The sequence below is a fragment of the Heterocephalus glaber genome, unplaced genomic scaffold (genome assembly GCF_053883595.1).
Source record: "Heterocephalus glaber isolate CG9 unplaced genomic scaffold, H.glaber_assembly_v1.0 deba00001444, whole genome shotgun sequence".
Classification (NCBI taxonomy): Eukaryota; Metazoa; Chordata; class Mammalia; order Rodentia; family Bathyergidae; genus Heterocephalus; species Heterocephalus glaber.
Genome location: NW_028258297.1, coordinates 6,008,561 through 6,138,467, shown reverse-complemented (window position 1 = coordinate 6,138,467; position 129,907 = coordinate 6,008,561). Strand labels below are relative to the sequence as shown.

The following is a 129,907-nucleotide window of genomic DNA, read 5'->3' as shown; positions in this document are numbered from 1 at the left end:
GCTGTGGGACCGCATAACTCTATAATCATAAAAGCTCCCCCAGCCCCAGCATAGTGACTGATTGTGAGTTAATGGTTAAAATGTGCTTGTTAGTTCTGGGACACTAGATAAAATCTGTAACAAACATAGAGTTCCTAAGTGAATTACCCACCTCCTTGTTTGTCCGAAACCGATGTTCCGGACACAGCTATCTATAAGACAATCTACAAACATCTTTTGACCATCAACATTTTTTTCTCTTTTCTGTAAGTTCTGCTTGCTAACTTCCCCTGCAACCCCCTATAAAAACAGCCTCGGACTCTGAGCCAGTTGCCTCTCTAAGCTACTTTGCTTTGGGAGTGCCATCTGGCCAGACTAATAAAGGTCTGTTTTACTTTCCAACTTGTCCGGTGTGTTCCTTCCCGGGTGTTCTTCGCTACAGTCAGCTCCTCGGAGCGTTTGGTAAGGCCCTCGGTCTTACACGCTTTGTGACCTTGCTCAGGTACCCCCATTTCTCTAACAGCATGGACTTCGGCAGCACCAAGGAGTCTACAAGGAAGCAGCTGTGAGGCCAGCAGGAGAGCAGCATCCGGGCACCCTGGAAAGGCCTTGGGCGGGGCCTTGCTACTTCAGTAGCTGGAGAGCTTGCTTGACCAAGACGCCTAGACACCTCCCGGGAAGTTGGGATCCTGCCGGAAAAATGGACTCTTGAACCCGCCGGGCACCTTTTCCAGGGAAGGGAAATTTACTCCCTTCCACAACAGTACATTATTTTATGTTGTGTCAAAGTGTATATATACCATGTACTTCGTGAGTCTTGGTGGCCCTCTACCTAACACCTGGCACGTTGACTTGGAACAGTTCTATCTTTGCTGATGGGAATGTGAACAAAGGTCCTGTTTATTATTTGGAGCTGACAGCTTACTGCATTACATCACATTGAGATAGAGTATTGTCTGGTCCACTCTTCACCGTAGAGGTCCCTGGGAAGAATTTAAAAGAGGCAAAGAAATATAGGTACTATCATGAATACAGGAGGGGAGCACCACTTGTACAATAATCATTGTGTTTTTGCTCATCAGCAAAGTGCTCTTCATACAACTTAGTGCTACCAAATACTATAATTTATAATAGTCTACCTGCCTCCCTTCAGCGGAACATAAACTTTTTTTTTTTTTCAGTACCGGAGATAGAACTCATGACCTTGCACTTGCAAGGCAGGCGCCAGAACCACTGAGCTAAATCCCCAGCAACATAAACTTTTTTTTGTACCAGGGATCAAACTCAGGACCTTGTGCTTGGTAGGGAGGCTCAGAACTTACTGAGCTACATCCCCGACCCCTGGAACATAAACTTCTTGAGATCGGATTTGTTTCCTCTTACTTGGCTGTAACCAACACCTAGAACAATGCCTTGCAGGTAATATACATTCAATAAATATTGATGGAATTTGCTTAGAATTTAGAAAGCTGCAATGAACATCAATTAAGAAAATAACGGGAATGGTTTATGACCTACAAAATCATAACTTGTCCTGAGCACATCAGGGAGCTGAGGTTGCAAGGCTGTGAGGTAAGCTGAATTTCAAAGAGAGCTTGGACACAGGAGTTTATCACCCTTGCCAGAACGCAGGAGATAAAGATTGCTACCATATAAGGTAGCAATGAGATATCTGCTAAAATTTTAACGATACATATATATATATATATATATATATATATATATATATATATATTTTTTTTTTTTTTTTTTTTTTTTTTTTTTTTTTTTTTGGACAGGGTCTTGCTAAATTGACCATTCTGGGCTCAAACCTGCAATCCTCTTCCCTCAGCCTCCCAGAGTGCTAGGGGTAGTTTAGCAAGTCAGATTGGTTTTCTGTAAAGATGACAAGGTAAGTAATGAAAGATTACATAGTATGCATCAGTGGTGCTAGAACAATTGGAGACTCGTGCAAAAAACCCGAAAATAAACCAGCTCATACAGCTATATAAAAGCTTAACTTGAGGGCTGGGAATTTAGCTCAGTGGTGCTGCTGCCTGCCTCACAACTCCAAAGTCCTGAGTTCAATCCCTGGTACCAAAAAAAACACCCCAAAACAATAAACAAACAAAAAAAACATAACTTGAAAGGATCATAGACCTACATGTGGAAATACAGCTGAAATATTTTCTCCAGAATGCATTAGTAAGAAAATGAAGACAAATTACAGATTAGGAGAAAACAATGACAAAACGTGTATCTGGGCCAGGGATGTAGCTCAGTGGTTTAGTGCCTGCCTGGCAAGTGCAAGGCCCTGAATTCAATTCCTGGTACCAAAAAAAAAAGAAAAGAAAAATACGCATCTGATAAAGGATTTGTATCCAGAATATATTACCCATTCTAAAATCTAGAGTAAAACAAATGAACTTTTTATAATGAGCAGAAGATGTGAACAGTCACAACACCAAAGATGATATATACTTAGCAAACCATCACATGAAAAGATATCCAACATCATTATTCATTTGGTAAAAGCAAATTGAAAATACCTTCACTGGAAGACAGATACCTCTTTAATAAATGGTGCTGGTGGGCTGGAGATTTAGCTCAGTGGTGCTGTGCCTGCCTCGCAAGCACAAGGTCCTGAGTTCAATCCCCGGTACTGCAAAACCAAACCAAAATAAATGGTTCTGGAAAAACTGGCTTTCCATATGCCAAAGACTGAAACTAGACCCATATCTTTCACCATGCATTAAACTAAAATCAAAATGGATCAAATATCTAAATATTAAAGAAAAACACTAAATCTGCTGGAAGATAGAATAGGTAGAACTCTCAAAGACATTGGTGTAGGCAAAGACTTTATGAACAAAACCCCAATTGCACAGGAACTATCACAAAGAATCAACAACTGGGATCTCATTATAAAGCTTTTGTACTACAAGAAAAACCACCAACAGAGTGAAGAGACAACCCATAGTGTGGGAAAAAATTTTGCCAGCTGTTCCTCAGACAAAGGACTACTAGCTAAGATATATACAGAATACTATGTTTTGGCAGGAATGTGCTGCAACTGAGTGATGGCCGATAGCCAGCTGGTGTTCAATATTCTCTCCTCAGAGAGTGAACTTACCTATTTATTTGTCCATTTCTTCCTTCCTTTCCTACCCTTCCACAAAGAATTGAGGGGGGGTGTCCTTTTTTAATTTTTATTTTGATACAAGGTCTCCCTAAGTTGCCCAGTTCAGATGGAACTTGTGATTTTCCTGCCTCAGCCTCACAGAGTGCTGGGGTTACAAGTGAGGGCCACAACATCCAGCTCCATAAAGGATTTGAAGATGGCTTAAACAACATAACCTGAATTTCAGAGGATCAGCCAGCCAAGCATTTCCTTTTTTCTTTTCAGTGTAGCTCTGTAAACACTGAGGCTGGAGAGGAGGCCCAGCCCCTGCTGCCGCATGTTCCTCATGGGGAGACAGAGCTGCAGTGACTGGGGTAGAGAGGGTGCTTTCAGGAGGCTGCAGAACTCAGCCAGGGTCATTCAAGTCAGACAGTTCTGGAACTGGAACACCCAGGCATGGTGGGTATCAGTTAATGGGCACCAGTGGATGCAGGCCAAGGGCCAAGTGCTACATGACTGGGAGGCAGGTGCCCTAAGGAAGAGCACCACCTAGGAATAGGGATCCTGGTGCACACCTAAGGTCTAAAGCCTAGCACTGCTATTAGGCAGCTGTCGTACCTTGTGCAAGTTACCTAACCTCTTTGTGCCTCAGTTGCCTCAACTAGACAACTAGAGGTAATTTTTTTTGAGACAGTGTCTCACTATTGTAGTTCAGACTGATTTTGAAATCACTATTTATCCCTGGCTGGCCTCATCTTGCCAGCAAGCCTCCTGCCCCAGCGCCTCAATTCTGGGATTACAGGAGTGCACTACCACACCTGGCAGAGGTAAAATATTGCCTAGTTCATGGAGTGCTGTTTGGGTTGAATGAGGTAATAAATGTGAGAGTTTAGAACACAGCCTGATACAGAGTGAAATGCCAATATTTACTACTTGTATTAGTCAACTTACCTTTGTTGAGAAAAAAATATCTGACACCTGCAACATATGAAAGAGGTTTATTGTTTGCTCACAGTTTCAGTGGGTATAGTCCATGGTAGGTCAACTTCAAGGCAGAAATGGCATATCAGAACAGCATGGAAGGAGGAAAGCTCTTCACTATATGCTGGCCAGGAAGCAGAGAGAAGGAAAGAGCTGGGGATGAGAATATACACACTTGGTGAGCCACCCTTCTGGTCAGGCCCCACCTCTAAATGAGTCTTTTGGGGGGCATTTTAGATCTTACCATAACATTCCATCCCAGCCCCAAAAGGCTCAGGTCCATCTCATTATGCAAAATGCATCTAGTCCATCTCTAAGAGTTGCCAGAACCTTAACAATTCCAGCATTGCTGAAAAGTCCAATCCCAAAGTCTCTTCTGAGACTGAAGGCAAACTCTTAGTTGTGAGGCCCTGTAAAAATAAATAAGTTAAACACTTCCAACATACAGTGACACAGGACAAACATTTCCATTCCAAAAGGGAAGAATAGGGGAATATACAGAAATCAAATGAAAGTAAGACTGAAAACCAGTAGCACAAACACTAAATCCTGTACCTGCATGTACAGAACCCTTGGCAGGTTGTGTTGAGATGTGAGCTCCAAAGGGCTTAGGCAGTGTAGGGAACAGGGAAAGGGGACATTACTAGAACCTCTGGAGTAGGTCTTAGTCTCCTGTAAGCCATGACAGCACAAGGTGAATTAATTTATTAGACAGAAAAGAGAAAAATGAGGCTTACAGAAGAAGCTGAGCTTTGGGCCTGATCAATGCTGCTCTGGGCAGCAAAGATGAAAGACCTCGAGCTTGCCACACCTTTATTCAGTACATCAGGAGAAACAAATCTAACAGATGACCCAGAGGGCAGCAAGTTCAGTACATCAGGAGTAACAAATGTAAAAGGTGACTCAGAGGGCAGCAGGGTAACAGGTGTGAAAATCCTAGAACAATGAGGAGCTATGCAGCAGGTGAAGATTTTGTTCCTCCCAGGATGTCTTCAGCTGGTGTAATCTTGCCCTGGAGCATCACAGCATCATCAGACCATTGAGGTTTTAGCTGTGATCGAAGGCAAAAATGGAATTATGTCTCCACATGCCATAGTGGCCAGTAGACAGGAGAACTAGGCCTAGTCATAATTTTAATTTTGAAATAATTTTTCCCCAAAATTATGTAGAATTGCTTCTGACAGGACAGGTGTACCCCTATGGCTTTGCCGGTCACAGCTTTGCCGGCCTCTCTCTTGGGCTGGCTCTACTCACTACCTGTGGCTTCCCAAAGCAGATGTTCCACATTCCTGGCATCTCCAACTTCCTGGGGTCTCTGCTACACCTTTGGTGTCACTCTTATAGCTAGCTGCACACATTGCCCTCTCATGGGCTACTGGCAGGAACTGTGACCATGCCATACATTTTGGCTTGGTCTCCAATGCCTTCTGAAATCTGAATGGAAGCCTCTGTGACCTCATAACTCTTGTATTCTGCATGCCTGAAAAACCAGCACCAGGTTGATAATACCACAATTGGCTACCAGCTTGAGCAATAGCAAGACCTTCTCTGGGACTGTGTCTGCAACAGCCCCTGAGTACATGGATGGATGAACTTGGGGAAGTATTTCCTTTGGTGGCCCAGAATAAGCAGGGTGTCCGAGGACTGTCTGTTCAAATGAAAGGTTTATGTTTTTGTACCCTTGAGCCTGAGATGAGTGGGGTCTGGCCAATTCCTGAGATGCCTGCAAGCCATCTTTCCAGATGAAAAGTACTTTCCTTACTTTTAATGCTGATCTTTTCACAATCACATTCTCTTTTGCTCCAACTTTATAGGCACTTTGTTTCAGGCCAAGCTTCACATCACTCAGTTCTATGTTTTGCTCCTGATTCTCACTATAAATATAGCTAGGGTCAGGGATTTAGCTCAGTGGTTCCGGCACCTCCCTTGCAAGCACAAGGACCTGAGTTCAATCACCGTACCAAAAAAAAAAAAAAAGACTATAAATATAGCTAAAAACAACCAGCAGTACTCATGCCACAATCTAAAGGTGGACTGCTTTAATATTTCTACCAGATTAATTAGTCCACCACCCTGAAATTCAGCTTCACACGTTTTAGGACATGGGAAGCACATAGACAAATTCTGTGACAAAATGAAATATGCATGCCTCTACTCCATTTTTCAAGAGAGTTTTTATTTCTATCTGAAAACTCCTGAGCCTGGCCTTTACTGTCCACATTCTTATCACTATTCTGGTCTTCTGAGCTCTGACCAGAATCACTTACCAAGCTCTGCTTACAATATTCTAAGGCTTCTATATCTAGCCTCTTCAAATTTTTCTAGACTTTCACAAACAAGTTCCAAAGGCTTGTGAACCACATTGTCAGGTATAGTCAGTGACCCCATTTCTCTGGTACTTGTTTTCTGTATTAGACAACTTTTTGTTCCTAAGAAAAAATTCCCATACCCACCACTTAAAGGAGGAGAGGGTTTTGTTTTTTGTTTTTGGTGCCGGGGATTGAACTCGGGACTGTGGCGGAACCACTGAGCTAAATCCCCAGCCCAGGAGAGGTTTATTTTTGGCACACACTTTCAGTGAGTTGGCTCCAGTCAGCTGGCTCCAAGGGAAAAACTGCATGACACAACAAGATATGAAGGAAAATGGTCCAAAGCACTGTGGCCAGGAACTGGAGGAACCAGGGATGAGAATACACCCTTCTAGGTCATGCCCCATGATCTATCATTTCCTACAAGGCCTTATCTCTAAATATGAGATTTCTGGGTGACATTCTTTTTTTTTTTTTTGGTACGGGGGATCGAACTCGGGTCCTTGGGCTTGCACAGCAAGCGGTGAAACCACTGAGCTAAATCCCTGGCTGGGGAACATTTTAGATCAAAATCATGGCAATACTATTATTCACATTTCAGAGATGACCAAATGAATGTTATCAGGAATCAAATACTTTGTCCAGGGTCACATAGCCAACTAGGGCCACACAGTTGGAGGCAAGTTTGAGTGCAGGGAACACGACCTCAGGGTCCATGCTCATAACCATTAACTTCATTTTTATGTCTCTGGAGGACTGTGCATTGTCAGAAATTTTCAGAGAAGAAAAGAATCCTGTGTCTTTTTTTTTTTTTTTTTTTTTTGGTGCTGGAGATCGAACTCAGGACCTTCTGCTTGCGAGGCCGGCAGAGGAAGCACTGAGCTAAACCCCTGGCCCTCCTGTGTCCAATTTTGATGTTGATAGTCCACTTTCCTTATATACAGATGCACTTGACTTACAATAAGCATTCATGCACAGTACATGTTTGAGGAAGATTGGAATCTCCATCTGGGATATGCATAATTTGGTTATCATCTTGGGATGGTATATGGGGCCTTCCTTTGTAATCACCCTTGACTTCATATGATTTTGAGAGACAAGATGGACCATTGCTCATTTTCCAAGGATCAGGGAGATTAACAGGCTTGCCTGAGGACATGGTGCTGATCAATAACACTAAAAGATGGCCACCCACACTATGGGATCCCCTACCCTTTCTCCCAACCACATGCTAATCCTTCCTCTTGCTTGGGAATTGTACTAGTATCTTGGATTGAGAGGTCCCGCTGGTCTGTGTTCTTCACTCCTTAGTCTCCTGGTACATTGTTTCTGCTCCCTTAGGACTTGGACAGGATCTATCTCTGAATACATAGGACCTATGCCAAATAGCTAGGGTTAGGGATTATTTGCTGGTCATGTGGTATTATGGTTTAGATGTAACATTTCCTCCAAAAGTTTTGAATTCTGACGTGGGACTTTTGGAAGGGGATTGGATCATGAAAGTGCTAACCTCATCAATGAATGGGCTATTGGAAATAGATTACTAGGGGCATAATCTGGAAGGGTGTATCCTGCCCTGGCCCCTTCACTTCTCATCTCTGGCTCTCTTGCTCTGTCTGCTTCTTGATTGCTGTGAGGTGAGCAGCTTTACCCTGCCATGCCCTTCTGCCATGATGTATCTGCCTTGGCCCAGCTGAAGATGGGCTAAAACTTCTGAAATCATGAGCCAAAATAAACCTTCTTGTTTGTGTCAACTATTTTGTCCCAACAACTGAAAGCTGACACAGAAAACTGGTATGGAAAATGGGGGTTGGCATTGAGTCTAACTGGCCATGTAGTTCACAAGTCTTTAGAACTGGTTTGCAGGAGGGGTCTGGAAAAGTGTAGAGAATTGTGTTAGGGAAAGCATAGAAGGATGTAAGCAGTTTACTGGGAAATTCTGGCTGGGTCTCAGAAGACCAGAGTGCTGACCAAAATGTACACTCAAAAGATGGTGTTCATTATGTTTCAGATTGGAATAAGGACTCTACTGGGAATTCACGTTTAGGCTAGCAAAAACACTGGCATGCATTTTGTCCATGCCCTCAGATTTTGTGTGAGGCTGAATTTAAAGTTACTGGAATAATTAATGGTGGAGAAATATTTGAGGTATTGCACCATTCCAGGTATGGCATGGATATTGCTGACTTTTAGCCACATTTACAGTAAAAGCTGAGATCAAAAAGCACAGCGGGAACCTTTCAGTTTGGCCAGAAAGAAGAAGATATAAGGTTGTGGCCAAAGAACTTAGGTTGCTGGAGAGATTAGTACTATTAAAAAGAGTCCAAGCCAAGCTTGATGGTACCTGTAATGCCTGTTCTCTGGGAAGCTCAGGCAGGAGGACTGAAAGTTGAAGCCCAACCTGGGCAGTTCGGTGACTTAGTCTTTGTTTCAAAATGAAAAATAATAACAAAGAGTGGGGATATACCTCAGTAGAAAGGCCTTGACTTCATTTTCCAGTACTGGGAGAAGAAAACCAAGTACTTTGCACCAGGGCAATAGGAAAGATGTTGTCAGGGCATCTCAGAAACTAACAGACCTTACCTATCCTGGCTCAAGATTATAAAAGTGTAAAAAAAAAGATTATAAAAGTGTAAATTGCTTTGAAAACCTCTTTGAGGGGAGACATAGGGTGTTTTGCTTCCCAGGAAAGTATTTCCCAGAGTTCAGCTCTACAGGTACTCGGTGTTTGCTGCAGCCATGGCCCAAAGGGGCCTATCTACTGCTTGAGCTGGCTGGAGATCTTGGTGTTGTCCATGTGGTGATTCTGGAGGCATGCAGAATACAAAAGTTGTTGAGTCATGAAGTCTTCCATCCAGATTTCACAGGAAGGCCTAGGAGGCCAGGCAATGTATCACTGGTCTGGAGTCACTGTCACGAGCCCCTGAGGCAGGGATACATGGAGCTGTGGGACTGAGGCTGAAGCTGCAAATGACAGGAACATGGAACATCTGCCAAGGTATGCTACAGGCAGCAAGAAGAACCAGTACCAAGATAGCCCATGTGGCTGTGACCAGCAGAAAGAGTGGGACCACTCAAGCCTTTGAGCTCATATCTCACCTCCCACGCTCCAGATACTGGTCATGGAGCTACAGAATTTAATGTTTATGCTGCTGGATTTGGGGGTCACTTTGGTCCTATTCCTATTTGTTTAGTCTGCCCTTTTGGAATGAGCATGTTTACCCTGGGCTTTAGTATCTTTGGAGTATGTAACTTGTCTGCTCCCCTCCTCCCAGCCGCATTTCTAGACCTTTTTTTTTTTGTATTTTGAGACAGGGTCTCATTTAGTCACTACAAAGCCCAGACTGGGCTCAAACTTGCCATCCTCCAGTCTCAGCCTCCCAGAGTGCTGGGATTGTAAGTGCATACTACCATGCCATGCTGTAACTTGCTTTTTGATTTTTTCTTATTTTTTCTTCGTTTGTTTGGTTTTGGTTTTTTGAGGGTCTCACTATGTAATTCAGGCTTGTTTTGAACTATGTAGCCCAGGCTGGCAGCAAACTCGTGATTCTTTTGCCCCAGCCTTCTGAGTGCTGGGATTATGGGTGTGTGTCACCATACCTGGCTTTGCTTTTCTATTTTTACAGAGGCTCATAGCTAAGAATTGCTTTGAGTCTCAAAAGGGACTTTGGACTTGGACTTTTGAGAAAGGCTGGAATGGTTGAGACTTTAGCAACTCTTAGAGACCGCATTTTGTACAATGAGATGGCTGTGAGCTTTTCTGGGGCCAGGGATTGAATGTTCAAGTTTAGATCTAAAATATCCCCCGCAAGTCTCATGTAGTCAGAGATGGGGCTTCTGATAAGGAACTGGATCATGAGTGCGCTAACCTCGTATGAGATTAACCCACTGATGAGTTTATGGTTGAATGGGCTATTAGGAGGAGGGGTCCACCTTGGAGGAAGCAGATCACTGGGGTTGTGACTTTGAAGCGTTTGTCCAGTCCTCAGCTCCTTCCTCTCTCTGCTCAGGCTCTTTCCACCTGGATGTTCTGAGGTGAACACCTTACCTCTACCATGTGCCAAGCAATGCAGCAATGTTTTGGGAAATGAAGGTTCATGAAGGTTCTCACCTCATTAAAAGACTAACTCACTGAACAATTCACCTTAATGGGATACTGGAACTGGGGCCTACTTGGACGAAGTAAGTCATTGGGCTATTGTCCTTTTCTGGTGGTGGTCCAAGGTGGTGCTGGTTGCACTCTGGAAGGATGAGTCCCCAGGCCCTTTCTCTCTGTGCCTCCTGTTCATCATGAGGTGGAACCCCTCTGCCACCTCCACATGCTCCCCAACATGAAGTTCTGCTTCTCCATGGGCCCAGAAGCAAAGGAGGCAAGCGGCATTGGACCGAGAATTTGAAACCATGAGTCAAAACAAACCTTTCCTCCTTTATGTGAATTTTCTCAGGTATTTTGTCATGGCAATATAAAGCTAACATACCTCATCACTCAGCAACTGGGAAGGCAGCCCCGTGAGCTGAGTTGCAAATGATAAACAGGGGACTGAGAGCCACCGCTGAGACAATAGAGGAACTGGGAGTCAGGGGCTGCTCTGGAGCTGGGACACCTGAGGGCCGATCCAGCTCTGCCCAGTGTGGTATGTGGGCTGATGGAAGTCACAAGTCACCCCACCTCTCAGGTTTCAGGTCCCTCACCCATGACTTGGTGTTCATATGTGGTGGCAAGTGCTGAGCACAGGGCCTGGCATAAGAATGAACACCAAGTCCAAGTGTGCTTGGAGACAGCAGGCTGAGAAGCCCCCAACAATGCTGGGGAGTCTCAGTCAGTCTAGCCGCTCTGACAAAATAGCACGGACTGGGAAGTTTATACACAACAAATAATTTTATTTTTTGTTTTACATTTAGTTTCTTTCTCTTTTCTTAACAGAAATTTGTTGGGGGGCTGGGGATTTAGCTCAGTGGTCCCGGCACCTGCCTCGCAAGTGCAAGGTCCTGAGTTTGATCCCTGGTACAAGAAAAAAGAAATTTGTTGGAGTCCTGGAGGCTGAAAGTCCAAGAACACAGAGCAGGCAATTTTCATGTCTGATGAGAGCTGCTTCCCCAGAGAAGGCACTTTTTAGCTGTGTCCTCACATGGCGAAGGGACAAACAAGAGCTCTCCTTGGATAAGGCCACTAATCCCAGCCATGAGGGCTTCTCCCTCCAACCTAAGCACAGTCCAAAGGTCCTAGTTGCTACATGTCATCACTATTAGGGTGAGGATTTCAGCACGGGTTTTGAGGGATACAAACATTTCTATCATAGCAGTGATTCCTTGACCCTGTGGTGGGAGGTGGCCACTCTTGGCTGGGAATAAGCTTGGTAACTTCATCTGCAGGCTGGGTGACCTTCAGCTTGGCCTGCCTCTTCCACTGCAGGGCACTGGTAGTGCTTTCTTCTGGGGCCCAAAACACAGGTGCTGCTTCTTCCCAGGGGCCAGACCCAAGGTCACTGCCCATCTATGAGGACACTAAGGCCCAGAAACAGGCACAAGTCTCCTGCAGTGTCTGGGGAACACAGGGAAGGCATACAGCTTTACTTCCTTGAAGGAGGGTGAGGCCAGAGTGGGCCTGGGGAATAGGGGGAGGCAGCCTGAAGAGGGCTTGGCAGAAGTGGGGAAAAGGTAGCTTATAAGGCACCTATGGGCCAGGAAGACTGCCTGGCAAGGTCTCTGGGCTTCTGGACACCCTAGAGTCATTCGACTTGGCTGTTCCACCATGGTTCAGACACCTGCTAGAGCTGAGGCCCAACCCAGGCTAGCCAGGCCTCCTGCCTGGGCGAGGACTGGCTACCCTCTCCCCTGGAAGTAGTGAAATGGCTCAGGGACAAGTAGGGCAGGTAGAATGCTACCCCTTTAGGTCCTGCTGCAGGGAGGCCTGTGTTTCTTAGGGACCTCCAGGATCCCCCAAGTACACTTTTAGCAGGCCCTCCAGCCTCTCCTGTCCTGGTGTTAGAATGACTCAGGTCCCTTTCTGAGCCCACTACAGCTCCCCAAGGGAAATAGTGGCTCTTCATCTTTGTCCTGGCACCAGAGTCTGACATGCAGTAGGTCCTCAATAAATGGCACCTGCAGGGGCCTTCTGCCTAGCCCACCTCACTGCTCTCTGCAGCCCAAGGCTATTAGAGTCAGGAGCCGGTGTCCACGCTGGGCAGCTGACTGATGGGCTCCGTTCCTGCTCAGAGCAGGAGACCTAGCACCCCTGTGACAAGGAGACTGGATGACCAAGATGCTTGCTTCCTCTGCCCTGGCCGAACGTGGGCAGATGTGGCAGGGGCAGCTGTGCACACCTCACTCCTGCCAGTTCCTCAGAGATGCTCTGTGCCCAGAGGTGCTCTTCAAGGTGGCCTAATGAACTTGGTGAGTGTGGCCATGGCAGCCCTCACCTGTCCCTCCCCTCTTCAGACTACCCAGGGCTGTAGAGCCCTCCAGGATTAGGCTGGGTGTCTCTCAATAGCTGGGATCCTTGGGCAGACATGGCTTTGGGGGGGCTTGGCTCCCCCTCTGTAAAACAGAAGAGGGAGACTTGGCCTGGTGCAGTGATGCCTGGAGAAGAGTGCTCTGCAGGTAACAGAAGTAGAGTGGAGCTCAAAGTCCAGGACCCAGTAGGTACTCACTGAGACGTTCCAGGGAGAGCTACAGGCTCAGGGGTCATGGATCATATTCTGCTGCTATGACGGGTAGGGAGCCCCATCCCATGGGGGAGACCAGGTCAAACAATGTGCTCAGGGCCCACAACTTCCCTCTGGTTTGGAGGGGCAGGGGACATGGACCTTGCTCAGGTCCAAGGCCGGTGACTCTGGGAATGACGACGCATCTCCCCACTGCTGGAAGTGTGAGGGCAGACACACAGCAAGGGCCTTTCGCACACCTGAGATCAACTATTTATTGATTTTGTTCAAAGGCAATACACTTAAAGGAACTACTAAATTTAAAAGATGAGACAGCTGTTGGTATATCTGTAGCACAGGAACAGGGACTTCTGCTAGGAATTTTTGTGATAGTCCCTGACTCATGCACTTTCAAGGAAGAGTGGAGCTCCCTGTGGACACTCAGTAGAAAGCAGCACAGCTTACAACAGTGGCAGAGAATACCACTGTCCCAGCTAACACAGTAAAGGCCCTTCCTGCCTTAGGTTCTTCAGGTCACCCCATTGCACTGAGGACTGAGGGTGCTCGGTGGGACTGTGCTGCGGTCACACCTGCCTCTGTTTACTCACAAAGAACACTGGTGACAGCAAAGCCTGTGATGACCTCGAAGACAGCATTTCACAGATCTCCACACAGTCGGAGGCCTTAAATCTGTTTAGATTCTCCAAATAGCAAATAATATATACAGCCTGATATAGAGCATCTTAATCCACAGAAGCATCTACTTGAAAAGTTAGCCTTATTTAACCTTTCAAATCACTGATAAAATAGTGAATCTGCAAAACAGTTGAGTTTTAAGCAGGAATAGCATGAAACTCATTTTGGCAGATGGCAACTTTGGGGAGTCCTGTGTGAGGTTTCCTCCGCAGCCCATTCATCATCGAAACCCCTTTGTTGTGTGCCCCACATTCTGCGTGGCCTCTTGCCTTGGGCATCACCTGTCCACAGGATCTGTGGCCCTTGCACCTTGCCCCAGGCAGTGGCCAGGCTGATGAACAGCAATGGTGCTATCATATCCTGGAGCCGGGTCGGAGCAATCTGTGCCATAACTTATGTGCAGAGGATAGCAGAGCAGGTGTGTAAAACAGTATAACTGTACATAGCCTTTAAATTAAAATCTTCAAAATCTTCACTCAGAAAATGGTGTATGGTTTGTTTACTTAACTAGTAGGGATGAGACTGGTGAGAGACAACAATCAGTGGAAGAAGAATGAGCTCCACCCACACAGACTCAGGAGGAGGTGAGGTTGAGAACATACAGACCCGGCTGCACAGAGCTGGGGGTGGGAGGGCCAGCTCCTCTCCTGCACTGTCTTCCTGTGCAGAGCTCCCGGATGCACTTGGAAAGGGCTGAGTCCTGGGTGCAAGGACCAGCTCCTCTGCCCTCCAAGCACACCCGGAAGCAGGCACAAGGGGGCCAGCGTCTTGTGCAGGTAGAGTGGATGCCCCAAGGGCTGCAGAAACCACCGCAGCCTGGGCCGAGGCTGAAGGAGCTCCAGGGCCGGCCTCTCCCTCTCTCTGCTGGCCTGCCCATGGCTCGTCACTGGATGGCCTCCACATAGTTAGCGGGGTACAAGCCGACCTGCCCACTGTCCAAGCGTCCCTTGCACCAGCCTTGCTCATCCTCGTCCTCTATCTTGGTCAGCTCATCACCTGCAAGACAAAGAGGAGCAGGTCTAAGTCAGAGGCCAGGTGATGCTGGCCACAGGTGCCCGAGCCATTTGCCTTTGTGAGCCCCGCATGGCAAGTGCTGCTAGGCCCTTGGAGGGTCTGTGTCCCTGGTGAAGCAGCAGGGATTCTGCCCAGGGTGGGGCAAGTGCCTGATTATCTCCCCACTGGATGATGTGCCAAGCTGCAGCCCTCGTCTTAGTGGCCTCTCAGGACTAAAGGAGCAGCTCTGTCATGGTGACCCTGGAGCATGTGGCTTGCAGAGGCTGTAAGGCTGCAGGCCTGGCCTGCAAGTGGATGAAAGATTTGAAATCTATAACATTTCAGTCAGGCTGAATAGGTGAGATGTGCTCTTAAATTAGAAAGAAATCAACACAGCAGGGGTCACAACAGCAAGCTGCATATCAGAAACCTGGGGGAAAACAGTTTAAAGGCACATAAAACATGTCTAGGGGAGGCACTCATGCCATAGCACTTGCCTAGGATGTGCAAGGCACTGGGATTGAGCCCTAGTATAGGGAAAAAAATCTCCAGTTGCCAGAGGCCCCTGATGGTCAACCCTGGGGACAGTGTCAGGGCAGCTGGCTGGCCCTGAGAGCAGAGGGACAAGCTGGGGTGGGCAGCACTAGTCTGTATCACTAAGCTCAGGCCCAGCTTCCCTCTTCTTGGAGGGGTGGATGGTAGTTCTGGGCAGCTCTGTAGAGTGGCCACAGCCATAGAAGGAACTGTAGCTCCTGTGGGCCCACTTTGGTCTAGCCTCTCCATCCCTCTCAGACAGGTGTTAAGGCAGCCCAACTGAGGCTAGAAGCTCTTTCCTGGAAAACTGATTAAGTTTTTCAAAAACAAGACACAGGATAGGAAACCTCCCCAGGAGAGCACACACAACCAGGATGGAGAAAGTTTTGTGTGCAAACATCTGCACACTGTGGCTGCAGAAGGGATGTCTGACAGATGTTGCCTCATACAAGGCCAGGCCTGCCCTGAGGAGTCACCAGTGGTCATAGCTCTCCTGAGGGCTCCTGTACAGACGGAGAAGAAAGGCTTCCCTCAGGGATCTGCAGGTGGCTACTCTCAGCATGTGGGAGGAGCCTGGTGGTCATGGCCAACAGTGTCCCCGCAGCCTGACTAACCAGTGCCCTGCTGTGCCTAGCTTCTGCCACCAAGGGCATGTGTCCTAGTTAAGGCACAAGGGCACCTTGCCATGCTGTGCGTTTTGGCACTGGGGACCTGTTTTGAAACCAAGAGAGAAGGTGTCACAGAGTGGACCCACGTGAGAAACTTCCAGAATTTTATCACATTTTGAGAATGAAGAGAGCCCAGTCTCAGCAGCCTGGAAGCCCTCATCCTTCAGGGATTGCTGAGGAGGCCACCTACCAGCCTTGAAGCTCAGCTCATCGTGCTCCTGCCCCTCATAGTCGTACAGGGCCCGGACCCGCACTTCTGTCCCTGAGGCGGTGTCCTCATCAAATGGGTTGGAGTCGCCGTTGGCATCCGTGGAAGAGAAGGGGTTGTTGGACTCATCGTCAGACCAGTCAGCGGGGTAGCTCTGGGTCTTCTCATAGCTGCTCACACTGCAATGAAGGAGTGGACACGACCCTGAGCACAAGGGTGGCAGAGGACAGGAGGCCCTTCCCAGAGCCCCTGCCTTAGTGGAGCAGGTCCAAGAGCCCTGGGTTGAGGGCTCCTCCTCCTGGCGGAGAGCCTGAGGGGCACCAGGGCCTGGGAGAGCTCATGCCATCACACTCATCCCAGCACAGCAGGACACCGCACAGCAGCACCTACAGGGTGTGTGCATCCTCGCACAGAGAAACAGTACCAGAGCGCTAGCTGTGCCCTCCCTGAGAAGTGTAGAAGCCAGAGTGCTCCATGGTGGGCATCAGCGTGTACTCTCTTGCGAGTTCTGCCAGAGCGCTTGAGGGTGGGGCAGGATAAGACCCTGAGAGAGAACCTTGGACAGAGAGAGGGAGATGCAGAGCGAGTGAGGAGGAAGTCAGAGGGAAGCATGGGTTCACCAACTTTTTGGTCTTAATGTCCTCCTTCTCGCTGATGGTGCTGCCCGTGTCGTCCTCGTCCTCGAAGGGGTTGTAGCTGGACTGTGACTGGGCAGGCTGGACAGGGTTGCTCGGGACACTAAGGTTGCTACAGGGAGAGAGAGAGCTTTCAGGGACCCCAGCTCAGCCACGGTGAGGGTCCTGGGGACGCCCAGCTGCAGCGTAACAGCACCAGCACATTCAAGGACCACAGCTCCTGTCTGAGTGGAGGGGAGTCTGTGTTGTGAACACATGTGAGTCCTGCAGGACACGTTGCCACACTTAAGGCTTTTCAGCGTGTTTCAGGCAGCCACAGAGAAGCAGCTCATTTTCCTTTCTTATGTCTGGAGGTGTCAGTAAGGGAAGGGGCCCTGCGGTGGGGTGGTGCCACTGTAGGCACCCGAGGGGCCCCCAGCTCGAAGCTTCTGCATATTCCCCTGCTCTCTGTCCTGCGGGGGGCCGAGCCTTAGTAAAAGCCAGCGCCCAGGTGCTCTAGGCACATAGCACCGATCTCCTCCTTTAGGTACCAAAGGGTTCAGCATTGGGCTCCTGAGCTCCCTGGGTCAGGAGCTTCTGAACTCAGGGCCAAGGCTCGCTGGCGGCCCTCTCCAGGGAAGAGCAGGGCCCATCTGTGTTCTGGAGAGTCAGTCCATCCTCACGACTCCAGCAGCCATCTCTTGGGTGCCAGGCTGGTGGAAACCAGGGAGAGGCTGGGAGCCATGGCTTGAGAGAAAGGGACACAGGGCATGAAGCAGTAGAGGGGCCATGGCAAGATGGTATAGTAAGAAGACTGATGCCCCAGAAGGAACTCTGGGCAGATGAACAGCCTCCTATTTTTGAGGCCAGGCCTGGGGGAGGCTGGCATTCCACACCTGACCATCCACCATGCAAATACAGAAACACTGCAATGTTAGAGGGACCTGGGAGGCCTCAGGAGCAGCCTGCTTGGCCCATAGAAAGGCAGTGTGTCTGAAAAGCCCTGTCCCGACCATGTGCCCAACAGCTGAACTATCGCCTGCCATGTGTGTCCTGGGAGGCCGGAGGCTTAGTGTCTGCAGCTACAAGATGCCTCGGGAGCCTGGGCTGAGCCTTTCTGGGAAGTCCTGTCACCAGGAGGCCATGACCAATCATGGAAGGCCTGCTGCAGCACACACTTTCCAGAAGGTTCTAAGGAGGACAGTGCCACCCCTCCTACCCACAACTCACATTTGGACAACTGAGTCAGAAATAAGCCAGTCGGTTAGTGAGGGGGTGATCTGAAAAGGGGCATCTGATGGCTCTGCACCCCTGTCCCCCCAGCTGACCAGCACTACACACAGCATGGGACCCAGGAAGCACCCAGCCCGGCAGCACCTATGCCCAGCTCTGCCCACACAGTGTGGCACCATGAGGCCATGACTGTGCAGCCCTAATCCTGGCGCCTCTCTCTCTCAGGCCCCAGGCTGGCCTGTGGCAAAGGCTACCTCTCTAATCTTGAGCAGCTGTGGCACCAGGCAGAGAGAGGAACTTGAGAGGCACCCTTGGGCCAAAATCAGAGTGCAGGGGCCCAGGGATCTTTGGGCCCAAGCAGACGACCCAGAGGGCCCTCCCCAGCAAGGCCCACGCCCTCTGGACGGAGGCTGCGCCCAGTGCTCACCTGCTGGCTTTGTTCGGCACGGCCTGGTCAGCTGTCTGGCTGATGCCTGTCAAGGTCACACCGTCACCAGCCTTCTTTTTCTCCCTCCGGCTGAGAGTTCGATTCAGGTCTGCCGACCACTCCTAGGCAACAAGGGTCGAGGGAGAGGCGTCAGGATGTTCACTGGGTGGGTGTCGGAGGTCTGAAATGCCTACCCAGGAAGCTGGTCATCTGCCCCGGCACTTAGAGGCCTGAGACTTGTGGCCTCTGTGCTCCCTGCTTTCCCAGCAGACCTTGGGCTCCTCTCTACCCAACCATGGACCCAAGCCACCTGAACCCCTCCTCACAGTTCAAAGGGGGGACTCCTCAGCAGGCCTGGAGTTCGGCACCTGGACAACCCCAAGGTCTACACCTGTGGCAGCTCTGCCTCCTGAGACAAGCGGATTTCCCAGGACATGGGGCCACAACAGAACCAGGGCTAATGCTCAGTGTCCTGTGCTCTGGTCCAGGTGTCTCTGAGTCCCACCCCTGGAGACCATGGCGCTTGGCTTGCAGCTCCTTCAGGCCTGGATGAATTCCAGCAGCCTCACCAGGTATCCTGAAGGCTCTGAAGCTGACAGGAGCCTGCATGCTGGGAAGCCTGGCTGGGGCACAGAGTCCTATCCTAAAGTCTGCCACGTATGCCCTAAGTCCTGGTCACGAGGGTGACACTGGGCTATAGGGACCTGAGCCCTTAGAAAACTGAACCCTGGACTGCAAAGAACACCAGGGACTGGGTGGCTCTGACACGACCAAAACAGCATACGTGGGGGCTCTGATCACTTTCCCCTAGAGCCTTTCCTTTTTAACCTGAGTGACAAGCTAGGCACTAGCCAAGCAGAGCACTGGTTTATCTCCCCAAAGCTCTGCCATTTTCCCAATAGAACAGGCTTTTAGCAACTGCGCTGAAACACAGAGGGCAACAGAGACAAGGTCCTGATTCCCCACGCATGTGCACTGGTGCACGGACATGCTGTGTTCATGGACTTTTAATGGATTCTCCTTCCCTCCCTTCTCACTGATCAGACAACTTAATTGAAACCTAGTATTCCTCTGTCCGCAGCTCTGCTCCTACTTATAACAGACCCTCAAGGTGAGAGCCACTTATTTAGACACATTAAGTTGAATCTTATCAATTTGTCGGATGAGGAAACTAAGGCCCAGAAGGAAAAAGGGGCTGGCTCATGTACTCTGGGTGGGAGGTCTGGGCCCCTGACTCCAAATCCAGGTCAGCTTGTCTAATAATTCCTCTCTCAGTGACCTTTGAGTACTATGCCACCTGACCAGGGGGCTTCCAGGGACTGATGGGCCCAGCACCAGCCACAGTGGATGGAAGGGCTGCCTTTCACTGACAACCCTGACAGCTGTGTCGCTGCTCTGCTACAAAACAGGGACCATCCTACACACTCAGCGTGGGGCGAGGACACCCAGGAGTTAGCCATAAAACAGATACTTACTTCATCCTGGTGGCATGGAAAATAAAAACAAATAATTTGATTACAGAAAGTCAGGTATGATCTCGAATCATCAGCAAAAGTGTGCAGAAGGGACACACGGGTACTGGTTTCTGCCAATGATCCAGAGACAAGGAACCTGGGGCTCTAGCCAGGACTTTCCCTCCAGGGAGACAGCCTGTCAGCTATTCTTTCTTACAGTTCCCCTCGCTGGGCACTGACAGACACCTCTGAGGGACCCTGGGAAATTTCACATTTAGGATCCCAGTGAACACCCACAGGCTGAAATCTCAGTGGTGCCCAATATTCCGGCTGAGCACACTCCTTCCCTGCATGTGTCCCAGGGAGGAAAGGCTGGGACAGTGGAAGGAGTGCTGCCTGCTCCACGCCCCCTGCTGGGCAGCACTGGGCATGCTGAGCTTCAGGGAATCACGGTGCCCCCTGCAGACCTTGTGAGGTCCAGAAAACACAAGTGCAAGAGTGAGGAGTAATACTACAGGCAGAGAAGGGGCTGAGGAGCTGTGTAGGGGACTCTGGCAGCAGCACAGTTACTACTGAGGGTCCAGGGCTGGGCTGATAACTCGGCATGGACCAGGCCATTGACCTGGCCCAACCTGTGGGTGTCACTCCCATTTTATACCATGAAAAATGAGCCATATAAATGACAAGGGATTTGCTCACATCCCCTAGCTGCTGATTCAGGAGTCAGGAGCAGGATCCACCCTCAAGTCCAGTGACTCCACAAGGCCATGCCTCAGGCAGAGGGGGCCAGCCCCGGGCCGTTCCTGGGGAAAGCATTGGGCACAGCCCTGTAGAGCCCTTCCCATGGCTCAAGGGGGCAACCAACACCACATGCTCAGCCAGTCACAAGGAGGGGAGACTCCATCCTGTAGGAACCGGTGGCAAGACCCCTGGCCACTGACTTCTACCCTGTGGTCAGAGGGCCATATGGGGCCTGGTGATCCAACTCTAGGCTGGACAAATTCCAACATCCTCAGACCCTCAATCCTAAAGGTCAGATTCACCAAATGGGAAAAGGGGACAGCTTGTCCTAAATCAAGATTCACTGGATTTTCTGCTTGAGGTACCAAAAAGCCCCCAATGGAAGTGTGAGGAACACCACCTCCCTCAGCTCCATGAGACCTGGGGCACTGGGCTGCTCCTTCTTGGCCACCTGGTGGGGGGACCCCAAGCTCCAGGAACTTGCTGCTAGGACATAGGGAAGGGAATGCCAAAGATCAGCAAGTGACAGTTGATGTTCCTCAGTAGGAAGCACATACTTGCACCTTCCCTAGAGATTCAGGAGGCCTTAGGCAAAGCTTGCTGTGCACACTCCCCCTGTTAATACCTCAGCTATGGACAAAGGCTGCCCAATAACAGGGCAAATGCTGAAACACAGGCTAGGATGCACAGCTCACCTGGGACACAGGGCTCATGGGTGCAGCGCTTCCTCTTACCTCAAACTGTGGCCAGTTCATGGCCATGCCTGGCCCGTGATTGGCTCGGAACCACCTCAGGTCCTCCACCGCATCAGCTGCTTTGATGCTCTGTTCCAAGTCATGGTAAATGGTTTTGTAGCTAAATCAGAAGAAGAACCATGGCTTTGTGGGTGGCAGAGACCAGCTAACATTTGTCCTAGCCTGGTGTCACCAATCACAGGCCCCATGGTCTCTGCAGCCCACACCCATCTACTCCCCAGACATAGAACAGGACCCCCTCCCTGAAGATCATCTGGCAGTTGCATGTACAGATGATCAGTAGCTCTGCTATGCCTCTGAGGTTGCGTGTGGACCACGTGAGCACCACCATGTGTCCCTCTGGGTCAGGCAGAGTCAAAGAAGAGACATTTGCAGTGTCAGAAGTCTCAACCCCTCCAGCCTAGGGCTAGCCTAGGCAACTTAGAAGACCGCAACAGGAAAAAAGTGGGTAGGGTGGAGACATAGCTCAGTACAAGGGACCTGGGTTCAATCCCAGTACCAAAATAAATAGGGATGAATGAAGGCAGGCAGGCAGGAAGATAGAAGAAATCTGGACAAGACACACACACAGGGAGAGATGGCCAGGGGACTGGGGTGGCCACAAGCTGAGGAAGTGGAGGACTGCAGCAGATACCAGGAGCTGGAAGAGGCAAGAAGGACTGACCCTGGAGCCTTCAGAGGGAGCATGGCCCAGCCCACTCCCTGATTTTGGATTTCTGGCCTCCAGAACTGTGAAGAGGAAATGTCTGTAGTTTAGAGGTGCCCAGATACTGGGATTCTGGTATGGCAGCTCTAGGAAGCAACTACGTCACCTGGTACAGGGTAGGTCCCTAGCCCTAGACAAGTATACCTACACACAGCAGAGGGGCCACCACACACAGAAGAGCTGGCCACAGTCCCAGCCCTGTCCCTGGCCAGCTGGGCAGCAGCACGTAGGCCACTGAACATCACCCAGCCTCAGTCTCCTCATCAATAGGAACAATGTGGCCTCCTTTACAGGGATGTCATAAACATTAAATGAATGGTGGCAGAGTAGCTGTGTGATAATTAGTGCTTTTCATTTCTTTTATAAAGATGACAACAAAGGGAGTGTAATGTCCCATTAACAATAGGTCTTAACCTGAGATTCATTTTTCAATGGTTCTGCCACATGGACTTCAGATGCAGACGTCTGTCTGTGCCCCTGTCAGTATGGACCTCTGGCCTCATACAGGCATCTTGGGACCAAAGCTGAGGATAGCACAGAAGAGAGAACATGGCTCCTGTGTCACAATGTCAAGCTGAGTCTCACAGGGCCTGTGCTTCACCTGGGGCCTAGAACCCCTGAGAAGTCAAGGCCAGGCTGGTGGCAAGGATTAGGACTCCTGGGGCATGGCACTCTCCCTCGCCCAGGTGGATTTCAGATCCCCTGGCTGTGACTGCTCCTAGCTGTGTTTAGAGCTCGTGGTACCCACTTCCTGCCCAGACCCACAGGCAGAGCTGGCAGCACAATCTCCACCATATCTGCCTAGGCAGCAGCCAGCTGGCCTACCAGGCTTTCTCCAGGCTACAGCCTACCACCCCAGCTGGCTGCGATGCACTGAGACAGGTGGCCTCAGCACTGCAGTACGGGGAGACCTCTGGCAAAATGTAACTGAGGCCTGCAGCGCACCATCTGAGTGTCACTGAACAGCAATTTGCCTCTGACATCATAGAGAATCTTACCTGGCTGTGTTTGACAGGTCCAGGTGCTTCTGAACCTCCAGGAGAACCTCCCGGAAGAAGCGCAGTCGCTTTTCCTCAAACTGCTGGCACTGCTCAAATACCTGCTCCATGTTCTCCATGTACTGGGGGGTGCTCTGGTCCAGTTCCTTCAGGGCCTTCTCATACTTGTCCTTGGTCTATGTGCAATCCAGGCAGAGACAGAAGTTCAGGTCCATTCCCCCCTACTTCACCCACTTGCCCTATGGCTTCTCAGCTCCTCCTGGTGTGATTCCAAACCCAAAACAAGAGCTCTGGAGTCAGACAGACTTTGAGGCTCAGTCCCTGTGCTTCTGCAGAGGGGACCAACTGCTGCCACCTACTGAGAGAGGCCAGACAGGGAGACACAGGAGAGGGGTGGAACTCTGTGTACACAATGCCGAGCTTGTCACACTGCTGTACCCTCTGTGCCTGTGGAGAGCTGTGCTGAGCCACTCTGCACCTCATACCTGCTTCAGCAGGAGTGGTTTAAAGAGTCACCTCAGAAGCAAGGTCATGGCTGTAAGTGCCAGGTGGGGCTGGGCCTGAATCCCAGCATGATCTCTTATTTTTTGAAGCTTCACTTTCCTTATCAGAAAATTCAGAGATTTAAACAAAAGGCACACAGCTACATGAAGCAGGCATTAGCAAAGTCCTCATCTTTGTCCTCCAGGACACCTTGCTGCTGTTTCCCAAACTGTCCTCAAGAAGGCTTTTATGAGACAGGAAATATGAAGAGCAATATGGCCTGTCTCAATAGAGTCCAGGGACTGCTTGAAAATACATGAAGATTTCTAAGAAGTGGCTGAAGTGAGCGCCTGACAGGACGTGCCCCAGGTTGGTGACACAGACTTCTGGGCATCTTTCCCTCTGCGCCATGGCAGCCCACTGGCTCAGCAGGCCAGGTGGTTTTTTGTCTGCTGTGGCAGCCTCCTGGGATGACAGGAGGGCTGGGGTCACCTCTTTATTACAAGGCTTTCCACTATAAGACCCTAAGAAATGAGTGAGCAGTTGGGGATCCACCCAAGAACTGTGCGTTCTCCCTGACACACATGCAGGGCCTTCTGAGGAAAGACCAGGCCCTCCCTGAGGTTCTCTGTTCCCCGAGGACTCTGAGTCCTCTCCATACACCCTGCTAAGGCCACAGAACATCCTTTGGGTGACCCAGAGCCCCCTCTTCTTGAAGCCTCCCCAGCTTGAGGGTGATCTTACCATTCCCTGGGGCCCCACCCTTGCACCTGGCCCTCTCCTGAATCTGTGGTTCTTGCTGCCCTCTGTGCCCTCTCAGATGCCCGTGCTGGCCTTCTCCATGAGCAAAGGAAAAGTCCCCTGCCCAGCCTGGACAAAGCTCCATGGCCCTGGTGGTTATTCAGTAGCATTATCAGTACTGCCCCAGGCCCACTACCCTGACGCTCACGTGGGAGCCCCAGCTCTGCCCTGAGACACAGTGTAGGCCAGGTACTGAGCAGGGTCATCTGAGCAGGGTCATCACACAGAGGATGAACAAAGATCTCAGAGAACCTTCATCAACTGACAGAGGTGGCCTGCATCCTCCGAGGACTGTTGTCTTTTGACATGAATGCAAAAACTTTCTCTGATGCAGTCCCTGCCTGGCCAGTAAGAAACATGAAAGTCTATAGCAGCCAACCAGCACTGGCTTTCAGAAGCGCTGCAGGAAGGACTCCTGCCAGGAGTCCACAGGAGTCCACTTGTGCCCTCCTGTCCAGGACTCCACAGCTATCAGAACACTCAGGGCCCCAGGTCACTGGTAGACCACAGGGGCACAGAGGCCTCAAGGAGGTAGCCCTCTACGAAGTGTGTAGGTCGTCCTGACAGATACTTCCTGTCTGACTACCTTATACCCTGGAGTGTTATTCAAAAGCACCATTTTGATGGTGTTTGTCCTAGATGGCCATGATACATCCAAGGCTCCCCTCTCTGTCTCTCCCTCTGTGGCACACAGCCATGTCCATTATGGAGATGGTTCGTCTTTCTTCTAGGCACCTTTGGGGGCACCTGCCTCCCTGGGATACTAGAAAAGACCTCAGACTTATACTTTTTGAAACCAGGTGCCCCCTGCCAGCAGGTCAGCCCAAGGTCTTCCTTTACTTAATCCCACAAGCTAGGCACTTGGGTACCCCCAAATCCCCAGATTCCCGGCCCCAGCCCTGGAAATGGGGTGTGTGTGGGAGTACACGCCTGCGCCTGCCCTCCACCATCCAACAACATAGGAGGGGGACAGTGGAGAAGCGCACCAGCTCTGGGGCAGAATTTGCACTCTCACACTATGGGGCAGCATGTGGTTTAACCTCTCTAATGTTGGTCTCCTCATTCACAAAGTAGGGATGCCACTGCCTTCTTCACAGGGGCATGGTGACGTTCATCTGAGGCCTGGAGAGGTTGCCAGATGGTTGTGAGTCAGCTCAGGACTCCCACTTGCCTGGTCTGTGGAGGATAGCTCTATCTGACTTGCTTAAGCTCCAGATGTCAACCTAGGTCTGGGCTGACAGCATCAGCAGGGGTCAGGCCTCACACAGGGCACCCTCAGTCCCTGCTGCCTGCCACATAACAGTGCAGGTGGCACACCTCCAGGTCTCTCACTTTCTCAGAACTTTAGTTCTAGCTCTTGTGATACTGAGAACTTCCAGGTAGAATTACAACCCATATCCGTGGGGTACCTCAGTTTACAAAGTGTTTTTACAAAATCAATTTATTTGATCTCACAACTACAGAGATAGATCTCATTCACCACAGTAACAGAAGGGCACTCAGGATGCCACATGGCCTGCACACTGTCTCTTTAGGGCTAAAAGCCACTTTCCTGCCACCCTCTGCCCCAGTGCTTGGGGCCTGGCACTGGCATGGCTGCAGAATAGCTCCATCCTTTCTTGGCCCTCACTTCTCTGTGGGTCCCCAGACCTGCCCTTCAGCCAGTCATCCGCTCCACTAGTCTGTCTGCAGCCCTCTCTCTGACCCTGCACATCTCTGTCCTCCCCAGCAGCACTGCACAATACTCTTTTGCCTGGCTGTAAAGGCTGCTGGGTCCTCATAATCTTTCATCTTAGCTTATACATCACTTCGCTCTGCTATTGATGGACATTCCCACCTAGTGTCCTGTACAAGCAGCTCCTTCTTGCAGCAACCCAAGCTTCCTTCGAGGGTCCCTGGGGAGCCGCACATAGCACCTTGCTCCCCTGAGCACAGGTTTGGCCGTTCCCCTACCTCCCCAGCTCTTGGCTCTGAGGCAGGTGCAATGGCTGTGACAACATCAGGGGCTAAGGTGCTGGCTTTGTGGCCCAGAGGGCAAGGATGTGTTTTCTTCATATCCTTCCACCTGCCCATCGAGATAAGCAGTTGCAAAAGGTTTACTATGTGCCAGACACATAACAAGTGCTATACTGATACTTAACATGCAAAAACAAGTGTATGATTTACCTTCAAAACATCTTGCTTGCATTTTTCTATTTTATCTTGCAATTTCTTGAGCTGTTCTGGGTTGAGTGATGGATCTGACTTGCTGTTGGCTTCGCGGGAGATGGCCAATTTCTCCTCTTTGCAGGCTGCGTGATAGGCTTTTTTCGCTGCTTCTACCTACAGGAAGAGTGAGTTCTGAATGCCATAGTGCTGACAGGTCGGGCTCCTCACAGAGGACACACTGACCACAGTGTGTGTGCTGTCAAGATGAGCACGACAAACGGGGACAAACTGCATGTACTCCATCACTGCAACTAGTTGCGACAGGGACCTCACTCTGCAGATATTAACCAAGGGCTGCTCTGCTGTGTGGCTCCAGGCCCTGGGGACACAGCAGAGAATCAAAGGACCTGGGCTTCCATGAAGCTTCTATTCAATTTGAGGGAGCCAAATGCAGGGGACAATTAAATGTCTTTAGGAGGTACTAAATGGTATGGAAGTGTGGCAGATACCTATAATCCTAGCACTCAGGACGCTAAGGTAGGAGGATCACTGCGAGTTTGAGGCCAACCTAGGCTCCATAGTGAGTTCAAGGCCAGTCTGAACTACATAGTGAGACCCTGTCTCAAAAAACAAAAACAAAACATATATGGTTATAGAAGAAAATACAGCAGGGAAGAGAGACAGGAAACACCATGGGTAGGAAGGTAAGATTTTTTTTTTTGGTACCAGGGATCGAACTCGGGTCCCTGTGCTTGCGCAGCAGGTGGCGAAACCACTGAGCTAAATCCCCGCCCCAGGAAGGTAAGATTTTATTTGGAATGGGTGAAGAAAGACAGCTGAGGAACAGTAAGGAAGTGGTGCCAAGACAGTGAGCACCAGGAAGTTGCAAAGGACAAACTCACAAGAGCAAGTGACAGTGCTGTGCTGGGGAGGCGGGGCAGTGGGCCATACTTTGATGGTTTCAATGCCTATTTCACCTACACACACCTACACACACACACACACACACACACACACACACACACACACACACACACACACACACACACACACACACACACACACACACACACACACACACACCCCTACTGTACCCGCTGATTTAAAAGTTTCCTTATGTGAACTACAGCCACAAACTGCTCTCTAAGCAGAGAGAAACGCAAGTAGGAATCAATGGCCTCTTTGTCAGGTAAAAGGCTGAAGACTAAGACCAGACCAGGCCCCAACAAGCCTTTATTAGGGGAATAGATCTGCCAGGCTGTCTCTGAACAAAGGAGAGACAGAAGCAATGTGGCCGGGGCAGGGAGAGTCTTTTATAGAGACTGGGGTGGGGTTTGTAGGGGCTGAGGCGGGGTTGAGTGAGGTAGTGACTAGGGAATGGAGGAGCCGGTGACGTCACTAGATGGTAGGAGGTGAGCGAGTATTAAGTATTAGGCTACTCTCTAGGTGGGAACAGGGGCATGCTGGGAAGAAGGGTTTGTTCTTTGGTGGGAGCAACCATCTTGGCATGACGTCACACAGGGGAGGGGGCAAGGCACGATAGGAAGAGGGCAGCTACTATACATAATAGCTGCTGAGGTAGTGGGAGACCTATCACTCTTGAGGTGGGGAACTGTTTACTACTGGGTCCAGGGCAAGGTGGGAGAGAAAGGAAAGGTGGCAAACCGCAAGACCTAAGGGGAGCCTGCGACAACCCAAGGCTGGAGGCACATTTTGGATGATTCTGAGGATGGCAGAACAGCTCTGGGACGAGCTGGGTGGAGGGGCAGTGCATTCAGTGAGCAGTGGGGCAGGTTGTGGGCAGGTGCAGTGCACAAGCAGGGGGCTGGGATGGCAAGAGGATGGCCTCCAGCTAGCCAGGGCCTGAACAGACCCATGACTTTGCCTTCAATTTTTAGAAAAAGGAGTAGCAGCATCATTGGCAAATTAGGGAGAAAACCCATGCAAGAGAAAGAACAAATTTAAATTAATATTTGTTACCAGTCCAAAGGGACCGGCATGTCTCTCTAGCAGACAGGTGCCCAGATTGGGGAAGCACTGCTAGTGAGTTCTGAGCTCTCCACCAATGAGCAGTGTGACCCTGGGTCCTGGTCTGTAAGATGGGCTCGTGAGGGTTAATTTAAAGAATGCTCAAAAGGCACTGGTGTCTTGGACCTGGGCAAATGTCTGGCCTGAGGGGTGGCTGTTTCTCTACCAGGTGTGGGCTCCCTGGGCTGCAACAGCCACAGGTGGTCTTGGGGGGCAGTGCTAGAGAGAGTGCTGGCTGGGCAGCCAGCACCAGGGAATCCTGGCTAGGAAGTGGCCCAGGGAGGGAGGTACCTCTTTCATCTTCTTGGCCCAGGGTTTCTGGGCTTTGCGGAAGCTGTCCTCGGCTTCCTTGGTCTCCTTGAAGCCTCCCATCATCTGCTTGTGAAAGGCTTCCTTCTGCCAGTTCTTAATCTTCTCAAAGTCCTCATTCATAAGTGAGGCCTTTATGTCCAGGTGCAGCTCGCTGACCCTCTCTGCTTCAGACATGAAGGACACCCAGGCCTTCTCCACAGTCCCGTACTGAGGCCCTGACACAGGAGAACTTGGTTACTAACACGGGGCAAAGACACGGATTTCTTGTCAACCCCACAGTCATTTACATGGAGCAACCTGATCCATACATATTTACTGTACTTAAAGCACTGAGCTCTTACACACTGAAATCTCTGCATCTTGGGAGCCTGAAAGTTTACAGTGGCTAAAGAATGGGAGCCTGCTGAAGTGAGCTGTCCTCTCTCTTCTAGGCTGCTCTGAACCCACACCCATACCCACATTTGTCAGCTCTGCTCTCAGCCAGCCCCCTGCCAGCCCAGTGCTGTCACCCCCAGCTGGGCCATTTCCATCCACTCCTACAAGGCTCAGGCAGCCCTGAGATAGCCTGCAGGATCCAGGAAGTGCTGTGCTAGGTGAAGAAGGAGAGGAGACTTGAACTTACAGGGACCCATGTGGAAGTCCCTAGGGGTCCGGTCATCTCATACCCTCCTTGCTTGCAGTCCCAGTCCACAAGGCTCAGGAAAGAAACCCTTAATCTGGGCTATCAAATGGTGTGTGTACGTGTGTGTGTGTGTGAAGAACTACGGCAAAGCTGAAGGTGAAAAACAAGAGACCCAGGCTGGGTCCCTGAGATGCTCATAGGGAGTGTTAGTCACCGAGCAAGTAATGACGGATGGGAGTAGGGCACAAGACTCTAGGGCTTCGGGACAGCAGAAATGTGACCCTCTGAACTCCTAATGACTTAGGACTACAAAGTGAGCATGCTCCGTGGCGTGCCTTGGTCAGCATTGGTGTGGACAGATCCACAAGGTGAGCACAGCAGAGGTGACAGCTGGAACTGAGAGGGACTCAGCAGGCAGAACTGAAGCAGTGACAGCTGCTATCTATCAGCCGAGAGAGATGACCTGTCTCTGTTGCTCTTTACCCAGGCAGCTTCCCAGCTGGGGCCACCATGCTGCAGCAGGGCTGTACTTGGGGCCCTTATGTAGCCCACTTCAGCACCCAGGAAAGGACAGGCAGCCTTTGCTGACTCTCACCTGGAACCTGACTTCCCTGCATGACTCCTCTGAGCTCAGCAGCCAAGGCGGAAGAGCCAGCCCTGAACACTCACAGGAGCTCCGGGAAGCTGCCCCTGCCCAGGAAATCCCACTATCACCCAGCTCCCTGAGGGTGGCATGCTGTGACCTCCACAGAGGCATCTGTGACAGGCCTCAGTGTCCTCTGAGCTTCACTGGAGGGAGGGAAGGGAAAAACTGCCACTGGGGAACACCTGCAGTCATGTCCATTGAGACTAAAGCCAGGAAGGTACCCACTGTCACTACCCAGTGTTATTTGACTTGCTACAGGGCCAGGCTGGCAGGTAAAAAGCTCTCAGTGTTAGAAAGCAAGGTGCTGAGCAGCAAGGAACTTCGTTACATGTCAGCCCTCAGCAGAGGTTATTTTCTTGTTCCAGGTTCAGCCCGAATGCCTAAGTGTGTCCTAAGGATGACAAGGGCCAGAACAGGAGACACAAGAGCTGTGCAAAGGGCAGTCTGGTGTCCCCAAGGAGACACAACAAAAGTTCATATGGCCTAAGCCTGCTGGGTGATGGGTACCCTGTGGCCCTGCACAGAATTCTCACAGGAGCAAGAAACGTTCCCACCTGCATCTTACAAGAGAGGAACCTGGCCCAGTAAGCCCGGGAGGTAAGCAGCTGGTGCCCATGCCCAGGCTGTCCCTACCCTTCTCCACAAGCTGCCTCCAGCGCCGGGCCCATTCCGTGAGCTGCTGAGCATATGCCTTCTCGATGCGAGCACGCTCATGAAGGCAGTTCATGAGGTCGCTGCACAGGCGGTGGCCATCGTCGATCCTCTTCACAGTTCGCTTGTAGTTCCCAACCTAGGAGACACAGTGATGTTATGAGGCAGATGCTAGGGCAGCTGTCCCTGTGCCAGCCTCTACGGGGAGTGGGCAGCCTGCTCCTTGCTGCTTTGCACAAACGGCTTCTTGGTAACCAAGCCCTCCATGCTCACCCCAGGCACTTGTGTGGCTTATGCTTTTATTAATAACAGAAACACACAAGTCAGAGGATGGGAGCCTCTCAATGCACCCCAGTCCAGGCACGCAGCACAAAGGAACCAAGGAGGAAGGCAGAGGTGTAAAGTACAGGACTCAGGGTGCCAGGGTGGATTCTCACACAGCCAGGACAGCCAGGGACGGCTTCCCAGAGTTGGTGACATCCAAGAAGACAGAACTAATAATCATGCTTTGTCAAGGGCAAAACGAGTTTTCTCTCCTTTTTTTCCATATTTGAAAGGAGAAAGTGACTAACCTAAATTAGAAATAATAGGAGAGGGCTGGGGATTTAGCTCAGTGGTTCCGCCTCCTGCCTTGCAAGCGCAAGGTTCCGAGTTCGATCCCTGGTACCAAAACAAAAAAGAAGAAATAATAGGAGAATAACTGAGAAAGTGCTAGGATAATTGGAAAATCAAAATGCTCACTATGCTTTATCCTTTAAGCTACCGCTGAGCTGCTTGAAAGGAATAAGGCAGCTGTCACCAAGCACCACAGGCAACAGGACAGAGAAAGGATCTATTACTCCATCATCCCTTTTCTCCCACTTTCTCCAAAAATCATAGCCACCCTCTCATCTGTGCTGCCTTTTCCTGCTGTCTCTCCCTGGGGTCACCCAACACCTTCTCTGTCTACACTCAGTCTGGAGGCTCCCAGAGGACAGATGTGCTTGTTTTGTACAAAGGGCTACTGCATCCCCTCTCTGCAGTGTGGCCCTGGACGTGTTCATGTCTCTCTGTCCTGAGCTTAGTTAGCCAGGTCAGGAGGGAGGACAGTGAGACTGTCAGGAAGGTGACAGGAGTAAGACCTTGCAAAGGGACAAATACATGAGCCCTGTATGCACATGGCAAGGGCAGAGAAGATGGCTGACGCACTGCAAGGAAGAGCAATCATCCTTGAGCCCAGAGCTGGACAGGCTGAGGTGATGACCCCTCCTACAGGATCCTGAATCCAGCAATCAGCAAAGACCCCCAGAGGCTATGAGTCTGGACCACCTTCCTCAGAGGCTGCAACTGCTCAAGGGAGGGACAACTCGAGGGCACAGCCCTGGGTTCTCCTCTCCACAGCCTCCTGCAGCCCAGGTGCGATTAGGCAGTGCCTCCTCAGCTGGCAGGTGCACAGCTCCTTGGCACACAGGGCTGATGCTGAGCTGCAGCTCTGCACTGCAGAAGCTCCCTCCCACCCCAGCCACATCAAGCACTTTCCCACTCACTGCCAGGAACAGCAGTTGCTTGAGATTGCTGAGCTGGTGGCAGGAGCAGCAAGGTAATCACGGCCCTCATTCAGCCTTGATGGTCCCCACAACACTGCGACCCAGAGCGGGTATTTGCCTTCCTCATCCCAACTGTCAGATCGCTAAGCACCACTGAAATAGGTATCTTGGCTTCCTAGAAACCTGCCCACTTCTCTGACTGGATTTCAGGAAAAGGACATTTGCTAACTAGTCACACGCTGGTGCCAGCCATCAGCACACCCAGGAGCGATGGTTCCCATTTCAGGGACAACTGGCTCATGGTTTCACAAGTTTCAGTCCATGGTCATCTGACTTCACTGCTCTCACGGCAGAGTGTGAAGCAGCACAGCCCTTCCATTTATGGCAGCCTGGAAATACAGTGACAGCCAGAGAAAAGGGGCCAGGAACAAGGTATAAACCCCAGGAACAAATTCCCATTATCCACCCCCTCCATGAGACCCCACCTCCTAAGGTTCCAACACCCCAATGATGCCGTCCAGTATGGATTCATCCATGGGCTAAACCCAGATGGAATTAGAGCCATGATCCAATCACATCAAAAACTTCAACTCGGAACATTGTTGCTCTTCAAAATTGTTGCCTTTAGGGGACAACTCCTACCCAAACCCTAAGTACCACCCAGCAATTTGCTGGGGAGTTACAACACCACAGAAGCCTCCCTAGTCCCCCCAGGACAGGTAGGAGACTACTCCCTAGGGAATGCAAAAGGAAACATGGCGGGATGTGGGCGGTAGTGGACACACTGCAAGCTGGACAGAAACACGACAATGTGGACATCGTTTACGTAAATACAGGTGCTGATGCATAAAGAAGGGATGCAGTTTACAAGATATGACCCAGAAACGCTATACCAGAAACAGGAAGATGGGAAGATGTGAATGGGAAGTAGGGGAGCCAAGGCAGGGACTTGCTCTGCTACTCACAGTACCTTCCCTGATACGCTGCTTCGCTGCTTTTCCCCACACAGGCTCCCCTGGCTGCACGTGTCCCTGCCGGGCCACCAAAGGGCAATGCCCACATCCAGCGCTGGCACACACAACGGCACCATTAAGCACTCGTAACTGATTCCCCACTGTCAGACTGGATAGGCACAGCTTTCTGGGGGCCAAGTGTGCGCTTCCAAACACTGTGCCCATCGTCACAGCTTCACTCAAGTTCGCCTCAGGCACTCTGTCCTCCTCGCAGGACGGAGTCTCGAGGCAGAAAGCCCCACACAAGATTTCGTCATAACAGACTCCTCATAATAGAGCCAAATCAAAGTAGCATGCTGTGCTTTGCCAGGCAGGCTGCTGACAACTCTTACCTGTGACACCCATACAATCAACTGCAATCTAAGCCCACGGCTAACAACATGGTCCCCAGGCTGGTCATTTTGTGAAAAAGGAAGTAGAGTTGCAGTCATCTATGACCTATGTTCTGTGTCCCTGGGCCAAGGCCAGAGAGCGTACGGAGCTACACAGCCATGCACCGGGCCTGCTCCTGTCTCCTCCACATGGCAACGAGCTTCATCCCAGGAACTCCTAACCTGTACACAACAGTACCATTTGCCAAAGGTGATCTTGATTTTAACCCCAGAATGACCATGCCCTTTAACCTGTAGCCTGAAGGATCAATCACATCTGCCCTCTCTGTACCCTGCTGACAAAGGATCAGGGCGAGCCAGCTGCTCTAAGCTGGCCAACAGAAGAAAAGGCTTCAGCAGGATCCCCTGGGCAAGTCCATGGACCAACAGCACCTGTTTTACCCAAAGCCAACAAAGAAGCTCCCGTACCATTTTTCTTATTTTCTGCTCATATCCTGTGCTTTATAGTTAACTCTTTTTTTTTTTTTTTCCGGTACTGGGGATTGAATTCCAGACCTTGCATGTTCAAGGCGGGCGACGGAACCACTGAGCTAAATCCCCGGGCCTACAGTTAACTCTTCAGTTTCAGAACCAAGCTTAATTAAGAGCGTCCATCACTTTAATCTGTATTAGGTTAACATAACTGGCTTTGCTGTGTTTTCTGAGGCAGTCTCACAATATTGTCCCAGGTTTGTTCCTCTTACCTCAGCCGCAGGATAACAGGCTTGCACCACTGGGCCTGACCCACACCTCCTCTGTCGAACTGGAAGACCAGAATGAAAGAAGAGCCTTCGGGATTCCTTAACTACAGTGCTGCAGGTGGCAAGGAGCTGGCTGAAGGAGCTTTGGACATCATGCTCACACCACGGGCCTGCCCGGCCCTCTCTACCAGGCCTGCTCACCGTGACCACCTCTTCCCAGGGAAGAGTACACAGTCAGCCCTGCTCCCAAATGTACGGTCCTGCTCATGTTTCTTCTCCAAGCTCTTCTCTCCCTTTTGCTGTAAGGTGGGCTTGGAGCTGCATGTGTGAGAGGGAAAGGTACTGGGCGAGGTGGCTGGTGCCACAGGGTCAGGCATCTTTTCCCCACTCCAGTGAGCTCTCAGCCACCACCCGGCAATGGCAGACTTCTCATGGCCATTTCTTTACCCTGTCCCCTGCAAGCGGGGGAGGCTTAGGTGACCTCTGACCTCTGAAGCCCTTCGTGGTGCAAAGATCTCTAACTGAACTGCATCTGTCACTACTGTCTGCCAGCTGGGTCCCATGGAGGCGTTCCTCTCTCCCAGCTGCATTGGGTGCTGAGGACTATGTGAGGCACGGAACAATGGTGACTAACCTGTCACTACCTTTGCAGGACTCATTCATGGCCAAATATAGAACACATTAAAGGCGGTGACAGGTCTGAAAAGGAACATTATCCTGCCGGTCAGGGCTGACTGAAGGAGTAGTGCCTGAGCCTAGTGAACAGAACTCCATGGTTACTTCAGGAAGGCTGAGGCAGGAAGCCGGAGCAGGAACCACATAAGCTCCACACAATGCTATCTGCTTGTGAAATCTCCCACCCTTGTCACCTGTCACATGCCAAGATGTATTAAAACAGCAGGGTTCAGGGGGCAAGAATCTTGCCTTTATTCTCATTCTCCACACCAGCCACAGTCAGGGCACCCATAATGTCCTCTCAAAGCCCAACAGCGGTGGGAGCTAGGATTCCCACTCCACAGAGCAGAGGGGACTGCAGGTACTGCAAGTCAGAGCCACAAGCAATGGAATCACCACAAGCAATGGTCTTTTATTTATCAAGTTTCATACAGTGAGTCATGTGCACTCTCCCCACAGACAGTAAGCTAAGCACATCATCGGGAATGCCATGGAGGGCAGACGAGCAACTGCCTATGCTTCCGTCACACAGGCACAAATAAATCAGCAGGAGGGCCTCACTCTAGCTACTAAACATTACTGAGCTCATTCATGCATGCAATCACTAGTCACTCAGCATGTCAGGCACTATGATGAGCCCCAGGTGGGCAGGCTGTCTCATGGAAAAGGCTGCCACGTTTGCCGTTGTGGAGGCTGATGTGGGGAGCAAGTAGAGTGCATCACACGCTGAGTGGCACGCCGATATTAACACCCACCTGCCTCGGGCTTCATGCTGTACCCTTCCCTCTGCCGCTTCCTACCTGCTCACCACTCCACATCGGCTCTGGGAGGCCTGCCACCCACCGTCATCTTGGTCCTGAACCGAGCCCACAACCTGGGCTGCAGCAGGTGCCAAGCAAGTCTTTGTGGAACCCATGAACACAGGGCAGGCATTTTCTAAAATGTTACCTACAGAACTGGTCTACAAAGTCAGAACTATCATACACAGTGCACACAGGTGGCTTCCAGTGATGGGGGATGTAGGTGCACTTTCACGTGACCGGTGGCCTCCGCAGTGCTCACGCTCGGGAGGAGCCAGCCTGGCTCAGACAGATCAAGACAACCTGCAGGGGGGGCCTGCTTTGAGAAGATGGTAAACACTGAGACTCACATGCCAGCTCTCCTAGGGAGAACAGTCCCAGGCCATCTGATACCAAGATGTTCGGCCTCCTGATCCCCCAAATATTCTCCTCCTCAAAGGCTCTCGGTACCCACAGAGCAGTGCAGACTGGCCAGGCCCACCTGCGCTCCAGATGCTTACCCCATCTTTCGTTGCAGACAGGGTGGAAGTTCAGCAAACTCAGCCCCAGACCCTGAACCAAGCAGAGCTTACCCCTCAGGCTGCCTCTGAGGATCCCCAGGAGATAAGGGCAGCAGCCACCTGCTCTGTGAGGACAGAGGAAGGCCAGCTTTCCAGGGAAGCACTGGTGACATGTGAAAAGCTGTGGCCTACAGCCCAGGCTCTCTGCACACAAGCCCCCAGAGCAAGAGAAGTCAGAAGCAGGACCAGGTGTGCAGACACAGTAGGAGAGACCGCAAGCTCCTGGGGTGAGTAAAGTCTTGCCTGGAGCCACAGGCCCAACCAAACCCCACTGGCAAGCCTGCCAGCGGGTAGCCACCAGGCTCTGCTTGCTGAGGAATGACTGCTTGGGAAATGGTCTCCAGCAGGCCCAGCCCTCTGAATCCCACAGGACTTCCAGTCTCACTTGGTAACAGGCCCTTACCCCAGAGAGGTCAGGTCCTCAGTCCTCTGCAAGACACATGCACTCGTCTCTAGGCTGTTCCAACTGGGATGCTGTCCCTTTTCCCTATCCAGGTTCCTGGCCCGGACCCATCTACCCACAGGCTTCCTCTGCCAACTCTAACCAGCAGCCCTTCTTCCATTAAATGATGTGGCACAGACGGGCAAAGCTGATCTTCCACTCCATGGGGCCCACGCCCTTCCTTCCAGCTTCTTGACAAGCACCTTCATGGTAGGAGTGAGAGACATGCTCCTTCCCTTTTCTCTACCTGTTATGCTCTATCTTTTTTTATTTTCATTTTTTTTTTTTTGGTACCGGGGATCTAACTTGGGTCCTTGCGCTTGCGCAGCAGGTGGTGAAACCACTGAGCTAAATCCCCGGCCTGTTATGCTCTATGTTTAGATGTCCTCTGAGAGCCTCCTGTGTTCAAAAGTTGACTGTATTAAGGGGCAGGATAACTGGCTTGCAGTTTGAAGGCAGGGCCTGGCTGGAAACGGCAGGTACTGTGGGTGTGCCTGGAAGGGTCTGTCTTCTTTCCAGGCTCCTCCCTCCTCTTGCTCAGCTTCCTGCCACCATGCCCCGAGCAGCCCTTTTCTACCATGCCCATCTGCTATGTTATTGTGCCTTGGAGCCAGTGGACTCTGGACTGAAACCTCCACAAACTGTGAGCCAAAGTAAATCTCTCATTTAAGTTGTAGGTGTCAGGTATTTTGTCCCAGCAACAAGGAAAGTAACTAAGACAACACCTTTTCCTAAATCCCTTGTCATAGGGCTGGCAATATGGGAAGTGCCTCCTCTAAATACCTCTGTTCAGTGTATGTCCAGATCAGTATTTATTTGTTCATCTGCAAACACCTGGGTGTCTACTGAGTAGTGAAGCTCCACTTCCCTCCAAGGAAGAGCCACTTACTCTGTGTGCCCCAGCAAATCCTACAGCACCTCTTGTGATGATCTACCTAGTGTGTGATAGTTAACTGATTGTATCAACTTGAGTAAGAAATGCCCAACTAAACTGGATCAGCATAGTTCTGAGTGTGGCTGAGGGGATTTACTGAAGACAGAAGATTCACCCTGCGGTGTCTTGCCACCTATACGGTATAAGGGAGAAACAAAGAAGGAAGGATTGCTTCTGTTTCTTTGGAGGAGGTCGTCTTCACCTTCACCTTGAACATCCTCTTCAGCCTTCCGATGCAGATGCTTCAGCCTCCACAGATCCTTCCAGCTTCCATCGAGGACCCTTCGGCCTCCAGATATGGGCTTGCATGGGACACTACAGTGAGCTCCAGGCCTTCGACTGGGTCCTTCCATGTGCAGGCAGCCCTTTGGCACTCTCCCACATCTGACTCTGTGGACAGCCACTGTAAGCCAATCTTGTCAATTCTTACATATTCGTATAGCTTACATTCAATCTGTTTCTCTAGTAAGCCCTGATTGATACTCCTAGTGTTTGATATTAGTGATTGATAGTCCTAGTGAATGATACTCCTAGTGTTTGTCATTTCCCTCCAGATGTCATAGTCAAAGGCTCCTGGAAGCAGGGCCACATCCCTTCCATACTAGCACACAACTAGAGGGTGTTGGAACTCTTGGTTCCTTTTGGTGAGAAGGAATGAAGTTAAATACAAATGACTTTTCCAGCTCGAGACCATGGGGCTTTCTTGAGGACAGTAGCCTTTTGTGGAGAAAGGAGCCAGTTGGAGAACTGGCAAGACACACAGCTGGTGGCATGCACCTAAGCCACACACAGCCCAGCAGGGCCAGCTTCCAACTGCTCCTCCAGTTGATGGACACCCGTCCTAGAGAGTGACATAAGCTGAAGAGTCATTTCAGGGTCAGTGTCACAGTCAGGAAGAGCCTGCCCACAATCGGGCAGAGCCTGCCTTGGCATTCACTCTTCAGACAAAAGGATATATTCTCATCTATTGACACTGTCACAGCTAACAAATTAACAGGGAGGATAAGGGCCTAAATCAGTGATGGCCAACCTTGTAGACATTCCAATGATAACAAACAGCCCACTGTGGCTTGCATGCCATAGGTTCACCACCACTGACCTAAGTCAATAAATGGGTTTGTTAAGAGCCACGAGATTTAATGTACGCTGACAGTATGTTCTGCCAAGATGCACCTACAGTTTTTCCACCTTTTTTTTTTCAATAAGCAGTGGAACGCTTCTGTAATAGCACTATATTTAGTTACTGAATTTTTCTGGCAGTTTCTGGCACAGGCAGTGCGGAAACAGGCTGTAGATGTGTTTGTGTGCTGGTTCCTCTGCTCCCCTGGCAGAGGGACGGAGCGCCCAGTCAGGTCTCCCCCAGTCCCTTACCCCATTCCTTTAACCTCAGGTGTATTTTACAACTTGGGAACTGAGGCAAAGATAAACTGGAACCCGCCCAAAGCTCCACATAAGGAGTGAGCAACAAGGCTAGGGTCCGGGCTTCAAAGCCATGCCCACCCTGCCTCTGCTGCCCCTTGGGTCTGTCAGCTCAGGGGCTTTCTGAATGCCTCAGCTCATGCATCACCACTGTGCCTGAGGTGGGTATAGACAGACATGGTGCCAGCCAGCAATGGCACGACAGCTGACAACTGAATGGCTCCTCGGGGCTCTGGAGGGCTGCACCTGCAGTTCTGGGTCAGTGCTGAGAAGACACAGCACATGGGAGCACACAGAACAGCTCTGTGCGGCCTTCCCAGGGCCAGCAGTAGGGCTGCCTGCGCCTGCAGGGGGTACAGGGTCGAGTCTTGAATTCCGACCCAGAGGCAGTGCCAATGACATCTTGTCACTGTAGGTTCTTCATCTAGCTTTGCTCCAGCCCTCCATCAAGCCAGAGAGTGCCCTCTGCTGCCATGTGGCTAGTGACAGGTTTGGCTGTTACCCCTGTCCTCCTTGCTGCTTGAGTGAGGTGCTTCCTGGGCAGACGTGCCTTTTGTCGCTGCAATTTGAGCTCTGGCCTGGATCTCCCCAGGTAGGCTGCTGCCAGCCAGGTAGACAAAGAGCACCTGCTCGCCCCCAGGTCCATTCATTCTGCTCCTGCAGAAGCAACTCAAGTCCAGGGGCTCAGGCTCTTCATTCCTGGCTCTATCCTCCCAGGGTCCAGCACATAGTAGCTGCTCAATAATATGCAGTTGCTTTTTCAGTAGAGGTCATACTGCATTATCCAGGCTGGCCTCTAACCCCTGGGCTCAAGGGATCCTCCTGCCTCAGTGTCCTGTGCACTAGGACTAAAAGGCATGCCACCACATCCAGCTAGGCACATACGTTTGATGGAATAAAGTACTCATCTGGAGGTTGATCAATGATCTTTTTTTTTTTCTGGTACCAGGAATCAAACTCAGGACCTTGTGCTTTTGAGGCAGGTGTGGTGTCATTGAGCTAAATTCCTGGCCCAATCAATGATTTTTTTACTCAGAACATAGGAAAGAAAAGCACTCGATGGAAATTTGAACCTCTTGCCCATCTTTTTGAAGCCTGGGCATTTGCTCAGACTGTGACTGCTTGTCTCCTTCAAACTGCATTGGCAGATGGCATTTGACTTCAGACAAAATCATACATCTAATTAGTTTTGGCAAACTACTTCATGCTAGTCCCTGACAAACACCATGACCTCTCCTCATCCACCAATGGAGCCTCCTGCTTCAGGAGGGCACCCATTTGGTACCAATGGCTACACTGCCACCTGGTCTGGCGGCCTCTGCCAGGGCTAATATTACCCCACTTTACCCATTAAGAGCCTGAGGACTTGTCCACGATCACACAGCTGGTGACTGCATGGCTGGGATCAGAGCCCAGATCTTTCCAACTGCAAAGAAGTGTTCTTTTCACAAAGCCTACAAATGCCAGAAAGTGCCAACGGTTTTGCTGTGGGGACAAAATTTGATCAAAAGTTGCCTTTCCTTTAAGCAGCAGGCAGGAAAGGAGTAAGGCTCAGGAGGAAAGATTTCTGCCAGCAGGCAGAAGCTCTGCAGTGCAAGAGCAGATGCTCTCACCCTCTAGGCAGTGGCCTAAACTGTACAGATGATGTCACATCACGCCTGTTGCAGTCCCATGCAAGACTTAAAAAACAGAGCTGCCTCTCAGGCTGAGCCCAGTGTTTATCACGTCACTCCCAGTCTCAGTGGTTGAACATAAAGACATTGGGAAATGGATAGAAACCTCTGTAAGTAGCAAGGGAAGCCTACCCTACCACGCTCACTGAGAGATAGGACACACCCAGCGCCACCTCTTCTCTGCTGCCATTGAGATCTGACTACAATTGTCTGGCAAGTTTGCAGTACATTTGTCTCATCTCCCATCTCCACCAGAAACACAAAGCCCTGTCAGGCACCATGGGGCTGGACTCTGCATTCTCCAGAAAAGGAGAACTTTACCTCCCAGAAGCTGTCACTGCTCACTTCTACTCCAACGGAATCGTCGTAAGTGACAGACATTTCTCCAAAGGGTGAGGGCAGCAGCAAATGCTAAGGTTCAGAGGTCCACTCCAGATGCTCAGAATCCGCAGACAGACCTTCGAGAGAAACAAAGATTGCTGTGGTTTTTACATTCCCAAGGCAAAAAAGCAAGTCATCCCCATCTAAGAACTTTCCATTGCCATCTCTGCTTTCCATACAGAGCAGGCTAAAATGTTTCCTTTAAGTTGGAGGAAGTGATAAACTGATCAGCTCTGGCACTGATGTGTGTTTTATATTACCAAGGAAACCTCATCATCTTCCAAAAAGCTCAAAGCACTTGCCAAAGAATAATTCACATTCTCAGACCCACACACTGATACCTCACTGAATACCCACCCTGCCCCTCGAGGAAAGGAGAGGCCTGTGCAGAGAACAGGCCAAGGAGGCAGTTTTTGGTCTACTGCTCGCTCATCCTGCAGGAGCCCATGCTAACCATCTGGCAGAGTGAGGACTGGGTGGAGACCCAACGGGTAACATTCCCACCTTCAGCGCCCGACCCACCCTCCAGAGTTCCCACCACAGTCAGCTTATGGTGGGCGCTGAGCCCCACCCTCATCTTGCCAGACATATCTCAGCCACTGAAGCCCCAGATTCAGACTAGTTTATTCTGACACTCTATGTGAGCTCAGCTAGAAAGAGAAAGACATTTCAATCCCTTTGAGTAACAGTCAGTGATCTGCAGGCCAGGCCAGGGCAAAGGGGTGATCATTTCCTCTCCAGGCACTTTGCAGCCTGGATGAGACTGCTGCCTCAACCTTCCTTCTCTGCAGCCTGCATCCCCCAGCCAACAGGCCAAGGCCTTGGCTTAGCAAGGGGAATAAGGGGTGTGCAGAGCAGCTTGCTCTCCTGGGGCACTCAGAGTACAAGGCTTTGTTCTGGGCACTTACTTACTTTATCAAGTGGCACTTTATTGCCTCCTTTCATTCAGTTGTGTCTAGAAAACACAAATGGCCCTGGGCCAGACTGGCATACAGTATCATGCCTGATGGTGTCAAAGGACAAGGGGACACATCTCTCCCCAGACAGGTCACACAAGGCAAGAGATCCAGAATCAGGGCTGGAACCCCAGAAGGTGGTCTAGCACCCAAGGAAGGCAAGGCTCCTTTGGAATCTGGGCGCCTAGACTGCAGCCCATAGCACTGGAACAAAAGCAAAGACTTTGGCAACTCTGAGTTTCCATTTGACCTCTTATGTCAAATAGTTCTGAAACAGCTCAGGCATGTAGCATACACCTATAATCCCAGCACTCAGGAGGCTGAGGCAGGAGGAATGTTCTGAGTTCGAGGCCACCCTGGGCTACCTAGTGAGTTCAATGCCAGCCTGGACTACATAGCAAGATCCTGTCTCAAAGATAAAATAAAATAAAAATTTTAATGGTCCAAAAATATTACTCTCAGCTACTACAGGAATATGGACGGCGTTTTAATAAAAATACTATTTCTACCTAAGTGTTGCCACACAGACCAAGTCAGGAGAGGATGGAGAACTGCTCTCTCCCACATTTCCAGGCAGCACTGTCTTAACAGCCCCAGGACCTCAGGGGGAGTTGCTTTCAGAAATTACTGGTTACAAAGGCCAGGCCTCGACATTCCACAAGGGCTTCCTGAATCCCTGAGTATTAGGGTACTACTTCTGCCACCTTTAGTCCTCAGGACTGTCTGTGATGACAGCCTAGAGGTACCTACAATTAGGTCTAGAAATCCTAGACTTGCTACTCAGTAGCTGAGCAACAGTGGGCAAGTGCTCTACCTTTTCTGTGCCTCAATTACTTTGTCTATAAGAAAGACAATAATAGGGCCGGGGATTTAGCTCAGTGGTTTTGCCACCTGCTGTGCAGGCGTAAGGACCCGAGTTCGATCTCTGGTACAAAAAAAAAAAAAAAAAAAGACAGTAACAGAACCTGTATCACAGAAGAGCCAAACACAAAGGATTTAGAACAATACTTGGACCATAGTAAGTGCTACAGACAGAGTAAATAATAATGAACTTAGTGCTGCTGTCATTACCACTGTGAAGTAATTAGTATTACTATCATACTTTTGTTTCCATTTTACAGTTGAGAAAACTGATGTTTTGGGATGTTAAATAATAGGCCCGTGGTCACCAAGTAACAAAGGTTACTTGACACGAACTCTGCTCATTTGTTAGGACAATATTCTCTCCACTACACGAAGATGTTTTCCAAAAACAATCTCAGATTTAGGTAAGTCAGGTTTCTGTCACCTAACCCTAACTGCTGACTGCCAGGGTTTAATCTGGTGGATACAGAACCTCCAACAGAGAGCATCCCAGTATGCAGCTCTTAGCACAAAGCAGGAACAGATGATTATGGGGCACCTAAAAGCCTCACACTCCAAACCACTTTGGCTGCCGAGGCAGAAATGGCATGGTTAGGACCGATGCCGTAACAACAGGCTCTTAGCACAGACAGAACCTCACCTCAGACAGACTTGGTGGGGACTCCACTCCACAATCAAACCACCAGGGATCACGAAGACCACCTGGCTGGAGCCCTGCTGCTGTGTTTCATAGCATTCCTTTTTCCTACGGGCTCCTATACTACCAGCCAGGGTCCTCCCATAGTTACCCTTGCCCACGGCTGCAACTGCAGGTTCTCCTACCCAAAGAAGCTGTCTTCTTCAGGGACCTCAGAGAATACCAGGCCTTTTGGCACACACGAGTCTCAAAGTGGCCCAATCAAGCCACTGCTGGAATGCCTGACGAGATCCCAGAGCAGCTGTAGGAAAGAGCAGGAGCAGCTTGGCCCTTGAAATACTCAGGTGGAGAATCTTATGTCCTGCCTGGATACAGTGTGGTTCAAACACTAATGGAAGATCAGCTCTGTGCAGGATTTATGAAGAGCCTACCAGTGCCAGGCACCAAGGAGAGGCTCAGCACAACGGCCAACTTTTAGGGGCAAGGGCCTGGATCCCTGCATCAGAGGTAACAAAACCAAGACACACTTAAGCTACCAAGGGCATCCAAGAGGATACATGTTCCCACTGGCCAGGAAACAAGGATACCTAGCAAGGGGACCAGCCAGAGCCACACAGGGGAGGGCCCAGTTGAGGACTCACCCTCACCCCTTCCCTCTGTCCAGCGCTGTGCTCGGTGACTGGGACACTCCCACATCATCACCATGGGACTCCTTCCTTCTAATGAGGGCTAAGCCTCCCCAACTGTCATTCTGTGCCACTTCGGCTCACGTCATAGCCAGAGCCAACTCGCCTATCCTCATGGGCACTATTCAGAGTTGTTTAATCTCAACCAGCTCCTCCCACAGTCTTCACTCCCGACTTACATGTTCTCCAAGAGTATATGGCTGTCAGGGCCAGGGCTTTAGATCAGTAGTTCCGCCGCCTGCCTCGCAAGCTCAAGGTCCTGAGTTTGATTCCCAGTACCAAAAACATAAAAAAAGAGTACATGGCTGTCTCTAATCTCAGTAAAACAAATTTAGGGAGACAAATCTGCTTTTCCAAAACTATACAAGGCAGGGGGTGGGGATTTAGCTCAGTGGTTCCGGCACCTGCCTCGAAAGTGCAAGGTCCTGAGTTTGATCCATGGTACCAAAAAAACCCCAAAAACAAAAAACTATACAAGGCATTCTGGACCCAACGACCTTGGAAGCTGTGCACTGCCACTATACCTTGTGTGACAGTTGTGATAGTTCAGAACTAACAGCATTTCCTTCTGAACCCTCTCAGCAGATTTCACTCAGGATCTCACTGAACTGTGCAGTAAGAAGCAGCAAAGGGATCCAAAATCCTACAGAAGACACTGAGGCAGGGTAAAAAAGCAGGCACAGTGATGGAAAGAGCTGAAGATGTGCCACAGAGGTAATGAAGTAATGAAGATGAAAATGAAAATGCCCACAGGAAAAGCCTAGGATTGTGGGAACCACAGACTTCCAAGTCAGAAAACTCCAGGTCCAACCCCAGCTCTGCCACTGAGCAACGGTGACTGGGAAAACCCGTGATTCCTCCAGGCCCGTGTTCCCAGCTGTGCCTCACCAGCTTTCACTGAAGGGGAGACAACATGAGACCTGAAGACCCCAGGACCTCAGGCTGCAGCCATGGCAGGGCCTCCTTGGATAGGAGCACTGTTCCTGGCCAGCACCCCGGGCTCCAAGTGTCCTCACTACTCCCTTCAGCTCCACATCACTGTCACAAGGGCTGTACCATATAAACCCTACTGCCGGGCTGGGGATGTGGCTCAGTGCTGCACCTGCCTGGCAAGCACAAGGTCCTGAGTTCAATTCCTAGTAACGCAAAATAAATGAACAAACAAACAAACCCAACTGCCATCACAGCACTGGGAGACCTGGAAGCACACCTGACACTCAGAGTAAAGTCACCCTTGGGACCCTGAGTGCAGGCTCCAGCACCCGAGTGGTGCTTTCTTGTCGCAGCTCCTACACCCACACCCCCTGCTCCCAGGGCTCTGCAGCAGGGGCTTTGTCCCACTCCACCCCCACAGCACCTGCACCACCCCAACATCTGGGTCTCCTGCTCCCTGCTGTTGCACACTCACAGTCTGTTTTGAGGTTCTGCCCCTCTGGGGACAGCTTGGGTGTCCCTCTGGCTCACATGGCACTGATGTGCAGCACCCTGCAGCACCTCTCTCTTGAGCCAGCCTCTCAATCCAATGGAGAAGAGCATATTTACCTTACAGGACTGTACGAGGATTAACAGGGGCAAATGAAAGTTGTTTGACATACATCTGACACTCCCAAAGTGGTAGCCATTCTTTAAAAACCAACATCCAGCTGGGCATGGTGGTGCATGTCTGTAATCCCAGCTACCTGGGAAGCTGAGGCGGGAAGATACTAAGTTTGAGGCCAGCCTGAGTAATTCAGACCCCATCTTGAGGAGCGAGGATACCATCCATGGAGCTACTCAAAGGTAGTGACAAATGTCAGTGACCAGAGCTAGATATGGTTTTCCCTTATCGTTGCTACTGAATAAGCACTCTTTCTGAGCCTGCCACCTACCACCAGTCTTCTCTTAACCAGAGTGATGAGGGAGCCAGTCATCACTTCCAGCCTACAGAGACTTCTGCAGGTGCCACACCACTTTCTACATGTTCTACATGCATGTACTTCATTTAATCCTAACAAAAACCCTGTGAGGTACCAATTATCACTGTGTACCTTGTTAGAGCAGGAAACTAAGGCACCGAGAGAACAAAGAACTTCCCTCAAGTAGAAGAGTTGAAATGTAAATAAGGGCTGAGGGGCAGCAGCCATGCTCTTAACCACTGACCATCTCAGCCCTGAGCTGAGATCTTCTAGAACATAGAAAGTGGAAAGCTGAACACAGGGTCAAGTCTGTCTTTGTGAATGGCCTGTTGATCTTACCCTTTCTTTTTTTTTTTTGAGACAGGGTCTCACTTTGTAGTTCAGTCAGGCTGGGCCGGACACTCCTCCTCCTCCTGAGTGCTGGGATTACAGGTGTGAGCCACCACGCCCCGCCAATCTTAGCCTTTCAGAAGGCCTGAGCAGTAACTCAGGGTCTGATCTGCATTTACTTCACTGGAATCTTGTGTCAATTACAGATGTTGCTCTGTGTCTTAGCTTCTCATTCCCTCATGGTGCCACTTGTCACAGATGATCTTCATTTTAATATGGCCTTCTGATCGGTATTTTCTATCACCATTAGTGGTTTTTAATGTTCTATTCAGGAAGCCTTTCCTGTTGCTGAGGTTACCTGCAGTTCCTTTTAAACACGGCGGGGGGGTGGGGGGGCGGGCGCCTGTTCCTTTATACTCAGGAACAGATCTGCATTCGAGGTGGCAGTCAAGGCAAGCTCCATCTGTTCCCACACAGGTACCTGACCTCAGCAGCACCCTTTGCTGAAAAAGGCCTCCTTTCCCTCTTCAGCAGTGCCACCTCTGCCCCTCAGCTAGGCTCTCTTACGTGGTGACAATGCCTCACTGTCTTAGTTACTGTACCTTTAAAGAACATTGGAGTTCAGACCACATCCTCCCTTTTGTTCTTTCCAGGCCACTTGACTACCCTTGGCCTTAGGCATTGCCACATAAATCTCAAAACCTGTTGGTTCAGTTCCACCAACCAACCAATCCTGCTCAGGGTTTCACTGAATCCTCAGGTCATCCAGAGAACTAACATCTCCATAGCACCTTCTTCCCTTCTTCCCTTCTTCCCCTCCTCCCCTTCTGTGGTACTGAGAATTGAATCCAGGGCTTGTGTGTGCTTGGTAAGTGCTGTGCCCATCCCTTTTCATTTTTTATTTTGAGACAAGGTCTATATGCACAGCTGGCCTTGAATGAATTTGTGATCTTCCTGCCTCAACCTCTTGAGTGGCTGGCATTACAGGCACGAGCCACTGCCCAGCTCTTTTTTATTTTTTGGTACCGGGGATCGAACTCAGGTCCTTGCGCTTGCGCAGCAGGCGGTGAAACCACTGAGCTAAATCCCCAGCCCCATGCCCAGCTCTTTTTTTAACTTGTAGAAATGAAAGCTTAGTTCATTAATCTTCAGCCTTACTTCTTTTCAAGTAATATGCATGTAAAACTATATGTCCCCTAAGAACAGTTTGAGCTATATCCCAATCTCATTTATTTCTCATAATAGTTCCACAAGGTATTTTTTATTTCCTTTCCACAGATGAAAAACTGAAGGTCAAGTTACTTATACAAGGTCATAATCTAGAAATAAATGATGCGACAAAGATTGAAAACCGGGTTCTGTTTAGTTCTAAAATCCAAGTTCTTCCTATTATAATACATTATATATAATTAGCAGTTTACAGATATTATGAATAAAATACTATGAAACTATCAAGAGAACAGGAGTCCTTTCTCCATAAAGTACATACACAGAGCTGGAAAGGAGCTTGAAGGCAGATGGGATCTGCTCAAGTGCACAGCAGCAGGGCTTCCTGTTCCTGCCCAAAAAGGTAGTCAAGAGGGTCATGGGAGACCAAGGACATCTGGTCTGTCCCTGGAAACTCAGGACTGGGTGATTCATGTAAATTACAGAATCAGCTCTCAGGCTTCCGGCTCACACAGGGACATTATGCATAATGAATAGTGACATTCATTCTTTACAGCCAGGATTTGATTGGAATTCTGACGATATGACACAATGATCAGCACTACTCCTGACCTTATGTGACCTCTTAAGACACACTGTCCACACTCAGGCTCAGAGACGGTCAGCAGGGGACTGGAAAGAAAGCTCCCATGGGCCATCATGTGGCTTAGGACACAATGGTCTTGTGTCAACCTGCAACTGGGAAGAGGGGAAGACCTGCTATTATCAGTCACTGTAGTGAGTCTCATTCATTCATCCAATAAATACCTAAGTTTCAAGAACTGGGCTAGTACCAGGGATACACTGGCTACAACTTAGTTTCTTTTAAATAAAATTAAAAAATACAGCCAAGTACAGTGGTTTGTGCTCATGTCTCAGTTACTTGAGGAGTTGGGGTAGGAAGATCATTTGGACCCAGGAGTTCAAGGTCAGTATGGGCCACAGGTTGGGATCTCATCTCAAAAATAAATAAATAAATAAATAAATAAATAAATAGTATAAAAGATAATAACTAAACTGGATTAGAATAGTAGGGAAAGAAGGCCCAAATGTTAAATTCTGTCAAATGCAAACAGAAAAAATACTTTGCCCTTTAAGTGAAGTGAAACTGGTAATAAATTCTTTTTGAAAATTTTCATTATAAGGGCCAGGGATGTGGCTCAGTGGCGTCGCACCTGCCTGCCAAGCACAAGGTCCTGAGTTTGATCCTTGGTACTGGAAAAAATTTTTTATTAGTACATGTTTATAGTACGTAACAACAACATTCATTGTTGGCAAGTGGTACATGTACCTAACACATCTTATAATTCTTTCTACATCCCCCCTCCCCTCCATGTCTTGATCCCTTTCCTAGATGCAAAAGATCTATCTCCCTGTTTCCTATTCTCTATCTTTGATTTGCTCTTTGATTTATCTCTACTTTGGGATTCTTATTTAAGAGAAACCATGTGATATTTAAGCTTGTGTCTGATTTATTTCACTTAACATTATGGTTTCAAGGTGCAAAACTGGTAATAAACACTTGATGATCATAAAATAAAATCTCAGATGTTTGCTCTACATATTTTCAGAAAACAAGAAAAACAGTAACACCCAAAGTTAAGAAATTTTAAGGTTTCAATCAATTTAGACATTTTTTTAATAGACTCATGACTTAGAAAAACAAAAGTAACCCATGTTGCTTACAGAGAACTCAGAGAACAAAATTTGGTAAACAAAGGGAGGCATCTAGTGTCCTATCACCCAAGACAATGTAAGCCATGTTCTTCCCTCACAGCTTGTTTCCAGGCATTCCTGTGCTCCCTCTGTAAAATGGGGAGTGCGAGTGGACAGAGGGTGGTGCGTGACGACAGTGCTTGGAGCTGCAGACACTCTGGTCTAAGGTAAGAGAAAGGCACAGGGCACAGCCCAAGCTCTAAAAGAAAACGAGCTTCTGGAAAGCAATGCTCCTCATGTCCAGACAAATGCTGGCTCCATTCTAGTATGGATGCTCATATGAATGTCGCCTCTCCTGAGTGGGAACTACCAGCTGACCAGGACCATGACAGGATAGCTGTGCCCCCAAAAGCTTTGATGAACCTCAGAGGAAGACCAGAGCCACCAAACAAGGAACTAGAAAAGCTGCCTAATAATGTCACACAGGTATTCGATAACTGATGACTAAATTATGCCCCGAAAGAAGGCTCTCTTGGCTCCTATTTTTGTGTCAAAGAAAGCAAGCCTACTTTAAGCAGATGTGGTTCTGTTGCTCCACCTCAGAGTCCAGGGTGAGAATTTTTCAGGAGCGGAATAAACCAACAACAAAGCAGCACCATGTTCTTCGTCTTAGCACCATCAGTGCTCTGGTGAACTTTAGACATATTGTTTCTCAAAACCCCGACACAAGACACATTATCATCCCCATTTTCTAAAGAAGAAAATGAAGTACTATATAAGGGTACAACTCATTGGTCCAGGGCCCCACAGCCCATAATGCCAGCCTGTCCCTGTATGCAGCCTGTTCTGGCAGGAGCAGGGCCCACTGCTTGGCAGAGAGCGTCCCTACCCTCTGGGAAAGAGGCTAGAGTCACAGGGTTTTCCTTCTCACATCAAGCCCCAAAATTCCCAAAGAGTTTTTCCCCTGCACAGAAATGTCCTTAACCATAACAATGGATCTGGCTTTAGCATCCTCTAAGCTAAAGAACCGTGACGGTGTGGAAAGAGAATGGCTGAGCGTAACCGCTCCTTCAAAAGGAGTGATTTGCAGGGTCTTTTTCCCACTTCAGTTTCATTCATTCTTCCATTCCTCCAGAGCAGGAGCCAGGCCTGAGCCTCCCAAGCCTGTGTACGCTATGAGGCCAGCTGTTCTCTAATGCTGCACGGTACTTATGCTGTTGAAATCTATCGAAGTCAAAAAATATCAAGTGTTTGTTTAATAACTGACTGCTGCTTACTTAGAAGGCAAAGTTCCTGGGAAGACAGTGAGAAACTGGGTAGAGTATGAGCCTTAGCTCCACATCTGGGAACTCAGTCTTTTTGTCTCCTCTGTGAGGCAGGATGTCACCCCCCCCACCCCTGCCGCCCAATAATCTCCTGAGGTATTGTGAGGCTCAAGGAGGACAGGGCATAGCTTGGTGAGAGCGGGTGCTTACCATGTACGAGGCCTTGGGTTCGATGCTCACTCAGCACAATCAAAGAAAAAGAAGAAGGAAAAAGGAAAAGGAAAAGAAGCTAAGCTTGGGAAACAAAGAGGTACAAAAAAACTCTGGGAAAGTGCAAAGTGCCAAAAGAATCATCACTGCTCTCTCCAGGACAGGGACAGGTCTAGCACTTCTTTTATACATGTCACACTAACTGACACCCCAGAACTGACTATTCCTTCCTAAAGAAATTGAGCTGGATGCCAGGTGTGGTGGGGCACACCTGTAATCCCAACACTTGGGAGGCTGAGGCAGAAGGATCACTGCCAGTTTAATGGCAGCCTGCGCTACGCAGTGAGTTCAGGGACAGCCTGAACCACTAAGAGAGGCCTTGGCTCAAAAAAACCCCATAAAACCAAAAAAACAAAAAAAAGAAGAAAGGAAGGAAGGAAGAAAAGAAAAGAAAAGAAGTCCTTTTTCCCCAAGGGTCCCCTGAGGTGGTAAAAGGGAACCTAGGACAATGCAAAACACAAGGCAGCAGCACAGAGGAGGATGAGGACACAGAGGAAGCAGACAAGAATGACTGTGAGAAAATAAGGAAAGCTCCAAAGGCTGGTGGTGGGGAGAAGGTCTGTTGTGGGCGTGCCTGACAAAGGGACAAGAAGTATGCAAGTATGCAGCTGGCGGAAGAAGGGCAGTAGAGTCACAGTCACTTTCAGAATTGCAAATAGAACAAGCAGATGGAGACATCCTTCAAAGAAGCCCACCTGGAGCCAGGCCTGGCTCTTGGTCATCCTCCCATTTAGGGCAGAGGCCCACAGGGGAAAGAAAAGCCATACAGGGTATCTAGCTCAGCTTTCTATATCACCATCCTGCTCTTTTTTCATAATCATAACCAAGGATTTTCAATCATACAATAGTCATAAAATATAAAGCAAAATGATGAATGAATAGGACCAAAATCAACAGGATGATCTTTATTTTGAGACAGGCACCATAACCACTGCACTAAATCCCCGCCCAGGATGATCTTTATTTTGAACTGACCTGTGGGGAAAATATACTTCAGGCAACAAGTGAGAAATTCTAATAAATTCTGGTAAGAATTCTCCAAGAGAATCAAGAGTTACTGTAGCCATAAAACATGAACAGGTTGTCATGAGAAAGGAGCAATCAGGAAACCAGAAAATAGTTTTTAGTTTTTACAGTAAGTCTGCATAATTAAGAACAGACAACATTAAAAATGAAACTAGAAGAGCAAGGACCCGAGTTCGATCCCCGGTACAAAAAAAAAACTAGACTTGCATAACAAAATCCCAGGAATTTCCTATCTCATCAAACAGGAGAACAAAGAGACAAGTAGGGGACTGGTTAAGGCACCAGCTATGAACATCTGAGGCCCGGGGGGTGCAAAGACAGTCCTGTTCTACGAGCTCCATTGTGCCCCTCACTTCTCCCTTAGCTGTGGTTCCCACACAGTGCTGCACAGCAGGACCTCAACAAAGGTCTGGGCAAGGGTGTGGATGCATGGGGACTTCCAGCCTTCCTGTCCTCTCCTTCTGATCCCTCCGGGGGAACATAGCAAGCTGCCCGTCAGGGTGAGGCACTGTGCAGTCCCTCAGGCCAGCTCCTCTCAGAGACTGTAACATTTCAGTTACACAAGGGGCACAGACACCATGTACCTGTCCTCCTCATCCAAGCTCTACAAGCAGCAAACCACCAGAGCAAGAAAATCCTATTTGATTATTCTTGTTTTGTTTTGTTTTTTTGGTACCGGGGATCAAACTCAGGTCCTTGTGCTTGCAAGGCAGGCGGCAGAACCACTGAGCTAAATCACCGGCCCAAGAAAATCCTTTTTGAGATCATCATCCCTTATCTTCCCCGACCTCTGGAGAAATATACTCATGGTCCTCCCAGCCAGCACACAGAAGACCCTCCGAAGATGCTTGCTGGATAGGTGTTCTGTCCCAAGAGGCACTCCTTGGGAATCCAACAGCAACTGAGCCAGGGCAAATGCATCCAGTCACTCCTACCACTGACAAATGTAAACACCATGACTCAGTTCTTTAATCAGCGTGCAGTCTCAGAGGTTAACAGAGCTGGCTGAGGGTGCCCTTGGCCCCAGCTGGCAGCTGGCATAACCTCCTCCCTTTTCCTCCCTTTCCTTCAGACCTGATAGCAGGTATCAGGTAAATGAAAGATACACATTACATAAATACCTCTAACTCCTCCTTATGCCCCTGAAATCACTTCAAAACAGAAAAACAGAGGAGGTCATACTTTGGGCCAAAAGGCCGTTTTGTAATGCAAGAACATTCTAAGTGAAAGCACTGTGTAGCCCATTTCTCCCGAAGGTGGAGAGAAGGAAGCCCTGCTAATTCTCACTCACCCCTGAGGGCAGCAGAGGGCTTCTCCAGGCTGCCCCCAATTCCTGGCTGCTGGTTCTGGGCTGTTCCAGTGTTGCAGTTTGCAAGCCACACTAAAGGCTTATTTCCTTCTCATTACAGGCGTGGAAAGTTCTCTGATAACTGGGAAATATCTGCAACTTCCTCTGTTTGTCATAGGGTGAGGGGAGCATCATTCCTTAAGTAAGGGGTAACTTATCCACTCATTCCACCAACATCCACCATGTGCCAGGTACTCTCCTAAGCCTGGGGACAGAGCAACAAGCAGACAGACATGCAATGAAGTAAAACAGCAGCAGAGTATGGGAAGCACTAGACAGAGAGAAATAGGGTGCTGGAGGAAAATAAACAAAAGGGAAGGGTTTGGTGAGACCCAGTGTGGGATCTCTGAGGACCAGGAAGACAGGGAGCAAGCCTGGGAAGGACAGGGGAGGGAGTGCTGGGCCTGTCCCCACACTTAGCATCACAGGAGGTCAAGGAGGTCAGCACTGAGGTCTCCAGGAAGGACTGATGTTGCATCATGGATAAGCTGTGTGGTAACTCAGATTTTTAAGTCTGTGGGGGCACTCTGGTTTTGAAATGAAGCCGAGAGAGCTGGGGATTTAGCTCAATGGCACCACACCAGCCTCGCAACTGCACGGTCCTAAGTTCGATCCCTGGTACAAATAAATAAATAAATAAAGCCTACAGTACTTGTAAGACATATTACTAAAAACCAAGCACAGTGCCGGGGATTTAGCTCAGTGGTTTCACCGCCTGCTGCGCAAGCGCAAGGACCCGAGTTCGATTCCTGGTACCAAAAAAAAAGAAAACCAAGCACACACATGCATGTTCATTTTATCACTCTCCTCAGAACTGCAGCTGTATGCACTGTTTCATGCCTTCTTGACATGGAATACATTTAACCAAGCACCTGCCCATAGATCCACATGCTTCTGCTGAAGGTTTACTCTACAGATACACAAGTGCAGGTGTGCATACTCTTTTCTATTTTATTTCAAGACAGGATCCTGCTAAGTTGACAAGGCTGGGATTGAACTTGCTATACTGCTATTTCAGCTTCCTCAGCATTGTTGTTTTTTTTTTTGGTATCTGGGATTGAACTCGGGACCTTCCGCTTGTGAGGCAGGCGGCAGAACCACTGAGCTAAAACCCCAGCTCACCTCAGCATTATTATTATTTTTTTTTTCTCAGCATTATTTTTAACAGCAACAAGCAACAACAACAACAACAACAGCAACAACAACAAAAAGGTACCTCAATGTTCATCAAGGATCAAAAGTGTGGGTAAACACCAGGCAGCCAGTGAAGATAGTGAGGGAGCCTAGCAGGCAGGGTCTAATCCTACAGGTATCAAAGCAAAAAAACCCCAGATATCCAGAAAAGCTTGCCGATACACACAGGTCCCCATGGGGCTACAAGGGACACGCCAGGGGGGCAAGGGCAGGGGATGTCCACATTTCCCTTCGTAACCTACTAAACTAGCATATCTGAAAATGTTGACTATCAGCATCTAATGCTTTCAGGGTACCAGTTAATAAAAACTGCGTTATATGCACCATTTGGTTTTGTGAACAGCCCTGTGTTGAAGGCAGTGAGGGTTCCATGAGACTCCACACCAGCACACACTTAGAGCTTCCAGGGAGACAGGGTTCACGTGCACTCCTGGGCTGGCCTCCCCTCTGTGAGCCCATAGAGCTGACCACCAACAAGGCCTCTCCCCTGTGTGATGGCTGCCATCTGTCTCTTGTGGGTTATCCAGTGTCCCCTGATCTCACTTTAGTCCTCTCCACACTGTGACACTCTCAAAAACGACCCAAGTGGCTCCTCAGGAGGGTAAAGGCCCAGGTGCTCACAGCTGCACTCAGTCACCTCCTGCCAAGGTGCCTGGTCCTCCCTTAGGCCTTACCTCCTGCTGTCCCTTACCCAGGTCTAGCCAAGTGGCTTTTTGCTGCTCCAGGAACTGCCAGGCACAGACAACTCACTCCTCTTCTGCTTGGATCAGCCTCTGTCTGTCTCGCTGCGCCACATGCATCACCCCCACCCCAGAGAGGCCACCTCTGACCCCACAGCTCCAGTGCTCCCCCTGGCCCTGCATTCTCTCCTGAGCACTGCAGCCAAGCTCCCTAATTCACTCATCCTGCTTGCCACCTGTCTCAGCCCCTCCTGTAGGGTGTAAGCACTAGGAGAACAGCAGTTTGTGCCTGTTTTGTCCATAGCTATGGCCTAACATCCAGAGTCCCACATGTAGGAGTCACTCTGCTAAAACTTGCCAGAGGAATTCAGGATAAGAAAAGATGAACTGGGCCGGGGATTTAGTTCAGTGGTTCTGGTGTCTGCCTCACAAGCACAAGGTCCAGAGTTCAATCCCCAATACCAAAAAAAAGAAGAAGAAAAAGAAAAGATGAACGGGAAGAGTCTTGGTGATTTGTGTAGAATGAAAACCTACAGAGTGAAACATTTATTTGAAGATGTTTAACTCTAATGGTCAGAATTCTTTTATAAATAATACATGTTTGGGCCAGGGATTTAGCTCAGTGGTTCCGCCGCCTACCTTGCAAGCGCAAGGACCCAAGTTCAATCCCTGGTACCAATAAATAAATAAATAAATAAATAAATAAATAAATAATAAAAATATATAAAATATAAATAATACATGTTAAACTAAATCACAAAAGGGCTTAGCAACCACAGCCAGGGGACTTGCAGCTCAAGCCCTGGCCACTTCCCTCCAGCAGGTCCCCCACCATGTCGCTCTCCAGCTGAGGCCCAGCCCTCGATCCTCTGCCATCAGCCTGAGCTGCTCCAGGTGCCCAGCCAGTCTCTTGTTGGAAAGGATGGGGTCTGCAAACCCTCTCCAGCCCCCAGCCTCTCCCACATGCTAGGTGCCCTAATGTACCTAATGTACCATTAGCAAAGCAGGAACACTGATTTCAATAGTTCAAGTATCTGGCACAACCTACTTTGTTTCCAATGATTTCATCTGGAAAAGTGAATATTCTCAAAGGAAGAGATAGAGATCAGCAAATAAAGTGACTTATCTCTCTGGAACATTGTGTAGCGCACATAATTCAACAATGGAAACAATGTGTACATTGCGAAAAGCTGGTTTCAAGGCTGCCCAGTAAACTCCAATACACACTGAGGCTCAGGGCTCAGCCAGTTCTGGGCCCACCTGGGCAGTGAGGGTTGGAACAGCATCTCCAGATAGAGCTTGTGGTTCCCTTGGAAACCATCACCTGAAAACCAGGTGGGCTAGCAGAGGATTTCAAACCACCTATTGGCACTGACTTTCCACAGCAAACTGCAGAGCAAGCCGGTGAGAAGCAGGTCACAGAACCATTTCCCTGGAAATAAATAAGGCTCAGATCCCTAAATATCATAGTTGGAAAGACATGAGAAAAAGAGGGGGCTGCATCTTGTTTTGTTTTACTCAATACAGCAGAATAGCCTTTTCCTTTCTGTGAGAAAAAAAAAAAAATCACCCTAGAGAACATTAAGGAAAACCAAAAGTTTTGTAACCAACTAACCCTTGCCATCACACACATTATCTGTTCCAAAGCACATGATTCCCATTCAGGTAGCTTTGCTCTTTCGACCCATCCATACTGCCAGGCCCAGGACAACTTTGGTTCAGATGTCTATTCCTGGGCTCGCACTGAGCCGTTAAAGGCAGTGGGACTCCCCATGGCCAGTCCCTATTTGACCAACCCCCATTCTCACCACCCAGACCTTTCTTCTCTTGTCATCTATGTCCCAATGTGACTAATCACAGCCAATAAGCTACTTGATGGTCTGCTTTTGTCAACTGTGTAATAAACATTTCTCCCTGATGTCTGTGCTGTCTTCCTGTCATTTTGAGTGGCAGCAAAACATCATGTAGCAGGGCCAGGGATTTAGCTCTGTGGCACCTCCCCTGCCTGGAAAGCACAAGGTCCAGAGTTTGATCCCTGGTACAGGGAAAAAAACAAACAACAAAAAAACCCCATCATGTCGCAGTCCCATGCTTTACTGCACCAGGCCTTCACAGTCAGAGGTTAGGGGTTTCAGGTCATTCCCAGACAGAGCCAAGGTGGGGAAAGTCAAAGCTTACACAGCTTCCTTCTTCTGTCCCATCGCCTCACCAGGCTCTCTGGCTCAAGTATTCTAAAGACTGTTGGCAAACTGCTCAGATACAGTTCAGACTTCTCAAATATAACTCAAAGGGCAAGCTTTTAATCTGACACCTCCAATTGCATTTACAGGGCACATTACACTTCCATGAAAAAAGTTATATTCTCAGGTAGGCGAAAAATGACCCAAAGACACATCTTTGCAAAAAAAAAAAAAAAAATGCTGCTGTCTTTAGGAGTCTTTAAAGTAATTTACTACCTGTCTATAGTCCTTATGGAATTCCTTGTCTGCTTTACACAATGAACCTGAGAATATTTCAGGAAGCAAAATATTGCCTGCAATATTACTGGTGAATAAGAATGCACAGAAAAACAAAAAGAAGAGAATGAGCACAAGGAAGCAAGACTTGAGTTGACCTTCCTATAGCTCCTTATTTCACTTTTGGTAAGGTATAGCAATCAGGTTGGTTTTATTTCTAAGAAAGTTCAAGAAAATAAACCAAACATGAAATTTTAAATATGCAGCTTCTTTAGGATATAAGGTATCAGAGTAAAATACCTATGAATATCCCTGGGAGACCACTGTCTTTAAACTCAGTAGGATCTGTTAATGTCTGGACACAACTAAGCACAACTGAGAGACATGGTGATGGTTGGGCCGGGGATTTAGCTCAGTCGTGCCTACGGCTGTGCCTCGAAAGCACAAGATCCTAAGTTCAATCCCTGATACAAAAAAAAAAAAAAAAGAATGGTGACAGTGGCAGCTGTGGTTAACCCATCTGGTGAAGGGAATCCCTAGGCATAATCTGCCTAGAATGCCAATTTTATTTTTTTATTTTTTATTTTTTGGTACCGGGGATCGAACTTGGGTCCTTGTGCTTGCGCAGCAGGCGGCAAAACCACTGAGCTAAATCCCCAGCCCGTAGAATGCCAATTTTAAAGAAAAACACACAGCCACCTACATGCTCTGAAACAAAATCAATATAGCTACACCAACATAACTTACTTTCTGAAGATTCAAGTTTTTTAAAAAAAATCTTACAGAAGGTTCTCAGGGCCAAAATGTAGAAGACTCATTCCATATCTGCCTTCAAACAGCTGGGGGATCTTGGGCAATATGGCCCTTATGTTTTCAGCATCTCATCACATTCACTTAAAAAGAACAGAATAGGCTTTTTAAAACTCTGTGTTGCAGACATGTTTGTGAAGCGTCAGCTCATTTCACGGTAAGGCCCTGAGAAGAAGTCCAGTCCTGCGTGTAGGGGTTCTGGTGAGAATGCACTCACAGGTGACAGTAAGGCTGATATGATGATATGATGACACTGGAAGGCACTCAGCAGCCATGAAGGTCACTGCAAATACACACCTTCATAATCACTTAGCTTTAACCCACACAAGTTCTCCTACAATCTTTCAGTAGGAGACTCTTTTAAACATCTTAGAGTTTTAAAAATCCTCTTCTTTTCAAGTGACTACACAGCATCTCATCCGTTCACAAGTCCTGTGCATATGAATGCTACAATTCAGAGAGGGAACCAACAGAAATTAACACATTCATCTTCCATCTCAGGTAAGAAGTAGCAGATCACAGCCTTGGTACTATGACAGGTGCTCTGACCCAGGAAGCTTCTAACCAAAGACCTCATCACTGGCTTCCTTCATTAAAAGAATGAAAATATTAAGATGGGCATGGTGGCTCACGCCTATAATTCCAGCACTTGGGAGGAAGAGGCAGGAGGACTGCTGTGAGTTAAGAGGCCAGCCTGAGCTACAAAGTGAGACCCTGTCTCAAAAAACAAACAAACACTGCTGTGCAAGCGCAAGGACCCGAGTTTAATCCTCAGCACCAAAAAATAAACAAAAAATATTAATATTAAAATATTAAGAGAATAAAATTATTAAACAATAAAATTAATGATTCTGGAAACATGCTGAGATTGCAGCAAAGACCTAAAAGATATGGGGCAACACAGGCACTCATGTAATAATTAACTAGACAAAACCTCAAGTCTGACAAGGGAGAGGCAAGCAGAAGGGAAGCTGACGAGGAGAGGAAAAGAAAATCTGTCCAATCTAGGATGGCTGAGAGACAAGACCACATACAAAGCCACAAAAGACTGACCATCGTTCCCAGTGGCTCTGTTCCAATGGCTTCTGCTCAACAGCTACCAGGCATGTGTCAGTGTGGGTGGGCTTTTCCCTAGACGGTCACTAGCACCTGGCTTGAGGACCATTTCCTTCTTTCACCTGACAGTTACCAATCACTGAATCTGTGCCAGACACCATGCTAAAGGCGGCAGGGAAGTGAAAAATGCTCCTAGAGCCATGTGGGACACAGCTCCTGTCCCTACAGCAGAAACAGCAAGAATCACCAGTCACTGAGCACATCCATGGTGCTGAGAATAACTCCCTCTCTAACAGCCCCATGTGGCAGTTACTAGCTTCATTTTCATCTACAGAGAAGAAAAGAAGGCATTTGAGTGTTTACACCATTTGCCCAGGTCACACAGACTGTAAGTGGAGGAGATGGGATTCAAACCAGGGCTGCACTGTCTCCTCAGTGACGCATGACAGCAAGAGTCTGAGGCGGGGCAGAGGCCAGTAACGTGTCACTCAAACAGAGGCAGGAGAGATGCTAAAGAGGCAGTGGGCTGGCAGGGCTCCACAGGGCTGTGCTGCCCAGCAGGCAGGGATTCACAGAGCATCTCATGGAATGCGCCCTGTTCCGGAGGACCCCCGGCTCAGGCAGCTTGGGGTGGTGAAGGAGCCAGACAGGGAACCCATTGCTGCCTCTCTGACAGCCATATTCCAAGGCTGGGCACTGCCCCGTTGTGCAGTGGGTCACTTAATCTGAGCCTCAGCTTCCTCCCCCAGAACAAAGAACTGACACTGCCCGTGCCCCCTTGGGATTGCTAGGAGAATAAATTACATCAATGGAGGTGGAAATAGCTGCTTTCCACCTGGGGTATGGAGGAAGCAACCTCCCGCCAGTGACACCAAGTGGGATATGGAGGTGGCAGGGGAAGCGGGCGGGTGTACAAGAACTGGGGCATGGCGTCCTTGACAGAAGAAACGCTAGGTAAGGGTGGGGTGAGGAAGGGAGCAGAAAAGAACAGGGTGTCAGTGTCAACAGGATGCCTCTGGGTTCAGGGGCTTTCTGACAAGGCTGGCTGCCTGCCCTGCTATGAGGAGGGAAGGTGGAACTGATATGTTTCTACACAAAAATCCCCATGCAGTTTAAACTTGATAACTTTCTCATATTCTGTAATCTTCCAGCTGCTGGCCAGGCTGAGAACTGTTCTACACACTTAATATTTTGTAAATTACGAGGGCTACACTAAGATCATGTTATAATTGCTAACAGCTGGGGTGTATTTACTTACACAACACTTCTCTTCCAAATGAGCGGAGAAAACTTCAGAAAACCCCAAATCATAACAGATGCAGGTGATATTAATAAGTACATTTTCAAAGCTAAATGAAAGCTTAGTGTTTCCCCAAGGGATCTCAATGTTAGGTAGAACAGAAAAATCCACCCTCGTTTCCAGTTTCTAGCCTTTTCAGGGCAATCCTTGTAAATACTCAAATCTCATCTCTTCCCTGCTCCACCCCATGGCATCACTGTTAAACCCCAGTTCCTCCCACTGGCTCATGATCTGACTCACCTGCCCTCCCCCTCTCCCCTCTGCTCTGCCTGGCACAACCAGGTTCTCACTGCTTCTAGTACAGTAAAGCTCCTACCTACCTCAGAGCTTTTGCGCACACTGTTCCCTCTGCCTTGGAATGCTCTTCTCAGGGCAAGTGCACCGGTCAGCTCCCTCTCCCTCTCGATGTTTAGCTCCTCCTCGAAGTCTCCCTAACTGTCACGTCTAACCCAGCTGCACCTCCACCACCAGGACTCCAGCCTGCTCCTTTCCACCATGGTCTTCCTTAGGCTTCTTCAGAGTGCTACTCCCGAGCTGTGAACCTGTTTGCAGGCTGCTTTCCCCTCCAAGAGGGGACTTCTTTCCACAGGGTCTCTCACACACCAGCAGGTCCTTCCTAACTTCTCAGAAACCATCAGACAACATTCAGAGGTCAGGTAAAATGATGGCAAACATCAGTCAAAGGACTACTATCTAGAATATATAAAGAACTTTAAAAAACAGACCTCCCAAATTTAAAGACCCAATTCAAAAATGGACATATGAAATGAACAGACATTTCTCAAAGAAGTAAAAGCAGCAAATAAACATATGAAAAAATGTCCAACATCACTGGTCATTCGAGAGATGCAGAAGAAAACAACACTGAGATTCCATCTTACTTAAAAAAGAATGGCTGCTATCAAGAAATCAACCAATAACAAATGCTGGTGGGGTTGTGGGGAGAACGGAACCCTTTTCCATTGTTGGTGGGAGTGCAGACTGGTGCAACTACTGTGAAAATCAATATGGAGATACCTCAAAGAACTAGGATTAGGGCTGGGGATTTAGCTCAGTGCCATAGCACCTGCCTGGCAAGCGCAAGGTCCTGAGTTCAATCCCCGGTACGCCCCCTCTCCAATTAGGATTAGAAGTCCCATTAGACCCAGCTATTCCCCTGCTGGGTATCTTCCCAAAAGAATTAAAAGAATTGGGCCTGAGATTTAGTGCAGTGGCACCTTGCCTGCCTGACAAGTGCAAGGTCCTGAGTTCAATTCTTGGTACCAAAAAAAAAAAAAAAAAAAAGAATCATACCACAGTGATATATGCTCACCCATGTTTATAGCAGCACAGTTTGTAATAGCTAAAACTTGGAAACACCCCAACTGCCCATCAACTGTAGACTGGATAGGGCCAGGGATTTAGCTCAATGGTTTCGCCTCCTGCTGCATAAGCACAAGGACCCGAGTTCAATCCCCGGTATCAAAAAACCAGAACTGTAGACTGGATAAAGATGTGTTTTTCTTATAAAAACACCCATAAGGAATGAGAAACTAGAGACATTTATAACTAAATGGATGCACACTGAGGCCATACTCTTAAGTGAAATAAATAGGACACATGTAAATACTGAATAGTTTCTCTAGTGTGAGAAACTGAAAGTGTAAATAAGGATCAAAATGTATAACAGGTAATGTGAAATAGGAAGAAAAGGTCTAAAAGGGAAGGGGAAGTGGGAGGGGTAGGGAGAAGGAAAGAAGGGAAAGGAATAAATATGAGAAAAGGAAAAAACGGAAACAAAATCTTTGTAAACAGGGAGGGGCTGAAGGGTTGGAGGACAGGGAAATGGGGGAAAAAAAAAAAACCAAGAGGGGCTGGAGATTTAGTTCAGTGGTTCAGCCGCCTGCCTTGCAAGCGCAAAGTCCTGAGTTCAATCTCTGGTACCAAAAAAAAAAAAAAAAAGTTGATAAAAAAGAACCAAGATATATCATGGAAAGGTACAAATTCCCAATGATGAATGTCTTCGTATTGTATATCTAAAATGTACCAATAAACTTAATAAATAAAAAATAAAATGGTGACAAAGAGAATAAAGTATTGACTTTAAAAGAATATCAAACAAGATCTTTTTTTTTGTATTAAATTCTTTTATTGGTACACTGTAGGTATACAACACAATTACATTTCTCATTGGGAATTGTACCTTTACATAATGCATCTTGGTTCTTATTTTTTCCCCATTCCTAGCCCTCCCTTCACGCCCTCCATCCTTCTCTATTTACAAAGACTTTATTTCCATTTTTTCCATTTCTCATCATTTTTCCTTTTCAAACAAGATCTTTAATGCACTGTCAGTACCAATTTCATTCACAGAGGCTATATACGGACATCTTAAGGATTACACAGGAAAGAGAAAAAGGCTAAAGTTACTCAGATTATTAACCACAAATGCTTCCTGAGCTGAGAACAAAACTTAAAATTTTTGTTGATCCTTAAAGAGCCAATCCTTTAAATGAGGAAAAAAAATCCAACGACAAAAAAAGCGCCAATTCTTCTACAATGGTCAATTGGTGTGTCCACTAAGTCAGAAGCACTCCCCATCTGGAGCTTCCTGGCCATATCCACAGCATCCCGGACCACATGCCACTAGAAAGCCAGGTTTTACACTGCTTTTGTTCTTCAAAATGGGTCCTCTCTGCATCAGAGGAGCCAGCTGTGTTAAGAGGCAAGTCAGTTACACCGCACATTAAGTACATATTAGGAATCCGCTCAATCTGGAATGTGAAAACATCTGGCTAAGATGCATTCCCTATACTAAGCCTCCAGCACATACTCAGAACCTAGTCTGATGCTAGTCTTATGTATCTGAGACAAGTCTAGTTATTCTTGAAAAGTGGAGGAGGTCAAAGACTTTGAGAGACTGGATACAAACTGCCTCTAAGGTTTCATACTTCTGGAACTTTCTTTAAATCCTAAACAACCTTTTAGGAAACACAAATTTCTCAAAGCACTGAAATGCAGTAAAAAATCTCCTTAAATGATCTTGATGCCTACTAAAGAGGGCCAGGCAAATGTGGGCAGAGATTGCCAGGACCAGCATGATTCTTCTTTGGATTATAGATTCTCAAAACAAGAGACTTGTCCAAAGAGGAAGCCACAAGTCCAAAAGTAAATGGCTAAATAAATAAGAGTTAAAGAACAAAATCACACTCAAGCTTGCTTGAGGAGCCCCAAGAATCTAGGGCCTATTCTATGTCTGGGCCAACTGCGAGAAGGCAGTGCTTCGGGAGCCAGAGTAGCAGTGGTCGCACTCTGTACTCTGAACTCTGGGAGCTGGAGGGGAAGAGGCTGCACACGCAGGACATGGGCCTGCCCGCTGGACCCCAGCAGGAGCCCAACAGCCCTGACCCACTGCACCATCTGTCAGAGAACCAGGCCCTCTCTCCCCAGTGTGTGTAGGTGGCTGAAACAATGAACTCTTCCTATTTGGAGAAAACTGCTATTACAGCTGGAGACACATTCTTGGACATTATGAGTAAGAGATTCTGAGCCTAAGGAATTGTAAAGCTGGTGCTGAAGTGTGTGAAAGTATGAACAAGCAGATTTGAAGAAATATTGTGGAGCCATGGTAACAGAAACTACGGAAGGAACTCCAGTGGCACAGAACTGTTTAAAAATAAACCGGATACTAAAATACCAGTGAAAGGCTACAATGACTCACACTGTTCTCCTCAATACTTAAAGGACAGCCAGTTCTTTAACACACTTGTCTTCCAGGCTTTTTCCCCACTGGAGAAACGTGAGACAAAGAGTAAAACAGCAGCTTTGAAATTTTCTCTAATTTTGTCATATGAATAAGATCTTACACGTTTTAGAGTTTGGAGTATGGAAATGTACATTCATGCAGAGATCAGTGAGGCTTTTAGTAAAAGCAAACTAAACACAAAAAACACAACTGAGGCTCCAGAGCATGGTCAAATACCAGCAATCTGATACAGAACAACAGCCCACTTTCTGTCCAGAATGTAAAACTTTCAAGGCAGCAAGGGAAAGCTGACCAACACAGTAGCATTATTCAACCGTCAGAGCAGAAGGACTGAAATAACTTGCACTGGGTAAGAAGAAAACAGCAGTCTCACATAATGATGGTTAGAGTGTGACTATTTAGAAACAGTCTCTTTATTTGTGGTAGTTGTGTTAAGGTTGCAATGAACAGTGAATTAGCAAATACTAAGTCACAGGTCTTAGTGAAAATACAGCCATAGATCCTTGAGGGCCTCTGTTTTATAATATTTTCAATAGCCTATCAACAAATGATGTAATTTTATGTGTTTCTGTTTACAAAAACTTTAACATATATTTTATAAATAATTTAATGCAACATTTCTTTATAATAAAAGGCTAAGCAGAGTTTAAAGAAAAATCCTTCAGGTATTTTGTGTGTGCATTGTCATACCTTCCCCCATGTGTGTGTGTAACTGGGGATTGAATCCATGGCCTTCATACTGTGCTACACCCCCAGCCCTCCGTTTTTTATTGTTTTGAGACAGGGTCTCAGTAAGCCACTAAATTACCCAGGGTGGGCTCAAACTTGCCTTCCTCGGGCTTCAGCCCCCATTCAAGTGTGTCCCACTATGCCCCGCCACACTTCACCTTTCTTGGCTGTATATCTCCTGCTTGTCCTCTACACCTGCACACCTCTTTCTTAATGTGGCAGCACACACAGAAGACCCCTGGGAACTTTCCATTCAGCAACTTTAAGTGAGGCACACTGGCGCCTGAGACTGCCCTGCCTAGTCCATTCCTACCCACCCTGAAGGCTGGGTCTGAGTGTCAACTCCCCACCACCACTACCATTCCAGTGACCCTCTGCACCCCCACTGTTCTGTAGTTTCTTCATGATGGCATTATTTGGCCTTATTCCTGTTTCCCTAACCAGGTGATCAGCACCCCCCACACACACACACCCAAGTCACCTGGCTGTCCAGGTGACTATCAGAGCACCTACGGCTGCTCAGTGAAGGCTGCCAGGAAATGGATTCCTCAGGAAACTTCAGAGCCCCACAGCCTCCAGACCATACTTTTCATTTCTCCAGGACCTGTCTCTTCCCACCCTCCCTTCCCCTGGCCTATTTCACCAGCATCTCTTCACACTCCCCACGTCCACAGACTTGCCAAAGATACCCTATGAACACACACTCTCATCCAGGGTCAAAGGCCCAAGAAAACACGGTGAATAGTTCTGCAGCTGCGGTGAATGGTGTCAATGTCAAGTAATTATACTTAGGAGACCCCTGAAAACTGACTTTGCAGGGGTTTCTTTTTCAATGTTTTGCAACAGAAATTATTCATCAAGTCCCATAATCACCAACGTCTCAATTTGGTTGTCACCAAAATCCCAGGAAAACCATCCAAGCACACATAAACTCCAAGAAGGGGAAAGTGCTTCCTGTGGCAAGAATGCGCCGTCCACAGGAGCACTGAACCCCCTGGCCCACGGGAGACACGCTCTACAGGCAGCAACACCAAAGAACACCAGCCCTGAGGAGCACACCCCAGACCTCCTGCGTCCTGAGAGGGCTCCACAGCACCCCCAAGAGTACAGCAGCCATCGAGTCTCACTAGCCCTGTGACCAAAAAGAACTCCACTTCTGTCTTCTTGTCAAGAAATCAGAATCCATCTCTAAAATGGGGGTGATGGCATAGGACTGTGGACTTCCCACTGAGGATCAGCTCCATCAACACAGGAAAGCACCTGCTTCTGATCTGCCAACAAGGCTGGTTCCCTTGCCCAGCTCTGGCACGAATCTAATAAGAGGGCACATAAGGACCTTGGTCTAAGCATAAGCTTCCTGGGGCCTTGGGTTTCCTTGTTCACAAAATAAGTAACCTAGGGGCCAGGGATTTACCTCAGTGGTTCCGCTGCTTGCCTTGCAAGCGCAAGGACCCAAGTTCGATCCCCAGTACCAATAAAAAAAAAAAGGTAACCTTTTAGTTCTACTCAGGTGCTAATATTTTAAGGGGAGACTGGCAGCACAGACAAAGGATAGACTGGTTCAAAATTTTAAGTGGAAAATATATATATTTCAAATCCTGTGTTAAAGCAAAAAAGGAAAAAAGATGATTTTTAAATAAATCATAGCAGAAACGGAAGGGGGATTTTACTTTAAGTCACTGTATACCACTGGATGTGCACTGGTAATCTACCCAGCCTACTGCTTTTTTTCCCTTCTTCCCACTCTGAGGCCCCGGGTGTCCATGTATCTATGCAATGTTCTAGGTGCTGAAGAATTCCACCAGGTACAGCACAGACAAAAACGTCTGTGCCAGGGAGTATGTTCTAGTACAGTTGACTGTCAGAAAATACATCCATATTAAGTGCCAGGTAGGGAAATACAGCAAGGAAAGGGACAAGGAGAGAAGGGGTACAGAATGAAGCAGGAAGGAGGCCCGAAGAAAGTCTTGCTAAAAAGGTGACACTGAGACAGCTTGGGAAGGAGAGAGCCATGGGCTGTCAAGAGCAAAGGCAGTCCTGGGAGAAGGAAGGTCTGTACCAAGCTGAGGTGAGCCTGGCCTGTCTGTGAAGGACCTAGACAGCTGTTCCAGTAGTTTCTGGTGACAGGAGGGTGCTGAGACCAAGAGAGCAGCAGGAGAGATGATGATACCTGAGTTTAAAAGAACAAAATGACCTCATTCTTGCATTCTGTCTCACCATCAGTTATCTACCCTAACCCCTTGACTGCGTTTCCTGGCTCAGTCGTTCACAGGCCCGTGCTCAGTGGTTGCCCTGTGCTGAATGAGTACATGGCCACCTTCCTCAGAGTCCTACACAAGGAGCCAGGCACGCATACCAGCACACCCAATGCTTTCCAGTGACCACACCTTCCTCACAAATCTGTGTCTCCCCTCACTCAGCTCTTCCTGATGCAGACTTGCCCAAGGCCCGACTGTGGGTGAGGAACAGCGAAGTGGTCCTGAGCCCTTCCACCCAACCTATGCAGCTCCAAAAAGTAGCAAAGTCCAGTACCCCTGGGGCCCCACTCCACTTAGATGCCAGTCACATGGAGTGGAGCCCTGAGGAGCTTTCCTCCTGCCTGGACTCAAGGAGCTTGGACCCGGGTCTCCAGATGTCTTCTGTCTTCCATTTGAGAAGTCTCCCCATTCCGGTCCTGCACATTTCCCAGCTTACCTGTGCTATCCACCAGTGTGCAGAGTATACAAGCTCATTTTGCTAAATGCTAGCTTCACTCTGGAACCATAAGAACTAGAGAGTCTAAGCTGAGTGGAATTTAAACTGTTTTGGAAACAAACCAAGTAGTCACTTGAGGTAACTTTGAGAAAGATCTTTTAAAATCATTCACTCCATCTGTGCTAAAGGTCTAGTTTCTAAATTGTTTCTCTTGCTTGTGGAGAAGCAGAAGGTAGGAATAGAGAATACTGGATCTAATATAAAAATGAAGATGCTTCTCTGAAGACCCCAGAGAAAGGTGTGTCCATTTATTCTTTGAATTGCCTTGAAGAAGGAAGGAAAGCTCCAAAGCAGAAAATGCTTGGAAAAGCCTGCCCTTTGGGACATCAGGAGCGGTCACATGACCTGACCTGACCTGACCTCCTCCTTTCTGCTCATCTTAAGGGAAAGGAAGGCACATCACAGATGAGCTGCTCTACCCAAGCAGGCTCCAAAAGCTTTTTCAAGTCAGGGAAGGACTCTCTGAGGGCTATGTTGTGTCCCAAGGCCTGCACCAAGGAGAGGGCACATAAACATGCGCACACTGAACAGGCCACCTGTTCTGTAGGGGCCTTCAGGCTCTGCCATTCCCTCTCCACAGATGGGCACAGTCAGCACCACCTTGAGGCTACCCCTGGCCAGCTTCCTGCTATTCCACCTGCTGCTCCACACAGAAGGGCTCTCTTCTGTTTATCTATGTGGGACCCAAACCAGGTGCTCAAGAAGGGCTGTCTGCCCTAGATCCTGAAGGTAGAGAAGGTAGAAGGTGATACCTATTGTTTGGAAGAAATCAGTATTAAGAAAAAAAATAGGGCTGGGGGTGAAGCACTTGCCTGGCATGTGAGAGGCCCTGGCTTGGGGCGGAGGGAGAAGGAAGGAAAAGTACATGGTACAGGTTCCTGTACTAATCCTTAAAGTAATTGTTTGGCCCTGGTGTCTTTCATACCCCATAGTGCCAAGAAAACAAGCTCATGGCCTGCTCTAGGGGAATGACTGCTCTCAGTTCTCAGAAAACCAGTGGCAAAGAAGGAGATCCAGAGTCACAGAGGCTCAGTGTAGCCAACAGCTGTCAGTTCACCTGCAGGATGTAGTTAGACATGTCCCCAAAATGCATTTTTCTTAGGTCAAGGAAACATCAGCAGACAGATTCATGTCTTAAACTGATTTTACAGCAATATTTTTTTTAGACTTATTGGCAAGCATCCTGGGAACATGGAGACTCGGGCTGAAGACTTCCACAACCTACATACTGAATCAGCATTCCACAAGTTTAAAATAGAAAGTTACTTGAAAAAGGACAAAAATCACACATTTTCAAATCAATAGTAACGTGACAATGTAGACAGCAGGACAAGAAAATATATGGGAAGGGTCTAAAGATTTTAAAGAAATATACACTCTGGTCCCAAGCATTTCAGATTACTCAATCTGCAGTTTTTGGTGGATTCCCTAAGACTTCCTATACTGTGTATGAGATTATGTCATCTGTGAACAGAAGCAGTTTGCCTTTTCCTTTCAAACTCACATCGCCTTTATTTCTTTTTATTGCCTAACTTCCCTGGCTCCTTGAATACAATACAATGCTGAGCATTAAGAATAAGAGCAGAGGGCCAGGGATTTAGCTCAGTGGTTTCGCCACCTGCTGCGCAAGCGTAAGGACACGAGTTCCATTCCCTGGTACCAAAAAAAAAAAAAAGAAAAGAAAAAGAGCAGATATTGTTGCCCTAATCTGGGCTTTTTGGGGAAAGCTTCATCTTTCACTACTAGCCCTGGGAATTTTCATTAATGCTCCTTATACAGTCAAGAAGTTCCCTTCTATGCCTTGTTTGTTGGGCATTTTTATCACAATGAGTATTACACTGTTGTGCTCAGGAGATTTTAATGTTGCAGAACAAACAGGCACTGCCAAAGACCAAAACCATTTTAGACTAAAATAACTAGACATTATATACTTTAGTAAATTTGAAATGTCAGAGGAGCCAAATAACCCGCCCCCCTTTTTTTCTTTTTTTTTGGTACCGGGGATCGAACTCGGGTCCTTGCACTTGCAAGGCAGGCAGCAGAACCACTGAGCTAAATCCCCGGCCCACCCATTTTAAGAAACTTTTTTAAAAAGCTCATTCTCTAGCTTTGAGAAAAGAATAAATTTGTAATATTAAAGAAACAAAAGATATCAGAGACACAGATCTGACTCAAACATTATTCATTAAACTTCTGTGCAATACAAAAAACGACTCAATTGATAAAAATCCTATTACCTACACTATCTCAAGGACTGATAAGGAGTACAGCTGGCAGAGACAGGAACGACCAGGATGTCCCATCTGCTGGGCCAGACTGTGAGCTGTCCTGGCCACACAAAGGGTGGGAAGCCCACTCAACACCCCAGACCTCCCCATCATCCCCAGGAGGCCTCAACTAGCGGGCATAGGAGAGGGGACTGCTGGTCAGCCTGGCCCCTGAGTAACTATGGGGACCACATCCCCAGCTACCAGACAAGGCACACAGAGAGCAAGTGGGAAAAACAGACATTTTGTTATATTTAATCTCTGAAATTTGAGCTTCACTTGCTAGTGCAGTACAGCCAAATATGACACAATGAATTATGGGGGAAGGGGCAATGGATTCTTAAAAATGAAAATAACTCAAAAAAATATGACAAATGACAGTGCCATTTAGGGTGGGACTATAGGAAAATAGGAATGTAGTCTAATATTGTTGGCTTCATGGAAAAATCTGGAAATACAGAACAAGGCAGATAACAACCTCTGACCCCGCAGTCCACCCTTGGGAATATGCCCCAAGCAAATAAACTCAAAGGAAAAAATAGCTTGAACAAAATGTTCATCACAGTAATATTTAGAACAACAAAAACTGGAGACAAATCAAATGCTCAAAAGCTAAGAAAACAACGGTGAAATGGACACCACAGTGCCATCACAAAGGACAAGCAGGTGAATGTTTTACATGTGAAATTGGGTCTAAGCAAAACAGCACATAAATATTCATTACATATAAACTTTAAGGGCAAGGGCTGGATATTTTCATCCTTGTATTCCCATTGCTTAGCAGGAGGTAGACACTCAAATATTTGCCAAGTGACTGAATGCCAATAAGTAACCAAGTCAGTGTTCAACCAGGGCTGGAGAAGACTCCAAAGAGGAGGTAAAGGCTCCTCAGCCTCAGTTCTGTAAAATGACTTCAGTGTGTGCATTTGAAGATGCATGTATTTGAATGGCAAAAAGAAGTACTAGTCTTCCTTCATATAAGAAAGCTGGATTGATGCTTCAACAAAATGACAATGATTTTACATAAAGAAAAACTCTTTTCGTGTGAGCTTTCCAGCACCAGGAAGGAATTCTTCAGTAGGTGGGGCTCCCGCAGCTTGGAGAGAGTCTGGCAGGCCACCTGGCAGTGTGAGGTGGAGAGGGAGGAGCAGGGCAGGTCCATGGGAAGGTCCTTTAATTGTTCCCTTGTTTTGTGGGTGCTAAGGCACCTCAGGGCATGGTAGACACATACAATAATCGTTTCATCATTCAGACTCTGCGGACACTGTATGACGCCCTCAGTATTTACTTCAGTGGACTCATGTTGCTAATCACAGAGCCTCCTTACATAAGTATAGAAATGAGGTTTTCTTCCTCAGAAAGCACATTTACACTTACAAGGAAATTCACCAGAAATTCCAAGAGCAGTAACGCTGAGTGGTCTCTCACCAGGCAGACCCTCCTCATTCCTCAGCCTGTGACACTGACCCCCACCACACTTCCTCTCTGATGTCCTGGGCTGGCCACTGCCCTGTCTTTATCCCTCAGTCTCAGGGCCTCACAAGATAAGCAGCTCTTCCTCCTCATCTATCTGTCTAAAACCCCTACCCACTGCCCCACCAGTCTGCCTGCGGGGTGCACTGGAAAACCTGCTCCTCCAGGTTTTCCACCCTGCCTGCTGGCTCCTAGCAGCATGCACTCTGCCAATGCCCCTGCAGACCTTCTCAGTTGGCCTCGGCCTTCCCCTCCACTACCCTTTACCCTCACTGGGTGACAGTCAGAAGCCCCTCAGGCCTCCTCCCCTGGCCTCCACATGATCTCTTTCTGACCATGCCCAGGATGTTGGTGTCCCCTATTCTGTCCCAGGCCCTCTCTCGCCACACACTACTTAACCAAGCTCCTCTGTTCCCACACATAAACTGCCTTTAATCTAATGCCGAGATCTACTCTCCGTACATCCAACTGTCTTCTAGACACCTCCACGCAGGCCTCAGTCACTGCACACCATCTCCTGGCCCCCTCCAGACCACTGCCAACTGTGGGTCTCCTACAGCAGGGAACTCACCAGCTGCTCAAACCAAAAACTCTTCTTTTTACCCCTCCCAATCTACCACATTTAACCTGATGACACAAGCTCCTCAGAACCCTCAAATCCTCCTACTGCACCCTAATTCCTCAACAATGGCATCCCTGTTAAAGTCACTTAAGAGCCTCTGCCTAGATCACTGTGGCTCTTGGTGGCCACCAGTATGAAGCCCTCCTCCTTCCTTCCATTTTCCACTCTGCCAGCACAGTGGTTGGTGTCTCTTTAAGAAATATCATGTGATGCTTCTACTCCAAATCCCCACAATGCTTCTCCTGAGGCCAGCAGGGCCTCCAGGCTGTAATTACTGCCCCTTCAGCCGTGCCACTCACCCGCTCCAGGCCACCTTGCATGTGCTTTGGCCTCCTTTACCAACCTGCTACACAAGTGTCATGTTCCTCATAGCTCCATCGCCTCACTCACTGCTTCCTCTGAACAAAGGGTGCTAGTGAATGAGTTGAGGAAGAGAAGGTGCAGTGGGGAAAAGCTAACACACAAGTACCCTGCCCCAATTCCATCGTCTAGATGGGGAGAGGGCTGACTTCATGGTGTCCCACTCACATCCTGCCAACATTCTCCTCAATTCTGGGGGTGGATGCGATGGCAAAGGGTCCACAGTTTTTATTTTCTATTCTAAATATGAAAAAGCATTATGACTTATGGTCACCAAAATCTCAATAAAGCAGCTGTGGTTCCTTCTGCCTACACAGGTAAGCATTTGTGTGTTTTTTTGTTTTTTGGGGGGGTTTTGGTGCCGGGGATCGAACTCGGGTCCTTGTGCTTGCACAGCAGGTGGCGAAACCACTGAGCTAAATCCCCGGCCCTAAGCATTTGACACTGACTGCTGAGATAGTCACCTGCAACAAAGACCCACATTAGGGCTCTGAAGAACCAGTGTTCTTCAGGTTTACTAACACGTCCGTCCACATAGCAAGGAGCCCCAGCTACACCCCAACCTTCAAAACTGTCCGCCAAAGAATAAAGTGGTGGAGTCCAACAGTCTGCACATCCCTGAACGCACACCAGGTCTGCTCCTCTCCATAGCCAGCTGTGGATCAGAACACATCAGCCCTTGTTTGCCGTGTCTGCCCCTCACTTCAGGGCATCTTACATCCTAACCACAGCATGGAACAAGCAACAGACAGCCACAGACCAAGAGAGGTTTGTGACAAGGCTGCAATTTGGGTGCCTGCGTTGCATCTTTAGTCCCTGCACTTCTCATGTGGCCCCACTTCCCTCTGTGCCAGTCTTTGAGGGACACTTCCAGAGACAGCTTCAAGAAATCAATTATTACGAGAAGATTTCTTCTCTATCAGAAGCACTTGCTCAGTGGGGTAGCTCCTCCTCAAGCTGCAAATTTTCCCATTCAAGAGATCCACTTAAATCCCCCAAAAGAAAAGTCACATAGGCCCAGTTGAGTCAGAAAGGTTCTTCTGGCAAAAGCAGAAGGAAAAAAATATAGAATGGGTCAGAAGGTTGTCCTTTGTCCCAGTTAGAAAATGGGGTCATTTTCTGAGGGCAGACATGAAGGGGAAAGAGGGGGAGGAGAAGTGCTGACTGTAGGGAGCAGGCAGCTAGGAAGCCAGCCTTCAAGACCTGCAGCAGCAGCAGGTTCCCGAGGCTGGACAAAGGGTATTATTAATGAGGCGCATGAGTCACAGTGGCCCCAGGTCAACCCTCCAGTGTCTTTCAACCATTCCACTTTGAGGCAGCCTCTTCTAGAAGCAAGGCTTCTGTCACACAAAGAGCCTGTGTGGCCCTTTGTACACAAAAGGGGAGCAAATGCTTTTCCTGTGCAGACAGGCAGCAGTTTCGGAGGCTCTTCTCTACTCCAAGGCTGAAAGAGCAGAACCCTCTAGACAGCTGCAGCCCTAGCTGAGGGATGAAAGCTACAGAATTGAAAATAAGAGACAGCAAGAGAGAACATTACAAAACATGACCAATGGATAGATAAATCTAGTAGGTCTCTGAAATGTGCACTTTGATTCTTCAGGAGACCAGAGCTGTCATGGTCCAGTTGCCTCAGGCAAAATTCTTAAAAGGGTGATGGTTAACACAGCTCAACTATAAAATGGAATCCAATCTCCTTAGAAGCTGTGCAGGTCAAATGGCAACCTCTGGGACTTAGCATGGTGCCTGGATCGGGGGGTCATCCCTAAGCAGTTGGGGACAGGGTAAGGATGTCTAATGGTGAGGATCCATTGTAGCCAGCTAAGCCAAAGGGGCCAAGTACCCCTGACTGGGGTAGTCCCTTGGCACAGGGTTAACAGACTCTTGAACAACCCCCTCCAATACAGCGCTATGGGGACACAGAGGGTGTGGAAAAGGTGCCCAGGGCTGAAATGTCAATGGGAATTCATCAGCTAGAGAAGCAGAGGGAAGCAGCCCAGGGAGAGGAATCTTGGTGACAAAAACCAGTATAGCACAGGGCCAGGCTGGTCCTAGAGGCCAATCTGTGGGAAGCTACTGTGACTTTTAAAGAGGTGGACAGAGAATTTACACATGGCAGAGTACAAGGGTCAGACACCAGCTTGAGTTACTCAAGTCATCACAAGAGACTTCTGTCCCAACCACTTCCAGCAATTAAAAAGCAGCACATCCAGGGCTGGGGATTTAGCTCAGTGGTTTCACCGCCTGCTGCACAAGCGCAAGGACCCGAGTTCAATCACCAGTACCAAAAAAAACCACACAAAAAAAGTAGCACATCCAGTTCAGAGCCCACCACCCGATGTCCACCAGAAGAATGCTGGACAATGCTAGGAAACAGCAGCGTAACGTCCCGCCCAGCAGAGGTTGTCAGGAAATGAAATATTGAAATACTTACTCAAGCAGTACTACCATATGAATATCTACCTCTAAATTAAAAAGAAAAAAATCATGCAGACCACAGAGGATTTGGTTTTTAAAATTTTGTAGGCATCTCTGCATTCGACTATGGTACCACTTTCTCAAAGAACCATTCTATTCATCTACATGTACCAGCCCCTGCCAAAGCAGTCTACTCTAGAGCACACAGGACCAGTTTGGACTCAGTGTAACCCACTGAAAACAGAGCTCTAACTTGACGGTGATTTTAGTTAATCAAAGAAACTAAATTCACAAAACATGAAGTATCTAGTAATTTGGAAAAAAGGAAAGTGAACCCACTTGTCAAGAAACAATCTGAAACAAATGAGCTAAAAGAAGCATAAAATTAACAGCAAAATTTCTGGCCAAGCATAGTGGTGCACACCTGTAATTCTCAGCACTCAGGAGTCTGAGGCAGGAGGATCATTGCAAGTTTGAGGCCAGCCTGAGCTACAGGTGAGACCCTGTCTCAAAAGAAAAGAAAACAAAACAGCAAAATTTCCCCCAAATGAGCAAAATGTAAAGGACAGGTTTGAACATCCTATGACAGATGTGATAGGTCCATGTTTATTTCTAAGCCTTACTCTTTTAAAAATTTCTTTATTTTTATTAGTACATGTTCGCAGTACATAATGATTTCAGTCATTATGGGAAATTGGTATGGGTTCCTAATACATCTCAATTCTTTTTCCCTTTTCCCTCCAACATCTTTTGATCTTATTTTTTTTTTGCCAGCATCAGATTCATTTATTTTTAAGTCCTTATCAAATTAATTATCCTACATACAGATTAGCAGCCAGACTAATAGACCAAAAAAAACACACAAAACACTTAAGATAATAATACTCAATCAAAGCTTTAGATGCACTGTGAAGCCTCACACTTCTTTTTTTTTTAGTACTGGGACCTCTCACTTGGCAGCCATGTGCTGTGCCACTGAGCCAATCTCCAGCCCAGCCTTATTCCTTCTTATCTGTAAATGGGGAAATACGGCTGACTCACAGCAAGGAGAAGTTAGGAGGAATGTAAATGACAGCAAATGTCAGCCTCCCTGCTCCCAACCTCTTGGTCCTCAGGTAACTCCAACCAGCCATCTGGCAGTGCCACCTCCAGGGGTAGATGTCACTCAAGCAACACTGCCACACCCTATAAATTCCAGAAGCATGAAACAAACCCTTACCTTGAGGTCTCATATTTTATTCATATGTTCCCTGCCTGATACAATTTCCAGCAACCATTTTTTAAAGGAGAAAAGGTAACAGCATTTCCATTTATGACAAAATACCTCACCTTACCAAGTTTTACCTGATACTAATCAGGGTATCTTTTTCAGGATCTATCTTTTTGTTTTTAGAAGTTAAATATTTTACTTCTTTCTTATTGTGCTGCACAGCTATTGCTTCACTGTATAAAAACAGCCCCAGCCAATGCAGTCTATTGTAAAATTAAGAAAGTGTCATTCTACATCTGACACTGTAAAGTGACACACACACTCTTTCTCTTTCTCCCTCCTGCTACTCTTAACAAAGCACTTGTCAGTTTGGTTCAAGAACAGCCTGTGTCCCAAATGTTCAAATATTTTCAACAAAAATTTTATTCTGAAAAGTTGAGTAAAATGTGATTAAGCGAAAAAGCAGTTTCTATTATATGTACGGCACACACACGCGCACACACACACACATAAACATTCCCAATGTTCCAAAACATCCATAGTCTAGAAACACACTTTCTGCAAGTGGACACCTTGCTAAGAGCTGGGGGATGGGAGTGAAACAAGCCCTGGATGGAAGAGCTCAGAGGCTGCTAAGAAAGCTAAGAAGACCAGGTCTGGTGGGCAGGGCACAGATGCAAGAGTAGTCTGGAAGAGGAAGCCCACTGAGAAACTGCTCTGAAACCCTTAGCCACCACTGCTGGAAACAAAGTATCAGCCCACTGGCCATCAATACAAAGATGGCTTGTAGGACTGTTCAAACCGCAAGTAAGATACTTACATCTAAAGCCAATCAGGGGCTTATTTAAAAATAAGTGTTTATAGTAGGTGATTATCAATGTCTAAAAGGCTCTGTATCAAAATGTTATTTCTTTCATTCAACAAAAAATAACTGAGGCTTCTGGTGTGCCAAGGCACTGGGCTAGCTTCATGGGTGATCAGGAATGACCAAGTCCCTGCTGATGACTTAAGCCATGCTTGTAAGTAACACAGTGTCAAGGGCTAATAATAAGCACGGAGCCCAGTAGCAGGGACAGAGAATGACTAGGTTCACGTGGACAGGAGGAGGGTCAGGGAAACCTGGCCTGGAGATGACATTTGCATGGATCTTGAATGAATGTCAAAGATAATCACCTCTGGGTAGCAGAATATGCAATTTTGGGCTTTTTCTGTTTGCACACCTGTATTTCTTAATTTTTCCTGCCGTAAGCATATATCAGCTGGGGCCAGGGATTTACTCAGTGATTCTGCCACCTGCCCTGCTAGCACAAGGACCTAAGTTCAATCCCCGGTACAAAGAACGTATCAGTTGGCTTACTTTGAAGAGTGAAACAGAAAATGTGGCAGCACGTAGGAGCCTTCCCCTTCACAGTGAAGGAAACCGCGTGCCTTCCCTTCCAGGCACTCACACACAACCAGCCTGTGGCCTCACTTGCTGGCACACAGCACCAAGCATCTGCTCAGACTCTCCCTCCCTGCCTGCCCTCCCCTACCCTGCCCCAACTCTGACACCCGATTTCCAATTTCTGCTACACTCAGCCCAATTACACACGCACACACTGCCTCTCTCTGCGCACAACAGAAGAGCCTCAAGAGCCAGAGTTTTGTCTTTTTCATTGCTGAGTCCTTGAGGCATCATCGAGGCACCTGGCACACAGCCATGCCCGGGAAGGGAGTCCAGAGATGTGGAGGTGGGTGGGGTGACATGGAAGCTCCAATACACTGTCATCAGTGGAGGACAAAAGGGTGGCTCTCATGTGGAAGACTTTAAAAGCTAAAAAACATACATGCATCCCTGAGCTGGTAAGAAATAAAGGAATGTGAACACACCAAAATAACAAACTTAAAAGAAGACATTTCTCAGGAAATCACTCTTCCCTGATCTCCCTGAAGGACTCCACTGTAGAACAAATCATGGTAAGGAACAAGCCTGAGTATGAAATTCACAGCCCAAACTTCAGGTTAACAACAACAGCCAACCACCACTGCGATGACTCCTGGCATATATTTCAAATTCTGAACACACATTATTACCTTAAGTTTTCCCAAAAGGAAAAATATGCTACATGAATCCACATAAAGATTCATATATGACAAAGATTACTAGAAAAATACACCAGATTCCCAGAATGGAAGGGACATCAAATAGACACCTACCTGATCAGCTGGTATCAAGACAGAACTGTAAAGTACAAAAGTGTTTGGATCAGCCCAGTGACACATGAGTATAGTCTTTCAAAAGTAACCTTGAGCTTGGGGAACAGCTCAGTGGTAGACTTTCCAGCATGTGTTAGGTCCTGAGTTCGATCCTCAGCATTGGAAAAAATCTCCACAGAAAGGGAACACTGAAATTCATTTGTTCACTCACTCATTCATTAACATCAATGAGCTTTATCTTCCACTATTGTTTTCTCACACTCACATACACTCTCTTCTTTACACAGCTCTAAGGCCTAGGGTACTAGAAGTTTCTCCAGGGTCATGGAGGACATTCTAAGGCCACCACTAGAACCTGATCTGGAAAGAGTCCCAGGTGCTTGCTTTGACAGCACATAAACTAAAATTGGACAGAACCTCAGACAGGGATGAAGTGAGAAAAGCTTACCCACCAACAGCACAAATTCTCGGAGATTTCTGAACCAACAGCAGCCCCAAGGCTGACCTTCAACCCTCACCATCTATGAAAATGCCTGTTTTTGTGCAGTCTGTTTCACAAATTCTTCAAGGAACATAGTCTAAATTCTTCAGAAAATACAAATAAGTGCTACTCTAGGAACCTCTTTAGGGCCCTGCAGGTGGCTCTGAACAAACAGTGAGAGCCACACTGAGCTCTAAGAGGAGTCAACCACTGTTCCCAGAATACCTTTATTTATATTTGAATTTCAGAAGGATTCAAATGCAATTGTGACCAAAGACTTTTTTTCCTGGTACCAGGGACTGAACCCAGGGCCTACACATGCCAAATGAATACTCTACCACTAAGCTACATCCCAACCAGCAGAGATTATTTTTAAAGATTCTAGAAAGTTATGAGTAAATTCCATTTTTATGAATTAAATAATTTCTTTATTTACATTATTATGTATTATTTTAAGGCCTCTCACATTTTAAAACCTGTCCAGCCCATCTCAAGACTTAAGAGATGGCTTTTTACCAAGATGGCGCCGAAGGTGAAGAAGGAAGCTCCTGCCCTTTCCAAAGCTGAAGCCAAAGCAAAAGCTTTGAAAGCCAAGAAAGCAGTGCTGAAAGGCATCCACAGCCACAAAAAGAAGAAAATCCGCACGTCACTCACCTTCCACAGTCCCAAGACACCGTGGCTCTGGCGACAGCCGAAATACCCTCGGTAAAGCACCCCCAGGAGAAACAAGCTTGACCACTATGTCATCTCATCAAGTCCTCCTGACCACAGAGTCAGCCATGAAGAAGATAGAGGAGAACAACACACTCGTATTCATTGTGGATGTCAAGGCCAACAAGCACCAGATCAAACAAGCTGTGAAGAAGCTCTAGGACACTGATGTGGCCAAGGTCAATACCCTAAATCAAGCCTGATGGAGAGAAGAAGGTGTCTATTCGACTGGCTCCTGATGATGATGCTTTGGATGTTGCCAACAAAATTGGGATCATCAAACTGAGTCCAGCTGGCTAATTCTAAGTACACATTATTTTCACCATTAAAAAAAGAGAGACTTAAGAGATAGCATTTTTCCCTTATAGGAAGTAGGATGCAGAAATGCTGAGAAATTGGAACTAAAATGTTCCTTTCATGTGCCAGGAAATCTTCCTTCAAAGAAAAACTTAGTATTTGTCCCGCTTCTTTTATGATCTATGATCTTATTAAGTTTGATATTCTCATCTTTAGATAATCACATAATGAGGCTCACTTTGGAACCTAATTTAGGAGGCAAGAAAAACTATAAAATAGAAAACATTATTTTTTTTAAAAGAAAACATTATTTTTAAGAAAAACTGTCACATGCAGAAATCTCAATGCTCTTTGTACTTATAATGCATGTCATTATACATACATTATATATTTTTGGGAGGCTGAGGCAAGAGGACTGCCATGAGTTTGAGGTCAGCCTGGGCTGCATAGTAAGTACAAGGCCATCCTGAACTACATAGTGAGACCTTGCCTTAAAAAAAAAAAATTGATCCCTGGTACCAAAAATAAATAAATAAATAAATAGAAATAAAGAAAGCAGATCACTATCATGGAAGGAGTAATGACCCAGCTAGAAGGCAGGAGACTGGTTCCAAACTCGCTCTGCTAACAAGCTGTATGACCTTGGATCAGTCACCTAGCTTCTCAGTCTCAATTCCTCTGTTAAAATGTGGGAGACTAGGCATGTCCACTCCAGGAGCCATTGCAACTAAGCATCATGCTCCCTCCTTTTAAATTATGCCACCAGGGTGGGGGATTTAGCTCAGTGGTTCTGCCGCCTGCCTCGCAAGTGCAAGGACCCAAGTTTGATCCCTGGTACCAAAAAATAAAAAAATAAAAAAAAAAACAGTATAAATTATGACACCAAATGTGTGACAGAATTATGTGGGTGGGCAAAATAGTCAAAGGCCTGACACTGTGTAAAAAGAAAAGACAGAATCACTTTTCTGCCTATTGGCTAAGATCAAGTGAAGAAAAGACGGACCGGTGCTTTAGCTCAGTGACGCTGCCTCGAAAGCACAAGGTCCTGAGTTCAATCCCCAGCACCAAAAAAAAAAAAAAAAAAAGGAAAGAAAGAAAAGAAAAATAATGAAATAGAGGCCTATTTTTACTCATTGGTATACTCTCACATTTGTAAGACATGCTTTGAAGTTAAGAAACTCGAATGCAACATTTAAAGTCCATCTAGAATTCAGTAAGATACTGTATTATCTAGAAGGAAGGGATTTGAGGAGCAAATTAAGGTCTAAAAGACATCCATTATACTTCAGAGGTTCCTAGAAATCTCTGCTATGTGACCTAAAAGTGTTAAGACCACACAAACCACAGTAGGTAAGGACCCAACAAGAAAACATGCTTCACTACATGGCACAGACTGCATCAGTATGGCATTTTCTTTTCCTTTTTTTTTTTTTTTTTTGGTACTGGGAATCAAACTCGGGACCTTGTGCTTCCAAGGTAGGCGGTGAAACCACTGAGCTAAGTCCCCAGCCCCCAGTATGACATTTTCTGGAGAACAGCAAGAGGACACTGCCTAGACAATGTTCTTGGCAATAGGTAATCCAGTAAGTATAATTCACTTAGTGACAGATCACTTAAATATCAGGATTAAAAACAAACTTCTAAAACAAAAAACAAAAAAACCCTTCTAATTGGAATTAGGGTACTACACAAATAAATGGAGGAGGGAACTATAATTTCAATTCCAGAGTATGACTTGCAGAAAAGAAACAATTAAAATTGTATGTCAGTCTGCTCAGTTGATAAACAATAAAATGTTTACATTTCACTATCTAATAAGGGTATAAACAAAGTGCCTAGTAGCAGCCCTCTGATGAAGACAAGGGAGCAGAGGCAGGCTGAGAAGAGAAGTAAAAAAGAGCTGCCACAGGAGGCCGGGGAAGGGGCCTGGAGCTGGCAGTATGCTACTTCAGGGAGCTTGAGGGCTGGTCAAGAAACAGCAATCACTGTCAGCTGGCAAGGCCCATTTGTTCCTTTTCTCTCCAAGTCCCATTTACCCACCAGTAGATGACATTTGGCTATTAAGAAAGGAAAGGGCAGCATGTAATAAACATGATGTCTTAAAGCAGGAGGAAAACAATTCTCTATTAACAATTAACTCACGTAACTCATTTAGCTGCCTGGTAAGAAGAAAACACAGCCTGAGGTACCCAAATGGTCTGAAACATGCCATCGCACGCAAAGTTTCAAAGTCATTCCATTCTGGAAGGAAGCTTACACATACACTCTAAAGCCAGTTAAAAATTATAAGTACAACCCTTCCCTTGCTTAGACCAAAATCTATTCACCAAGAAAATGACTCACTCACTGACATTCTCCCAATGGATCCTGGACAAAACATTGCACAATGGTTAATTTGGAACCCGCTGAACACTTCCGTCAAGGAGCTCTAAAACTAGGTGGGCTTTCTTACAAGGTGAGATTGCTGTTTAATCAATCACTCAGGAAGAAAGATCAATGAAAAGTCTATTTTCAGAAAGGTCTACCTTCAAGGAAATGCATGCCGTAAACAGCACACTCACGTTTCTGTCTAATGCTGGCTTCAGCCACCCAACTTCGGGATCAGCTTCCTTACCTGCTCTTTCTGAGCCTGCTGGCCTGTCTGACCTCCGTCTTCAGCTGAGTTCTCCCGGCACATTTCATTTCCTGTTGGCTGTTGACATAAGGTCATTCCTCTACAGCGCTGCATTCACGCCACAGGCAACAGATTATTGGACGGCTCCCTAGCTCCTGCCTGCCGTGCCTATCACAGAAGTCTTTTCAAAAAGTAGCCACAGAACTCCAGCATTTCCATGGAAAATCAAGAAGAGGTCTGACAACAAAATTTGTATTTCACTAGCCCACACAAATCAACCCCTATACAAACTAACTTACACTATCCGTGATACTCTTAGATTCTCTCCTTGTATGTGGGATCTCTCTGCTTAGGAGAGGGAAAAAAACAGCTTTGTATCCAAGGAGTCAGGCATGACTACAGCCAATGCAACAGGGACTTGCTTGTGTGGGCTAATCTTAAACTGTCCCTATATGTAAAATTTAACTTCAGCTGCGTGCTAAAGCAGCTTGTCAGTGGAAGATGAAGACCAATACAGGAGACTGGATTGGAGATGTAGTGTCCCACGGCTGTCTCCTAAGAGTAGAGCACTCAAATAGGCAAGTGTGACATTGGGGAAGGGGGGCTTTGAGACAGGGTCCTGCTATGTAGTTCAGGCTGACCTTGAACAGAACTCACTATAAAGGCCAGGCAGGCCTCAAACTCATGGTGATCTCCTGCCTCAGCCTCAGCCAGGATTACAGGCATGTGCCACCACCCGGCCATTTAAAAAAAAAAAAGCCGGGGCCAGGGATTTAGCTCAGTGGTTTCGCCGCCTGCTGCGGAAGCGCAAGGACCCAAATTTGATCTCCAGTAGAAAAATTTTAAAAAGCCTATTCTCTGATCTGACATAGAATTGAAAGAGAAGGAAAAACAATAGTACGACTTTAGGCAGGAAGGAGGAGATCCTCTTTCCTAATTTCACAATCCATGTGCCTACAAGAATGCATAGCACAGGAATCTCCTTAGATAAAGCAAAAGAGGAGTTACAGGTCTGTACAACCCACGGAGGCTGTCTGAGGCACTGTGGGAAGGGGGAGGGAGGGATTCTCTGGCTCTAGAACTAATTATGCATGTGCTGTGCCAGTAAAATTCACCGACACACACACTTACCTGTGCATTTTTCTGTATGCATGTTATTCTTTAATCAAAAGTGGTTTGTTTTGTCTTGTTTTGGGTACCGGGGAGCAACTCAGGACCTTGCCTGGGGCTTTAATCAAAAGTTTTAAAGTATACAGTGTCAAACATTACAAACCCCACAGGAAGGAGCAGATATTGAAACTAATTTGCAAAGACAGACAAGAAACAAGTATTTCAAGAGCTGTTTCCCCAAGGTGCCCTCCCAGAAAATAAACTCCACACCCCCTATTCTCACAGAAAGTCAAGATGTGACATTTAAGTGGTGGTGGCTGGAACAAGACCACTTCAACACAGGTCTCTCCTTGCAACAGGGGCCAGGGGGAGTTGTAGAAGGTAAAACATGTAATTGACAAAATAGTATATTATATGGAGGAAATTACGCTAAGGACAGGATTGTCTCTTGCTCTGGGCCAGGGTACAGTGTAGTCCCCCAACAGCGGGCAGCACTGGGACAGACACACTGCTCCAAAATCCACCTGCTAAGCTCTGGCAAGTGGTACCTCAGCAGGTATTTCCATTCCTATTTGATTTCTGCCACCAAAGACTTGAAACCATTGGAACCTTATTCAACAAACAGTGCCAGGCAGAGTGTCTAGGGACTTAGCACACCACACGTGCACCAGCCATGGTTCCTGCCCTGGACTGGCCCACAGTATATGGGCCAAGTGGAAGTGTAAATAAAAATGGTGCACACAGAAAAAACAGCAGAACCAAGCATGTCCCAAGCACTGAGGGACACCACAAAAGAAAGGAACAGTTATGAAGAGTGTGGGGCAGGAGAGGCTTCCCAAAGCAGGGGGCATGGGTTGGTTCTCTGAGAATTTACCACCAGCCGGCTCAAACCACAGAAAACCTTCAGGAAGCATCTCCTGTCCCCAGTTAGCAAGAGATCCCAGTGTCTTCCAGCACCTGGTCCTCATCCAGGGCTGAGTACCTGCACATCAGCACATGGGAATTCTCCCTGTGGCAACTGGAGCTAACAAAAGCATTAACCTAGCCTGACTCAAAGACATTATGATAAGAATCTAACAAGGCTGCTTTTTTATCTGATGCCTGTTGTTACCACTGTCATATGGTGAAATGTTTGAGATTCACCAAGCTCTTAAGGGACTCTATAAGATCAGTAGTACCATCTTTGTTTTACAGGAAAGGCAAGTACCACAGAGAAGGTAAGCAACCTGCCTGGGGTCACCCAGCTAACAAGAGCAGAAAAGGATTCAAACCAGGTCCATCTGATACATTCAAAGCCATTTCTATCATACTCATGCCAAAAATGTGGATATTTGGCAATAGGTCATGTTATATGCGGAAAGAACAAGACTTCTAAAATATTTACCCCATTCTTCTACTGGTCTATTCTTCTAATACTACTGCTTAAAAAAAAAAAAACTTGCGTTTCCATACCATACAATTCACCCATTTAACACGTACAATTAAATACACTCAGTATATTCATAGATGTATGCAACCATCACCACCTTAACTATAGGACATTTTCATTACTTCAAAAAGAAACTCTGTACCTCTTAGCAAATTCCCTCTTCCCTCATTCATTGTCACCCTGCCCCCTGCATCCGGTCTCCTGCACTGACATTTATAAAGTGGTTACACATGGTACTGGGCTGCAGCGTTCAATGCCATCAGTCCTCCCTCACCGGGGAAGCCCAAGCTGAGGCAGAGAGGGCAAGGACAAAGCAGGATGTCTCAGTGGCAGCAGATGTAGGGAAATAGGGATACCTGGCAGCCCAATCTGGGCGGCTCACAGTTTCTATGTCTCTGGGTCTCTGAGCTTAGTAAGCCCAAAATGCAGAACCAGGTGGTCCAGGTGAGCAGGATTACAAGACCTCACACCATTAGAAATTCCCATATCCCCATATCCAGAAAGGCAAACACCAAGACTGCACTAACTCCCAAAATAAAGTTGTTCTAAAAAGTCAAACTACCAAGGACTCAAGATGCAGGTACTTAATGAAAAGAAGACTCTCAAAATCTGATTTATTTGCTTATCCACTTTGCCCTCCTCAATGCTGTCCAAAATTGGGGGGGAGACAAAGGACTACAAAAAGACCATACATAAATTCCTGCAGTGCCTAGACCTATCGCATATATCCAACACAGGACATCAAAACCCAACAAGGGCCAGGGATGTGGTGCACTCATGGAATCCTAGCTATTCAGGGGGCTGAAGCAGGAGGATCACAAGTTCAAGACGAGCTTGGGCAACTTAGACCTGTCTCCCAAAAAATGTTTTAAAAAGGGGGGCTGAGGGAAGTAGTTCAGTGGTGCATTTAGCACAAGCAACATTCTGGGTTCAATCCCCTGTACAGAGACCAAAAAGACACAAACAAAAAAACTCCGGGTAGTGTCAACACAATTCAGTAGTAAAAGGAATGAGTGGCTGAGACAGGAGGATCACAAGGTCAAGGTCAGTCTAGGCAATTTAGTGAGCTCTTACCTCAAAATTTAAAATAAAATAAAGGAATGAGCTATGATGGCTGAGACAGGGGTGAATCACAAATCAATGTTGAACAAAAGAAGCCAGATGTAAAAGAATACACACACACCCACCCATGGAGGTACTGTGTATGACATTCAAACCCAGGCAAATCTCCTCTGCAGTGCTAGATCAGTGCCTGCCAGGCCACAGGGTGGGGTGGGGAGTGACTGCAAAGGGCACAAGGAACCTTTGGTGCCATAGGGTATTCTCTTGATTGGGACAGAAGCTCACAGCTGTGTCCAGCTGTCAAGGCCCCTAAGGATGCATCTGTTGTATGTAAATTAATATCTCAGTAAAGAGAAAGGGGGAGAAGGAAGACAGGAATGAAGAAAAAAGAGGAAAGAGAGATCTCTGCAGAACTGCAATGAGAGAACTTTCTTTCACCAGCCACTTTTGCAGCACGATGGAAATTATATTGACCACAAATTGCGTCCTGTCTGGGATATGCTAGCCCAAGTGTATTTCACTGAGACAAGTCTTAGAGCAACTGGTGCTGTATCGTACATCAACAATTTTGATGAACCCAATGTCCTCTTTCAAACCAGTTAAATTCAGCTTCACTATCACTCCCATAAAGACAATGCCAGTGAGGTGACTTCAATGGCTGTAAGTAAATGAGTAAAACACAACCTGCTAATTTAGAGTGTGAGCTTTGTTTTGTCTTCAAATGATAAATATTACATTCTGGACACCTGCGTTCATAAATAAAGTCATGTGAAAACATTGTGATAGGTCAATTTTTTTCTTTTTGGAGGACAGCCTAATGGCTAACTTCAAATCCTACTTGTTAGCCTTTTATAGTTTTCATAAACTAAGATGAAAATAAAGCCATCTTGCTTTTACTCTCCCACCATTCATCCATAAAAAGGAGTAAGCCAAATCAAATTTCAAATGTTCTCTATCAAAGAAGATGCTAGGACAAAGCTGAGGTATGTACCAACTCTAATGTTGGCAAAGTTAAAAAAAAATTAAAATCTCTTATATAAGCTTATTTGCTTCTCTGGAAGTTGTTCAAAGATGAGGAGGAGGGGGAGGAGCAGGAGGAGCAAGAAGAAGAGGAGAGGAACAGACTTATTAACACAGAAAGCCCAACTGAGGAAAACTTTCAAAGATGAACATGAGGGCCAGGGATTTAGCTCAGTGGTTCCACCGCCTGCCTCGCAAGCGCAAGGACCCGAGTTCGATCCCTGGTACCAAAAAAAAAAAAAAAAGATGAAGATGATATAGGGAACATGTTAATTTTTTTTCTCATGCAGTTTATAAATCCCCAAATGCTAGCAGGAGAAGCAACACCTGGATTTCTAGCACATCCCAGTGACTAAGACATCACACCACCTACAGCCCTGGAAGAGCCCAAGCCTTCCTTAGACAACACACTAAAGATGGAAAATGATCCCAGAAGGATGGTCTGAAGTTCAAAAACGAATGCTAAGCAAGGTCCACAGTGGGTTTAGGAGTATTTTCAGGATAAAAACTAGGGGCATGCTATACTGATGTTTTATCGGCATGGTTTTTCTCCCTCATTTATTTGTATTTTAATTCAGTACTCTGCTGTAGTTTGGATCTTGAGTGTCTCCCCAAAAGTCCATGCCTTAATCCCCAGAGCAGTGCCTCTAATGGGAGGTAGTAGAATCTTTAAGACATTGGCCTAGGGGAAGACCTTCAGGCCACTGGGGACACAGCCTCAAAGGAGCCTATAAGACCCCAACCCCCTCCCCTTTCTCTTTGCATCCTGGCCACCAGGTGAGCACCTATGCTCCAGAAACACTCCTGCCGTGATGTTCTGCCTCACCACAGGCCCACAAGCAAATGGACCAACCAGTCATGGACCAAAATCTCCAAAACTGTGAACCAAAATAAATCTCCTCTCTTTTTAAGTGGATCATCCCAGGTATCTGTTATGATGGAAAGCTAACCATCTGACAAACATTTATTCAATACCCTTGCCATGTTGGAAGTTACAAACCAAATAATTCACCATCCCTGCCCCTAAGCAGCTTAGACTCTAGGAAGTTGAGAGATGAGTGCCCCAAGGACCACAGAGTGACAGGTGCTGTGTAACAAACCTAAACAGGAAGCCAAGCCAGGGCTGGGACAGGGAGTGAGGAAGAGATGTGGGCAGCTTGCCAGGAAGATGAGCCCCAAGCTGAGTCATGTAAGGGGCTGTGTCACTACTTTTAGCTGCCACTTCCCACTGACTCTGGCTTTCCCCTTCTCCAAAGGAGCACACAGCACCAGACAGGAGCTCTCAACTTCACTGACCCTTTTTCACTGAGGACAAGAAAAGCAGCCAACACAGACTGCCAACTTTATTTTGCCCACTAAGGGTATTTTTAAAAAGAAAAAAAAAAAATCTATCACCTCCCATTATTTTATTTTATTTATTTATTTTTGGTACCGGATATTGAACTCAGGACCTTGTGCTTGCGAGGCAGACAGCGCTACCACTGAGCTAAATCCCCAGCCCACCTCCCATTATTTTATTTCAAAGCCATTTTAATAATTTAAAAAGGCACAGCCCAGGGATTTAGCTCAGTGGTGCTGCCGCCTGCCTTGCAAGGGCAAGGTCCAGAGTTCGATCCCCGGTACAACAAAAAAGGCCCTTTAATACAAAAGAACAGGTATACATAAGTAACCCTTATATGAAATGCTTGGGACCAGAAGTATTTCAGATTCCAGAATTTCTTGGATGTAGAATATCTGCACATACATAAGAAGATACCTTGGGGATGGGACCAAAGTCAAAACACAGAATTCATCTATTTTCATATGCACCTTTTACACACAGCTTAAAGGTAATTTTATGCAATACTTTTTATTCTTTTTTTTTTGGTACTGGGGATCGAACTCGGGTCCTTATACTTGCGAGGCAGGCGGCGTAACCACTGAGCTAAAACTCCTGGCCCTTATGCAATATTTTTAATAATTTTGTCCAAGAAACAAAGTTTCATAGTGTGCAATTTTCTGTTTGTGGTATAACATTGGTTCTCCAAACAATTTCAGATTTTGGAGCATTTTGGTATTTGGATTTTCAGCTAGGTGATGCTTAACCTGTACTACAATCTCAGAATAAATAAAAGGCCTTAAACAAAATATCTTCAGCTTTATAACAAAATAATTGTACTGTTGATATTTGGGCTGCATGACAATGAATAATCACCATGAACTGGTGTTTAGAAGTCCTGCCAATTGATGGTAAAATTAGGAACTATTTTCTGTGTGCTCATTTTATGACATTTCACAACTGCTAGGATCTTTATACAATGACTCCGTAGTCACGATAAGGTAGAAGTATCATCCCCGTTTTTTGGAAGGAAAACTACAGTTCAGGGGGAAATGGCTTGCCCACTGTCACACACAGACAGTGGGGCATATGCCTGGTTCTTCTGAGGACCTCTGCCTACACACTAGGACAGTGGGGAGAGCTCAAGAAGACTGTGAGGCCCTTAGTAAAACAAAATGTCTATTTTATTGCTCTTGCTCTGGAGGTGGGAAGGTTAAGAGCTCAGGTCAGTCACCTTTTTTTCTTTTTATAGTTTCAAACAACCAATTCAAATTCTTTGTAAAACCAAGAGGGGTACAAATATTGTAAATAAATGGAATCATGACCCAAGGCATTCCAGAACCCTATCATAGCTTCTTTCTCCTTCTCTATTTTGGACCAATGCTAAAGAAAAAGAGGGAAAAATGGGGAGACCAAGGATCCACATAAGCCAAGAAATGGGAAACATCTGAACCCTTAGTCAAGATTTTCAAGATTATACTTCAACCTGGCAAGTAAGAAGTATACATCTGAAACCTCTAATGCACTGATTTTACATACATTTGAAAAGACACAATTGGAGCCAGATATGGTGACATATGCCTGTAATCCCAACACTGAGGAGACTAAGGCAGGAGGATCACCACTAGGCCAGCCTGGGCTAGTGAGTTCAAAGCCAGCCTGAACTACAAAGCAGACCCTGTCTCAACAAAACCAAATAATTTAAATGAAAGACACAGTCACTAATTTCCACGCACTTCCCTTTGCCATTTAAAATAGGCAGATAACCATAATAAAAAACAAACTTAAGGTGTATCTCATTTTACAAACTTCCTGTCTTTCTCAACTTTTACCACTTAAAATTGGAGTCTACTGGGGCCGGGGATTTAGCTCAGTGGTTCTGCTCCTGCCTCGTAAGCGCAAGGTCCCAAGTTCGATCCCTGGTACAAAAAAAAAAATTGGAGTCTACTATATTTAACAGTCTTTTGCCATCATCTTCCCAATGGTATTTCAGCACAGGATGAGACATGGCCACGTGAGGATACACACCAGGTGGTTGACGGGAAGTGGGTTCCACAGCAGACCCTCCATACGCACCACACGGGAAAGCAAGGCTGAACATCTCAAGTAGCTTAAGGCAGTGGTGGGCACATACAGGATCGGGAAATTGTTAATCCAAGGTATTGAGGCCTTGAAGAGCCAAATACATTTAAGACAAGTAGCATCCTAAGCAGCTCTGACAACAATCAATATCATAGCTGCACTGTCAATAGTTTAGGACTGACTGTTCCTGTAGATTGAAAATAATTTTTTTCTTTTCCAATGGACAGCATCAAATGTAAACAGTAGAGACTAGAATAATGGCCCCCAGTTCCAACAATTACCAACACAAGGCCAATCTTTCCTGTGTTGTGAAAACTGGAATGCCCACAGAACGATGCACCAAATGTATCTCTACCTGGCCTGGCAGGGTTCCTTGACACTGGTACCCAGCAGACCCTGAGAAGAGGCCCAAAGCAAGTGCTAAAGGGACTGGCATCTTGTGGGGAGTCAGAGCCACTTAAAATATGTGTAAAACCAAGGAATGACAATAAAACCTTGCGAGGTCAGCAGTGATGAGTCACAGTAATATCACACAACCCTGACATCATGTGATAAAAGGGTGCTCCCCACCCCGTGGGTTTCTTCCACCAAACCATAAGCCCAGTCTAATAACAGGGAAACACCCGGCAGACTCAAGCTGAGAAACATTCTACAAAATACCCAGCCTGCACACTTCAAAACTACCAGGGTTGCCAGGGATTTAGCTGTGGTTCTGCCGCCTGCCTAGAAAGCGGAAGGTCCTGAGTTCGATCCCCGGTACCAAAAAAGAAAAACTACTAGGGTCGTGAAAAATAAGGAAAGCCCGTGAAACTGTCATAAACAAGGGCTAAGGAACATGACAAATAAACATGACATGGGCATCTGGATGGGATCCTGGACCAGAAGCAGGCCATTAGTGAAAAGGCTGATTAAATCTGGATAAAGCCGGTGCTTTAATGATATAACCATGCTAATTTATCAATTTTCATAAGTGTGCTATGGTTATAGAAAATGTTAACAATGGGGTAAACTGCGTGAATATGGGAAACTTCTATATTGTTTTTGCAACTTTTATGTAAACAGTTTTCAAAATAAAAGTTTATTACAGGCAACTCATTCAGGACTCCTATTCCCCAATAAATTTGCCTAATTTTTTTTTTTTGTACTGAGGATTGAACTCAGGACCTTGTGCTTGCAAGGCAAGCGCGGTGCCACTGAGCCAAACCCCCACCCCAATTTTCCTATTCTTTTTTTTTTTTGGTACCGGGGATCAAGCTCAGTTCCTTGCGCTTGCGCAGCAGGCGACGAAACCACTGAGCTAAATCCCCGGCCCCAATTTTCCCATTCTTAAAAAAAAAAATTGTAACGTTTATTACAGAAATAATATAAACTTGTAAACTGACTAATAATATTCATTATATCATTCACAAAAAGGCGTCAGTGACTATTTGGTCTTTGTTTAAAATTTAGCTAAGGAAGGAGAACCCCAAAGAAGGAAAACAATATTAAAAATCTCAAAGAAAGAACCTGGAAATGAAGTCAGCGCCCTCTATAAGCTGAAGGTCACACACGGTGATCAACACTGCAGTCTAGTGTGACTGCGGTACTAGAGCAAGAAGTGACTTCCAAACCATGAGGCTGCCCCTGCAGGATCGTCTGCTCCAGCCCTCGCTGTGCTGGTCAGCAGCAAGCCCAGTTCCTGCACCACCCTAACATGCCTGCTCTCCTTGGTCCCCTCAGCCTCTCCATGACCTTCTCTGTTCCAGCCCACCCCAAGCATCTCTTCACTCACTCAGCAGCTTCTGAGAGTCTGCAGGTTAGTGCTCAGCTTACAACAATGAAAGGAGGCACCGCAAACCACCATCTGGTATCCAGCAAAATATTTTTTGATGTATCTAGGGGAAAAGATGAACTCTCAGTTAAGAAACCTGAAGTCACAGCTCTGCACAAGGGACAGGCTAGCAGCAGCAGAAGCAGATGCCTAGCCATGCTTGGAACTACTGAGCCTACAAGCTGTCTCATCATGGTTAAGAATTCAGTCACAGGGCCAGGGATTTAGCTCAGTGGTTTCACTGCCTGCTGCGCAAGTGCAAGGACCCGAGTTCGATATCCAGTACCAAAAAAAATAAATAAAACAGAACAAAATTCTAAAACTCAAAACACACTCCTGGATTTTCAAATGATGAATAGCATGTGGAGAACAAATCCATTCTGAGCTGGATTTAAGACAACTTCAGTAGCTGGGATCAAGACGGAGGCAGGCATTTGTGACACAGCAGCTGGTGTCTGCCCCATACTGCAACAAACATGCCTGGCAGGAGCCAGCCCAAACAAGAATAGAGGGAAATATATATGTCCAAATGCCCTGCAACAAAACCACTGAAAGATAAAGTGAGAAAACTGGTGGCAATCTTTTAAAAATAATCTTTAACAACACAAAATAACAGAAGGCAATCCAAATAAGTTGGTATTTGTTCTCCAGAGCAAGTTTCCAAATGACATGTTTCCTCTTCAACAAGGCAATCTCTCCCGAGCAGCTTCATTATTTCTACTTACCCAGTAATCCACAAGTGTCTCGCAAAATGCAGGTCAGGACTTCCCTTGTACTCCAAATTATGCAACCAAGGATCTGTACAATAAGAGTCATTGCTCAATACTCCTCAGTTAAAGCTTTATCCTTCAATTTCACACGAAAAAGGTACAAATGCTTTTTCCATTCATTCTTTTACAGTTCCGTTTAACTGGAAACCCCAACTGGACTCTGATATTTTCATATCAGAGAGTTGTAAAGCTTGTAGGCTACGTGCCTGTCCTCCACCTAGACTGGGCAAGTGCCACATAGGTGCCAGGCCTAGACTCTAGTGCCCTAGAGTCACTCCCTAAGCTGCCATGGACGCAGGCCTGTTCTACTCCAGTCTCAGGCCTGGTCCTGTCCCCAAGTCCCATCTCCATCACACCTCACTGCTCTTGTTTCCTTGGCACCTCACACAAGGCTTTAGTGCCTATGGGCACACCACACACAAAAAGAAGGAGAAAGCCCATGAGAGCAATGGCAGCCTCACCTCTAGGCACACGGGGTTCAGGTGCAGATGCAAGTATCTGATGAAGTACAGCTTTGAATTGTAGCTTCGTACAAACTCCAGCACATGGCCACTAGCTACGGAGTCCCAGTCAATTTACCTCTTGGTCTCAGTTTCTTCAATTGTCACAAAGAGACCAGCACCTCTGATTGCACAGGTTGCCAGGAGGATTAAATGGTCTAGTGCCAGGTTCTAAAAACTAAGTCTCCATTCCTCCAAATCCTACATCCATTCTACTTCCAGTTACCCTCCATCTGGCCCACCAATGACAAGGTACAATGAGTAAGAAGAACCCCACTCCACCAAGAGACCAGCACCTTTATCACCACCCACAGAGCTGTCCCATGAACAACAGATGCCAGGCTCAATGCCTGATACACCTATTAACTGGCTATGATTTTTATTTACATCCCATCTACTTCTGGACAGTAGGGAAGGATGCCTGCTCCCCTCCCACTCTTTCCATGAGGAGAGATTTTCCCCTTTGCTCCTGTCTATGCCCTGCCTAATTCCTCCTCACAGGAAAACAATACAGTGGTATGCCCTTCTACTGGGGGCCAGAAGCAGCCACCAAGTACAGGCTCCCTATCTAGATGATCATCCACCAAACAATCATAACCAATGAGAATTAGGCACCATAAATCACGCAGGCAGCCATGAGGAGTAAGGGTGTCTGCTCGGTAGACCCAGCAGGTCTTCAAGTAGGCTGTGCCAGGGCCTACAATGCTATCAGGGAGCATCAGCAAGCCCACTTGCTAGTACTGCAGACGGACCATATTCCACTAGATCCCCAGCATGTTGCATATACTGTCCCGCCAGCCAGTCGCTTTAAGTACAAACTTTAGAAAAAACTAGTGCAACCCTGTACCAGGAGACCCACAGAAAGAATGCTCATAGCCAGGGTACTCACAATAGTCAAAACACTTAGAAATTCAGAATCTGACGACAAGAGAATGGTAGGTTGTGGTCTGTGTTTGTGTTTAATTTTGTGTCAACTTGACTTGACCTTAGGATGTCTAGATCTCTGGTCAAATATTTTGGATGTTTCTGTGAGGGGTTTTTGGTTTTTTTTTATGAGATTAACATTTCAATCAGTAGGCTACAGACTGCCTCCCTCCCCCAGAGTAGGTGGGCCTCATCCAATCAATTGAAGGCCTGAACAGAAAAAAAATCCGCTGAGGGAATCCCACCAGCCAACATTCCAGCTGGAACTACACTATCAGCTCTTCTGGTCTAAAGCCTGCCAGCCCGTACTGCATATTTGGATTTGCCAACCTTCACATATGCATGAAATAATTCTTTGTAATAAATCTTTGTATCCATACACATAGCCTATTCGTTCTGTTTCTCTGGAGAATCCTAATATAATGCACACAACAGAAAATTATTCAGCAATAAAAATCAATGAAAAAAAGCAATTTCCAGATGATTCCTGCTTTTAAAAAGCTCACTTAAAAAGCTCATAAAGAAAGATCAGGGCCGGGGATTTAGCTCAGTGGTTTCGCTGCTTGCTGCACAAGCGCAAGGAGCCGAGTTTGATCCCCAGTACCAAATAAATAAATAAAAAGAAAGGAAGGAAGGAAGGAAGGAAAGGAAGAAAGAAAGATCAAATATATTATTTACAGATACATATGTATTCTTTTTTAAAAATAAAAAAGCACAGCTGGTCCCTGTGACGTTTTGGTTGTTTGGGCACAAATTCCTCATAGAGCGGTTTTCAGACACGTTCAAGAAGAATCAGTCAAGTTTTTTTTTTAAAGCATCATAATTGCACTATTTAGATCAAGATGCCTGGTAAAGCAAATGCTTCCAAGAAAAAGTCTCAACAATTAAAAAAAAAATTCAAAAAGAAAAATTGATGATGAAGAAATGGAGTTATCAGAGAAAGAAGTTAGAAGGATAAAAAAAAGAAGTAAAAATCATCCAAAGCACATGTCTTCTGAAGGACAAACAAATCATATTAATCTAAAGCAGATAAAGATAGCATCCAACAAGAGAAAAACCTGGCAACCTCTTTCAAAGAGTGTGAGGGAGCATTTGCAAACTATGATGGAAGTAGTAATAACAGCAACTATGAGTAATAAAATTAAAGAAAAAGAACAAATTCAGTATCATCTCAACTGCCTGAAGAAAAGGTTGCTACAACTGTGTGAAACCCTGAAAGCCCCTCCCCCAAAGCTGAACTATTTAACTAATGTGACAAGTCTACTGAAAATGGAACGAGCACAAGACAAATAATGAAGGAAGGTCTGGCATTATTGCAGGACAAAATAGACGAAATAGTACAGACTATGGAGTCAGTGACTGGGAATATTCAGAGTCTAAAAACCAAAACTGAAATTCTGTCACATGAGATAGAGGAAGAGGAGGAAAAGGCAAAAGAGATGCTTCAGCTGGATCGACGTAACATATTTTCTCTCCCAGAGCTTTCTCAGCACAGTCTGAAAGCACCCACACTGCAGAAAGAAGTTTTGATGCTAATTCCAAACCAGAATGTTCTTCTAAAAGACTTGGAAGCTCTTCATAATTCATCCCAGATGAAGAACATGTCAGTGTTCATCGAAGAAGCCTATAAGAAACTAAATGCCTCTTAGAGAATTTTAAAATATTGTTTCCTATTAATTTAATGTTTATAAATTTATGAAACTGTTAACCTATGATGTTACAGAGGTTGAAACTTCTGCAGGATTTATTATCCTCTAATATGCACTTTAAAATTGGCCTGTGTAGGCCTATCATTAGCATCTAATATAGTCCTGAAAACTTTTTAGCAGTTATGAAATCTAGAAAATCAGTATTTATATTGCTGTACCGCAGTTATTTGCCTAAAACATAAGGCAGGAATAGCTATGCTCCAAAAGTTTGTGACGGCTATTGGCAGCTTACCTGTGTTGGCACAGCAGAGTTGTGACGCTATAACATTGTATGTGTGACATCCCCATGTGCAGTGCTTACAGCATAAACACGAGTGTTTGCCGTCACTCATTCTGTAGCTGAGAGCTTACATTTTCTGTCTGCTTTCACAGAGCTTGAGAAATCCCCAAGTGTCCCTACCCTTACCTAACTCCCTAATCTTGTTCAATAGTTAAAGTTTTCCAGGTTCCTTCAACTTTGAAGTTGGCATTAAGTTTTTATTTTGCTTGTTTTAAATATTTATTTTCTACTGTCATCAAAGCATACTCTTAAAAAATTACTAAAAAGGGATCTAAGAACATTTATTCCCTTAAAACCAGCTTTAAAAAAAACTGTTTTGAGAAGACCCAGTGCATGAGAACCAGCCACCAAAGGTAAAAGGTACTGAGAGACCAAAGAAAGGAGACAGCCAGGCATGGTGGTGCATGCCTGTAATCCTAGCACTTGGGAGGCTGAGGCAGGAGGATCTCTCCAAGTTCAAGGACAGCCTGGGCTACCTAGTGAGTTCAAGCTCAGCCTGAACTACATAACGAGACCTTGTCTCAAAACAAAACCGAAAAAGCCGACGAATTTGGGATTACCAAAATGTGTCTCTTGGACAGCAGCAAGATAGGCAGATTCTTATACCCCAGATTTCAGCAGCAGGAAGAAGGGGATTATATGCTAAGCCAGACAAAGTGGCCCACAGTCAATTAGAATGTATGATGATAAGCTTTTATATATAAATACATTATTAAATATATCAAAAATCATTTGTAATAAAAATAAAAAATAAAAATGCACAGGAATTATGAAAGATTCTGGACCACATCTACTCCTGGCAAGACGAAGGCACCAGGAGCTTCCCGGTGGTACATAAGGGTTTCTTTCTCAAGCTGGGAGGCTGGCTCCAAGGCATTTATTATTATGCTTCAAAGCTTACATATCCAGCCAGGTGCAGTGGTGCCTGCCTGTAATCCTAGCACTCCGGGAGGCCGAGGCAACAGGAGTGCAAGTTCCAGCCCAGCCTCGGCAACTTAGTGCTTTAGTAAGATCCTGCCTCAAAAAAAGGAAGAGGAGGGCCAGGGATTTAGCTCAGTGGTTCCGACGGCTGCTCTGTAAGCGCAAGGTCCCGAGTTTGATCCCCGATACCAAAAAAAAAAACAAAAAACGGAAGAGGGGAGGCCTGGGGATATACTGCAGTGCAAAGGCCCTAGGTCAATTCCCAGTACCAGAAAACAGTCCACCTCTATTGTTTAATGTGAATTGTAATAAGAAAACACTTCTAGATTAGAGGTTGATGAGATACACAGGAAAGAAAACATAGGTGTATAGCAAATGCCAAGCCAAAAGTAGGCCAGTGCCGAAACTCACACAGACTGCCACCGCACCCCATGGCTTTCCATGCTAGTCCAGAAGGTCCAGAATGACGTTAAGCCCTTCAGGGTTGGGAGCTTTCAGGACTTCCTTCTCTCTCTCATTCTGAAAACATCTGTGGATTTGTTTTGCATGCAGAAGAGGAAAGGAGTTTTGAAATTATGCCCGTGTGAATTCCTCGCCTACAGGGAAGAAAAGAGGGCAACTGCCATGCTGACCCATCTGTGGCTGATCCGAGAGCCCCTCAAGGCTCTACATGTCACCCTAGTTCTGATTTTCAATGCTCCCCAGGACAAAGCCACTACAGCCACCTTTAAGTGTCTTATCACCTTAATAGTCCCCTTCCCTGCCCAACCTCAGGAACTCCTGGTTCCCACAGAGAACAGTCAGCAGCCACATCCACAAAAGGCCAACGGGAAGAACAGGCCTCAGGGAGCACACAGTCAACCAGCTCCATTCAGAGCAGAAGTAGCACCCAGGGAGCCGAGGCCTCCTCCTGACCCCTCTTCCCATAATAATCCCTGACAAGTCCCCAGTATCGCCAAGGGCTTCACAGATTTGGGGCAACAGAGCTGCGCGCAGGACTCCCTGTAATACTTCAAGTATAATGGAATGCTCACCTCATATGCTGCTGCCAGGTTTGGTAAATATTTCTACATTGATACAGATTTATTCTACAACTATTTTACTTACTTTTATTAGGACTATCTGCAGAATTTTATTATATGCCTGCCAGACATCTGTTAATATGGTCATATAGGTCTTCTTTGTAATTTGATGTTGTAAATTATTTTTGTAACATTAATTAGGCACTTACTATGTTCCTTGCCCTGTCCTAACCACTTTATAGGAAGCTCCCATTCAGTCCTTACTTCAACCCTACACAGTAATACTAGTCTCGTCCTGCCAGTTTTATGGATAAGGACGTTAATGTTCAGGGAAACTACACCAATCAGCCAGTCAGAGAATTACTGGATGGCAGGGATAGGGAACAATGCTTCTAACATTCTGAGCCAGAACTTCCTCAGGCAGACACAATTCCTTGGGTTAGGCTGTCCTTGTTGTACCTCTAGAATTTTGTCTGGTCATAGAGAATTAATCTTTTAATATGCTGTAATATTCATTTTCTACTTAGAAATATATTTAGAAATGTTGCAAATATATACACACAGAGACGTGCATAAATACACACGCACATGTAACTGACCTATATTTTTTTCTCCAGACCCATGGGTAGAACTAGAAATGCAAACATTTGGGGGCAGGATTTGACTACATAAAAATCTTATGGCAAAAGACATCTAGACAAAAACTTATGGAAACAATAGCTGGAGGACATATTTGCATGCAACAAATGATTTAGAACCCTAACATTAAAAAAAAAACCCTCACATTCAAAGAATTCCTAAAAATGGAAAAACAATCCGATGGGGGGAAAAAAGAATGAAGAATATGAATATGCAATTCTAGAAGAAGAAATACAAATGATCCATAAACATGTAAAATGATGCTCAATTTTACTAGTACTCAGGAAAACATTAATTAAAATTATAATGGAATATTTTCACTCATCAGGATCAGCCCAAAGCCATACAACATCTACTGCAGGCGGAAATGCCCAGAAAAGGGTGTGTTCATATATTGCTGGGACAAGTCCACAAAAAGGCAGAAGCAATTTGATATGGCATTAGCCACTAAAAACTACCAAACTGGCACTAGATCTGGAGGATGGATGGCATTTATTCATCCACTCCACTCACTCATTCAACAATCCACACCTGCAACATGCCAAGCATTTTTTTCCATCTCTGTTCTCAGGCAATCTTAAATTCATGCATGTGGTAAGCTCGAAAGGAAGTGGAATCAGCAAGTTGCTGAGTGATGCCTACTGTAGCTTCCTCTTTTTTAAAAGCATGTGTTTCTGTTGGTGAGAGTCAGGAGAAAGATGTGCATAGTTCTGCTATACCAAAATAGTCAAGGTTGGCTTGTCTCAGCCTTGCGACTGGAGGCTTATTGCCACCTTACTGTTTATACATCTTTTTGTTTCACTTGGCAGGAGCATATGCCAGCAAATGCAGTAATCTGTAACTTTGACAAATCTAATAAGAAATACTACAAACAGCCTTTGTTTACATACAACAAAAGAAGAGCATAAGGCCCACATCCAGTTGTTCATGGAGCCAAGAGACCAGCCTTGTCCCACTGACCGACTGCAAAGGGGGACTCCCAGCTCCCATATGGTGTTACCAAAACCGAACGCAACCACCCACATAGGCAGAACTCAGGAAGGTTTCCATGCGCATACTGACAGTAACTTCAGGGACACAGGCTGGCAACATTTTTGGAGTTTCTATGAATGGACAAATGATGTGCTATGCTCTTTAAACTATAAAAATTCAAGCTGGGCGTGGCGGTGAATGCCTATAATCCCAGCACGTGGGAGGCTGAGGCAGGAGGATCGCCCATGAGTTCGAGGCCACCCTTGGCTACATAGTGAGTTCAGGGCCAGCCTGAACTGCAAAGGGAGACCCTGCCTCAAAAAAAAAAAAAAAAAGAAAAAGAAAAACTTTAGAAATTAAAATCACCTAAGATACCATGCCAAGTTTTACAGTATTTGCATTCTGGGTACAGCCTGACCCTTGGTTGTTGGATTTCCCATTCCATGTACTCTACAAAGCATTTCCAAATGAGCTACTCCTTGCCCAGTACCATTCCTCCTCCTCCTGACAACAGCATTCCAGATAGGCCTAGGGAGTCCCCCATCCTTTGGAACCAATGGTCCCTCCAGTGGCTCCTTTTCAAGTCTCCTGTGTCTGTGAGGTCTCTCCACCCAGTGCCTTCCAAAGAACAGCTTTTATGCTCAGGTTAGTTTACAACCAGAGAACACTGACAGTATACTGTAGTCTGGCAGAAATGCATCCCTCTTGACCAATTTTCCTGCAGCAGAGCAGACAGCAGAATTGGGGAGCTTTGTCACTCAGAAGAACCAGTCTATGCCTCTACTAAGGACCTAAATACAGAAACTTCCAAAGATTTCAGCTTTTCTTATTACTACCCAAGGCCCAAAGGATAACTCCATCTGTTTACATCTCTTTTCTCAGAAAAATATAAATATTTAACCAAACATAAAAATAGTCAACTAAACACAGAAAGAAACTAATAGTCTGGTTCAAATGTCTCCTATACCATGACTCTCTGATCTCTCCCTGCTGGGAGTACACGCCCTCTCTCAAGGCACACCAGCTGCCAAACTTGTGGTGAAGGCATTTGAATACTCTCACTGCCCACTAGGCTGGGGGCTCACCCAGAGTAGTAGCACCAATTTTAGGACCTCTTTGGCTGCACTTTCAATCATCTTCAAGCAAAAACCAGATATTGAGGACAACAAATTATGAGTGTGGCTTATGTGAGCTGGAATAAATAGCTGGCAGTTCTATCAGCAGAGTGGAAGTAAAAGAAAGACCAGTGAAACTAGGGGTGTGTGGCTCAGGGGTAGACCACTTGCCTGGGTTCAATTCTCAGCACTGGAAAAAAAAAAAAAAAAAGGACAAGGAAAAGATTGACACATAACAGTACGTCAGTTGTTTTTTTTTTTTTGGTACCGGGGATCGAACTTGAGACCTTTTGGTTGCAAGGCAGGAGCCAGAACCACTGAGCTAAATCCCTGGACCTACATCAGTATTTTTTAAGTTAAAAATAAAATGGCATGGTTCCCCAAATTAGCTATTCCATTGTTTCAAAAATATTTAATATATATGCTAATTTGTTTCATTTATACTTCTAGTTTCTTAGTTCATTAAAAAGGAAGTTTTGTGGGGTTGAAGGGAGGGCAGGAGAATGGGGAAAACATAAGAACGAAGATACATCATATAAAGGTTCAAGCTCCCAATGATGAATGTAACTGTATTGAATACCCTAAAATGTACCAATAAACTTAATGGGAAAAAAAAGTTTTGTGCTAATATGTTTGTTTCTTCTTCTCTTTTTTTTTTATGTTTGTTTCTTCTTTGTAAGAATCTTTTTGTGGATGTCTTGTATGCTGAGTAACTACTTTGAAGACAACCATAGACAGATATTAACTATTGTTTTCTTATTAGTCTTGTTATGCAATTTCGTGTTACTTTTTTCATGAAATTTTTAAAAATGCCAGCCTGGTGTGGTGGCACACACCTGTTGTCTCAGCTACTGAGGAGGATGAAGAGGACTCTTAAGCCTACCAGTTCAAGACCAGCCTGAACAAGACAAGACTCCATCTCAAAAAAAATTTTTTTTTAATTTAGTTACAAAAATAAAATGCCTAACCTATATATTTGGGTTTTTTGTTTGTTTTTGGTACCGGGGATCAAACTCAGGACCTTGTGCTTTCGAGGCAGACGGCAGAACCACTGAGCTAAATCCCCGGCCCTTTGTTTTTTACAATTCCTTACCCTATTTCTCCAGTTAGCTGGCTGACCTAGACTGCTGAGACAAATGATGAAAGACTACTGCCAGGTATCATGCCAGGCACAACCGTATAGCTTGTTTAAAAACCTAGACAAATAAAGATGAGTACAGAATTCAGAATTTTCAATTCCCAGCCTAAAGGACAAGCGCTAGGCCACAGGCTTCCCTGAGGCAACTCCAATGTAGATGAGTTAACCTCACAGAATACTGCATGCGCCTCACCTGCACGAGTCTCTACAAACTGAATCCGGAAATGAGGTGGATACTCACCTGCCAAAGCAAAACACCATAGCAATCATGACCTCTGCCGAGCCTGACCCGTTTGCCAGGTTGGCTACACCTGATCCAAAGTCAACTCTTAAGAAGCAAACAGTGCTCCTTTTAACTGGTGCTTTGGGGCATTTGGGAATAAGGAGCAAAATAAACCAAAAGAAATGAAAATGAAAATGCAATTTCTCTTACCTCAATTGACCCAAAGGGCTGCAAACTGTGGCATATGTGACTGTCACAAGGTTAACTTAACCCTGAGAAGGTGAAACGTTCCCATTACAAAGAGGACCTCCCCTTGACACATCACTATTAACCTCTCTAAAAGCACAACTACTTGCCCCCAAAAAGAGAGTTATGGGGCATGGAAAAGAAAAGCAGAGCCTATATTTAGTTTTCTTATTCTAAATTAAACCACAGAGATGCATATACGTGGGTTTATTTTGTTCTATGTGGTAATCAAAGACCAGGAGAGCTGGCTGCTTCCTATAAAAAGTGAAACCAGGAAGTATGTGGAACCATGTGACCAAAGTGGCCCTCTCCTCTTCAATCTACAAACCTCTCAGGACAGGCCACTCGCCGGAAGAGGCAGGCTGGCTTCCCTAGGTCACCCCTGATAGGCTCCACAGCCCACCACTGGGCAGCATATGGAGGCACTCAGAAGCTCTGCCTCAGTCCCAGGCTTCCCAGGTCCCCATCTGCTTCACTTCACTCCATGCCCAGATCCAGCTCCCCCAATGACATAGTCCACCAGCCCAGCCCTCAGCCAACTCCTGGGAAGGGACCACCTGGTTTTAAAACACTTGTCAACACAAATACAGCTACCAGTCCCTCCAATACATGCATGCATCATGCGTTTTAACATGTGTCTGCCCCTGTACCACACCACGTTCCCGAGGAAGGGGTAAGGTTTGAAAAAAGTCCCAGAAATGAGAGAAATCCCCCCCACCCCATTACCCTCAGCACAAAGGACATACCAAGGTCATTGTGATCAAGCCTCAGGTCCCACCTACCACATGGGTAATGAGTCAGGAGGCTGGCACGTAAGTGCAAGATCAATAACCCTCAGTCCTGTAATCTCAACCGAAATTTCATTTTTCCTGTAATACAGAAAAAGCGAGCATTAGACAAGGGGGAAATGTGAAAAGGAAGAGCAGCAGCTACACCAGAGACTTTAAAAGAGGGAAATGATAGCTAGCAAAACAACTTGCCCAACACAAAAGGAAAAGCAACCCACACTGAGCAAAACAACGCTGCTGTCCCACACCACATAGCTTGGCAGAAGTGGCCAGTGCGTCTGGCAAATATCCCAGCTCACTGGGAAAGAGCACGGGCCACCCAACTGAAACAGCACAAGTACCAGTCAAGGGCAGCATTAATTCAGTTAAACAAAATTAAACATCTCAGAAATGACCTTGGCTCCCCTTTCCCAGGCTCCCACCCTTTCCAGCCCTGCGACTGCCACACCAGCTGAGCCTACAGCACCGCACACCTGGCCACTCACTCACACTGCACACGTAGGGAGGACTTTCAGAGGGCAACGACACAGCGACAGACAGGCCCTGCTTGCACGCCAGGGACCAAAGGGTCCATACAGCACAGGTGACAGTGCGGAAGGAGCAGCACTAGACTGAGTGTCCACTGGGGAGGGGCTGAAGGATGAGAGGAGCCCGCCAGGGGAAAGACATGCCAGAAAATGAGAATCAATCAACTGGGCAAGACCTCAACCTGGGGCAGCAGCTACTACATCAACCTCCATCTCCCTCAATCCAACTTCTGTTCTTTCTGTCCATCCTAAGAAAATCCTCTGGAAAGCCAGGTCTGATCTCACCCTACTCTTCTGCCTAAAAATCTTTGCTCACGTCCACTGCCTTTATAACAAAGACCCTAAGGGCCAGGGATTTACCTCAGTGGTTCCGCCACCTGCCTTGCAAGCGCAAAGGTCCCAAGTTTGATCCCCGGTACTAAAAACAAAAAAGAAAAAATAATAAAGACCCTGAGGCTCAAGAACCTACACACAGATACAAGCATCCCACTTCATGAGCCCCTCTAACAACTCCCTCGAACTGTCCAACAGCCTGCAGAGCCCACCACACCCCTGCCACTTAGTTATCAAGTAAAGACTTTTTCCATGCCAGGAGGGGCAGATGGGTCCAATCCTGTACACAACACACTGAGACTAATCCGCATTCAAATCCTGAGTCTATCACTCACTAGTTTATGTGACTTTGAACAAACACTGCACTACTTCTCAGAGCCTCCATTTTCATTACGTGTGCATCGACAACACTGACCTTGCAGAGCTACGGCAAGAATTAGACATAAGGCATGTAAAGAACCTGCCACACGACAATGCTCACACATGGGTCAGCACTGTTGTCATACAGCTACTGAACTTCCCCCAAAGAACACTTCTCAAGGCCCTAGACAACACCCCTAAACACAGCTGGCTTTTCATGAGGGACCTCACTGGCCACCCACTATGGTAGCCTGAGACACCTCACATGGAGTCCAGGAATGACTACTACGCATGCACCTCCGTGTTCAGAGGAACTACAGTATATTCACTATCAAAATACTGGTTGCCAAAGAACTGGAAGAAAAATGCTTCAGGAAATTTAAGTGTGACCTGAGCATCAAAAACAGGGAGAAGATAGTCTCCAAGCATTTTGCATCCACGGTCACTGCCAAGTCCCCTCAAGGTCAAGATCTCACCAGAACAAGGGCACTCCCCAGAGGGACACTCAGCCTAAAAGGGCAGGAATGTGTCCACACATGCCCCCCCACTCAAAAAAACCTAAATTCATTTTCATGAAGATACAACTCAATCATCTATTTCCCTACCTCCCTCTGCCCTTCTCAAGGATAAAAGCAAACAAGGGAGACATTAATCCTGACTCCTAGGAATTAAAGGAGAAATACACTATGCAAGGAATTGAAAATTTGGTTCGAAGGTTCAAATCTCAGCCCATCACCATGCACCTCAGGGTCCACTGGACAGAAATCTAACTGCTCCCTGAACTACAGTAGCTCAAGAATAAAATCACACAGTGGCCAGTATGCCGACTTCAGCGAGAAACCCAGCAAAACATTTCTAAATAGCTCTCTCAGCTAAAGGTAGTTCAGTTAGTGTTGCTCACCAAGGTTCCTTCAGAGACACTAAACTTGATTCATTTTGATATATGGAAGTTACAGTCTGCACATTCCAAAGAACACTTCAAAATCTCAAATTATTGGGCAGGGGATTTAGCTCAGTGGTTTTGCCGCCTGCTGCGCAAGCACAAGGACCTGAGTTTGATCCCTGGTACCAAAAAAAAAATCTCAAATTATTATCTGAGTCTACCATAAAAATTATGACAGACAAATGGAGTGGAAACATAAATCCATAAAGAAACAGAATTCTTCTCAAAGAGGAAAAAAGATTATGTAAGCCATGTAAGAAGACAGTTCAAGAATCAGATCATTACTCAAAAATTGATATGGCTTAGAACTAGATAGTCTTCATGGTATCTGTGTGCATTTATTCATCCTACAAATGTCTCCCATCTATGATATGCCAGTACACAGCTAAAACCTGGATTCCAATAAAAAGGCACTCATTGGTACATGCCTATAATCCTAGCTACTAGGGAGGCTAAAGCAAGAAGATCGCAAATTCAAGGCCAGCCTGAGTAAATCTGCAAGACTGTGTCACAATAATAAAACAAAATCAAAGGGGGAGTCAGGTGCGTTGGCGCACACCTCTAACCCCACCACTCTGGTAGGCTGAGCCAGGGATAGCGCAAGTTCTAGCCCAACCCAGGCAACTTAGAGACTTAATGACACCCTGTCTCAAAATAAAAAATATTTTTAAAGGAGCTGGGGATATACCTCAGTGAAAAGTCCCTGGACTCAATCCTCAGTACTGCAAAAATAAATAAGTCATATCATTTTTATGAGTATTGATCTGTTTGAGTCTTGAGTCTTTGAGTCTTTGAGTCTTTATATAGCTTTTTTTTTCCTCAGTAGTAGAGCACATGCCTAACACGGTAAGGTTTTAAATTCAATCCCCACTACAAATAAAGAAGAAAAGAAAAGGCAATCCCTGCTCTAGCTCTCCACCTCGTTAGAGAACACAAACAGGTAGTCAGTCATACTTCAGTAAGACACATAGGGACAAGTGTAGACCATGCACTCTGCAGGCTAGAATGCAATGCGCCTGGGAGGAAGGGAAGGTGAAAAATAGCTGGGTTTTGAAGAATGAGTAGGAGTTCAACAAGCAGAGCAGGCGGGGGGGGGGAGGAAGAAAAGGAGCAGGAGCAGGAGGAGGAGCAGGAGGAGGAGAAAGAGGAGGAGCAGAAGAAGAAGAAAAAAAAGAGTAGCCACAGCAGACAACAGAATTTACGAGAAGCACATTCCGAGGGAGAAACAAATGAAATTCAGTAAACAGAAGCCAAACCAAAAGTTTGGGATCACACTGTGACTGCCACGAGGAATTTCTGAAGAAATTTAATCCATAATCGGTCTGACCTCTCTGTGCTGCTATAAGGAAATGAACACTCACGAGAGCCATGTAAACCACCCTTCCAATCTGGTAGAAGAGGTAATAAAAACTGTTAAACCAAATCTACTCATCGATCTTCAATAATGAAAAGCACAGTCCAAAGACTTATGTGGTTCCCTGCTCTGAGCCTCAGTGCCCTTGTCTGTGAAATGGACTGAGTGATACACAGAAAGTGCTCAGGAGAGCAGCGCCAGCACCGTGAGGTGCAGCAGCATGCAAAGGGCTAACACTGAAGGCCCAGCAGTTGTGGAGATCTCCTGCCTTCTGGAAGCTGCCCACCTCTAACAGACACGGAGACTGCTCAGAGCCAGAGCCGCGTTCTGGGTCTAATACCACTGCCAGGAATGAGGAATGGCCCCTCCCACCTTCTATGGCCACAGCCAGGTCCCTTGCCTAAATGCCACCTCACCCACCTGGGCACAGGAGGTTCACTGTCCCTTCACCTCGGCTCTGGCAGGCCTCCACGGTCACTCTGGAAATGAGACACAGCCCAGAATCCACCGTCAGTAACCCATGAAGTCTTCGTGGCTGGAGGTCTGTGTGGCCACAGGGAAGGAGGCGTCTCCTCAGGCATCTAAGTGAGTATTACCTAGGCCCTCCTGCCTGCCATCCAGTGACAGCAACCCTGCCATCGGAGGCAAAGACACACATGTAAATAAACAGAAAGCCAGGCTGCCCGAAGCACCAGAGAACAATACGCATTCACAAAAGGGAAGAGATTCATGTGCCAAGAACCATAATTCCCAGACCTCTGGATTTCACTGATTAGAAAATTCTCCCCCAAATTTGGCAGAGTTTTCAACAAATGGTACTGAAACAACTGGATATCCACAGGTGAAAAAGTAAACTTAATTCCATACCTTACACTACATACAAAAAGTAACTCAAACTGGGCACAGTGCCACACACCTATAACCCCAGCACTCTGGAGGCTGAGCCAGGACAATCACAAATTCGAGCCCAGCCTGGGGAACTTACCAAGAGCTTGTCTTAAAATTAAAATTTAAAGGGATAGGTGCTAGGGGGATCTAGCTCAGTATGATGGCCTGCGTTCAATCTCCAGCACACACACACAGAAGTAATTAAAATGGATCATAGACCTAAAGGTAAAGCCTAAAACCTCAAGACTTCTAGAAGAGACATAGAGAATACCTGTGACCTTGGGTTAGGCAAAAATTTTAACATGATAGATGAACAAACTGACAAGTTTTTAAAATGTTTATTCTTCAAAACACACAACTAAAGAGAATGAAAAGACAGAGAAAACATTTGCAAACCACATATTTGATAAAGGACTTGTATCTAAAATATATAAAGAAAGGGCCGGGGATTTAGCTCAGTGGTTCTGCTGCCTGCCTCGAAAGCGCAACAACCTGACTTTGATCCCCGGTACCAAAAAATAAAATAAAATAAAATAAAATATATAAAGAAATCTCAAAACTAAGTGATAAAACAATTTTTTAAATGAGCAAATGATTTCAATAAATATTTCACAGGCTGGAGTACATGAAGCCCTAGGTTCTATCTCAACATCCACCCCCCATAAAAAGGCCTGAATATCTACAGCAAAAAGGGAAATACAAATTAAAATCACTATGAGATACCACAACAAAGACCCATCATATCGATCCCCGGTACCAAAAAAAAAAAGACCCATCAGAATGGCAAAAAGTAAAACAACTGACCACGTCAAGTGTGGGCGGGATATGAAGAACATGTCTGGCCAAGTAACATGCTGTACAGCACTGTGGGAAAGCGTTTAGCAGCACTGGAAAACATTAAATGTACACCTACAGCATCATCGAGCCTTTCCTGTCTATCTAGTCCCAGAGACTTGTGCACCAACGTTCATGGCACCTTTATTTGCAATAGCCCCAAACAAAAAAGTGGCCACATGTCCATCCATGGATGAACAAACTGCAATGGATCCAAAAGGCAATGAAATCAAATCACAATACAACATGGATGAAGTTACAGACAGAATGAAAACAGTATATAGTGTATGAGTCCATTTATATAAAATTCTAGGAAAGCAAATCAACCTGTAGCGGCAGAAAGCAGAGCAGTGTTGGCCTAGAGGAGGTAGGAGGGGATAGAGGATTACAAAGCTGCTGGATGAAACCCCAGAGCAGAGCCAAAGTGTTTCCTGCCTGTAGGGATGGCAACAGTGCATGTGGCATATCAAACCTAATCTAAGGGGTAGAGGGCGCGGGGCGGGGGGGGGGGGGGGTGCTGGGGATTCAACCCTGGGCCTTCACACTGAGCTATAACCTCAGCCCTTTTGAAATTTTATTTCTTATTTTGAGATAGGGTCTTGCTAAGTCAAGTAACCCAAGGTGGGTTTGAACTTGTGACCTCCTGCTTCAGTCTCCCAGAGTACTAGGATTGCTGACATGCACCACCACACCCAGTGTCAAATTGTACACTCTTATGGGCAACTTATAATATATTCATTTTAACTCAGCATGCGTTTGAAATTTGGGGGAAGAATAACATAAGGCTGCTAAATTTTTATTTTGTCAAATAAAATACTCTTCAAAAACTATCAGCTCAGTGATAGACCACTTGCCTACCATCTCTAAGCCCCGAGGCTTGATTCCCAGCACCAGAAAAAATAAGAAAGGGAAAAAGGGATGGAGGAAGAGAGGGAGAAAGGAAGGGGGAAGAGAGAGAGGGAAACAGACTACCAACAATACTAAAAAGATATTTTAAAATAGATAAATATGATGATCACAATCTTATACTGAAAGAAAGCCCTTCCCAAGACACACTGAAGACTCATTGTCTTTATCTTCTCACATGGGTAAGACAGATTCTGGCCACTTTTTGTGACCTCTGGCAGGAACTCAGCTGCAGGAAGCAAAGCTTTCCCCAGGGCGTCTGTCTCCTGTCCTTACCCCGGCAGTCCCTCTGGAGAGGCAGTGCCCTACACACTGTGGGACTGAGACTCCTTGCAGAGAACAAGCACTCACAGGAATGCCACTCTGCACTGCTTTTCTACAAGAACTTCTCGGCCCATGCCAATACAACTCTGGTTTGCACTAGGCAAAGCTCCAGATGCCAACGTTAACTCCTCACTGGCATTCATTCAGGCTAAAGTCCACTGAGCTGAAGTGGAAATAAAACAAGAGCTCTAAAGAAGACCATGAGACAGGCTGGAACCCTTCTGATATTCTCCCAGAAGGCTGACAAAATCCAAAGAATACCTTCAGGCAAACACTAGAGGGAAACTGGGGAAAATGGCCAGGGGCCAGTGGCATTGCCCCACGCATTACTGGTGTTCTGGTTTATATCCGGATGTGCCCCCAATGCCTCATACCCTACAGGTGGGGCTTTGGGAGGTGGCTGGATTATGGGGTGTAATACTCACCAAAGGATTAGTCCACAGATGAGTTTACAGCTAAATGTGAGCCTGGGAGGTGAAGCCTGGTGGGAGGGACTGGGTCACTGGGAGTGCAGCCTGCAAAGGTTTATCTCTTCTCTGCTCTTCCCTTCATCCTCTCTGCTTTCTGTATGCCACACCATGAACCATCTCTCCCTAGCCATGCCCAGCTTCCAGGCCTCCCTGCCTTGGAGCCAGCCAACTATGAACTAAAACCTCTACAAACTGTGAAGCAAAATAAACCGTTCCTTCCTTAACTTGTGTTTTTTGTTCTAGCAACAAAGAAACTAAGAACATTGGTTTAGTGATAAGAATGGCTGGGCGATCCTGACATATGAAAGGTGGGGAGGGGACCTCCCGTGCAGCCCCCTGGATGCCCCTGCACATCCACACCTAGAGCCAGTCTTGCAGCTGACTGAAGCTGCTACAGCAGGCACACCCCCTTGGCTCTGAGATCCTCAGCCCAGCCCACCCTGAGTGTCCATCTTCCTGGACTTCAGACCAAGACTCCCCCAGCATCATGTGCCTCTCCTTAGACTGCCTCACTCTCCCCCAGGACTCCACTTCCAACGATCCCATAGACAAAGAGGCCCCTATTCCCCTTCCCAACGCGCTGCTCTGGGCCCCAACAGCAGAAGAATGGCTGGGAAGATGCTGCTGCAACTGTTAATTAACACTGAGCCCAGGATAGCCCTCCACCATGTGGCCGGTACAGAAATGTAACCCTTGAGGCGCTTTCCAAAGCAACTGGAAAGGTGCAGCTCTGTGTCTGACATGAAGTGCCACAAGCCTTAAAAGGAGACAAGAGCTACAAAGTGATAAAATGTAAATATTTAAAGAACTCACAGCTGCAGCCAGGAGGATGGCAGCTTGCAAATTTCCAGTCGGAATCGTAGCTATCATGTCAGGGGCTAAATCAAGATCCCAAATGCTGATTCATTCTATACTTCAGAGAGGCGAGGACTTAGAAAGTTTCTGTGTCCAGTGGGCAGAGCCTTAAAAGTCACAACAGGAAAACAACTGTCTGTGTGGAAAAATCAGTGGGCATATAAATTCTTCAGCCTAGAGTCAAATACTGCTGCATTTCAAATGCCATTCATGAGGCAATTATTTGGGAGTAAGGATGGGGTTATGCAATCTTGCAAACAGTAAACAGGCACGCTTGATAACTGCAGGTGTCAATAATATCCATCTTGCAGCTTATCCCACCCGTGTCTCCCTCTGTGAGCAAAGCAATTTGATGTGACAGTCACAGTAAAGATTAAACTTGTGAGCCCAGGGATTTCGCTCAGTGGTTCTGCCACCTGCCCCAAAAGCACAAGGACCCAAGTTCTATCCCCTGGTGCAAAAAAAAAAAAAAAAGATTAAACTTGTGACTGCAAAGAATGGAGATGATCCAGGACAAAACAGAGATGTGTCCTATTTGTTGGCACTTCTGACGGTGTCATCAAGCCTGGCTCCTGAGATCTCATGCTCATGCTGCACACTGGTCACAAGCTCATGCCACACTTCCTAGCCATGAGGCTGGCTCTTCAGTCTCTAAGCCTAGCTTTCTCACCTGCAAACAAACTGTACTGAGGATAAGTGTGATCAGGCAACCAAAGGAGGGCACCTGGCACAAAACAGATACTAAATTTAAGAAGCGCCTTATGATGGTGATGGTGAAGTAAAAATCCAGGGCAGGGAGCTAAAGGCTGCAGGGAACCAGGAGGCTGATGATAAGCATGGCCCTAAGCAGGGCATGAGGCCTGCCCCCTCCAGTCCACTGGAGTACGGCCTTCCCTCTACCCTAGGGCCAGGGGAATTAGTCACACTCTGGCAGCCTGACTCCAAAGTAAGGCCCTGGTCTATTCTTTTCCTCCTGTAATTTCAGTGCTACAAACCACACCTGACACGTGGCACATAGTCAAATAGTCATTGAATAAAGATTTATGAACCAGGGCCAGGGATTGATTTAGCTCAGTGGTTTTGCCGCCTGCTGCGCAAGCACAAGGACCCGAGTTCGATCCCCAGTACCAAAAAAAAAAAAAAAAAAAGATTTATGAACCCATCAGAATTGCATGCAAAAATCTCGCAGTCATTTCTAGGGAGAAATTCAGCAGAATTCCTCCAGGGGCCCTCCATGTAGGAAGGGTTGTTGGTCCCAGGGGCCCTCACATGCCCTCCTGGTTGAACATGGTTTGCTTCTAGTCCACACCTCTGCCCAGCTGCACCAGGGCCCAAGTCTATGCAACATGCCTTGACCTGAGAGGCGTGTGGCTGCCAGAGGGCACACACCAAACACGAGGCAGGAAAAGGGCAACAGTACACTCCTACTGACCACCCCCTCACACACACCCCAAAGAGAAAAAGATCCTTTTTTAAAGACTGACAAGGTCCCTAAATGATACTTTCTCATTTGATGACTTAGGAAATCAAGGAGACAAAAGGCTACCATAAATTCAAGCTTTAGGGGCCGGGGATTTAGCTCAGTGGCTCTAAACCTTCCTCTCAAGTGCAAGGTCCTGAGTTTGATTCCCAGTACAAAAAAAAAAAAAATTCAAGTTTTAAAATGAACTGGTATTTTATTAATCATAATCACAGCATCACTCATGTACAGTAATATATAATCATGGTGTGTGTGTATGTTGGGGGGGGGGGTTGTATGGGGCATTACAAAGTCCTTCTACAAACTGCCTGCAGGAGCAGCTGGTGTCTCTGCAGTCGCTCCTGGGGGAGTAGGGGGGGTAGGGCCACTGAGAGAAACCAATGCACAAAGCAAGAAGCTGTCTGCTCCACCACAGAATCACGCAACTGGAGGGCCAGGAGGCTCAGAGGGCTGTGCTATGTGGAGCCCTGTGAAGGCACCACTGTCACAACTGCGGGGTGGACACTCACTCATCCAGTGCACACACCAGTGCAATCATTACCCCGTTCTAAAAGAGAGGTCAATCCCCCAGAAATGGCAGAGCCAGGTTAAGCCCAGGGAACCTGGCTGCAGAGCTCCTCCCATGCTGACCTGCAGGCCCACAGCACTGGGCTGGTACCAAGCCCAAACTCAGCAGAGCTACGTCCCCTTCCCACTGCTAGAAAGAGGGATCCTCCTACTGAAAAAGTAACCACAGTCCCAGGGCCCCAAAAGTGAGACTTCCCCTCCAGAACAGGAGCCTTTTTTACTTTGGCAGTCTCTGTGGAGCCTAGAAGAGCTGGCAGTTCACCAAACACACCCCAGGAGGCAATGCCCACCCTCAGCACTCCCTGGAATTTCTAGGGGGTCAAGAGTTTGTCTCTTCCCACCAATTATACAGTGAACATTAAGTTGTTGGGAGGCAGGGATGTGATGAGTACACCCCCCTTACTTATCAGTAAGAACACATGCTATTTTAAACCATTTCTAAATGCCATACACCCAAAAGTTCCCGGCAGAAGTAGCAAACAGAGAAGCACAGATCCAAAATAGGAATTCTGGAAATGAACGCAAACACAAAGAAACTTCAAGGAAGGTGGCGTGTTGGAAGTTTCACAGAAGCAATGAGACAGCCACCTCTCACCCTCCCCCCAACCCCAATCAAGCAACTTCAGACCCAGGCTTACAAGAGCAAAGAAGAAAGAAACCCAAAAGGAAACAAAAGCAGCGTTAAGATAAAATAACAGGGCCGGGGATTTAGCTCAGTGGTTCTGGCGCCTGCCTCACAAGCAAGGTCCCGAGTTCAATCCCCGGCACCAAAAAAAAGAAAAAAAAAAAAGATAAAATAACAAAGGATAAATCTGGAATTTATCAAACCAACCATTTCACTCACCCTTCATAAAATGAGGCATAGTACAGGGCTCCTGGGATCCAAGTAACAATGTTTCCCATAACTTACAGGTGATCAGACCACCCCTCCTGTCCACTACAAGGCCCTGTCTCTGTGGGACTCTAGGCCCAGGGACCAGTGCCAGGTCTTGAGAAGCATAAGGAACAGCTAAGGAGCTCCTGCACCAACCCAGATTACAGCCTGGGTCAAGGGCCTCAGGGTCATCTCCATCCCATGCCATGCCATCCAGCCAAACTGTGGCAGCTGAGCAGGAAAATTAAACAGGAACTCAGGGAGGACAAAAGGAAGCTAAGAACCTGTGCCTCCAGGGCTTGGCCTTCACCATCAGCTTGGCTGAGAAGCCCTAAGGATGACTTGGCTCCCATCCAGCCCCTACCAGGGCTCTCACCACACACAAGCAAAGCTCTGCCAGTTGTCAAGGCAACAACAACCTAGCCTTATTTAGGAATCTGTAGAAACCAGGGCAAAGTACAATTTCCATACTCGCGATAAAAAAGCAAGCTGCCAAACACAAAGCCAAGCATTACTCTAAAATATGGTCTTATTGAGAGGATAAACACGGGTGGGGAGGAGAATCAGGAAGCTCAGTGTCTGGAGGAGCAAATGCAGTCAGCCTAGCCCTGGAGTGCCAGTCCTGAAAATGCACTTGTGCTCCGGAACAGAATACTTCCTATGCTTCTGTGTTGTTAGTGATTGTTTCCTTTTATTTCTACCTTAGTACTGAGTAAAGTCCTTGCTTTTCTTGTTAACATCAGCTGCTCTTGGCTAGGATAAGAGGAAGCAGCAAGAAACGCAAGTTTTTGTCCACTGTGAGACCAGATAACTAAAGGAGAAACAGCCCTGGGGGTGCAGGTAGGCATGGGGGAGACAGAGCAGGAGCCCCAGGGAGGGAACATGAATGAGGATTAAGAGTGTGGAAGGCTGGTCTGACCATGGCTCCCCACCTGGACCTCCTCCACAACCCCACTAAGCACCATCACCTCATCCTTTGCAGACCCTCAAGGATAAGCAACCAGGAAAATGGGACTCTGCTCAGTCTGACAGTGAACAGTGAAGGGACAGCAGATGGTGGAAAGATGAGTCAACTCACGAAAGTGGAAGGCCATGGTGGACTTCAGACCAGAAAAAATAAGCAAGCAAGAATAAGCACCAGCGCTATTCACCTCTCAGAATGTTCTCTCTGAAATGTTTATTGTTGCACACACTTGTAATCTCAATAATCTGAGGCTGAGGCAGGAGGATCACAAATTGTAGCCCAGCCTGTGCAACTTAGCAAGACCCTGTCTCAAAAAATAAGGGCTGGGAACATAGCTCAGTGAAAAGGCCCTAAGTTCAATCCCCAGTATTTCAAAAAAAAATTTTTTTTAAATAAAAAGGAGAAGGGCCAGGGATTTAGCTCAGTGGTTTCGCTGCCTGCTGCACAAGCGCAAGGACCCGAGTTTGATCCCTGGTACGAAAAAGAAAGAAAAGAAAAGAAAAGAAAAGAAAAGAAAAGAAAGAAAAAGAAAGAAAGAAAGAAAGAAAGAAAGAAAGAAAGGAAGGAAGGAAGGAAGGAAGGAAGGAAGGAAGGAAGGAAGGAAGGAAGGAAGGAAGGAAAGAAGGAAAGAAGGAAAGAAAGAAAGTAAGCAAGCAAGCAAGCAAGCAAACAAGCATCCATGACAGCAGCATCCAGAAGCTACAGAAGTCCAAAAGATCAAGTAACCCTGACTGTCCTGATTTCTGAATGATACCAGTGGGAACAACCTTAGTCTTTCCCAGTGTGCACACTGTAAATATGGAAAAGCAACCTAGAACAAGTTCCACGACCTGCTGTAGTTCAGAAAGAAAGACTGATGAAAGACTGCAACTATAAACATTTACAACCTTGGGAACACAGAACACTAGCTCTGGTAATCACTAAGAAAGCAGTGGGAATTTCATTCTCTTTTTTTGGTCCTGGAGGTTGGACCCAGGTCCTTACACATGGTGGGCACAAACTCTACCACTGAATTACATATATCCCCAGCACTGTTAAGGATTTTCTATCATCAAAGCCTCCAATTCAATAATATTCAGAAATAATATTCAGAAACTTAGGAAGGAAACATGACTCATTTAAGAAACCCTTACACAAGTTTCTTATCTCATCCACTTAGAATTTCAAAGGCCAAGGCACCTTAAAGAGAAAGAATCCTAACTTTTCCAAAAAATATAAGAAATAGATTTACAAAAGCGGCTTTCAAAACACTTGTTAAGATGTGCAAATCCTTTTAACCCAAGATATCCATCGCTGGGAATTTATCCTCAGGAAATAATGATGCACATGAAAAAAGAGAAATGAAATTGTAAACTGCAAATTCATCTACATTACCAAAAAAGTGGAAATAACCTAAAATGTCCACCACAAGAGAATGTCTTAATCTCATTACAATAAGATAACACAGCCACGAAAAATCTTTTGGAGGCTGGGAGTGCAGCTCCATGGGAGAACACTTGCCTAAAATGCACAAGGCCCTAGGTTTGATGCTCAGCACTGCAAACCAAGCAAGAACACTCTTTAAAGATGATGGTGAGGCCCGGGGATTTAGCTCAGTGGTTTTGCCGCCTCCCTAGCAAGCTCAAGGACCCGAGTTCGATCCCCGGTACCAAAAAATAAATAAATAAAGATGATGCTAACAGTGGGGAAGCCTTCTGATACTCAGCACAGGCCAAGCTTACACTAGCTATATAGAAAGAGGAAGCAGACCTACCCGTTACGTGCCTAGTGTAATGGGGGACAGGGGGAATGGAAAATACCTGACAAAATATTTTAATGAATCTGAAGAACATAAATATAACAATGTTGATTAATAAAAAGAAGAGAGGGCCGGGGATTTAGCTCAGTAGTTTCGCCGCTGCGCAAGCGCAAGGACCCAAGTTCAATCCCCGGTACCAAAAACTAAAAAAATAAAAAATAAATTAAAAAAAATAAAAAGAAGAGAGCCACCTGAACCCAGGGCAGTCTTCAAATCCTCTTGCCAATTTACAAACTGGATGACACTTGCACTAAGCAATCTCCTGAACTGCAGCTTCCTCTTGCTCAAGCTGATACTTTCAAAGCACCGCCAGCCAGGCACACCTGTGCCTCAGCACTTAGGAGGCTGAGGCAGGAGGATCACTGCTAGTTCAAGGCCATCCTGGGCTATATAGTGAGTTCAAGGCCAGCCTGAACTGCATAGCAAGACCCCGTCTCAAAAAAAAAAAGCACTGCTGAGGATGGACAGAGGAAACCCATCTCTCTTGCCTCTTCTGATGCCTGGTACCAGGGAGCCCATCACTGGATGGTAGCTACTGCTTGTGTTAGCCACATGAAGATACATAAAAACCATTATGCATGTGGAAGGTAAGCTACAAAGAGAGCTCTTTATTTAGAAAACCCTGTTCTGTCATGTTGTGTTGTTCTTTCAAATTTTAAAAGAGCTTAAAGAAAACAAAAATGAAAAGTCGTTTGGCACAAAACTGATTATCACAGGGCTGGGGATTTAGCTCAGTGGTTCTACTGCCTGCCTCACAAGCGCAAGGTCCCAAGTTCGATCCCCCAAAAAATATGATTATCACAAGCACAAAAACATGTATCTGCTCTAATTTACCTGCACAAATGGTCTTCATTTGATGTCACAACCTCAACAAAATGAGAAAACCTTTCACAATTTTACAAAGTATAGGATAAAGCGAACATTATAGAAATGCAATTTCTTCTCTCTGGACACACAGCACATGACACATTTTCAAACGCAACTGTAGAAGCTAAGACAACACCCCTAGCCAGGGCCTCTGGAATTCGAGTGGACCATTCCACCCTCTGTCTGCCCCAAGTGGGAGAGCGCACAGGTGACCAAGTCATCGTGACTACACACAGCAGCACTTCCTTTTCTGTCCTTATTTCCTGCTACAGAAATTACTACAGACTTTCAGATTATCTTAATCAGGTTGGTTGCAGGTGTAGATCCTACCTTCAAACAAAAGGCCACATAATTTACCTCATTTCTATGTTTAGGGGCAGGTATAACTCTTAAAAGATTATTTCACATTCGACTGCAAGCGCCTCCGAGCCCAGTCATTCAAGACAGCAAGACCATGACCTCAGCAAGGGCTTCAGAGCCAATTCTGACAGCAACCCTGTGAGGCCACTTACTCTCCCTGAGCTGTGCTTACTCATGGGTAAAGTGGAGTCTCTGTTATCTTGTTCCAAGGATTTGGTGAGCAGGAATGTAGTTTCTTGTCAGGTCTCTTAGAAAATCCCAGCATAGGGGGACTGTCCCAGCCTGTCTGTCCCCTCCCCACTGACGCCAACCCCACTCATGTCAACCTCCTTATCTGATGATGCGCTTGCTGCTACAGAGGTCACAACTGGTTAATTAAAACATCGTCCTAAGGCCGGGGATTTAGCTCAGTGGTTCCACCGCCTGACTCACAAGTGCAAGGTCCTGAGTTCGATCCCCGGAACTGGAAAAAAAAAAAAAAATCGTCCTGTCCCAGCTGAACGTCACCCAGGCAGGGCAGCTCCAGCAAATCAGCCAGCTCCAAACCCACTAATAGCGGCTTAGAGGTCTGTGTGGGGAGTAGAGCCTGCTCCATGGTTCCTCTGAAGACCACAATTCGTAGTCCTGGTATGCTCAGATGGCGACAACATAACTTGGTATAAAGAAACACAAACAACTTAAAATATGAAAACGTTCACAAACTATAGTTTGAGCATCACTTCATAGTAGTAAAATTTCACTGAATTCAACAGGAAAGTTCCAAACACTCCTCCACAGTGGACCTCAGGACACCGAAGGCCGCCCTGCAGGTCCAGGCAGAGGCCCGGAACCATCTCCCTGCGAGCCCTGGCCTTGGGTGCAGAGGCCCTCAGGAGTCTGGAGAGAGACCCCAGACCCTGCCACTGACCCCTCCAGTTCTACCTTCTCTTCTCCTCTGAACCATGAAGAAGGGTACAAATTGACAGTGGGAAAATTCATGATACACTGCAAATGCCTATACAACCAACTCGTTTTTATATATACTTATTTTAATTACAAAGTCAAGTTAAAGCTTAAATATTAATCCCAAAAGTAAAAGGGCAACGATACAATTTGGAAAACAAAGAGAAACTTTCCATAATCCCACAGCCTTAACTATCATAGCTGCACATAATCCGAACAATATTTCACACTTATGCTCAGTGTACACACAGCTCTTTCACTCGCCTTTTCAACGTCCCTCTGGTTCTTATTGCCTCTGTATGAGCGGTCATTCTCACTGCACATGGTTCCTACCCACTCTGCATCACAGCCCACCCTTCCACTCCAGGGTCGACTTCCCATCACCAGCACATGGAACTCAGGCACCAAACCACACCGGAAGGCAAGGCCTCTGCATGGCAGGGTGCTCTTTGAACCAAGATGTGTCCAACCTCAGCTCACTTGACTGAGAGAGCAGAAGCTTAGCACTGGTGAGAAGAAAGGCAGAAGGCCTGCTGAGTGCCAGGATAAATGTGTGCCATGCAGGGCCTGAGGCCACACCCACATCAGTGACCTCAAGTCACCAAGAAAAGCCTTAATACATCAAATATACTCTGGCTGAGGAAAGAATAATACATTTTGGAAGGATTTTTAATAGAATTGAATAAAATAAAATCAATATGGGTACTTTAAAGGTATAGTTTGCAGTTATTTAAGTAAACATTTGCTCTTGGAGTGACAGCAAAATTACTAAGCAAGTACTACAGATGAAGCACAAATGCTGAGCTGTAGGGCTCTGTTACTCCAGCCTACCACAATCCCAGGAAGAAGGGGCTGTCAGCATCCTGGCACTGGACTGAATGTCTGTGCCACCCACCCAAATTCCCATGTTCAAATCCAGGCCCTCAGCTAGGTGTGGAGACACACGTCTGTGATCTTAGCATTCCAGGGGCCAAGGCAGAAGGATCGCTGCAAGTTCAAGGCCAGCCTGAACTGCAGAGCAAGACCCTCTCTCCACAAGAAAAAAAAAAATCCATACCCTCAATGTAATGGATTAGGGAGTGGGGCCTTTGGGAGCCAATCAGGTCAGAAGAGTGGAGCCCTTATGAACAGATTAAAGCCCTTAAAAAAAGGTAGCTCAGAGAGCTCTCTCATCTTTCCACCATGTGGCTGTCTACAACTCAAAAAAGAACCCACACATGCTGGCACCTGATTCCAGACTTACAGTCTCCAAAACTGTGAGGAATAAATTTCTGCTACTTATAATTCCCATCTCTATGGTACTTTGTTACAGCAGCCCAAACTAAGACACTCAGTCTCAGAAATGTTGACACATTCAGCCAAGGAAGATAGTAGAACTGGTAGTAGAACTGGAACTCAAAGCCAGGGCTATCCTTCTCCAAACCTATGTTTCTATCTCTGATTCCTTACTGCAATATTCCCTTGTTTCTATAAAATCAGACAGTGAAAGTTACATCCTAACCTCAGAATTAAGACCATAAACCATATGAAAAGACAAGCAGAGCCCAGGTAGCTGTGTTACTCTCCAGAATCATAAATGCAGGCAGAGACTGAGTCAAAGACCAAGGCCATGCCACCCTGGAAGCCCCTGTCATTGCCCAGTTGAGTTACTGCTTCCTAGAAATTGTTGATGGCAATCTCTGAGCCTCCAAGGACACAAGATGAGCTTTGTGAAAATAAGCCACCTAAATCACCCTTCCCCCATCCGCATCCTTGACTTCTCACTGACCTCTTGATTCTGTATCTTCTTCATGCACTGTTTAATACTTGAAACAGCTCTCTGTTGAACCCCATCGTCTAGGAGAAGGCCCAGACCAGTGAGTAAGGCATACAAGGCAGGCCCCACCCTGAAGCCTGCCCACTCACCTTCCCTCCCTCGAATACACGACAGTCACACTCACATCCCTGATGGCTATGGAGCGCTGGCCAGGACTCTCCTTCCCATCACTGCATCACTGCACCTCCGTGAAGATGCTCTCTGCAGCTTCCTAATGACAGTCAGACTCTCCACCCTCTGCCATCTACTGTGCACCCACTCCTACCTGGTACCGTCAGAGAAATGTTACATTTCTAGGCCCACTTCTGACACTGAGCTGCCTCTAGAGAACACAAGAGCCCCTTGATCTTGGGATGCCAGAGCTTTGGGCAGAGCTAGGTCCCAGAGGCAACACACACACACACACACACACACACACACACACACACACACACAGTGGCCAGGATGGCTCAAGCCCACCTGGCCTATTTCTCCTCACCCACAAATATACCCTACAGACCAGCACCTGAGGTAACCTCTAAATGCTCTCAGCCCAGGAAGCAACATTCAAATAAAACTCCAGCACTGCCTGGGTACTTTTATTTTTCTTATTTAATTTAATTGGTATAATTTAAATTTACATAATGATCACATTCATCATAGAAAATTTGTACCATTACATGACGTATCGTGATTCCTTTCTTTTCCCATTCCCCTCTCTTCAACCCCTTTTCCCCTTATTTACAAAAGCCCCATTTCCATTTTTTCCTTCTTTTCTCATTTTATTTTCTTTCCTTCCTTTCCACCTCCTGCTTTTCTAGTTCCCCCTTCCTATTGAAAAATTTTATCATATTTTACATTGCCTATTATGCCTTTTGGTCTCTACATTTTTAATTTCTTGCACCAGAGAGGCAATGTGATATGTACACGTGTGTCTGATTTATTTCACTGAAGTTTTTCTTCAAGGTGCATCTGTAGTTTAATGGAGTCCCCCAGAGCCCTGCTGCCAACCCTGCCTCCTAATCAATGTCTGAATCACAGCAAGGACGCCAACGGATGGGAAGGGTCAAGCCATTATAGGTACCAGTGTTCTTCTGGTCAGTGAGTGCCCTGAATATTGGCAGAGCCAATGAAGCAAACTTGGCAGGTCCACATCAGCCTCCACAGGGGTAACTGGACACCATCATGCACCGTGGCAGCAACCTGGCGCTCTCACTCCAGAGCCCCCCGCCTCTTCTCCTCCCGAGGGTTCTACTTTCAGGGAGCTTCTACTCCTTTGGGTCCAGAACTTAGTCACTCATTGTTAGCTTCCACCAATTCTCTCTGTGAGAACCTTTCTTTCACTTTGAGAAGGCACATAGCGTCAGGCTTCTTGTTTGATGTCAGAAAGGCTATGTGTGTCTGCCTTGTCCTCTCAGGCATCCTAAATGAATGTACCGTGAAATGAACAAATCCTTTTTCCATGCCTCAGCAGCGAATGCTGGTCAGCCCTCACTCTGACAGACACTGGCATTAAGTGACAACAGGATAGGGCTTTCTCCCATATGGGCCACATCTGAGTGATACCTACTGTGTGCAGTAAATGAACTTCACCTGAGTAATCAAAACATCTGATTAGAATGACTATTTTCATCAGAAATAAACCATCTAATATCTGCATGGCCTTGAAGTTTCATGTTCTTTCACATAACATGAGTTCTTTATTCAGCTGAGTAGCTACTTTAATAAACTGGAAAGAAAATGCATAAAATGTTGAGAACCTGGCCACTAACTGCACAGTCATGGGTACTGGCACAATCCACACCCAACTTTTGAAGCCACCCAGAGGCTCTGGGCCCTAGGGAGGGACCTCAGGTTGAAGGGAGCATCTTATCCCTGAGGACATTTGGACAGGACTTCAACGTTTGGAATTCTCACCCAACATTTATTTCACAACTTTTTCATGTGCTAAGCAACTAAAAAAGTAATCATTTCAATGTACTCTTCAATCAATAAACATTAAATAAGTCTGCTCAAAATACCCAAGTTCTACAAATTTACCCCTATGAAAAATGTGACAAGAAAATAAACAAAAATAAAACAACCTTTTCATGGTCAGACAGAAAGGTGCTTTGGGCTCTAAATTCCAACAGAAAAACAGTCCTTCAGATGGGCAAATATTTTCCTCTGTGAGTGACACATTCTGGGATATTTACACGGCCAAACATAACTCGTAATGACAACCACCAAGGAAGCCAAACCTAATGGAAAAACCCCATGCTGGCAACTGGGAGCCCCAGCTGGAGGATGTGGGATCCTATCAAAGCCTTGGCTGAGCTTGGTATCTCTTTTTCATCAAAAAGGGGCGGGGGGGGCCATATACAGCCACCAATACTACTCTGAAATGTTTTAAGCACAAAAAATGAGAGGTGAAAATACCTTGGAAAGCACATCCTCTACAAATACAAGTCACTGTTATTATTAGCTCAAGATGACCGAGAAAATAGGATTACCGAATACCCGGGGTAAGAGGCAGGTCAGACGGGTGCTCTGCTCACCACTTGTCACCACAGCACAGGAGAGACAGCTTAGGGGTGAGATGATCCAGTTCTTAACCTGGGTCCAGGGCCCTGATGCTGTCCACATGTGTGTTTTCTGGGAAGGGGGTCACGCTGTTAACAGAATCTTAAAAGGTAAAGAAGCTCTAAGCCCCTCATTTTACAAATATGAAAGCTGAGGCCCTAAGGTCTGTGTTGACTGTCCTAAACCCCAGGGTTAGTCCGAGAAAGGCTGGACAGAGCCCAGGACTCCGGATCACCATACATCTCTCACTCTACTATCCCATATCCTGGGGAGAAAAAAAATCACATAAACTTCATATAGATAAAGAGAATGTTACACAAACCATACACACATGATTTCTAAAGTTATAGCAAAGTTTCTATCCTTCTCATCCTATGTAAGGCTTCTTGCCGAGGTCTCTGATAAGTTGAAGTAGCACTGTATTTAATGCTGTATTCTCATCTCTGTCTAGTTCAATGCCTGCAGCCAAGAAACATGATTGTTTCAAGAATGAAAAGGGAAAAAGTGGGCCCAGAATATAGCTAAATGGTAAAGCACTTGCCTAGAATGGGCAAGGGTCTGATCCACAGTACTGCAAGAAGAGAAAAAGACTATGTTAGGAAACAAGAATGTAAAACTAACTGCTACTCTTTTACATGCAATCATGTATTCTAAACACAAGTCAGTACATAAGTTAAGAAAGGAGATGGTACTCAGGAGGCTGAGGCACGAGGATTGCTGCAAGTCCTAGACCAGCCTCAGCCACACAGTGAATTCCAGGCCTGCCAGGACAACACAGTGAGACTCTGTGTGGGAGGAGGGGTGTCTTTTTTGTTTAAGGGTGATTTTAATGAAAATAACCAAAACTGGGACTCTCAGATGACTGCTGTCCCCTCAAGTAGATTCTTTGGAACTACACAGATGCCAAAAATGTCACATTGTGCAGAATCCCCGGACAATCCTCCTTTTAAGATGATCTCCATTACCAGACAGTGTAACCATCTGAATACTAAATGTCAGGAGGAATTCCTAGACAGCCATCAGGACTCCCACTGAGATCTATCCAAGGCAGAGTCTCAGGCACAGGCAGACAGCACTTTCAGGTATGCAAAGGATCACTGTGGAGGCCACAAAACCTGTGGAATGCAAACTAACTTCATAACTAAACCAAGGGCTTAGTTGCCTTCAGGTATGCAGCTGCAGTTCCAAACAACTGGAAAAAAACTGGCAGCACTATCAATCATGTGACCACAGCCATTACCCACCTCATTTACGGGGTGGCCTCCAAGAAGCTGAAACACAATCAGATGGCAGATAAGGCAGACCAGAGTCAGCTGGGAAGTTCAGAGGAGGATGGCCAGAAAGCACTTGATAAAAGCCACTACACTCTCTCAACACAGGTGCCATTACATTACAGTTAGTAGTAGCAATGCCTCTTTTTTTTTTTTTGGTACTGGTGCTCGAACTCAGGACCTTGCACTTGCTAGGCAGGCATGTGCCACTGAGCTACATCCCCAGCCCATGTAATGCCATTTTTTGATATTCCATAACATCTTAGAATGATCAAACTGATGACCTCTTCAGAAGAAGCTAGCGCATGCCTTAACGCATGCCTTAACTCAGTTGGCACAAACGTTCAAGTAGCTGATAAGAAATAAAAGGTTGGGCCGGCGATTTAGCCCAGTGGTTTCAACCTGCTGTGGAAGCGCAAGGACCCGAGTTCGATCCCCGGAACCAAAAAAAAAAAGAAAGAAAGGAAGGTTAAACCGGGCATGGTGGTGCATGCCTGTAATCCCTGCAGGCTCAGGAGGGTGAGGCAGGAGAATCCCCGTGAGTTGAAGGCCAGCCTGAACCACATAGGGAGACTCTCTGTCTCAAAAAAAGAAAGAAAAGAAAAGAAATTAAAGGTTAAAGACAAACACCTCTGTTCATGCCCCAGACGTGCCTGTCCATCAGAAATCTGGACTGGGCACCCAGGACCAGGGTAAAGCAACCTTTAGCTCACTACAGCAGTCCATGCTGGAACCATAGATGTCTTCTATATATACATGCTTTTAGATTATTTAAATATCACCACCTCTTAACATTAGACAGAAAAAGTAATGAAGTTCAAGCTCCCAAACAGCATGAGCCAAGAACACCATTTCCATTCAAGAGAGCTGTTATTCTTCTCCAAAAAAACTGAATAAAGAGAGCAGACCTAATCATTCATCTACTCCCTTGTGTTATGTTACTTTCCCAAGTAATAAATATCATTAGCCTAATGGCCGTTTCTTTAAAGCTTTAAGACTACTGTTAAAAAAAAAAAAAAAAAAAAGAACACTCCCCGGGATTTAGCTCAGTGGTTCGGCCGCTTGGCAGCCTCGAAAGCACAAGGACCCGAGTTTGATCCCCCAAAAAACACAAAAAACAAAAAAAAATAACACCACAGGGGGCCGGGGATTCAGCTCAGTGGCGCCTTGCCTCGAAAGCTCAAGGTCCTGAGTTCGATCCCTGGTACCAAAAAAAAAAAAAAAAAAGGTCCACAGAAGTTTAACTCTAGGATTAAGTTTAACCACACACAGACCAAGGCTTTCCAGGTAAATTGACAGAAATCCAAGTTGCACAGCGCCCACTCCATGGCTCTATGGGGAGGCTGCGGGCGGGCTTGTGAATCAAGCAGAGTAAGAATGGGGACAGAATAGGAGGGCTGGCACTCAACGCTGCCCAGGAGAGCTCCAAGTTAGCAACTCCACAAGGGTTAAAGCAGAACCCTAGGATATGGGAATAACTGCGGCCAGAGGAACCGTGAGGAGGGAAGGAAGGTGCGAGCTCCTATCTCCAACTCAGGTTTAAATTCTTTGAGCTAGTCTCTTGATCTTCCTCAGGACAGCCTGGGAGTGTTTGGTAAACAGCATAATGAGTAGCCCTGGAGACTCAACAGCCTACTTCCCTTCACCACAAAAACCCAGGCCATTCCAGATAAAGGAGAGAAAGCAAGACCCAGAAACGGTGTGCACCCCCACCTGCCCCCGGCACTGAACCGGCATCCATGGGGCGTTTCCACCTCCCAGGCTTCCCGGTGTGAGCCAAGGAGACAGCTCACTTTGCTTCCCTGACCAACTCCTTCTGGAAAAGAAAACGACCTCTGAGGGCGCCGAAACCCAATGAATCACTGAAATTCAGAGCTGTCTCACCTCTCGGGGTGAATGTGGCCTGCGAGCCCCAGAGAAGGAGAGAGCGAGTTCTCCTTTCTGATTCAATGAACTCCGAGGAAACTCACGGGTCAGAGAGCAATCGCGCCTCCTCAGCTCCCAGCCCTGGGTCCCCACCCTCCGCGGACGCGGGACAGGAGGATGGGAGGAAGAGAAGGAAATGGAGGACGAGCTTCAAAGAGCCTAGGGGGGCGCACCCGCGCGTGTCCCGCCCGGTCCCGAGCCGCGCTTCCCGGCCACGCCTTCCCGGCCCCGCGGACGCCCCGAAGTCGCCCGCCCCCCACTTCTGCCCCGACCTCCTGCGCGGCCGCATCGTTCCCGCCGTCTCGCCGCCCACATCCAAGTGCAACTCGCGCGCCCTCGCGCCGCTATCGGCACCCCGGGCCCGACCCCACGCCCCGTCCCACGGATACAGGAAGTTCCGCGCAGCGCGGTGCGGCGCGGCCTGACAGACTTCGCCACGGCCGCGGAGGGCGGCCTGACAGGACACGGGCCCCGCCGCCGACCCTCTCCCCTGCGTCCCGCCCCGACGCTCAGTCCACGCGACCCTTACCTCAGCCGCCGCGCGCCCCGTTCCAGCCGTGACGGTGTCCTCCAGCCCCGGTTCTCGCTCCCGCCTCGCTCCAGCCGCGCTACCCAAGCCCTGCCCAGACCCGCAGCGGCCGCTTCTGCCGCCAGCCGCGACCGCACCGCCCCCGCCGCTCCCGTTGGACTCACCCCATTGGCCGCTGTGAGCAGGGCTCCGCCCAGTAACCCTTTCAGGGTTCTAGATTGGGCCAAGGGGCACGCCCCCTAGAGCCCGCAAGGGGCCTCCCCTGGGTGAGCACTGGCGGCTGCCCTTGTCAATCAAAGAGTAAGTGACTATTTAACCTGCTGAGAGGCGAGCCTTGTGGGGGTTATCCTCAGGCAGCCGAGTAAAGGCCCGCGCGTCCCGGAGGCTGGCTGCCTAGGGCCAGAGTTTTGCGACTTTGCTTGCAAGCAAAGATGAAGGGTGTGGCTAGGCCGCACCGTGCCCGACGTGCAGTTCAGGAAATGTAGACTTTCAGAAAGTTTCTTCCCTCGGAGGACTCAAAATATATTCCACTTGAGTTCGTTTAATTTGAACAAGGCACAGAGACGTGTGTGTGTGTGTGTGTGTGTGTGTGCGCGCGCGCGCACCTTCTGAACACGGCCTTGTACGCCTCTAGTGCAGAACATGGTGAAAGTATGTCCAAGTGAGGCTTTAGGGAACTTGGCACCAGGGATCTTGCTAGGGGTGAGAAACAACTACTGGCATGGCGAGGACAGGAGACCTGGGTCATCCCAACCCCAAACTGCTACTGGTTCCTCATTGCTCCGGTGAGAATGATCATGAGGCCCGCTTACATTTGAATGTTAAAGGAAGAAGCAAGATCAATAAGAAATGGTGGAAACGCTGTAATTGCTACTGCAGACTGTTTATTCTGCTGCACTGTCCTTAGGAGAATTGAGAAAGATTGCCTAGCATGTGTGAGGCCCAGGTTGAATCCCCAGCACAACAACCAGAAAAAGAGAGATTAAGAAACAAAGCTGGGGGCAGGGATTTAGATCAGTGGTGCCACTGCCTGCCTCACAAAAGCAAGGTCCAGAGTTGGACCCCCCAGTACCAAAAAAAGAAAAAGAAAAGAAAAGAAAATGAAAGCTGAGTGGGGTGCCACACACCTGAGATCAGAGTATTCTGGTAGGCTGAGGCAGGAGGATCTCAGGGTTTCAAGCGCAGCCTGGGAAACTTAGCGGAGACACTGTCTCAAAATTTAAAAGGGGGGAGGGGGCGAGAAGGGCTGGGGATGTAGCTCAGTGCGAAGGGCCTGAGCTCAATCTTCCAGTACTGCAAAAGAAGGAAGGAAGGAAGCAAGCAAGCAAGCAAGCTGGGACTCAGCCCACAGAGGCCTGCCTGGGCCATGTGCGTGGAACCCAGGTGTCCACTAGGCTCTCTGCCCTGAGACCTGGCCAAGGTCAGCTTGTGCTGCAGATCAGTGCCCTGGGAAATCCTGAGTCTCTCCCAGGGTCTCTGATCAGGCATCTCCGTCCAGCCTTGTGCTCTTCCCTGTGTCCTGGACTCACCACCATCACCCCTGCACTCCTTACACGCCTAACGCAAATCCTGCTTTGCACCAAGCCCTGGAGACTGAGAACCACAGAGCAGCCTCACGCCTGTCAGGTGCACCCAAGAGGTAAGGTGCCTCCAGAGCCAGAGCCGTCCTAGCCTCCCTGGCCCCAGGGGTCACCGCTGTCATGTCACATGCCATGTCTATCACATGCTTTTGTTCCCTTCACTCTCCTCCCTTCTCTCCCTGCTCTTTCTCAAGGCAAACACAAAATTCCTTTTTCTTGTGCCTGACAGTTTGGTGCTGTTTTCTAAAACCTTTGGGTCTCAGCACCTTCTGTCCCAGCCGCTTAGCCAGGTTGTTTCTTTTTTTTCCCAAATTGAGCTCCGTTTTGGCAGCTGTGAAGTTCCCTATGGACTTCTCACAATATTGCAACCAGCCTTCTTCTTCCGTCATTTTGAAGAAGTCTGTCTCTGCCCTTCTCCAGCCAAGGGGCCTTGGCCAAATCGCCACAGCTCCCTGTACCTTTGTGTCCTGTCTGTGGCCAGGGGTGGTGACAGCAGCCCTCAAGGCTGTGGTTAAGAGAGAGGCTTGGAGAGCTCTTCTGGGTACACAGCTCTGAATGCCCAGTGTCTGAGCAGTGACCATGCTTTGCCAACGCCCCCTTTGCCGTGTCGTCCTCACACACGTTGCCCACTGCTGACCCGGGGTGTCCTTTATTAGCCATTTTGCATAACACAGCCTGGATAGACCGTCTAGGTTAAGACATGCTTCCACAGGGAACAAAACATCCTCCAAGCTGGGCGTGGTGGTGCATGGGTATAATCCTAGCACTCAGGAGGCTGAGGCAGG

General features: G+C 46.9%; 1 protein-coding gene and 1 pseudogene across 27 annotated transcripts; one reads left to right on the top strand and one right to left on the bottom strand.

The window, feature by feature from the left end:
* Nucleotides 1–13,274: 13,274 nt before the first annotated feature.
* Nucleotides 13,275–127,686, bottom strand: Pacsin2 (protein kinase C and casein kinase substrate in neurons 2). Of its 27 annotated transcripts, XM_087213768.1 has the most exons (15): nucleotides 127,543–127,666; nucleotides 107,751–107,809; nucleotides 104,701–104,758; nucleotides 103,772–103,894; nucleotides 93,292–93,364; nucleotides 41,167–41,303; nucleotides 30,714–30,870; nucleotides 28,792–29,027; nucleotides 26,491–26,646; nucleotides 23,041–23,216; nucleotides 21,316–21,436; nucleotides 18,387–18,508; nucleotides 16,737–16,859; nucleotides 16,095–16,291; nucleotides 13,275–14,705 (listed from the first exon to the last, which is right to left on the bottom strand). In XM_087213768.1, exons 6-15 carry the CDS (start codon nucleotides 41,224–41,226, stop codon nucleotides 14,593–14,595), a joined length of 1,461 nt encoding a protein of 486 aa, XP_087069894.1. In that variant the 5' UTR covers nucleotides 41,227–41,303; nucleotides 93,292–93,364; nucleotides 103,772–103,894; nucleotides 104,701–104,758; nucleotides 107,751–107,809; nucleotides 127,543–127,666; the 3' UTR covers nucleotides 13,275–14,592. The 27 variants fall into 27 exon arrangements, with proteins under 27 accessions (XP_087069894.1, XP_087069890.1, XP_087069891.1 ...); XM_087213764.1 differs by lacking the exon at nucleotides 93,292–93,364 and having other exon boundaries at nucleotides 107,751–107,962; nucleotides 127,543–127,654; XM_087213765.1 differs by lacking the exon at nucleotides 93,292–93,364 and having other exon boundaries at nucleotides 127,543–127,639.
* On the top strand, nucleotides 95,551–96,409 carry LOC101717060 (centromere protein Q pseudogene; annotated as a pseudogene).
* Nucleotides 127,687–129,907: the final 2,221 nt, after the last annotated feature.

Excerpts from the sequence above, each read along its gene's own strand:
- Pacsin2 (XM_087213777.1), bottom strand. The coding sequence starts at position 41,226 with ATGTCTGTCACTTACGACGATTCCGTTGGAGTAGAAGTGAGCAGTGAC. Across the intron at positions 21,437-23,040 it reads GACCTGTCAAACACAGCCAG|CTACAAAACCATTTACCATG; the intron begins GTAAGATTCTCT and ends CTTCTGATTTAG. Across the intron at positions 16,860-18,386 it reads GTGCCGAACAAAGCCAGCAG|CAACCTTAGTGTCCCGAGCA; the intron begins GTGAGCACTGGG and ends CTCTCCCTGTAG.